At 40.6% G+C, this 144179-nt stretch overlaps 1 protein-coding gene across 1 annotated transcript; it reads left to right on the top strand.

The window, feature by feature from the left end:
* Positions 1-42098: 42098 nt before the first annotated feature.
* Positions 42099-114854, top strand: C6H12orf42 (chromosome 6 C12orf42 homolog). The gene is made up of 6 exons (XM_045152257.1): positions 42099-42128; positions 52737-52866; positions 55385-55452; positions 62398-62509; positions 111052-111414; positions 114427-114854. The coding sequence occupies exons 1-6, from the start codon at positions 42099-42101 to the stop codon at positions 114852-114854; spliced, it is 1131 nt and encodes a 376-aa protein (XP_045008192.1).
* Positions 114855-144179: the final 29325 nt, after the last annotated feature.

Raw genomic sequence — 144179 nt, 5'->3', positions numbered from 1 at the left:
GATGAAAACATCTAGCAGGAGACTGGTTTGGGGGTTCCGCCTACACTGGTTTCCTCTCTTGCCCCGTGTTGATAATTTCTTCTCTTAGATAAAACTGCTCGCTCAGGCTAGTTACTTATAAAAACAAGATGACCAATAGAATTACCTTGACAAAATTTTCAGCAATAACTAATACGTCCTACTTAGGTGTTTGAAAATGAAGCTTCTGCTGTTTGATATCAACTTATTCTAACACATAAAAGTTATTGGGCAGGCCCCCCCTCACCAGCCTGTGTGCTCAAGATTTCTCTTCCTGCATTAACCTACAAGCTCCGCTTAGCACCTGATCTGTTTACTATTCTGTACTTAGCACTCTGGGAAAAGCCTGGCACCTCTCTCTCTCTGTTTCTCTCCCTGTCTCTCTCTCTCTGTGTGTCAGGTACTCTTATTGCGGGGAATGACTGCTCACCTGGCTTTATTAAACCCAGGCTGGCAGGCTTTGCAAGCAAGTACCTTTAACTGCTGAGCCATCTTCCAGTCTCCAGAGCAATTTACTTTGAAAACATTCTGAAAAAGTTATTGCTTTACACTGAAACATCTATTTGTCCTTTATTCTCATTCAGTTTCTCTAACCACAAAGCACTGTGGTCTGATGAGTTGTTAGAAAATGATAATTCCGTGCAGGTCAGAATGAGAACAAAACATTTATGCTAAGAGCAAGTCCAAACTAGCCTAGAACCCATTTAGCAGATTGGAATGTCAATGATAGGGATTTCCAGTTCAACTACCTTGTCCTCAGCTGATGGGAGGCGTTGGGTGCTTGAACCACTGATTTACTCACTTGCACATCTGTGCTGCCCTGCCCTTGGAATAAAGAGCCATTGTTTGGGGACTGCCATCCCTGTGAGACAGAACCAGAAAGTAGATGTGAGATCATTCATCACAGCCCTCCGCTCTTGCGAGGAAATGGCAGCCATGCATACAAATTGTCATGGTTAGTAGCTGGCATTATTTTTACTGGAAAAACCCAGAGAAAGTTATGGATATCAGATTTCATTACAGAATATAATACAAGTGATGATGTGGAGTATTAAGGTTGAGAGAGGTTAGGAAAACCATAAAAGAGGAGGAAAATGAGCATTTTTTGGTGAAGACTTTAGTGTAAGTTCTAAAGGTCATTAGAAAGATGTTAATTTTATTTTCAGAGTCTCATTCTGACCTAGGCAGATCTGGAACTCATCCTGTAGCCCCAGGCTGGCCTTGAAACCAGGGTGATTTTTCTACTGCGTTCAGCCAAGTGCTGGGGTTGTAGGCACGAACCACCACACTTTGTTGAAGATTTTGATGTTTTTTTAAATTACTTATCTTTTCCACTTTCATACATTTATATAGTGTATTTTAGTCTTATTCCCTCCAATTACCCTCTCCTGTACCCTGAGTTAAATTAGGGTAGCAAGCACTTTACCCACGGAGCCATTTCCACAGCCCCTTCTTGTTTCAATATACTTTCCATAGTGTATTAGCCTGCTAGAGCTGCTATGAAAATACTACAGATTGAATAGCTTAAACAATAGAAAGTATTTTCTCACAGTTCTGGATGCTCTGTTTCCAAACAGTTTTATTTTGAAGTCACATTCATTCAAGATGTGAATTTTGGGGAAACAACTTAGCCATGTATATGTGTATATGTGTTTGTGTGTATATGTGTGAGTAGGTGTAATTTTGTCTCTCTTCTTAGACTGTAGGCCTCTTTAGAGAGCAGGAACTTTATTTATTTTTATTTTTTGTTTTTTTGAGGTAGGGTCTCACTCTAGTTCAGGCTGACCTGGAATTCACTATGTAGTCTCAGGGTGGCCTCGAACTCAACTTGATTTTTTTTTTTTAATTCTATGTATTTATTTGTAAGGAAGGAGAGAGAGAGAGAGAGAGAGAGAGAGAGACAGAGAGAGAGAGAGAGAGAAAGAGAGAGAGAGAGAGAAAGAGAGAGAGAGAGAAAGAGAGAGAGAAAGAGAGAGAGAAAGAGAGAGAGAGAGAGAGAGAGAGAGAGAGAGAGAGAGAGAGAGAGAGAGAGATTGATTGAGACTGGCTTCAGGGTCTGTAGTCACTGCAAATGCAATCTAGATGCATGTACCACATTGTGCATCTGGCTTTCTGTGGGTTCTGGAATATTAAACTTTGGCCATCAAGCTTTGTAGGCAAGTGCCTTTCCTACTGAACCATCTCTCAGCCCCAAGAGCAGAAACCTTCTGTTATGCATCATGAATTCCTCAGCACACTTAACATAGTTCTAGTAAATTTATAGAAAGACATTATTATTGAAAGTGACTACTGTATGATCAGCCTCAAAAAGGCTATCTGGACTACCCTGCTAATACACAGGGAATCTCTTGGGAGGTAGAAAGAAGAAGTACTGGAAAGAATGAAAGAACAGGAGGAGGTGGAGGAAGGTTGTGAAATACTGTTTTCTGAATACAAATGGCAGCTGCACTCATGAGCTGTGGTGGTTTGATTCACGTATCCCCTATAAACTCAGGTGTTCTGAATGCTAGTTTCTCCAGTTGATGGCAATTGGAAATTAAAGCCTCCTGGAGGCAGTGTATTATTGGGGCGGACTTATGGGTGTTATAGCCATATTTATCTTGTCAGTGTTTGGCACACTCTCTTATTACTATTGTCCACCTTGTGTTGGCTAGGGGGTGTGTCCACCTCCTCATGCCATTGTTTTTCCTTGCCATCATGGAGCTTCCTCTCGAGTCTGAAAGCCAAAGCAAACCCTTTCTTTCCCCAAAGCTGCTCTTGGTCGGGTGATCTCTGCCTGCAATGTGAACCTGACTGCACCAGGAACTCACAGCACCTATGGTTCTCTGCACGAGACTGAGTCTGTCAGTCCTTCACTATCGGTGGGGAAAGGGCCCACGAGACTCCACACTTCCCATAGTTAACGGCAGCTAATGGTTGTTGGGAAAGGGGCATCAGGTTGCTGAGAGGTATAGTCACTGGTAAATTGCCCATTTCATGGTCAATGACTTTCTACCCATGGTTATGCAAGCAACCTTAATTTAACTCAATGGGTTAAAAAAAAAAAAAGACTTGCAAGTAAATTGAGGATTAATGGGGAAGAAGAGTGTTAATGGGCAGGAAAGTGACATATAAAAGGGTAAATGGGGGAATAAGATCAAAATACATTATATAAATGTATGAAAAAGTAAAAAAGTAAAAAAATAAAAATTTCAAGTCATAATAAAAGATAATCACGGGCTGGAGAGATGGCTTAGCGGTTAAGTGCTTGCCTGTGAAGCCTAAGGGCCCCGGTTTGAGGCTCGATTTTCCAGGACCCACATTAGCCAGATGCACAAGGGGGTGCATGCGTCTGGAGTGCGCTTGCTAGAAGCCCTGGCACACCCATTCTCTCTCTCTCTCTCTCTCTCTCTCTCTGCCTCTTTCTCTCTCTGTCGCTCTCAAATAAATAAATAAAAATAAACCGAAAAAAATTTAAAAAAAGATAATCATTAAAACATGCATGATTGAAAGGATAGTAAACGCATTATTCCTTGAACACTTCTAATGAGCCAGGCTAAGTGATGTGTGTATTATCTTATTTACTTTCAGAATGACTCTCAAGTTTGTCCCTGTGTCACTGTCATTTCCTGCTTTAAATGTGAAAGCTCAAGGCAGGTCAAGTTGCCTGGGTTGCCATAACAAATTAGTAGAGGATTCAGAATTTGAATCCAGAGCTCATGGTCTCACCACAGTATTTTGTTGCCTCACCTAGCTATGGGGAAGGTTTTTTTTTTTTAAATATATATCAGGTCTGTATAAAAGGCTTGCTATTCATGTGGCTTGGTGAGAGACAACACAGACTCTATCTAATCCCCATCACTTCTTATCATGTGACTTGGCCTCCTAATTTCTCTGGTGCCCAGTTTCTAAATCTAGAAAATAGAAATAATGACATTTCTCTTGAGAGACTTTTGTATGCAACGTGGAGACTGTAGGTGGATACCCTGACACCTTGTCTGAGAGATGAAATTCTTTTTAAAAATATTTTATGTTTATTTACTTATTTGAGAGCAGGAAAGGGGGGGGGGGGGGAATGGGTGCATTACTACGTACCTCTGGTCCTTGGGCATGTTTTTATATCTACTGATTTTCAGTAGATGCTGAGGGGTAGCCACAAAGGAATGAAGACAAAGGGATAATAGTAAGAAGTTATGCTATTATTGCGAAACTCACAGGCATGATCCAATGTGCAGATTCCTTTATTATGTGCCCATGGTGGGGGAGGAGGGGGAGGGGAGGGTCAGGAGGGGGAGGGGCGGGTGTTGTGTGCAGGGTAGATAGTAATCTCATTTCACTGGAGCTGCCCTCAGGGGGCTTCCCTTCTCCACAGCAACAATGTGGATGCCTTTTTGGTAAGTGAGGTGGAAATCCTTTCCCTTCATTCACTTGCCAAAGTGGTCCTAAAGTCGCCCCATACAGAAAGTACAACAAAGACATACACAGGATGCATCACTAGTGTCAGCTTCAGGTAATGGAACAGAGTGAATGAAAGAAATCCCGTGATAGATTACTTGTAAGTTTCCACAGAACTATCCAGGTGTGTAATTCTCAACTTGTTATTCCGAAAGGGGAGAGCTTCCACTTCGTTCACAATCCTAAGTCACAATTCATGCTTTTGAAATCCATTAAGTTTTAACTAGATGGGTACTCTTCCTGCTTTTCCCGGGGGTGGTGGTGGGGGGACATATTTGAGCTATCTGTCAAGTCTGTTGTTATTACTCATAGGAATGTATCTAATTTTAAGACTCAAAATGCTGTCGTGCTTGGAGGGAGTATGGCACATGTCACCCAGCGACTGTGCCATAAGGCACACATGTACGAACAGAAGAGCACAGAATCTTAGAACTTTCCTGGTGCATTAATACGGGAAGACTCGATTTGAAAATTTCCCATTCAACTCTACTAAAGAGTTGGGGTTGGGGGGGGCCGTAGAATGGGGAAAGAAAAACCACTTATCTTAAAGATTCATGATTCAAGCGCCTGATAGAATCTGCAGTTTCCATAGCGCTGGGCCCTAGATTTCCCTTTAATGTAATTAAGCCTCAAGATTTATGAATACAACAGGCCAGAACTTGATCCGTGTTCATTTTCAATTACTGCACTGAAAGGGCTCTATCCAGATGTCTCTATTTACAGCATTCAGGCAGGCAGGGCCAGGGGCCTAGGGGGGAGGGCCCACAAATTGTCACACTTGTTAATTCTTCACAGAGGATACTCAGCTGAGGTCCTGGCTTTGACCCTGTGACAAAAGGCTGGAGGCCCTGGGGGCAGGGGCATCAATGCATCCAGGGACAACATGGTGAACCACAGGGGTCACTCCCTCTGCTTTGTAGGTATTTGTGTAATAATGGGGTCTATTCCTTATTTTTATTTCTGTTACAGTTCTGGGAGCATCGAAGGGGAAAAAAAAATCCTGGCTCCAATGTGGATGTGAAAGACAAACATAATGAGAGCATCAAGTGTCCCCGGCAACAGTAACCACGATAAAATGCTACAGGGGAAATACACAGTATGCAGTGACCCACATAATCAGGCCTATTTTGGGAGTATTGTTTTATTTTTCTTTTGAAGGTTTTTTTTTTTTTTTTTTTTTTTTTAATGTTCTCAGGTCTGCAATTTAGTTTTCCTGGGATTATTGGAACACAAGTGTCTTTTCTTTCTTGCTACAGTTACAGGCTTCCTTTGGAGGTTTTCAACTACCAGAAACCCACCTGCTAGGGAAGTCTCAAACATTCCACTTTATTCCCCTCCCCTCTTTTTTTTTTAAATTTTTTTTCCCCTGTACTTTCCATGACCATTCTACAGGTTTCTGAGACATGTGTGAAGTGTTTTCTGACACTCATGTGGACATTTGCATGGAGATATCATTTTAAAAGGGAAATCCTGCACAAAAGACTTAGAAATAAGAGCCCAGCGGGAGATGTGGACCCACTAATGAAATGTACCCCATCCAGTGAAAAGCCCCAAATCCTACCCACGCTTTTCCTCAGTGGCATGTGTCTAGTCCATCATTTTATTTTCTCAACTCCCAGCCCAGAGTCGTTACCTTGTGAAAAAGAATGAATTGGGATATTGTTTTTGTTGGACAATAATTGGCTGTTATATTAACATGTGGTTCAGTCAAATGGAATGGTGGGCCAATTCCCTCTATTTCAGAAGGCTGTTTCTTAAAACTACCACGAATCTCCTTCTTGATTAGCCCACCCCTTTAAATCAATTTTGGAATTTTCTTTTTTGAGCCATGACCTTTGCAAGACTCAAAACTCATTTCAGTGAATTTAAGGAGATTTGAATAGAACAAGAGATTGTTCAAAACTAAACCTTTCACTCAGATTTGTTGCCCTTCAAGGGAACACCTCTTTTTTTTTTTTTAAAGAAATCATTTAATAATTCTGAACCAAGTCTAATCAAGTTCAGAACATCATCATATATAACTGCACCCTTCTGGTTCCAATGAATAGACTGTGGGTAAGAAGGACATCACCTCTTCCTACTTTGTGGAGAAATGAGTGAACTGGAAGTTCAGAACAGGAGACTAGGATTGCAATGTTTCATAATTAGTCATTCCTTTTGGAAAGCTATTGTCATGACAGTTTTAGCGGCTAATTTGTCTCTTGCGGAAACACTTGTCTAGACTCATATGCTGATCCTTCAGTTGCTGAGGAAACCACATGTGGTTTTGCCAACTGCTTTGAAAGCATACCGCAGCAATGTGGCTGTATTTCCTTCAAGTTCTGCTTAGTGTTTTGCTCCTTCTGGTTGGTTATCCCATATTGATAGAGTAAATGTTGTTTGCTAAAGGTTTTTTATTTTTATTTTTTGGAATGTTTGAGGTAAGGTCTTACTGTAGGCCAGGCTAACATGGAACCCATGCTGAAGTGTCAGGCTGGCTTTGAATTCACAGTGATCCTTGAACCTCCTACCTCTACTTCCCAAGTGCAGGAATTTAAGGGATGTGCCACCATGCCCAGCTTCCATAAAGTATGTTTTAGCTTATACTTGCTTGGTCCTATTCATTTTCTTCCTTATCTCATGTTCACATTCTCTTCTTCTTTTCTCCTTTTTTTTTTTTCTAGGTAGGGAGTCACTTTAGCTCAGGCTAACCTGGAATTCACTATGTAGCCTCAGGGTGGCCTTGAACCTCTGCCTCCTGAGTGCTGGGATTAAAGGCGTGTGCCACCACACCCAGCTCTATCCCTTTTTTTTTTTTATTTCTTAACATCTCTGTGGATTCTCCACTCACCATTGTGACTCTGACAGCAGCAGACTGGATGCTATATAACAAGGTTACAAAGATGTAAAAACAGGTCACCAGGGTGTCATTCCTAAACACACAATCTTTTCATATCGGTACATTGTAATTATTTAAGTGTCTGTTTTTTGTTTTTTTTTAAATTTTTTTTTGTTGTTGTTGTTCATTTTTTATTTATTTATTTGAGAGCGTCAGACATAGAGAGAAAGACAGATGGAGGGGGAGAGAGAGAGAATGGGCGCGCCAGGGCTTCCAGCCACTGCAAACGAACTCCAGACGCGTGCGCCCCCTTGTGCATCTGGCTAACGTGGGACCTGGGGAACCGAGCCTCGAACCGGGGTCCTTAGGCTTCACAGGCAAGCGCTTAACCGCTAAGCCATCTCTCCAGCCCTTAAGTGTATGTTTTTATAAGTAAGATGTATCATTTGGTTTAAGATTTTGCAAATAATTTAAAAAAAATATTTTATTTATTTATTTGTGAAAAGAGAGAGAGAGGGAGGGAAGAGAGAGAGAGAGGGAGAGAGAAAGGCAGATAGAGAGCAAGAATGGATGCACCAAGCCACTGCAAATGAACTTCAGACACATATGTCACGTTGTGCATCTGGCTTCATGTGGGTACTGGGCAATCGAACCTGGGCCCTTAGGCTTTGCAGGCAAGTGGCTTAACCACTGGGCCGATCTCTAGTCTAATTTTGTAAATATTTTTTAAGGGTCTAGGAATAAGTTAAAAGTTTCCTTTCTCTAAAATTCTGATTAGCGCTACTTTGCTGAGAATTGTTCAGAACCATAGACAGTCACAAGTGTCAAGTCATGATGAATACTGTGTAAGGGAAACAAACAAAAAGCTTGAGAAACACTGCTATGGAAGGTTCTTAGAAGGAGGGCTTCTGATGCACACAGACATTGGTGGTTATGAAGCAGAACAGAGTGCAAGAGTGTGAGCTGGAGGTCATCATGAGTGTGCAGCTTAGCAAAGATAAGATACTGGTTTCCATGTCCTGAAGTGACAGCTTATATGATCTTCAAGTATCAGGAGGAAGGAGATCTTTGATGTTGGCTCTATTTTTGGTCTGTGCAAAGTACTCAGGGAGATAAAGCAACACCACGTAGGAGGATAGAACCATGCTCTTTAAAATGTTAATTATAAAACTCTAGAAATTGGTTAAAGTGTTGGACTTGAAATTGAAGAAGATCTTCGATATAATGTTACATGGAAAAATACAGTAAGAGCTATGTTAAGTGTGTGCACACATATCTTTTGGTTTAGAATAAGGCAGCTTTATAAGAGATGGTTACGGTTTGAATGTGAAATGTCTCCCATAACCTCATGTGGTTGAACACTTGGGCCTTAGTTGGTGGTGGTGTTTTGGGAGGTTGTGGAACCTGTAGGAGTTGGGGGTCTAGCTGGGGAACGTCTGTTGCTATAAGACTGGGTCTTAGGAGTTGTAACCTCTGCTTCCAGCCTGCTCTCCACTTCCTCACTGCTCATAGGATATAACCATCCCTCTCACCTGCTGATACAGCCAGGATTCCCCCCCACCATCACCATATTTTTATGGAAATAATGAACCAATAGTCTCCTGAACCATGAGCAGAGATATACCCTTGCTCTATTAAATTGTTTCTTGTCAGGAATTTGGTCACATTGATGAAAAATATGTCAAGCAAAACAAACATATGAGTGATGACAATGGAGGCAATTCATATTGGGATTTGGGCTCTGGAAGTAGAAATGCCCAGAGGGTAATTTTGAGTTAATGTACTCTGAGAAGGCCACAAGGTCAAGCTAAAGATTTCAAGTTCAACTAAAAGAGTGGATACAAACAGGTTCAAAAAAATTGGCATGTATGCCGAGAAGACTGGAGAATTTGGAAGTATAATCTGGAGGATTCTGGCCAGGGGCTATCTGGAGAATTAGGGTCACTGAGATCTTAACTATGGTCAATAGTATGGTCCACAGTGAGTGATAAAATTACAGGAACCACCACAGGAGGTTAAGGACATGATTTCTTCAAGGTTCCTACCTAGCCACGCATGTCTCCTGTGGTCTGATTGTGCCTTCAGTATTTATCCCACACACCTTCCACAGTGGGGCCAAAGAATGACCTCTGTAAATTATGTTTTGGTTAAAAGTTCAAGTTTTTGCTTAAAATCTTCTAATTACTTCCCATTGTCTCCAAAATAAACCTGACCCTTCTTTTCAAGTTCTAAAGGTTCATGGTATCAAAACTTGCTCGTTCCAAGTCCAGCTGTAACCCTCTCTGCCCCATAGCCGCCCCCCTTTGCACTCATGCGGATCTGAGTGCGCTGTTATCTTCTCATGGTGTTTGTGCGTGACCTGCCTTATTCCTGCTCCACTCATTCTGTATTCAGACCCTAGTTTGGATGGCAGTCTCTTTAGGAAGCCTTCTGGGGGTATCCTAACACTGGGGTGGCTATCGCTCCTTCAGTTCAGCTGTTTGGAACTCATATGCCTAATTTCTATTTTCCTGATGGGCTCAGACTACCAGAAGCTCATATGGGAAATGCCTGAGATTTTTGTCAATGGTAGATGTAAGCACACTGTGTAACATGGCCACAAAGATATCAACCAAATGTTGCATGCAACATGAGCTCTCTAAACTACTTTTGAAGCAGTGTTTCTGCCCCTGGCTCAGCTGTGCTCATCAATGATAGTATTACTGTAGAAAAATACATTGGTGAGAGCCAGTCCCTCTTTCTGTACCTAAGTAGTTTCTTGAAGTATGCTGCTTATTGGAGATCAGATTACCTTTACAGTGAATATGAGGTAAGAATGAGTTGTATGTTCCTAAGAAGAAATGAATGCTTACTATGGTCTGGCTTTGGACAGTGAGAGGCCTATGTTCAGGAATGGATAGTTCTAAAAAACTGATGTTTTTATATATGAAGATTACTATATTGAGAGAAAAAATTCCCAGTTAGCCCAAAAAGAATTTGGCTAGAATTTGGTTAGAAACTTTAGAAATAGATGTGGGTTGACATTAATTTAACACTGTTTCTATGTGAACTGTATAAATAACGCTTGGGCAAATTGATGTTTTTTCCAGTGTGAAGTATAAAATGTGGCTTCTTTTACTTGAATTTAATATAGTTCTACCATCCATCCATTCATTCATCCATCTATCCACTTAACTTAACTCATGTATCATTCTAATTCAGTCATCCATTAACTCAACCACTTTTTCTCCTATCCAACTCTGTAACTCTCCATTTCCCTAGGCAACAAATCTTATGAAAGCATCCATCCAGTGTGAGGCTTTTCCTTACCAAGAGGATACCAAAATTAGTGAGATTGTTTCTTTTCTTAAAGTGCTCAAAGGTTGTTGTTTGTTTTTGTTTTTGGATAGGTTTGACTGTGTAGCCAAGACCGACCATGGACTTGGCATACTCCTGCTCCGTACGCCAGGAAGCATGAGAAGTGCTGGCACAAGGCTATTAGGAGTAGGTACAGAGGAGCAAGGTTGGAAAGGTGGTTAAAGAAGGAGGGGCGGAGCGCCAATGCCAATAAAAAGAGTGTGAAATCTTTTGTGATTCCTGAGTAGGAAAAATAACATAGAGTTCGATTACTCTTTAGAAGATCAATCCAGATCTATAAGAGAGGTGGAATGGCAGAGAACAATAAGAGAGGGGAGACAGAGAGATCTGCCAGCGTTAATTCACTCAGAGATGTGTCACGTAAAATGCTTGGACTGGGCCACAATGAAGCAAGGGAACGTTCCCATTAACACTCCTCAAACGTGTTCACATTTCAGGGACAGAGAGGAAAAGTCACATTTATTTATTTCTTTGGTCTACAGTCAATGTTGACATTTCTCTTAAACATTGATGAGGCCAGTTGACAATATTCAAATTGTTCCTGAGCTGGTTCACACAGGTAGGTTCTCCTAGAGTGATGTAAGAAGAATTGAGGGGTGGTGGCAGTGAGGCAGCAAGTCTATCCAAGTTTAAAACGGGAACAAATGTAAGTTTGCGAACAAGAGAAGGACAGACCCTCTCTCTTAGTAAAACAATGCTCCAATAAACCAATCCATTGACCTTGCAATACCTTTTGTACAACTGTTAGGAAAATAAATATTTAACTCATTGAGAGAGCTTGCTTAAAAATATGAATCTCAGGGTATGGAAAGCTAAAACAGAGGTTACAAATTGTGCTTTGAGTCTCAAGTTCACCAATTTGAAATCAAAATGTGAAGCATGTGGAACAAAAGATCCTTTTCACAATGTGGACAGGCTGCAAAGTTGTTAGGTCAGACAGACACACTTACCTTTGCTCTCCCTGAAGCAACTCATGCCTATTTCTGTATTTCATAATAGACGCGCATATCTGTTAGGGAATAATACAAAAAACTGATCATAATAAAAGCAACCGAAATGATACCCTCATATACCCATGTGTACCTTATCTACACGCATTTGCAAAACAGGCCAAGAAATACTTTGAAAAGAAGACAGAGTTGCCGGAGTAATCCCCTGCCCAATCATGTGGCTGCCTTGGAGAATGAGGAAGTCTGCGGGAGACAGAGGGAGTTTTTCCTCTTGGAAACAGGAGGAGAAAAGAATAAAATTTGGCACTTTCTCAGTGTGGCAGCTGTGCCTGTCTCCACAAGAAAACATCATCAAGCAATTCGTGAATTCTTGTTAAATAATTACTTTTTATGTAAGGTGACTATTGTGTTCTGTCCTTCATTATGAATATCTGGCAGTCTGATTTTTGGCACATTCCATCCTGCTGAAAACCAAATTAAATTCCGAAAAACATATGCTATAGTGAAGCCCGAGTCCCAGACTTTGGTGATGTTTTGTAGAAGATTGTCTGGAAGTTGTCTTTAAAAAGCAGAGTCACATCTCAGTACTTGACGGTGTGTCTGAGGCTGTAATAACTGATTTATGGACCATCAGTTAGGCGGGTTCCTTCAGAGGGGAGTGAGCATTGCGTTCGAGGTCTGGAGTTCTACCTCATGGCATCTTACTGGGTACGGTGTCTGGAGGGCTGGAGGACTTCTAGCTTGCCTAGCAAATTCAGACAATGACTTCTTTGGTTCCGTTTCCTCTGGGCAGGCTCCACACTCCTGTGTGGTGCTAGACATGGAAGTCATCGAGGAAAGGCTGTTGGATGGATTGTGCGCCTCAGTCCAGGGCTTTTCCTCAGCAGCAGGGTTGGCACATTTGAAGGACAGGGGCGGCACTGTAATTGTGCAGCTATGTAATATTATACCCGTTTCACTGGTTTGACCAGAACCTGTAAGCAAAGGCAAGCTTCCTTTTAACCCTAGCGAAGTCCAAGCCATGTCGGGGTAGTCTTACAAGAGCTGCCACGTTCTTTTGCCAATGTAGGTGTATTTATCACCACCTTGCTAAGTGCAGCATCATGGTGTCCTGGGCTGTGTTAAGGGCTAGCCATGCAGTTCTGTGGGCCAAACCCAAGCACATACAGCCTGTTATTCAGCTGTGTGGTCAGGATCACACAAGAATCATTTATTACCATTACATTAAAAATTATTTATCTGTAAGCAGAAAGAGATTAGAGAAAAGAGAGACAGACAGAATGGGTATGCCAGGGCCTCCAGCTGCTACAAACAAACTCCAGATGCATGCATCTCTTTATGCACCTGGCTTTTACATGGGTACTGGGGGATGGAACTGGGCTCTTTACACTTTGCAGCAAGTGCCTTGACTGTGGAGTCATCTCTCCAGCCCACCATTCCATTTTATAGATACCGTTAACTGATTTTTCACTTCCCACTAGTTCTTGTGTATTTGAGTTTTATCTTTGGGGAAGGCTGGCTTTTCCTCAGAGTGTTCAAACAATCTATTTCTCAAATACAGTCTTAACTTAATGATAGTTATACATACAAGTATCATTTTGAGTTTTGCTTATCATTGACCCAGGGTGATTAAAAGTTTCAAAATATATAAAATGCCTGGTATGGTGTAGGATTTTATTATCATTTTAAATATTTTATTTATTTATTTGTGGGAGAGAGAGAAAGAAATAGGCAGTTAGAGAGAAAGTGGGCATGCCAGGACTTCCAGCCACTGCAAACGAACTCCAGATGCATGCACCACCTTGTACACCTGGCTTACATGGGTCCTGGGGAATCAAACCTGGGTCCTTAGGCTTCACAGGCAAGCCATCTCTCCAGCCTCAGATTTTATTACTTTTAAAAATAATTTACTTGGGCTGGAGAGATAGCTTAGCAGTTAAGCGCTTGCCTGTGAAACCTAAGGACCCTGATTTGAGGCTCCATTCTCCAGGACCCACATTAGCCAGATGCACAAGAGGGTGCATGGGTTTGGAGTTCATTTGCAGTGGCTGGAGGCACACCACTCTCTCTCTGCCTCTCTCTCTCTCTGTCTGTTACTGTCAAAATAAATAAATAAAAATAAAAAAAATATATAATTTACTTATTTATTTGAAAGAGGAGGAGAGGGAGTGCAAGAGTATGCCAGGGTCCCCATCACTGCACATGAACTTCAAATGCATGCACTCCTTTGTATGTTTGGCGTTATGTGGGTACTGAGGAGTCAAACTCAGGCCCTCAAGCTTTGCATGTTAGCGCCTTTACTCACTGAGCTATCTCTGTAGTCCACATCAAGATTTAATAAATGATGGCTTTTGTTATTATACCCTAAAGTCACAGAACAGGCAAAGTGAGAGGAGGCAAGGGTAATGTTTTAGGTTCTTGAGCCTGTTTCCCCAACTTTATATACAATAAGTTCCACCATAAGAAAAGGAAAACAGAATTCTCCTGTTTCCTTCCTTCTTCCATGCCTCCCTCCAAGGCCTCCCTCCATCTCTGTCTCTCCTTCCATCTCTCCCTCCCTTACTTTCTCTTCCCTCTCTCCAGCACCATTTATTTGGTTATTTTTTAAAATGAGTTAAAATACCCTTTGTATTTAGCAGAAGAAAATTAATAAGCGTGATCTTGCTCTTTAGTATATATTTCATTTTGATTCTGAAAGATAAAATTTTACCTGCACTCATTCAAAGGTTAAAAATTTGGACTTAGATTCAGTCTACAGAAAGAATTCTAGAACATGTGCTTTATCTGGGGTATCAGATGGTATTTTGTTGCCTTGGTAACAAGTCCAGACACACACACACACACCTGAATGTATGCCTAGTCTACTTAATTATGCTCTACAAACTCAAAGCGCAGTAATTAGTGCTTGTTGCATTGGTTGCCCAGTTGGTTTCCTATCGAAATGATATTGGGCTTCTTTGTGTTTTGTCTGGGTGTGTGTGAGCACGCGTGTATGTGTGCTCACGTGTGTGTATGAGTGTGTATATAATTGTTTTCGTTTGTTCAGGCTGCTAGAACAAAATTCCATGGACTTGGTAATTTACAAGCAGCAGAAATTCATTGCACGTGGTCTGGGAGGCAGGGAGGTTCAAGGTCCAGGCACTAGCTGCTTCAGTGCTCTCTGAGGCGATATTCTCTTGCTGGGTCTTCCATAGGCAGAAGGGGCAAAAATGCACCCTCAGGGGTCTTAATAAAGACACTAACCCCATTCATGAAGGCCCTGCTTTCAGGGTTTAGTCACCTCCTAAAGGCTCCACCTTTGGATGCCAGCACATCTGTATTATAAATTTCAACAGTGAAATTAGAAGTGGCATACACATTCAGACCACAGCAATAATTTATTCATTTCAAATTTGTTTTCTGAAATTGTACTTTTGGATAATAGCTGCATTTGCTAGTCCCTCTTGTTATTATGTCATATGGAGTAAAAGGAGGAGGTTATGGAAAGAATATATTGTCATAGTTTTGCATAATGAAACCAACAATAAATCCTCTTTCATTATTTCTTTTAAAGCTGTTGCATATTAAAAATTAACATAATTAAGTATAATTAACATAATTAAGTACCACTACTGCAATAATGCTCTTAGTAAGAGATATAAACTTTAAAATATTTTATTTATATATTTATTTATGAGAGAGAGAGAGAATGGGCACACCAGGGCATCTAGCCATTGCAAACGAACTCCAGATGCATGTGTCACCATGTGCATCTGGCTTATGTTGGTACTGGGAAATTAAACCTAGGTCCTTAAGCTTTGCAGGCAAGTATCCTAAGCGATAAACTGCCTCTCTAGCCCAAAGATATAGAGTTTTTGGTTTATAGTAAGTTCATTAACTGTTTATAGTAAGTTCATTAACTGCATCATGGGATGATACAATGGGTAACATTGATTAAATGAATCAACAGATGTGCCAATTGCTGCAGAATGGCCAGAGGAGGATTGCAGCTTCAGCATGGTCTCCACCTATACTTTGCCTCAAAGAGAATTAAATATCATGGTCAAAGTGGAGGTGCTTCGAGTTCAGCTCTTGGTGTGAACACCCTTGTTTAGTTACTGAGCATTCTTGGATCTGTAATCTATTTTTTCCTCAGATTAAAAAAAAATTTTGTTTATTTTTATTTATTAAAGAGTGACAGACAGAGAGAGAAGGGGGGGAGAGAGAGAGAGAGAGAGAGAGAGAGAGAGAGAGAGAGAGATAGAGAGAGAGAGAGAGAGAGAGAGAGAGAGAATAGGTACACCAGGGCTTCCAGCCACTACAAATGAACTCCAGATGATTGTGCCCCCTTGTACATTTGGCTTATGTGGGTCTTGGGGAATCGAGCCGCAAACTGGGGTCCTTAGGCTTCACAGGCAAGCGCTTAACTGCTAAGCCATCTCTCCAGCCCTCCTCAGTTTTTTAAAACATTTTATTTTTATTTATTTATTTGAGAAAGAGAGAGGGGGAGAGAGAGAGAGAGAGAGGCAGAGAGAGAATGGATGCACCAGGGCCTCTAGTCACTGCAAATGCACTCCAGATGCATGTGCCTCCTTGTGCATCTGGCTTACATGGGACCTGAAGAATCAAACCAGGGTCCTTAGGCTTCACAGGCATGCATCAGAACTGCTAAGCCACCTCTCCAGCCCAGTTTTGTTTTTAATCTGACTAGACACCAAAGTTTCTCTTGTTCTTATTAAGTGTTTACTCCCCCCAACCCTACATTTTGGTTGGCTTTCAAGAGGAAGAGTGGACATGCCCACACATTCTTCTACTTTTCACCTTGTTTTCTTATCTGAATAGTTTACAGGTCAGCTGCTTTCATCCATGGGCTAGACCCACATTGGAAGTTAGTCTTTTGCTTGCTACCACTCTTCAGTCCCTGCTGTTCTTTCTGGAACAAAATTCTACTCTCAAATGTCCTTATAGCTCTTTTTTAAAGGGGTTATCTCCAGCAAAGATCACAAAATTGTATCACTTTCACATCTACTCCTGGATTTGCTTATGGCCATAAATAAAGTGCCAGTTAGTCATGGCAGACCTTCCTGTGACATGTGGCAAGGTTTCCAGGCGTCCAGTGTTCATTGACTCGAGCTGGCATTCAAGTTGAAGATGATTTGCTCTTCTGACCTGATAGTGTAATAGTACAGGAAACGTTTGCACACAGAACCACAAGGAGCTGGATATGGTGGCGCACGCCTTTAATCCCAGCATTCAGGAGGCAGAGGTAGGAGGATTGCCATGAGTTTGAGGCCAGCCTGAGTCTACATAGTGAAATCCAGGTCAGCCTGGGCTAGAGTGAAACCCTACCTCAAACAACAACAACAACAAAAACAAAAATCCTGCAAGGATCTCAAGTCAGAGAGGATCATACACATAATTTTATCTTCTTTTATCACATGAATAAGATGATTCAATGAATTGTCCAAGTTTCTAAATTAGCTACATCACTAGAATCAAATTTTGGGGCCTGTGACTTCAAAATTGAATCTCTTTTTAGTTTGGTTTTCCAATTTTTTGGGGGGGGGGGCTTAGGAAAAACTATTTCTTTAGAGATGGTAGCTGCAGGTAACAGTGAATTTGACAGTCTTTGTAGAATTTTAAAACTATTATTTTAGTCAAATTGATTTTTAGTAGAAGCATATATTGTGTTAGCAGTATAACATAATGGGTTTAAGTGTTAGATTTACCATTTGGGCATTTCAAAACACATTGAATATAAATATGTAACATAAAATATAGGTTTTAACTATTAAGCATTATGTACATTCAGTGTTTTCCCAGACCCCACAACATTTTTTCCAATGATTGTAATCACTACAAACTATACTCTTACGCATTGATCACACAAATCATTAAACATCTACGATTTACTTTGTACTAGGATTTCTGTAGTGAGAGGCTTCCTACAGATATCTGGGAAGCTGTGTATTAATATTTTCTGTGTGTTAATTCAAAGTTTTCTTCATTATTTTTGATTGTTAAGTACAGACTGTCATGCAAGTGAGGTGGGAGTGTGATCAGGGCATTCCAACATCAGCTGAGATGTTGTAGTTATTGATTTTTATGCGTTCTGGGCCCCAGATTCTAAGATTCTTTTTTTAAAACTATGTCATTTAAGAATATAATTTCCTAAGCATGAAATGTCACAGGAAATAAGTTCCATGTCTGGGACTCATCTGCAATTGGATATTCAGGACTTCCAATAATATTTGGCTTATTCGCTTTTGTATGTTCCCTATGGGACATATTTAGAATGTTTGGTCATGTCAATACATGCTCATTGTAAGTTAAAATTATGAAATTTGATAAAAAATACAAATGACAAATACTCAATATTTTGAAGTCAAGGCGCTTCCAAATGCATGGCCAGACCTCATACTTATTATTTGGTAAAGAAGAAATCTTATTTATGTGCACGTCTTAAAAGCACTTATGGAAAGTTGACAATTTAAGATCATTCTTAGAATATGAGATTTCAGGAGACACATCTGTCCAGTTTTGAGCATAATGAATGTTAAATAGATTTTCAAGTTTTTTTTTTCTTATGGGTATCAAAGTGATGTTCTTATTGAACTTTAAAAGCCATAGTGAGCTCCTCTTGTCTCCAATCTTGCCCCCTCGCAGCGCTGTAAATCTAACTTCTGCCTGTCTTATTGTTCAGAAAAAAGCAGCCATATTGTGCTGATTGCTATTAAATTAAAGCAGAAAGGGAGAGACACAAACGTGGAAGCCCGTCTTACCAGCGGGGCTACCACCATCTTTTATTTTGCATTTTGGGAGGGTCAGAAAGTCATGACAGGCATCTGACCCCCGATAACCTCTTTGATGCTTCTGTGTGCAGTTTTTTGGGGAAGAACTTAATTAAATACAATTGAATTTCCCTGCTAACATTGCCAGTGAAAGGACTCCTTTTAGATGGCTGGGTGTATGCTGGTGAGGAACAAACAGAGATGCTTCTTTTGTTCCTCAAAGAAAAGTTAGCATATGTTAGTTAAGGATTTGTGATTTCTTTTGAGTAGACTGGCTGGTCCCTAAAGTTTCAGTGAGTCTTCTGAAATGGTAACTCACATTACAAGATGAAGTACACAAGTCACAAATCTTCACAAATTCCCCCCCTCCACTCTATCTTTCTTATAAGGATTGCAAAGGGTCACCATTTCAAATTTGCGATATATATCTTCACTTAAAAGTTATGATCAGTTGCTTTGCAATGAAACAGTTGGTATTTGGCTATACACAATATAACTTGGGCACTTCCTGCATTTTCCAGCAACCCAAGGGAGTGCTGTGAATAGGAGTGTCCAGTGCTTTTTGATAGCAAACTGTTTAAATGGGTGTTGACAAAGAATATACGGCTTCTTGCTTTTGTAGAGTTTACTGTGTCTCCAACGTTGAGCAAGCAACTCGTTTAGAAACAATGCTTTAATTTAAAAAGCAGTAAATAAATATGCCATTAAAATCCATTTTTTGGGGGGGCTTCTGAAAGCAGGGGTTGACAATTAGCGAATGGGGGTGTTCATATGTAAGCATTGTGCACACAAAGCAAAAGTTATCTTATTCAGACGGTGTTTATCTTGAGGGGAATCGGGTTTACGTCTTAGATTGAAAGAATCTTTTAATCCTAGATGATTTTGTTTTCCTTGAGGAGAGGATTAGAATCAGGAATTGATGTTTTTGGATTTAAAACTGACTATTGTGTGCATTAAGCCCACTTCCTCACCTCTACACCCCCTTCCTCTGTTTCTAAGATCTCTAATTATTTAAGGGGAGAAAAACTCCACACTTGACCTCACTGCCCTGCTTGGCTTCTGGTCCATCTCTTGTTCTCCATTCATGGGGAAACTTGTGAAAGTAGTATGTGTTTCACAACCCACATTTCTGCCTTGATGGCGTTGTGGAATCTAGGTTTTATGCTCACTCTTGTTCTTTGTACCCCAGAGGAAGGCAATGGCAAGCAGGGTGCTTTGTGAGGTTGTAAGATTTTGCTGTATATGCCAGCATTTGCTGGCCAAATCAAGCCCAGGGCTTGTATCTGACAAGAGAGAGTGTCTTTAAAAAAAAAAAAAAAACAAACAAAACTTTGTCTTGAGGCACCAAAGCTGTGTAGCCTTGTCAGTAATTCACTTGGCTGTTTCAGCTGTCCTTGTCCCATTATACTTTTCAGAATCTAGATTAAAAAAATTATTTATTTGAAAGCAGAGAGAGACCATGAGATAGAGGGAATGGGTGTGTCAGGGTCTCTTGTCACTGCAAACAAACTCCAGATGCATGCATTACTTTGTGCATCTGGCTTTTTGTAGGTACTGAGGATTCAAACCCAGACCATAGGGTTTACAAATAAGTGCCTTTAACCACAGACTCATATCTCCATTCCCCCACATCTAGATCTTTTAAGGACTAAAATCTTAGTTATTTAGAAGGCCCAAAATTCTTTGTCAATGGAAAGTTTATCCATGGCTATTACAATATGAAATCACTATGGATTTGGGATGAATTATTTTTCTGTTTCTTTAAACAAAATACTATTTGAGGGAAGGAAAAGCAGAGTGGAATCTTGGTATAGGCATGTAGCACCGGTCTTTTTATCTATTCACATGCTGTCTCATTCCTCACCAGCTCTACGTCCAGAAATACTTACGGGAGACCCCAGAGCACTGTGAAAGAAGACCTTTACAACTAGGCAGTTTTACCTTGAATTCCCATTTCCACTTCCCAATAATGATGTTGCCTGGCTGGAAATGTCTCATCTACAACACTAACCTTAGTAACAATAGCAGTCATTCAATAGTCCTTTGCTGAGTGATTAAGAGCTACCGTAGGGACACAGCCATTACTGTGATTGTCACCAATGACCACATGAGCTGGACTGGTTTTATTCCACTAAATTTATTTTTGCTCCTCCACTAAAATTCAGCTCAATGGACATATCCAAGAATTGGTTCTTAATACAAAAATGGTTCCTTGTTTAAACAGTGTTCTGCTTAGGTCTAAGGAGAAGTTCTTTGTACCATATATATATATATTTTTTTTTTGCCAGAGCATTTGTGCTGGTAGGATTAGATTGACCTGGGGACTATGTTGGAGATCATGCATCATTTATCTTTGTACCTTTGGCTCTGAACATATGGCAAAGCATAACAATGATTATCTTGAATTCAACCACCAGACAGGTAGACAGAAATACCTTGGCAAAGTTGTAGCAAATGCAAAGCCTACTGAATGGTGGTGAGGCCATGTCTTTATGTATTTCCTTTTTAATGGATATTCCTCTGTTGCTTAATTTCTGGTCTGTTGTACTTTCTAGGTTTCTTAGGGAAGAACGTACTTATTCCAGGCACTCAATTTAGTTCCAGTGTCCTCTCTCTCTCTCTCTCTCTCTGTGTGTGTGCATGTGTGTGTGTGTTTGAGAGAAGGTTGTTGGTATTTTGGTATCTTGGTATGTTGGTATAAGGCCCTGACTGGCCTGGTACTTGCTATGTAACTCAGGCTGGACTTAAACTCCTAGCAGTTCTCTTGACTTAGCCTTCAGAGTGTTGAGATTATAGGCATGCACTACTGTGCCTAGCCTCTTACAACCTCTTTAAATTAGCTGTGCATTGAAAGCATCAGTGACTCAGTACGTTGTTGAGTGAGAATTAGCATCCTGGGAGCTTGATGTAGATATAGCAGCTGAGGGCCATCCTAGACCTGCAGAGCTAACCTCTGCATTTTAACTAGTCCTCAGGTGACCGGCTTGCGTACTACACTGTAAGGAGCACTGGATGGGCAGCAGCTGCCTCCAAGGACAGTGCATTCCCTGAATTTCTGACATATAAATAGATCTGGCTGTGAAGACTCAAGAGAAGCTATTGGGACTATTACAAAGAGGGTGAATAATGCTTTGATACTCTGACGATATCTTGATCAAAATCATGAAGTGATTTTTTTTTTGACCAAGAAGATTGCAAACGAAATCCTTCTATTAGATTAGAAATGAGTAGGCAATCTAAATGTATATTTTTATTTTTTAAATTTTTTTATTAGAGACAGAGAAGGGGAGAGAGAGAAAGAGAAATAATGGGCATATCAGAGCTTCTATCCAATGCAAACGAACTCCAGATGCATGTGCCACCATGTGCATCTGGCTTACGTGGGACCTGGAGAATCAAACTGGGATCCTTTGGCTTTGCAGGCAAAGGTCTTAACTGCTAAGCCATCTCTCCAGCCCTCTAAATATTTTTTTAAAGGGGGGGAAAATAAGTGAGAAATGAGGTTTAAGCTTAATGTCTTGATCCTATGCTTAGAAATAAAATGATTTGTCTTGATAGGGAGAAAACATACCCTTTAAAAGAAATGCACTATCCCATCATAGCAAACATTTTTTTTTTTAATGTGGTAGCAGTTCAATGAACTAAGCAGGGATTTCAAAAGCATCTCCTGGTTTCCGTTTTCTCTTCCAAACCCAGGGGCAGAGCAAGTATTTGCTTTGAGCATCTTTGACACCCCAGCACTCTGCAAATGTTTCCACAAGACCAGCTGCCCTTTGTAGATGCCCCTGGGAACTTTTCTTTTGGTTACTAGCCCTCAAGTGCATGAAGCCCCTTATTTGTTAAGGTATTTTTCAGGCCTGAACTTTTTGAGGAGTGTGATCGAGACTGACTCCAGTTTCAAAAACTTGGTTCCTTTAGTCCAACCTTTGGGCTCCTCTGAATGTTTTCTTCTCCCGCCTAGTCATCTTATTGTTACCCTGGGCAGGTTTTGTGTGTGTGTGTGGGGGGGGCAGGCCGAGGGGGGGGACCCCCACACATATACGTAAACAGCACTTCTGTCCTATAACTATGCTAAGTCTTGTAGGATTGAAAATTCTGAAAATAGTTATTTTTCATTTGTAGCAGTGCTGTCTTGATAAATTTTGTGGTCCCTGAATGTGTTTAACGGCTGTTAGCCATATGCTTGACAGAATGAAAGGCCATGGTGAAAAGCTCGTCTGAAGACAAAATTCTCAGTGAGGAAAACCTGCTCCTGAGAGCCAGAGGTCATCTGGATGCCTGACTAAGGACTCAGCTTTCACTGTTCCCACAACTCACGGGTGGCTCAGGGATGTCTGAGCATGTGCAGACCAGCGTGTGTGCGAATCTTCCTGGGTGTGACACCTCTGTTCACATTATTGTGTGATTTAAAAAAAAAAAAAATTGGCTGAGCTTTTTTTTTTTTTTTGATAAATTGTTTCTTCTTTAACATATATTGCAACTTTATTTATTTTCATTAGACCTGAGGCTTTTGCTAGTCATTTGTAGTATACTTCTGATTTTTTTCTTTTATTTGCGAAGAAAGCAAGGGCTATTTCTTATTATTATTATTACTGTTATTATTACTTTAAAACAAAGCATCTCTGGTTTATGTGATGACTCTTTTGGCTTTCTAAATATACTTGATTTAGCTTTCAATGTGTAATTACTGCCAAACAATTTAATTGCTTTGTAAGTGTCCAGAATTCCCTGGTTTAATCTTGCTTTCATTTACCAACCTTCATCACGCATCCACTGTTCAACATAAACACAAATGATTGTTAATGAATGCCTAATGTCACCTTCATTAGAAAATCAGGTTAATGACTGACAATGAATATCCCAGCTACTTCATTTTTTTCAAGCTCCTCTCTCCCCATTTTGGCTTGTTAATTACAATAGCTTTTTTTGGGGGGGGGTTTTAAAAGGAATTCAACCTGCTCTTAAAAGTTCAAGATAAAGCTTGATTATCTGGATTTTATTTTTCCTATTAATATCTCTAAACTCATCAAACTAGATTCTGAATATACAATGATTTTTTTATAAGAGAGAGACAGAGAGAGAGAGAGAGAGAGAGAGAGCAAGAGAACAAGAGAGAGGGAGGGAGAGCGAGAATTGACATGCCAGGGCCTCCAGCCACTGCAAACGAACTCCAGACATGTGCCAACTTGCGCTCATGTGTAGCCTTGCACATGCGTCACCTTGTGCGTCACCTTGTGCGTCTGGCTCACATGTGATCTGGAGAGTCAAACATGAGTCCTTAGGCTTTGCAGGCAAGTGCCTGAACTTAACCACTAAGCCATATCTCCAGCCCTACAATGATTTTTACGTCAACTACACTTCAATAAAGCTGTGTAATTTTTATAAAGCAAAGAAGGCACATGGCTTCCTTGGGTTGTTATTTACCATTAAGACTTAGTTTCTGGTGGGCAGAGTTCTCAATACTTGGAGTCTCCACAAGTTCAAGTGGCACACTGAAAACCTCAGAGGCATTTTTGAGACGTTCACAATCCCTGTGAACAATGCCACTCATTACTTGGAGCTGGGCCACTGAGAAACCTTCACTGAAATAAATGTCAGAGCTGTGTAGTTAGTGATGAGATCCAGGGCTGGGTGCTGACAGCTCAGATCATAGTTGCCTAGTTAGGAGACTTTAGATATGGGAAAGTGCATGGTTGGAGTGAGGCCAGGAGGCCCCTGAGGAGAACTGAGACACGTGTTGAGCTGGTGGGCCTGAGGCTCCACTGGGTGATTCTTACTTTAAACAAGAGTCTCTTCTTCCTGCACACATAGGATTGCTTTTCCAGTCAAACCAGACCTCTGCGGTCATTCAGCAAGCTGCTTGTGAGTTTTGCTAATTCAACAGAGGGTTAAGGGGTGGAACACAGAGTTTAGACTTTGGAGATGAAGTCTGGCTCGTCCCTTTGTGGTTGTGTCTTGTGTAGCAGTTTCTTCATCCATCACATGCAAATGTGTATGGGTTAGAATTCCTTCCAGCTTTATTCTATGACTCCCTGGGGATCCTGGGAAGGCTTGTGAACATTTTTAAAGCCCACCAATAGGATGGTTGCCATGTACCCAGCACAGATGTGATGTCAGGGTCATCATGTGAAAAACATGTTTGCTTGACTTCATGGGACGGAGCATCAGCGTCTCACTTGCATCTGTGCCTGAACTTAGGGCACATTGACGCAGTGCGATCTCTGGGCTCTGAAGTCTTTTTAATCCCCGGGTCATTTCCTCCATGTTCCAGAAACTTTTACCTCCCTTCTACTGTCTGAAGCTTTCTACTTAACCTCCTTGAGTTTTGGTTTTGGATCTCAGACATACATGGAGTCTAGATGATGTCTGAGACACGGCAGACTTCCAAGTGGACAAAATGCAAGGAGAAAATTTTGTCCACTTGGAAGTCGGCTGTGTCTCAGACATCATCTAGACTCCATGCATGTCTGTAGTCTCATCTGGCACTGCTGAAACTCTAACCATTACCTGTGCGAGTCTTTATAACTAACCCTGCTTTAGATCACGATGGCCTGGGTGGAATGTGGAAGGAGCCACTATTTCTCAGAAACACACCTATGTGCTGGCTTTAGGGCTGCTGGGCTCTGTCCTTCATGGAATGAGTCTACTAAAAGGTAGAGGTAAGGTTTTAGAGAATATTGGGCAATAAGAAGGCAAGGGGTCTGAAGATTGTGACTGATGAAATGAAAAACATCAAATTGGAAATGAAAAGCCTGAAAACAAATCCAGATATTATTTTATTAAGGTTTGACATTTAAGTAAAATGTCAAGGTTCTCAGAGAGGCACTCAGGTTACCACTGCTGGCCTTGTAGAGCAATATTGTCGCAAGTGTTGCGTACTTGTTCCACTTAGGGTTTTGCCAGTTAATTCTACATAAGAAACAGTGCAAAATTAGTGACTTTCACTAAATACTGTTACTTTATTTTTCAAAAAATATTTTATTTTTACATACTTACTTAAAAGAGCAAAAGATGGGGAGAGAGAGAGAGAGAGAAAGAGAGAGGGAGAGAGAGACAGAGAAAAAATGGGTGAACTGTGGCCTCCAGCCACTGCAAATGAACTCCAGACACCACATACACCGCCTTGTGCATCTGGCTTACATGGGTCCTTGGGAATCTAAGCCATCTCTCTATCCCTTTAATTTTTTTTTAATTTTTCTTTATTTATTTGAGAGAGAGGAGGACGAGAGAGAGAGTGTGTTCCTTTCTTCTCTATCATCTTGAGTCAATAGATTGGCTTTGCTGCACTGACTCAGCCAGCAGTGCCTCAGGGCTGTGGGAGGTATATCAAAATCATGTGGCAAGTGGGGTACAGGTTTACATCTATTTCACCTTATTAAATCGTGATATTCTTTTTTTTTTTTTTTTTGGTTTTTCGAGGTAGGGTCTCACTCTGGCTCAGGCTGACCTGGAATTCACTATGTAGTCTCAGGGTGGCCTTGAACTCATGGTGATCCTCCTACCTCTGCCTCCCGAGTGCTGGGATTAAAGGCGTGCGCCACCACACCCGGCAAATCGTGATATTCTTAAAAACACCTTTTCTCAGCTGGGTATGGTGGCGCACGCCTTTAATCCCAGCACTTGGGAGGCAAAGGTAGGAGGACCGCCGTGAGTTCAAGGCCACCCTGAGACTACTTAGTGAATTCCAGGTCAGCCTGAGCTAGAGTGAGACTGTACCTCAGAAAACCAAAAAAATCCCAAAAAAACAGAAAAACCCCTTTTCTCCTTTATAACATGTCACAGTTTGAGTTTTACCTTCATTTGTATGCTTTTTTTAAACTTCCTATCTGTGGCTTCCTCTGGACTTTTAAAGTTCACTATGATTCTCATAGTGCCTAGGAAGGTGTTTTGGGTAATGTAAGGTACCCAGTGAATGAAGAGCCATTGTTGGAATGAATTCGCTTTTCTGTGTGTCTGAATGTGTGCGTGTTTCATCCACCTTTTTATGAGGCAGTCTTTCACTGGCCGGGACCTCACTAAGTAGTCTAGACTCACTGGTCAGTGAGCCCAGGCAACCCCTGTTTCTTCCTCCCCAGTGTTAGGGCTGTAAGTATGGGGCACTGCACTCACCATTTTTGCATGGGCTTGGGGGCTTCAAATTTAGACCCTACCCTTGCTCAGCAAGCACTTTATCCACTGAGCTGCCTCCTCAACCCATGAATTAGCTTCTGAGCTATATAAAAAGCCATCGTAGGAATAGAAATATATCTTTGCAAGAAATACTAAAATGATTCTGTCTTGTTTTAACTTTCCAGAAACCCGTGTGCTATATCCCCTTTGTCAGCAGTGCAACCTTGTGGGAAAGAACACCTTCTCATGCAAGCGTGAGTAAGCAGAGGGCTGTTGTGTGGGAATGCATGCACACTGCCCTCCCTGTGGGTTCAGCAGCTTGATACATAGAATGTTTCCTTCTTATGTATTTTTTAAACATTTTATTTACTTAAGGGGGGGCCGATATATAGAGAGAATCAGTGTGCAGGGCCTCTAGTCACTGAAAATAAACTCCAGACACATTTGCCACCTTATGCATCTGACTTACATGGGTCCTGGGGGATCGAGCCTGGATCCTTTGGCTTCACAGCCAAGTGCCTTACCCACTAAGCCATCTCTCCATCCCCATACATGCTTTTGACATTATAACTGCTAATGGATCTTAAAAAATTCTCAAAGATGAAAGATATTATGTATGAGGCACTATCAAGGATTATGTGTCAAGTACCTTATAACATGTGTATCTACATACATGTATTTCAGAATTACATTTGAATTCTGGAAGTCTTGTAATCTCTTTATTCTTTCTACATATAGATATGCATACCAAGGAAACACTACATACCTTATTTGATTAGCAAGAATAGATCTTACACTGTGACAGGTATATTTGCACTGCCTAGGTATGGCACAACGTAGAAGGATTAGTGTGATAATTTTTCCCATAATTAATCAATAAAACATCCAGAAAAAGCTGACCTATGTGGCTTGCTCATAGTGGCTCCTTCCCAATTCCACGTTCTACTTCTTGGTTGCTAATGATCTTCTGGTGAGAGCTAAAATGAATGTTGATCTCTTCCATAAGCGTTTGCATCTCTCTAAATGACTGTGGTGTGCACATGGAGATGGTCGCCATGGCTGGCCAGCCAGTCCAGTTGTCATGGATTTGTGGTGTTCCCCCAATTTTGTCTCAGCTGACCTTTGTTTACAAAAGCAAGATGGGAGGTTTGAAAAAGGACCTTGCAAAAATCCAAAAAAGAAAAAAAGAAAAAAAAGAAAAAAAGAAAAAGGGACCTTTTAGCCAATACTGACACTTAACATCTAAGTCCCTAATTGTCTATATTTCTGTTGTATTTTCCATGATGGAGCTAGCAGTGTCTTCTGAAGAGGATCCTGGAGCCCAGAGATGCCAGGCAGTCACTGTCCTGGGTGTTTAGGCAGAGTGTGGGGCATCTCTAAGATAGCTTTATCTTTTCTCATCTGCCATTTCTAAAATTTGGGTGTTCCAGGCCTGTTTCCAAAAAAAAAAAAAAAAAAAAAAAAAAAAACCACAAAACCTCAAAAACAACAAAACAAAAAAAGCCCTAAGAAATTGCAAAATCAAAAAGTAAACAAACAAATGAACAACAACAAATTTATCAAAGTTTATCTGCAAAATTATAAGCTTCTGCCTGCAGCACCAAGACGCGTAGAAATTCCAAGGTTAAAGAGAAAGAGCAGTGTAGCGAGGATGAGAAACCTGGCCTCATTAACACAAGCCAGCACCAGCGTGACCTGCTTTTCTGAGGGTTTTACTCCACCGGAGCTGAGGACATAGCTAACTAAGACATCTGCAATGTGCTGGTTCATTAGTTATTTTTCCATCTGGACTTCCAGCCACTGACTTCCTAAGAACCCAGGTAGCACCATAGGCTGATCACCAAACCGTTAATACATGAGACTTTGGGGGATAGACTAGACCCAAATGTGAAAAGTAGAGCCCTTAGGAAGGGTTTTTTTTTTTTTTTGGTTATTAACATTTTCCATGATTATAAAATATATCCCATGGTAATTCCCTCCCTCCCCACCAGGACGGGTTTCTTAAGGCATAAAAGTCACAAACTTATATTGATGACTTTTACTCTATTAAAATGAATTAAAAATAAGGCAGGGGAGATGGATCAGTGTGGTTTGAAGGCAACTGTTTGCAAAGCCTAGTAGCCTGGGTTTGATTCCCCAGTACCTACATAAAGCCAGATGCGCAGTGTGGCACATACATCTGGGGTTTATTTGCAGTGACAAGAGGTCCTGGTGTCCCCATTCTCCCCCCTCCCCACCCTCTCATCTCATACCCTGTTTCTTTCTCGTAGCCTGCAAATAATTTCTTTTTTTTTTTTTTTTAATGACCACCACATATGTAACTAAAGTGAAAAGTCAAATTAGAAATTGACCAAAAGTACCTGAAAAACCAATTCTAACAAGGGATTGGTATCTAGAATTTACAGGGAATTTCTCCTAATCAGTACGTGAAGGAAAGATGAGTGGACGGAATGAGTGGCAGAAGAATGAGCAGAGGATATCCACTGGCAACTCACAAAGGGGAAACCTGTTATTCAATAGATGTGCAGTAGATATCTGAGCTGACCAGTGTTCAGAGAAAGGCAGGTAAACCCACATGACAGGCTACTTTGGATTCAGCAGGAGACATCAGTTAAAAGTTTGCTAGTGGCAAGTGCTATCAAAGCTGTGGAGAAATAGGAAGTCTCTTGAACATAGTTAAAGAGTGCAAACAGCTGTGATTGAGAAAGCTCCACCAAGGTGTGACATCAGAGACTCCATGTGCTGAACGGGACACACAGACCACTTCCTGAGGCATGGATTTTTGTAATGGGACTTTAAATAAAGAGACAAACATGAATGCTATCATGTACACAATGGGATGTTGCAGCTAGTTTAAAGGGAAGGTTTGAAGTTAGACACATCATCAATGATAAAACTGAAAACTTACTGCAGAATGAAATAGCCAAGTTATAGAATCAGGCATGTGTTTAATATGATAATTTTTTTTTTTTATCATGGAGGGAATAAGTTTATATACTTCATCTTTTTTTTTTTTTTCCCCCAGTTTCAAGTCATTTGAGACACAGGTAAGCCAAACAGATGGTGGTAAAAATATATTCCAGGTCAATGCTGGATTGAAGGACTTTGTCAACTTTCCAAAAATATAAACAGATCATATCATTCTTCTGTTCACACGCCACCAACAGGCTTTGGCTTCACTCATGGTCAAGCTCAGAGTCTCTATCTGGCTTCAAGCTCCTCCCAGTCACGGCCTTCGTCCTTGTCTTTTGCTTAACTTTCCAAGCACACTTCCTTCTTGAACCTGCGCAGCTTCTGTCCTGTATACCTGGAATACATCTACCTGGCATGTTGGGTTAGTGTGTTGTTCAGGAGTCAGTCTCATTTGCTTCAGGGCCAGTAAACCTGGTGTGGTGGTAGACATCAGAGGTGGAGCTCTCCTAAGCAATTTCATTCTGAATTTGACATCCCTAGCATGTGTCAAAAGATTTAAAGCAATGATGTCCAACTTTTTCCTTCCTTATTTCCTTCCTTCCCTCCCTTCCTTCCTTCCTTCCTTCCTTCCTTCCTTCCTTCCTTCCTTCCTTCCTTCCTTCCTTCCTTTCTTTCTTTCTTTCTTAATTTCTTTCCTTCTTTCTTTCTTCTTCCTTTCTTTCTTTCTTTCCTTCCTTCTTTCTTTCTTTCTTTCTTTCTCTCTCTCTCTTTCTCTCTCTTTCTTTCTTTCTTTCTTTCTTTTTTGAAATAGGGTCTCATTGTAGCCCAGGCTGACCTGGAATTCACTATGGAGTCTCAGGCTGGCCTCAAACTCACGGCAATCCTCCTACCTCTGCCTCCCAAGTGCTGGGATTAAAGACATGCGCCACCATGCCCAGCTTGATGTCCAACTTTTAATTGCAAATTCCTTGCAGTAAGAGGAAAATTGAATGCCCTTGTTTAATGCAATCATGTTTATGAGCAAAGCTACTACTACACTCATTAGAATAGTCTGAACTATGTTATAATGTACTTTTACATTATAAACTAAACCTCCTAACAAATTTAAAAAAAAAATGAGAGAAAGTAGAAGTTGGCATATTCTTTCATGTGTACCCATGATGCTCTCATACGTTTTTTTGTGGTGTCATGGATCAAATCCAGGGCCTTGAATATGCTAGCCAGGCATTCTTCCATTGGTTTATGATTTTTTTTTTTTTTAGTAATATGTCCAGAAACACTCTATGTGGAGGGCATTTCAAATGACAGTAAATGTTAAGGCACATTTTCACTACCTTTTTACTAAAATTCAAATATTGTGGCAAACTTCTTGATAACGGATTTGACCACATCATTGTTTTGCTTTGTAATGTGGCATCTGAAGATAGGACACTAGGGAAATCAAAGGGAAGTGTTGGCTCAGCCATTTTCTTCAACCGATTCACTCAATGGCCACCTATTCAGTGTCTGTACTGGCCAGAATATAGGCTCCTGAGGGCAGGGCCACGTGTGTCTTCTTGGTGCTTATTAATTACATGAGTGAGATGCTCATTGGGCATGTATTGATTAAGTGAATGGGTGACTTGGGCACTTTGCTTGTGCTGGGGTCGCTGTGGTGAGCCCCTCTGTCTCTGCTGCTTAGCTGTGTTCATGGAGTCACTTTGCTTTGCCCTTCACGTTCCCACACATGTGCCAATACTGTTCACTGGCCTCTCCTCCCTCCCCATCTCATGCTCCCACACTGGGTAGGATTTGCTCTGCTCCAGTCTGGAGTCAGCAGCAGTTGCAAAGCCCCTCGTGGGGCCTGGCACTGGCAAGGAGACTCCATCCAGACTTCCCAGTGAGCTCTCTGAAGTGCTTGCTCCCCCTGTGCTCTGCTGGAGTCTTTCCTTGGTAGTGTGGCTGGGAAAGCATTAGTACCTATGAGAAACATACACTGCTCTCTGGAAAACATGTTTCTGGGTGATGCTACAGGCCAAATACATTGCCAAATCAATGATCAACATGAAACATACATTTTGGAATTGTGTGCCATTCAGGGCTTGCATACAAGCTGTGTGTCAGCCAGGGGAAAATGCAGGGGAGTTCATCATCAATAGTTTAGTGCTGTTGGAAAACATGCTTTCCACAGCTGGTGTTTAAATGACCATTTGAAAGTGACCCAGGAAGCAGCCACATTGTGGGAGTTCTGAGGATGGCAAGGAGTCAGGGAAATTCAGGGCAGCTCATGGCCTAGAAAGAAGTCATTTTTCACAGCATGTGTGTCAGAGGTGGACAGCATTTCAGGATCTGTTACGAGAGAGTAATCTGAGGAGTGAAGCGCCTTCACCTCAGCATGACGTAAGTGCAGAGCTCATTCTCCGTCTCTTCTGATTTCAGCAGCGGATTAGCTCCTGATGTAGCCAAGGTGGCCTGAGGACACCTTCTTTATTTAGATGTTGTTTTAGTTACCTGGGCATTGCTGGGACAAAGTGCCTGACAAAAATAAGGATGGAAGGGTTTCATTCATCATGCAGTTCCAGGTTACAGTCCCTCATGGTGGGGACGGCATAGCTGCAGGAGCTTGAGGAAGAGCTGGTCACACTCAACCCCACAGCAAGGAAGCCAAGAGCCATGAAGCTGATGCTCAGCCAGTGCTTTCTCTCCATTTTGTACAGTTCGGGACCCAGACTATGGAACAGTCTTCCCACCTCAACTAATCAGATCAAGCTAGTTCCTCATAGGCATGCTCAGAGGCTATCCTATAAGCTACATAAATCCTCATAGGTGATTCAAGGTCCTGCCAAGTTGAAAATCAATGTAAACCATGACACATGTTAAGAAGTGATTTCTGAAAAAGTTTAGAAATGTTGGGCTTAAAAAATGTCCAATGTAGGCATTTTAGAGAAAAAGGGAGATGTTTTTGCAAAACTACTAATAATTGTTACAAACAATAGTTAGCCAGCAAGTGCGTAACAGAAATAATACAAAGGGACAGATCTGCATACTTGGGAGGTACCACTAGTGATGCCTTGAATCACAGAACACAGAGCTGGGAAGTACTTGTCAGAGGAGGAATCCTAGGCACAGAGCTCTAGATGTTTCTTTCATGCTCCAAACTGTATGAAGAGTAGTGTATTCCAGATATTACTTTAGGCATGTAGCTATGCTGGTTTGAATGTGCAATGTCCTCTGTAGCCTCAAGCATTTGTGATTAAGCCTCATACTCAATCCCCATACTCAATCAATGGGAGGTGGAGCCTTGCTGGAGGAGGTAGTCCTCTGTGGAAGGTTTTGGGGTGTTATAGCCCAGCTCCAAGCCCAGTACTTAGACTACTTCCTGCTGCAATGGAGGTAATGACCCACCATGTTGAAACTTCCCCTCAAAACTGTAAGCTCGGGCTGGAGAGATGGCTTAGCGGTTAAGTGCTTGCCTGTGAAGCCTAAGGACCCCGGTTCAAGGATCAATTCCCCAGGACCCACATTAGCCAGATGCACAAGGGGACACATGCATCTGGAGTTTGCTTGCACTGGTTGGAGGCCCTGGCGTACCCATTCTCTCGCTCTCTCTTTGCCTCTTTCTCTGTCTGTCACTTTCAAATAAATAAATAAACATAAAAAACAAAAACAAAAACAAAACTGTAAGCTGGACACAAACCTTTCTGACCATAAGCTACTTCTGGTTGGTTATCTGGCGCAGCAATGAGGAAGTAACTGCTACAAGAGCACTGGACAAAACAAAATATCCAGGTCTCATGGAGCCAGCTGTCATTCTAGAGTGGAGGTTGGACAGTCAGCAGTGAAGTCAATTGTGATAAGTACTATAGAAGAAAAGCAGGATAAGAGAATAAGGGCGATAATATATTAAATGGGTTTCTTATCCACGAGCCGCAGACCAGAAAGGGGTTGAGTAAAATATATCAGGTGGCTCATGGTATCAGTGGGGGAGGTAGAGGGTCTGAGTCAAGGGTTATAAAAAAATCCAGAAGCAGTGCCCCAAATGACATAGCACACCTCATCTGATACCTCCTACCACCTGCCACCACCTCCACCAGGGATGCCATAGCCTATACTGCCACCACTTCTGCCTCAGGGCCTCTACTGTACTGCTGGAGGAAGGACAAAAATAGCCACCTGACCGTTTCTGTGTGTTACCCGTTCCTAAGCCTGAGCGCTCCCGCTCATGCCTGGACACTCCCATAGTCACGTCCCAGATCCCAGCTCCCGTTACATCAACTGAAGTGAGGAGAAAAAAACCCAGCAAAGCCCACAGGATATGATGTCAACACGTGAAATCAACTTGCATTTCTATAAACTAGCAATCTGAAAAAAGAAGGAAACAGTTCCATTCAAATTTCTTTAAACAAGCATGAAAAGTGATAAAAAAGATTTTTACATTTAGTTCTAAATATCGTTACTGAAATTAGGAATGCCTAAATAAATGGGAATGCCTCCCATGTTCATGGATAAGGAAAAATGTAACAATGTTACCTCAAGTGTAACATTGTGTACAAATTTAATGCAATGTCTATCAATATCCTAACAGTTGGGGCCAGAGAGATTGCTCAGTGGTTAAAGGCCTTTGCCTGCAAAGCCAAGGGACCTTGGTTTGATTCCCCAGGACCCACGTTAAGCCAGATGCACAAGGGAGCACATGCGTCTAGAGTTCATTTGCAGTGGCTGGAGGCCCTGGCATGCCTATTCTCTCTCTCCTTCTCTCTGCCTCTTTTTATCTCTCTGTCTTGAATAAATAAATAAAAACAAAACACTTAAAAAAATTAAAAAAGAAGGATCCTAACAGTTTTTCTACAGAATCTAATATTCACATGGAATTTCAAGACACCACCCCAAAGTCAAAACAATCTTGAAAATGAACAAATTTAGAGGTCTGAACAAGTTTTTTGATTCCCTGATTTCAAACTTATTCCAAAGTTATAGTAATCAAAAACTGTGATACTGGTATGCAAATAGACATATAGACTAATGGAATATATACATATAGTCAGCTGATTTTCAAAAAGGAGGCCAAGATCATTAAACAGGGAAAGGACAACTTTTTCAACAAACTACTCTGTGTAAAAAGGATATCTACATGGAATAAAATGAAATTGGACCTTTATCTCACACAATACACAGAATTAATTCAAACTGTATCAAAACATTAAACCTAAGAACTAAAACTTTAAGAATGAAATATGGAAAATATTCATAGCATTGTATTTGGTGGTGGTTTCTTAAACATGACATCAAAACACAGGCAATAAAAGAGATAACTGAGTTTCATTAAAATTGAAAAACAAAACAAAATAAATTATAACTGTGCATCAAATGACACTTTCAAGAGAATGAAGGGATAGTGCACAGAATAGAAGGACATTTAAAAGTCAGGTCTATAACAGGTTAATATTTAATCCATTATGGAGAAGTTTCATCCCCAGTAATTGAAAACAGAAACTGAAGCAGATATGCGTTTGCTGTGTTGATAGAAGCAGCTAAAACGTACAAATAATTCAAGTGGCATCAACTCAAAGTGGATGAATGGGTAAATGCAATATGGTATGCACATACAATAGACTATTATTCAGTCATAAAAAGGAATGTAGTTTTAGATTTGCAACAACATGGATAGATATTGGAAACTACACAGATTTGTCTCAGTCTACCAACTTCCTCCCATCTTTCACAAATTTCCTGCATCCATTCCCTTTCACCCTGGGGTGATGGCTCTGTGGGTACAGTGTTTGCTGCGTGAGCCTTGAAGACCTGAGTTCAGATACCCTGCCTCCGTGGAAAAGGTGGGTGCAGCAGTGCACACTTTTAATCCCAGAGCTGGGGAAACAGGGTCGATAAGTTACTCCCTCATTGCCTGGATGATAGAAAATATCCCACCAGAAGCACTTTGTGGAAGGAAAGGGGCTTAATTCACCTTCTAGTTCCAAAGAGCAGAGTCCATGTTGGTGGAGAAAGCAGGGCAGGAGCAGGAAGCTGGTGTCACATCATCTTATCTGCAGGGAGGAAGTAGAGAGAGAGCAGAGAGCAGGATGGGACTATCACACCTCCAGGTCTGTTCCCAGTGACACACTTCCTCCAGCAAGTCTGTATCTCCTAATGGTTCCACAACCTTCTGTTTCAGCGCCACCAACTGGGGTTTATGATTCAAACCCATGAGTCTAAGAGAGGCATTTTACATTCAAACATTCACACTGAGACAGGCTGTTTGGCTGTCTAGTCTAGACAAAGAGATGAGGGCCAGGTGCAGTAAGAGACCCTTTCTCAAGAAATAAGGTGGAGGGCTGGAGGGATGGCTTAGCGGTTAAAGTGTTTGCCTGCAAAACCAAAGGACCCTGGTTCAATTCCCCAGGACCCACGTTAGCCAGATGCACAAGGGGACACATGTATCTGGAGTTCATTCGCAGTGGCTACAGGCCCTGGTGCGCCCATTCTCTCTTTCTCTTTCCCTCTTTCTCTGTCAAATAAATAAATAAATAAAATTGAAAAAAAGTCAAAAAAATGATACAAGGTGGAAATTGGAGAGGTGGTTTAGTGGTTAAAGGCATTTGCTTGAAAAGTCTGGTGGCCCAGGTTCAATTCCCCAAGACCCACATAAAGCTGATGCACAAAGTGGCACAGGCATCTGGACTTTGTTTGCAATGGTGAGAGAGCCTCGAGCACCCATGTTCACTCTCTCACTGTCTGCCTCTTTTTCTCTACGTAAAGTTAATAAAATAAATAAAACATTAAAAAAAAACCAAGTGTAGAGTGACAAATGAAGACACCCAACATCAAACCTGGCCTCTGTACTGAAAAGGATGGAACTAGTAAATGGGTCTTTGGCTAACCAAGAGAAGACATCAGATACTTCCAGTCTCTCAAGTAGAGTTATGTAGGAAAGAGAACCTAAACGTCAACTCACCTGGACTTGACCTTCAGCAGAGAAACACTCATTTCCTCCTCCTGCCCTTTTGGCTTCTTTCTCAGGGGAGGGCAGATCTTGACAACATGCATTTGGATGGAGAACAGAGTCATGGTAGACATGGCACTAACAATATGTGGCAAAGACCCAAATTCCCCCTGCATTCCCCAAGGCAGACAGAGAAGGGACATGCAGCAATTTTCCCAGCCTGCTTCTTAATCTTTGCCCCCATTGGGTCAAAACCCTGTATTCTGCCGCACTCCTTAGAGATGGAAAGAAGGGCTCAGCTCCCATCTGTCCATCTCAGGAGTAGAAATCTTCCCTAGGCTTGAGTCAAGTGTCTAGAATGAGTCACCTAATACGTGAGGCTAGGCTTACCTGTGGGGAGCAGGGACCCAGATTTCGGCAAGCCTAGACTTTTCCCAAACCTGTTTACATGGATCTGGTCACCAATTCTCCCAGAATCATCTTGGCTGTCAGCCAATGCCATTCACCAGCTGTCTCTTTATTCTGGTCCTGCAAAGAAGGAAGCAGAGGGAACAAGAATGCTTCAGGCTTCAACCAAGCTTAAACTGTCACAAGGGCATTTAAAATATTGTTTTTAGGGATGGAGAGATGGCTCAGAAGTTCCAGTGCTTGCTTGCAAAGCCGAAGGACCTAAGTTCGATTCCCCAGTACCCATGTAAAGCCAGATACACAAGGTGGCACACACATCTAGAGTTCATTTGCAGTGGCTAGAGGCCCTGTCATGCCCATTCTCTATCTGCCTCTTTCTCTCTTTCATTGTCTCTCAAATAAATTAATTAATTAAAAATATTTTTATTATATTACCAAAGGTAATATAATAAATCTAATAGTCATTTCTGCTGTGTCCCTTTATTTTTGTTTGGAGTCCTGGGAGGGATTTATAAATATGAGGCAAGAATGAAAGAGAGAGAGAGAGAGAGAGAGAGAGAAAGAGAGAGAGAGGGAGGGAAGGAGGGAGGGTTCTTGTATTCTGAAATGCTGTGAAATACTCCGGGTATCTTCTAGCCTAGAGAAAGCTGTAACAGATATGTGTACCCATTATTTATCTTTAGATCACTGCTGTCCAGGTTCTACTGCAACAGTACAGCGATTTCAAGGAGACAGTGTGTGTGTAAGGGAACACCTGACAATCACTCCAGCGCCCCCACAACTTACTGGTGGCCTGGGTGAGGGGTGAATACCGAATCCCCTGTTTGATTCAGAGGGCAGTGAAGGAACACTGCAGGAGATGGCCTAGAAGAAGCCTTGCCTTTGTACGAGGATGCCCTAAGCTACAGAGGCTTCCACAACCCAGGATCGTAGCAGGACATCAGCCTCAGAGGCTGCTATCACCTCCACCTGTCCTACAGGTCCGCTGGGACTCTACCTAGGAGGCCGCAGGAGAGAGGACACAACCGGAAGGCCAGACAGGAAGTGGGTCTCTAAAGCACAGGGAGAGCCCACCAGATGGCACTCATCTCTGCCCCACCCCCCCACGTTTAGAGAAATGTTTTCTTCTGCAAAACTCCACCCTGGAGGGAGAGGGGTTGGGAACGAAGCACAACCTAGAGTGGAGGGTGCTCTGGCCATGGCTTTGCCCTTTGAGATGATTGGGTTAAATTCTGAATTGACTGAGCAGTTGTTGAAGAAAAGATTTTGAACTTTGTAAGTGAGTTATGAAAGAAAGCTGAGTTATGCAAAGAAAGAAAAGTTAAATATGAAAAAAGAAACACAGAAGGAGATGCAGATCAGAAAAGTGGGCCTGACAGCTTGGTATCTGGAGGTGCATGTATATATTTCTTTCTGTGAGTGTTGGCGCATGTGTGCATGTGGGTGTGCATGTATGTGTGTAGGCCAGAGAGAAACTTTAGATGTTACTCAGGCACATTCCCCTTGTGACATATGGTTTCTCACTGGGCTGGAACTGCCCAGTGTAAGCTAGACAGGCTGGTCTGTGAGTTCCAGGGGTCTGCCTGTCCCTATCACCCCAGCACTGGGATTACAAGTGTCCACAACCACACTCAGCTTTCTTTTATATTTAATTAATTAGTTAATTGTGCATCTGACTTATGTGGGTACTGGGAAATTGAACGTGGGTCCTTTGGCTTGGCAGGCAAATGCCTTAACAGCTAAGCTATCTCTCCATCTCTCCTCCTCCTTGTTCTTTCTTCAAAAATAAATTATCTTCTGGGGATTGAACTCAGACCCTCATCCTTGTAAGGCAAGCACTTTACCAACTGAGTCATTTCCCTATCAATCATCTGTTTATTTTAAATATGAAAGAAATAAAAGTAAACTACATTTGTTAATTTTTTTTCTTTCTCACTATTTCTCTTTTCCTTTCCTTTTCATTTTTCCTTCTTTGCTTCTTTCTTTCATTCATTCTTTTTTTAAAAATTTTTTTAAATTTATTTATTTGAGAGCGACAGACACAGAGAGAAAGACAGATAGAGAGAGAGAGAGAGAGAATGTGCGTGCCAGGGCTTCCAACCTCTGCAAATGAACTCCAGACGCGTGCGCCCCCTTGTGCATCTGGCTAACGTGGGACCTTGGGAACCGAGCCTCGAACCAGGGTCCTTAGGCTTCACAGGCAAGCGCTTAACCGCTAAGCCATCTCTCCAGCCCTATTCTTTTTTTTTTTTTTTGAGGCAGGGTATCACTGTAAACCAGGCTGGCCTAAAACTACTCTGTAGGCTGGGGCTAGCCCCCCAAACTCATTATGATACTCCTACCTCAGTCTCCAGAGTTAGAATTAAAGGAGTGCACCACCAAGCCAGACACTCAAATTTCAAAGTGAAAGTTTCTTTTTAAAAAGATTTAAATCTATATTCTAAAGAAAAGCTAAATGTCTGTGGTAACTCTAATACTCTTGTTTGAATACATGCATCATCCCTGTAAAACTCAGTGAAGCATTTTTAATGAACAACCTAATAAATCTAGAGAAAGAAAAAAAAAAGATTTAAATCTGATTAGGCAAGTAGAATTTAGAAGTGTGGTAAACAAAAATTGATCATTCTCATAAAAGCCTGGCAAGAATTCTCTAATAGGATATCAGGACAATTTATTACAATCATTTAAAAACTTTCTCATGTGTTATATGGATGAATGGATGAGCTGTGTTCTACCTGAGTAGCTTTTATATGCTCCTAATGGGTTACTTATAACTCAAGAATGAGTGCATCTCAAGGAAGAATATATTTGGATTCATTACTCATCATAAGTATAATTATTGTTTAACAATATTATGAAGAGCTGGTGATGAGATGCAGGTGTTTAAACACACAGTGCCAATAGATTTGACACGGTATTCAGTTCCAGGCGTATACATTTTTAAAGGCTCTATTCACCAGAGGGGACAATGAAACTCAACACAATAGTAAGTGTGTTTGCTAAAAACATGAAGTGACTGGTTAATTTTTAGTCTTTAGATTTTCAGATGGACTAGTTTTTTCCAGCACAGTTTCTTAACTTATTGCTTTATGCATTGCATATTTTAGAATGAGAAAAATATCCATCATGGCTATGTGGCCAGAGATGACCTCTCTGGGGCTTCCAACCCACCTCCAACTTTTGGAAGATGCTGTATACAGTTAAGTTTTATTCTGACAGAGTGGACTACAAAGTGAGGACTGTGATGAGAATTTTGTTTTCATTTTTAAATTTTTAATCCTAGAGAGAAAGACAGAGGGAGAGAGAACCCATGCGTTAGGGCCTCAGCCATTGCAACAGAACTCCAGATGCTTGTGCCACCTAGTGGGCATGTGTGATCTTGCACTTGCCTTGCCTTTGTGGGTCTGGCTTCCTTGGGATCTGAAGAGTCAAACATGGGTCCTTAGGCTTTGCAAGCAAGCGCTTTAACTGCCAAGCTATCTCTCCAGCCTTGTGATGAGCATTTTTAGCTGGAAGGATTGGTACTTAGAGAAGGTATAGCTTAATCCTTTAGCTTCCAAGATGAAGAAACTGGGGCTACAGATTCCTGTCAATTAAAAGGACCTAAAACATCAAAGTTTTATAATGGGGCTCTTCCCAGCATGCTATTGTTGCCTCCTGTCATGTGTGGGGCCCTAATTGCTTGAACTTTTAAGTTGCTTTTTATTTACTTATGAGAGAGAATGAGAGAGAGAGAGAGAGAGAGAGAGGAGGAAGATAGGGTTTTCAGCCACTGCAAACAAACTCCAGATGCATGCACCATCATGTTCACCTGGCTTACATGGGTCCTGGGGAATTGAACCCAGGTTCTTTGGCTTTGCAGGCAAGTAACTTAACCACTAAGCCATCTCTCCAACCCTAATTATTTGAACTTTTGACTAAGCATATGTAATCACTAGAGATCTTTGAGTCACTGTGGTATGCTACGGTCTATGCTTGTTCCAGATCTCAGGAGCACTGTGAAGTTCTTAGATTGATTGGTTAATTCTTTCTTTACTATATGTGCTAATTATGGTTCTGTGTCTGGGCTTGTCTTAAGTATTTGAATCAGTAGAGAAGTGGAGGAAAGACACCAATGTTTGCTAAATATGCAGGGCATTTTATATGCATTGCATTTATATAAATTATGAACCTGATATGATAACGTGCTCTAGAGAAAGGTAGGCTAAACCATTTGCTGAGATTAAATATTTTTAAAGGGAAAGTGTGAGGGCTCAAGGAGATGGCTCAGTGGTTAAAGGTGCTTACATAAAGAGAAAATGTGAAAGATTTGTTCACCCACTGCTTAATATAGTGCCTGGCATACAAGCCACTCAAATTATATTGAGTGAAGAATGAATGAGTGAATAGATAGATGAGCACTGGAATTTAAATTTAGGTCTAGGTGGCTCAAAGTTGCTTCCACTATATTTAGCTGCTCTTTGGTCATTTTTAAGATCGGAACACTTTGGTTTTCTTTGAGTATCATGTAGCCTGTCAGCAATGGTTTATAAATACCCTTAGCTTATATTTTATATAAGTTCCTCAAGGCTTAGCGTGCTTCTGTAGCCGCCATAATAGGTTATTTTTTTTAGAACAAGAAATTATGTGCCTGCAAAGTGGATTATTGAAGTTGTCATTGGAAAAACAAAGTAAATAACAACACTTTAACAGTGTGTTATGCACATCCCCCAAAGCTCTGTTGCCTGGGGCAGGAGAAAATGCTTTCCACACTGTGGCTATTAAATCCTTCTGGTGATGTCTGTTCATGAAATGCTGTAAGCCTGGAGAGGATGTTTATTTAAATGGTTTTCATGGTTGCATGGTTTGAGTTCAGTAATAATATAACATGTTGGTCTGGGTTAGGGGCTTTATTGATATTTCACTTTTGTCCATGTAACAGTTTTTTCAAAGACACTGCCCCATTTTATAGAGGAGGAACATTGAACTCCGAGATGGTTAAGTAGCGGTGACATCATCTTCACAGGTGGAGCTAGTGTAGCCCTCACCCCACATATTGGTTGTAGTTTATAGCCACATAGCCATGTGCTCAGCCATTGCTCACTTACTCATGATCCACTGGGAAAATCTATGCACATCTAAGCTGAGCCAGAGAAACAGAAATCAATGTTTGGCAAGAAAACATGTATATTTCTCGTGTGGAAAGAGATACATGTGAAACATTTTTTTTTGAGTGAAACATTCTTCCTGGCAGTAAAAACCCAGAAACAACCTCTATACTTGTCAGCAGAGGGCTGGCTCAGTATATTCTTACTACTGTATAATGCTCCAGCCTTCTAACAAGAATGAATTCACATGCTATATCTCCGGGGGCAAATCTCTAAGTAGAGGCAAGTGACTCGGAATATCATAGTGTGATAAGGATGGTATCCTTGACCGTTTCCTGGTCATCGGTGAGCAAATGGCCTTTGCTGCTTAGACCTGTCAACCACATTGGCCCTTAATGGGTACAGAGAAGAATTTAAAGAATACTACAGGGCTGGAGAGATGGCTTAGCAGTTAAGCGCTTGCCTGTGAAGCCTAAGGACCCCGGTTCGAGGCTCGGTTCCCCAGGTCCCACGTTAGCCAGATGCACAAGGGGGCGCACGCGTCTGGAGTTCGTCTGCAGAGGCTGGAAGCCCTGGCGCCCATTCTCTCTCTCCCTCTATCTGTCTTTCTCTCTGTGTCTGTCGCTCTCAAATAAATAAATAAAAAATTAAAAAAAAAAAAGAATACTACAAAGTCAGTGGTTTTGGAATTGACAGAAGCTACTGAGAAGGGGAAAGAAAATGTAGAGGTAAGGAGGAAAGAAGCATGTGTGGGAAACTATATTCTTTGGTGGGGGAGGAGAGAAAATCGAGTAGAGAAAAAGGGTGGGGACATTAGGGAGATGGTGAAAACCCGAGAAGAGCCGTGGGACGTTGCATGTGCCATGCAAGACAACACTTCTTTCTTGGAATGAGTTCAGTAAAGATAAGCGTTGCTGACCAAATGCTTTCTTTACAAGTAAGCTTAGTTTCTTTTGAATGTGGCATCCATACTGATGTGGGCCTTGAGAAATGGCTTTTTTTTTTTTTTTTTTAAAGAGTGTGTGTGTCATCCCAATGTACAGGCATCAAAGCCTTGTGAAAGAATCCTTCAAGAATGTTTTTAAACTTTATTACCTCTTTTAAGATTTCAGAGTGAATATTTATTACTTTTATAACTAGGAAATAAGAATAATTTTAGTGATATGGTCCCCTTTTCTCCTAAGTTGAATAGTGCTGTTCTCTAGAGCGGAAGGGCTGTGCTGAAGCAGCAGTTATAATCTTGCTTCAAAAGACCTTAAACAATTAGAATTTGGGAGAAATCTTCTGATACCCAATTTAAGGTGAAATTGGTGCACCTAGACTCTCGGAAAGGAAGCAGAACATGAACCAAAGGGAGGATCTTGCTGGATGCTTGCGTGGCTTAGCTCCTCTCAGTAGCTCTCAGGACTTATCAGGAGAAGCTTCCCAGATTTGGCATGCATACAGGGTGCGAGGGCCTCTTTGCACCCCTGTGTCTAGAAGGCCAGGTTTAGAAAGCAGCAGTGTCTCAGGCAGCACCACAGGCTAAGAAGGAAACATCTGTCTGATGCCTATGATGTGGGAGCCCGTGGAGGGCCTGTTCCACTGCCTTCCACTGGAGGCTCCTACAGAGTGGTAGACAGAGCAGGCCCTGCTCCTCACGTTCCACTGGAGGCTCCTACAAAGTGGGAGCCAGGGGAGGACCTGCTACATGGCCTTCCACTGGAGGCTGCTTCTCAGTGAGAAATTTCCTCTCCACATGGCAAAGAATTGGTAGGGTGCCAAGTAGAATACTACAAGCAATCAAATCGCATGCAATTTATTAACCTGATAATAAATATTAAAATGAATATTGAAAAAGAACAAATCACCAAGTCAAATCAAAACACTAGAAAAGAGTCATATTGGCTGTATGTTGCCAAGCATAATAGTTTTTTCATTTTGTGAATTTTAAATGGAGAGAAATAAAGAAAGGAGTTGGCCTCTGGAAGTCACCATATGAAAATGTGATTTAAAGGTGTGGCCAAAACAGGCTGTAGATTCTGATCTCCAGCATGACAAACTTCCTGAATAAGCAAGGTGATACTTAGAAATCCCAGAACTCCTTGGGGCAGGGCAGGCTCTTTCCCTGAGTTACCTTAGAAGGAAATGGAGGTCCTGAAGACAAAGGAGGAGAGACCTGGGCTAAAGGTGCTTGATTTTCTCCTCCAAGCTCCTTCAGCAAGTAAGTCACTCTCCCTTACAGAGCTGATAGAAAGTAGGGGTCAATTGGAGACAGGCTTCCTCTTCAAGATAGGACTATGGAATATTTTTCTTGTGAAATTGAGGGCTGGGGAGCCTGCTCAGTTGGTGAAGTGTTGGGAGCTGCAGATGCTTGTCTCACAAGCACAAGGACCTGAGCTGGATCTTTAGAACACATGTAGGAATGGCAGACATTGTGGCTCATGCCTGTAATCCCAGTGCTGGAGACAGGCGGTTCCTTGGGGCCAGCTGGTCAGTCAGTCTCCACAAACAGATACACATACAAGCACACCTGCACACTCACACAAACACACATATATATATCCACACATGCTCATAAATAGCATATAGGATCCGTGCACATATGTAAAGAAAGGGTGTGGAAGTTTAGAGGGAGAACTAGGATTCATAATATAGAAATTGGTACCTTTGAATGGTGGTGTTTTATTTTGGTATTTAGAAGAGCCCCGACCAGTCTCCTCACCCCTCTATCTATTGAGAGAAGTCCTGAATTCGTTAACAGGAGAATCACGTTTGCACAAAGACAGAAACAGCTCATCAACTTAGCTTTTGTTCAAAATACTGAGGACTTCCAGAATTCAGAGAAAACCAATTACACATGAGAAAGATCAAGAAGACCCAGTGGAGAAAATGGCAGTGGAGAACATTGACATCATTCAGAAATCAGAGAAGTTTTCACTCTAAAAAGACAACTGATTAGTACCCTGTGGGGGATTCTGAGAAACTCCATAAACCAAGAGCAGCTGTGTCCTTTATACAGAAGCAATCAGCAAACAGAGAAAGTTCATGGACTCAAACATGTGATGGTTGGAAGTAAAAATTTTAGTAGACAGTTGTAAGAAAAAGCTGCGGGAAAACTGCCAAAGCAAAAGCGAATAGATAAGAATATGAAAGACGTAAAAGAAAAGTTAAGTCGAAGGGAATGAGTGAACGAACCAAGTAACATGAACCCAAACAGCTATGGTGATTTGATCTGAGCAGCTATGCCTCTGAGGCAGGACAGAGAACAGGAGGTCGGCCAAGGGAAAGAAGCCCTTCACCTTGGCGTCTGGTTGCAGTCTCTCACCAACCGAACCTCCAGAATTCCAACACATTTGGGTTGGAGTGATGGCTTAGTGGTTAAAGCGTTTGCCTGTAAAGCCAAAGGATCCCAGTTCGATGCTCCAGGTCACACCTACGCCAGATGTACAAGGGGGCGTCTGGAGTTCGTTTGTAGTGGCTAGTGGCTCTGGCACGCCCATTCTCTCTCTCTCTCTCTCAAATAAATAAATAAATAAATGAAAATTTGAAAAAAAAGAATTCCAACACAATCAACAAAATTTGCTTTGAAGCTTGCCTACATAGAGACAATATTCCTTCCATATGAAGGCATTTTAAATAAGAGTGCTAATATAGTAGGAGCCACACTGAAGTCCTAAGTGTTGATGGGCTGACTCCCTCTTCATATATAATCCTAAGTTTTCTAAAACTCTTAGAAAGTTATAATTAGCAAAGTAATCTTAGCTTCCTGGATATCCCTTGAGACTGATGGTTTACCTTATCAGCTGTACCCTTCTATGATTCCATTTAAGGCTCTTAGCAACCTTTTGAGATGGAAGTTCAAAAGCCACCACCATCCTATATGTGGCTAGTGTAAAGATAAGTGTGACTCTTGCGAAGCCCAAACCCCCACTTGTGTTTGTACTATCCTTTGCCTGAGCTCCTCATTATTAGCTCTGGCCTTAAATCCATGTTAACGTTTCTCCTTTGCTTCTACGTGTGTGCGTTTTGGTACAGTTAGTGTGTGTGTGCTGGTGGGCATGAATGGGGAGGAAAGGAAGCTGTGGGGTACCTTCCTCTATTTTTTCTGCCTTCTCAGATACACTCAGTGAGCCTGAAGCACTCTGTTTTTCAGCTAGACTGGCTGACCAGAGAGCCCCAGAGATCCTCCCATTTCTGCCTCCTTCAGCCTGGGGACTCCAGGCGTGCATAACCATGCCCTGCTTTTCTTGTGGGTGTTGGGGGGGGGGCAGTGATTAGGCTTAGGTTCTCATTCTTGTTCAGCAAGGGCTGTTACCCAATGAGCCATCTCTCCAACCTCTAAAATCTCTTCTTACCAAACCTCAATCGTGGTGGAAATTCTTTTCTGTAGGGAAGCCAGAAATACTAACCCTTAAGAAAAAGCCCTGAGAAGAATGTCCCTGGCTGCTGGCTGCTACAGGTGGCAGTGTGGAGCTGCGTCTCCAGCCTGCGGCTCCCTGTGGCGGCCATCTCCTTACTGGTCCATCTGTGAGCATGCAAGCAGGAGTATGGGGGAACCACAGGATGCAGGAACTGACTCTGGGCTCCCTCTCTTACCACCACTGAGCTCTGTGGCATTCCTGTATGTATTTTTCTATCCTGCGTAAATCCTGTAGGGTAGCACGAGATCCACTGTGTACAACTCACAGTGCTTTGTGTTTTTGTTTGCCATGCTGGTATTTACTCATGTGTAAAATTTAACCCGTCCTGATGGTGAAGTCCTGTAATCCCAGTGGAAGCTGAGGCAGGAGGATTATAATTCCAATTCCTGCTTGAGTTACTTAGTGAGCTCAACTTAGTAAGATCCTGACTCAAAACAAATAAGCAAAATGAAGTGTGGGGGATATAGCTCAGTAGTAGAGTGCTTTCCTAGTGGGTGAAAGGCCCTAGGTACAATCCCCAGTCACACTAAATAAATAAATAAATAAGAATTGAAATTTTAATTGCAAAAATACATGTAAATTTACCATATTAGCCATTTAAAAGTGAACATTTCATCAGTAGTGTCAAATATATTCATATTGCTTTGTATCAGAATTTTCATCTTATAAAACTGAAACCCTATATCTATTAAATATCTATTAAACAATACCTTTTTTCCTCCATCTCCAGCCTATGTAACAACCCTGGCATTTGTGAAGCATCTAGGGAATTGGACTCTAGTCCTCATGCTTGTGTGGCAGGCACTGTACTACTGACTGAGCCATCTTCTCGGTCTGTTCTTTAAAACTTATTATTGTTGTTTTTTAAATTAATAATCTTGAGTATAAGGTGATATTTCATATGGACTTTGACTTGCATTTTTCTAATTAGTAATATTGAATAACTTTTCATATGCATGTTGGATTTTTGAAATGTGACTATTCAAATTTCTTACCCATTTTTAAATTGGGTTATTTCATTTTATTTTAAAAATATTTTTATTTATTTATTTGAAAGGAGAGAGAGAGAGAGAGAGAGAGAGAGAGAGAGAGAGAGAGAGAGAGACAGAGAATAAATGAGAATATGTGTACCAAGACCACTAGCCACTGAAATAAACTCCAGATGCATCTGGTTTTACATGGGTACTGGGGAATTGAACCTGGTTAGGCTTTGCAGGCAAGCACCTTAGCTGCTTAACCATTTCTCCAGAATTTTCATATGGCTATAAGTTTTTTTAATTAAAATAAAATCTATCAAAAAATTACATATCCTCCCACCACCATCCTTTGGCCTTTTCCCCCATGCTCCTTCATTGAACCCCTCATTTTTCCTACTGTTCCCTTTTCTATATTGATGTATTTTTCCCTCCTCCATCATTCATGACAACCTGTTGATGGAACCAATATTATGTAGTTCTTGTACAGGTAAGGAGAACTGCTGTGAGGTCATGAGCACAGTGACATTTTGTGTCTGGGAGACAGTGTTTCAAATCACTCCTCCCTATCCTTTGGCTCTTATGTCCTTTGTACCACATCTTCTGTTATAGTCCATGGGCTGTTGGAGGGTGTAATCAAGGTGTCTCAATAAGTGGTAAATGAAGAACTGAATGCACTTTGACAAGGTTTTTTCTTTTTCTTTTTTCTTTTTTGTCTATCCAGGAAGCCACCACCATTTGAAAAGAAAAACTTCTCTAACAAAAAATGAGAGGATCGCTAATATATAGGCATTAACATAGGTATATAGAGGGTAATTTTATAGGCATAATATATCCATATAGATGAGCAATGGTAGTTACTTCCCCGGTAAGGATTATGACCTTTCCAACCATAGGATTTTATAAAAAATGTTTTATTTATTCATTTGCAAGAAAGAGAGATAGAGATAGAGAAGGAGAAAGAGAGAGAGAATGCGAATGGGTGGGTCAGAGCCTCTTGACCCTGCAAATGAACTCCAGATACATGCACCACTCTGTGAATCTGGCCTTACGTGGACACTGGGGAATCAAACCCAGGCTGTCAAGGTTTCAAGCAGGTATCTTTAAGTGCAGAGATGTCTCTCCAGCCCATCGTAGGTTTTTGACTACCTTTTCAGTGACAGGCACAGATTCTTTCCTATGGAGTGGGCCTTAAATCCCAATAGTGAGTAGTTGTTCACCTTAATAATAGACATGACAGTATTGCACTAGTTTGTGCATCTTCCCTGTGTGGCCAGTTATGTAGCTTGCAAGGTCCACTGCTGGTCAAGACTGCTGATGACTCTTCTTCCCAAGCAGGCTGCATAGTTCCAGCACTATGACCTCTCATCAGCAGGGAGGAGGATTCTAGCTCAATTTTACATTGATTTCTCAGTGTGCTCTCAATTGCTTTGAGCACTATTGAAATCTTAAAAATATTAACTCCACAAACATGCAATGTCTTCTTTTTTAAATGTCTTTGATTTCTTGGAGCATTGTTTTGTAAATTTGTAACAAATATTTTTAGCTTCTTAAGTCTATTTCTTGAATTTTATTCTTGATGTCAATTGAAGTTGAATTTTTTTCTTAAATTCCATTTTATTTTATTCATTTTTACTATATGATTTTTGTATGTTTAATTCATATCCTTAAGTGTAGCTGAAGTTATTAGTTCTAGAGAAAGGAAGAGGGAGAAGAAGAGAAAGAGGAATTTTTAAGTTTTCTAACTATAAAGTCATGTCACTTGTGAATAAAGATAATTTTCCTGCTTTATAATTATGTATGTCTTTTTAGAGAGATATTTTTATTTATTTATTTACACACACTGAGAGAGAGAGAGGGAGAGAATGGGCACACCAGGGCCTCTAGGCACTGAAAATGAACTCCAGATGCATACACTACTTTGTACATTTAGCTAAAAGTTTACATGGGTACTAGGGAATTGAACTTGGGTTGTTAGGATTTTGTAGGCAGACACCTTAACTACTGAACCATCTCTCCAGTCTGTTTTCTCTTTTTTAAACTTAATTATTCTGAATAGCGTTTTTAGTACTGTGCTGGACAGGTGCTAGAGCAAGAATATCTACCTTGCTTCTGAATGAAGACAAGCTTTCAATCTTTTACCATGGAGTGTAGTGTGAGCTGTGAACATTTTATAAATGACTTTTATTATGTAGAGATAGTTTCCTTCTATTTGTAGTCTGAATGTTATTTTTAACTGTGAAAGTTTATTGAACATTGTTAAGTGCTATCGTTTCCAATTGACATAATCTATGGATCCATCCTTCATTCTGTTAATGTAGCATGTTACATTGATGAATTTTTCATACATTGAACCATCCTTGCATTCTGGGGATAAATTCCACTTGGTCATGGTATATAATTATTTTCATGTGGTACTGAGCTCAGTTTTCTCGTACTTTGTCAAGCTTATTTTGCATAAGTAATTCTTCAGGAATATTGGTCTGCAGTTTTCTTCGTGTCTTAATTTGCCTTTAGTATCAGAGTAATGCTGGTACCTCACTTTGTCTTACTAAAAACTGACATTTTATTTGAAAAAAATCTTTAGAGTTCTTTAATTGTCAAATGTCTAGTCTTTTAAGAATATGGAGAAAACACTGCAAAATGTGAAAAAATTCTCATCTACTTGCTACTGAATCATGAACCACATCATAGTGGGACTTTGGAGTCCCTCTTCAAATGCAGACAGTTATCCCTTCTGGCTCATTGTCACTACTTCATGGTTAATTGGCAAATTTAGTTTACCCTCTGTAGATGTGCATTACTTCTTCATTTACAAAGTGAGTATAATGTACTTTATTCCATAGAATTTTAGCAGACATTCAGTGAATTGATATAAATCCCTAACTCAGTGCCATGGGGATCTGAGTCCACTTGCACAAAGTTTTATCTTCCTCATTAGCATAATCCATTAGTATCAGAGCAAGAGAAGAAGGGCTAAGCCCAGGGATTTAGGGCTAGCAGATACACTGCTTGTAGTTTGAATGTGTGGCCCCACAGACTTAGGTATTTTTGATTAGAAATTGAGTGTGTAACTTGAGTCTCCAGTAGCTCAGCTAGAGGAGATATTACTAAGGTATATCTTGGAGTCCAGACCTAAGGTGTGTTTGGGGACATATCTGAGTGCAGCCCTAATAGGTGTGTTCAGAGCAGTTTGAGAGCTGACAGTTTGTGCTTGTTGGTGTTTGCTCACAATTTGATTATGTCTCTCTGCTATGCATCTGTGGAAATGTGTAAGCTTCTTCTGCCACTGATGGTTTATAAACCTGAGATAAAGTCCTTTCACCCATAAATTGCTTCTGGTTGGATGTTTGTCCAGTGATGAGGAGCAGACTGCAACACTGTTGGTCTGTTCCTTTTATTTTCCAGCTTTGTGCCTGATATTCACTATTTTGTTCTCTGCTATTGTTATATTAGTATCTCAGTGAATGTAGTCTCCATGGATACCCTAAGTCCTGAAAGTCTATCATGATTTCCAATTCCCCAGAGGACATTTTGTTACTAAAATATAAAAGTATTAAGAAGTAGGAGGCGAGTCACATTCAGGGCAAAACAAATTCCTGTTCTAGTTTGGTGCAAGTTAAAGGGAGTCACTGATACTTTATTTTTATTTATTTATCTTAGAGAGAGAAAGAAAGAAAGAAAGAAAGAGAGAGAGAGAATGGGAGCGCTAGTTACAGCTGCTATAAATGAACTTCAGACACATGTGCCACTGTGTGCATCTGGCTTACGAGGGTCCTGGAGAATTGACCCTAGGTCCTGTGGCTTTTCAGCCAAGCCCCTTAAATGCCAAGCCATCTCTCCTGCCCTGGAGTCACGATTTTTAATCAGAATAGAAAATAGAAGCAAAGACAATCCAGGGGCCCATATCTTAATCTGAATTAAGTCATGAGTGAATCTAATAAAGAGTGAATTTGTGGCACCTGCCATTAGTTATGGCTCTCCAATGTATATATGTAACAGTGGCTTTCAGTCAAGCTATTATAAATTCTCTGTGAATACTGGCATTGAAGTGCTATGACTACGCAGTCAGATAAGGACTGTTGTTATTTCCATGAAGATTTTGTATTGTGGAGTGTGATGTGTATATAGGGTATATGCACATTTTTGTTTGCAGATGTGTGTGCTCCATGCATATGCATACAGAGGTCAGGGTAGAATACCAGGTGTCCATCTCTGTCAATCTTCCCATTGTTTCCTTGAGATGAAATTTATCACCAAACCTGAAGCTGCCATTTATAGTAAGACTGGCTGAGCAGCAACTCCCTCGCCTATGACCCCCTCAGGATTGAGGTTACAGGTGTGTGTGTGGCCATATCCATATTTTTGTATGGGTATTGGGGGTCAAATTCAGGTCCTTATGCTTGAGTGGCAAGTGCTTTTACCACTGTGACATCTCTTCATCCTCATTATACCTACTCATAGATGAGCAAATTGAGGCGAAGAAAGGACAATCAGTTTGCTGTGTGGTAGATACAGGATTCAAGTTGGGTAGTGTAGTCACAGGGTTTGTGCCGTGGCCCATGGCACATGCTGCTACTGTTACTGATGAGAAAGAACATCCATTTATGCGTGTGTAATTGTTTTTGTTTTTCCTACTGTCCTCCCTTTCTTCCCCTCCCCTGGATCAACCCAAGTGCAGGTCAGGGAAAGAAGAGTGAGGCAAGGCAAGTTAGCTATGATCCTGAGAGCTTTGCCTTGGATAACTTCATTGTGTAAACCAAAAACCTATCAATGAGATTAAAATAAAACAGTCAACTATTTTTATTTACATGAGAGAGAGAGAGTGGGGGGAGGGATGCCCCAGAGTCTATTGATGCTTCAGACTAACTCCAGGGTCATGCACTACTTTGTGCACCTGGCTTCATATGGGTACTGGGAAGTCAAACCTGAACTGTTAGGCTTTTAAAGAAAGTGCCTTTAAGCTTTGAGCAATATCTTCAGCCCTAAATACAGTTTTGTTAGGGTTTATGCTCAGAACCAATGTTGCACAGAAAGAAAGTAGACTTGTAATTCTGTGCAGGTCTTGAACTATTCAAGAGGCAGAACTGAGTCCTACATGCTTGGTACATGCTTGTAATCTCAGCACTCAGGATGCACAGGTAGGTGGGGTGTGAGTTCAAGACTTCAAGTGAGTTACAGGCCAAATTCCAGGTCAGTCTGAGTTATATAGCAAAACCTTGTCACAATGCCCTTCACTCAAAAGCAAAACAAAACAACCAAAAAAAAAAAAAAAAAAAAACCCAAAAAACAACAGAGGCAAAATTTCTTGCTTCAGTGTTTATCAAACGATTCTGGAAACTGGCTCTTGTTGGTTCCCTGAATGATACCTGTGTGGTAACCTTCCTGTGAGTAAATCTTTTAGGTTCAGGCCAAGGTTTTCAGCCTTGTTTTGAATCATTCTGCAGCTGTGGTGGTTTTGATTCTTTTATTTTGTCAGTCCCATGCTCTCAACTGTCACCTCAGTATGCTCACCTTTGTCTGGTACGCAGTGTCACACTCCTCAAAGTGCTTTCTGATTCTCCTTCTGCCTCCAGGAACATACGAAGCGGACAGGAAAGGCGGCATTGACCCCATCTGACTCCTGCTCAGTGGAGAGTGAGGTGATCTTCCCAAGGTGGACTGATTGTTTGTCCTGGACCAGCAGTGTAACAGATCGTTTAACGAGTGAGAAAGTACCATTTCCTTTTGTTTGAGGATGCTCCGAGCGAATGTTACTGTAATGAGAGCAGCCTGAGTATGGAGCACACAGTATATACAAATTGTGGTAATCCTGAATGATTTTAACTATAACTTAGAAGTTTGAGTGATAAAGCCAGCTCTAACTATGAGGACATATAAAGCCAAGTCTTTCTGTAAAACTTGGGGTGGTGAAAGCCAGTTGGATATTTTGACTTTCTGTCTCATTTTCCTTATCTGCAAAGTGTAGTAAATAACATTCTGACTTCATAAGGGTTTTATGAGGAGTTGGTGAGTTAAAATATTGTGTTTAGAACAATGCTTGGCTCATAGCAGATACTCAATGAATTAGATGTTTTTGATAGGTAGTAAATAGGAAAACAAAATTAATTGTTAAAGAAATAAAAATTTATAGCTAAGGACGATCATTTTGTTTTTCTCTTCAAAAACAGCTACTAAAACAACCCAAACCAGTGGCTTCTTTTGTGGTTTGGATAATATCAGCAAATTTACCTTGAATATTTCACAACTTGATTTTCTATACCTTCATGATTAGATTTAGTTTCATATGCCAAATTTCCAGCTCATAATACAAATAATTTTTCCACCCTGGGTCTCCAGTATTGGTTCTTTGTGATCTATATTCACATGTCTTATATTTGGAAAAGCTTACCCTGCCATCCTCCTGTTTTTACCAAGGATGCTTATTCCAGTATCAGGTTTGTTTTTTTTTTTTTCCTGTTTGACGGTAGGAAGCTTTGCATGTAAGATCAAGAAACAGCAGTTTCTGGAAGCAAACAACGTCTCACTCCTGAAGCTTAACATCTGTTTGTGTAATGACCTCGTTAGGTAACTCCAAGTCTCCTTTGGTAAATTTCCTATTAAAATTCTGGCTCATCTGCTTCTTATTTGTTAGAAATAACTTTCACTAGAGGAAATCAGGCAGAAAACCTCATCAGTGTATTTAACATCTAGTCCTTTAAGAAATCATACTTTGAATTTTAGAGGTTTGACTTTGCTCGATAATGAAATTATCATGGTGGAACAAGCCATAGAAATAATAAATACAGTAATTCTTCTTTGCCTATTGTGTGATTTTGCTATTCATAAATTTTAGGGCCTTAGATATTAGATACAGTTACGTAAGGCCTCACGAACAGTAATTATCTTTTGGCCAAAGAAAAAGCCCAAACGAATGCTAAGCTGCATTATCGCTTGGCTTCTGACATGAGCTGATAATCAGATTTTCTTGCTTAAATCCACAGTGCTTGAACAATGCTACCCACTGTCTGTGCTTCCCGATATTCCCCTTAATTAGAAAGAACAGAAACACAAATCTGAATTATTTCAAAATCTGGTTTCCATGGTCAGCGGTTTGAAGGGCTTAACTTTATTATAAATAAACCTGGTTTTATTGACTAATGAAATCTGAAATGTGAAGCCTGGGATAGGCAGGAGTGTAGTACTCTGATGTTTACACATCCAAGTATCTGATGTGGGCAAAGTGTTTTGTAATAAATCATTGGATAATTGAATTATGATTCTTTTGTCCAAACATGATCCAAACCTCATCACTAGGGAGAACCTGGAAGGAACTAGACTTTATGCTTCCTTGAACTACTGTATATTTCAGTTTAATAACATAGGAATCTCAATAGCTGTCAAGGAAATGTTGGCGTATTTTCTTTTTTTCCCCACTTTGGTTGTATTTTTTCCCCAGTGCTACATTGGGGCATTTGGCTGTAAGTATTTAGTGATCTGGCCGTACAAAAATGTATATCTTCAGTGTTCTGTTCTCTAATAGTCACACTGGGCTTGGTGAAGTTTAGAATAATGTAGGGCTGATGTCCAAACAAGACAGATCATGAGATGGAAGATTGGTTTTGTCTTTATCTATCGTCTTGTGAAAACAAGGCTAACAACAGGTAAGAATGTCTGACCCCATTTGAAAGGCCAATTAATAAGAAAATAGAGATAACAAGTTTGTTCTGCCACACAACATCAGAAAGTAAGCTCCTCAAACCATTAGTACATGCAGGACCCTCAGAGACTGAATGCTAATTACATGTTCTTCTATATTTTTGAGCTTAGGGAGGACCTATGTGTCTCTGGATAAACTTTAGCCTTCTCCTCTTTTACTCTCAGTTTAATGTTTTTCTAAGATTAGTTTTCCTTATAAGCATTGTCTTTTCCCTTTCAGTTTTCATTTACATTTTCTTCCCCTTCATTCTCTCATTGCCTCTGTGCTAGGCACTGTATACCTGTTAAGTTCCCATTGAAGCATGCACAAAAACAGGAATTGCTCTGAAACTCTACTTTTCAGATGGGCACATTGAAGCTTAGAGAGGATCACCTATCCAAAGAAAGGTGTGATTAATTCAAAGCCAATTGTATTGAGTCATAGGTCTTGGAATCACATTATTTCTCTATAATTTACAACATAATTTTGGAAATTGTTTACTTTCAGGGCCTGAAATTTGTTGCTCCATATTTTTCTGTCTCTTAGGGTTGCTAATGAAAGATCGGATGTCTTCTGACATTCTTGTCTTTGATGTTTTTCCCTTACAGCTTTCAGTATTGTTTCTTTATTTCTGTTTTTGACGTCTTGACGATGATGTGCCATGGGAAGGGTCTTCTGTGGTCATAGGTGTCTGGGGGTGTAAATGCTTGTTGCGTTTACATGTCGACTTTTTTTCTCTTGGTTTGGGGAATTTTCTGCTAAGATTTTATTAAATAATTCTTCAATTTCTTTAGATGTTTGAACCCCCTGTTTCATCTCCCTGCCAAATGTGTGTTAGCTCCTTTCAATTTTTTCTCTTTCTTTTCACCACTGTTTTATTTCATTGAGAATAGAAACCCTCCTCTCTATCGTTACCAGGGATCAGGCTATAGAAGTCTGGGATCCAGGCTCTGGTGATGTAATTGATTAATCATAGGGCCAGGCATTTATCTTGGGTAGTACAGGATGTGGTGTGTATGTGTGCATGTGTGCATGCACGCACATGTGTGTGTATAGGTAAGAAACATTCTCAATAGTCACACAGTTCTAGCCCTTTGAATCACTGTTGGTTTTCAACAGGAAATGTTCCCAGCATATAACCTCTGATGGAACTTTGAAATCACTCTTACTTTACCATTGCAAATGTTCTTGTTAAGGAAATTACAGAACATTCGATTCACTGTTGATATTCAGTGAGAAACCTTCATTTACTATTTTCATATCCTGTAGAGAACAATCACAGAGACAGTTGCTTGCAGTGTTCCTTGTAGAAGGCATTAGGAAGATACTTTTTGAAAGAGTCAGATAGAAACACTGGGATTATAATATGCATGTTTAAAGGCAAAGAAAATCATCTAACCTGAAAAGTGCAAATGAATCAGGGGTACTTGGTCACACATTGTAGATTTAATACACTTTCATATTTCTTCTTTTTTCATATCTCTTTTCTCAAACCACTAGAAATCAATGGTAGAACAGACTTGCAATTGACATACTGCAAATATGTATGGGCAGGTAGGTAGAGATACTGATTTCTTGTTTAGAGCCCTGTGGAGCCTGAGTTAGCCAGGCTAGGTCATACTAGTTGCCATTGGCTTTACTGACTTATTTTTATTTTATTTTAGAGAGAGAATGAGAGTGAGTGAGAGAGGGAGAACTGGTACTCCAGGGTCTCAGCCACTGCAATCACACTCCAGATGCTTGTGTCACCTAGTGGGGATGTGCAACCTTGTGCTAGCCTCCTCTTTGTGTGTCTGGCTTACATGGGATCTGGAGAGTTGAACATGGGTCCTTAGACTTTGCAGACAAGTGCCTTAGTTGCTAAGCCATCTCTCCAGCCTGGCTTCATTGATTTTATTCAGTATTCTCTACAAGAATTATGTTTTGCATAGCTCATTTGATTTAGGAAAATATTGAGAAAAGTTACTTTAAAACAGTTCATTCATTTATAAGGATAAAGACACAGAGACTATATAATAGTAATTAGCTTCCATCTGGATTTATGTGGGTGCTGGGGAATTGAACCTGAGTACTTTGGCTTTTCCAGGCAAGCACCTTAACCACTAAGCCGTCTCTCCAGCCCCTCGTCTCAGATATGTTAAGCTGTGGGAGGAAGTGCTCCTCCAGGACAGGAAAATTTGTTTGCAGTGACAACAGGCCCTGGATCACCCATTCTCTCTCTCTCTCTCTTAAATAAACAAACAAATAAATGATAATTATAAAACAGAAGGTAGGAGGAGAGAAGAAATACTTGGAGGCTGTCTTCTGATCGTCACACATGTGTTATGTCATGTATGCACATACACACATATACACATAAACAAATTTAAAACCCAAACAAAACGTTTTATTAAAAAGTGTAATAAAAGGGCTGGAGAGATGGCTCAGCACTTAAGGTACTTGCCTTTTAAGCCTAATGACCTGGATTTGATGTCTCAGCACTCACATAAAACCAGATGCACAAAGTGGTACATGTATCTGGAGTTCATTTGCAGTGGCTAGAAGCCCTGGCATGCTCATTCTCTCTCTCTCTCTGTGTTTCTCTTCTGTCTGTTCATCTTTGCTTCCAAATAAATAAATAAAAATGAAAAAGAAAAATGTGGAATACAGAGAATAGCAATATATGGGTATCAACATGAACTTTTAACCTGAATTATTGACATTTTGGTTTCATAATTTTGCATAATATAGTAATAATACTTTATTAGTGTGACATATTAATTGTTAATAAGTATTTTTTTCTGAATTTTTTTCTTCAAACTTATGGGGTCATAATTCATATTTCTGGCAATTTCATTTTCAATATTGCAATAATTTCTTCATTTTGAGATCATGTTTCCACTGATACAACTGTGACTAATGCTGTTGAGTATTTTATAGATTCTGACAAAATTGAGAGAGACTTCTGAGAATTTTGTCTTAAATATAAATTTTTGTCCATCTATATCTGATTACTCTTACAGAATACCTTTGCTAAAAATATTTGACTCTGTACCAATTCATTGTGTGTGTGAATCTGAATTGAAATTTAAGTCTATACAGTAACATTTCCATGTTTTCTTGGTAATTTTTTTTTTTCAAGGTAGGGTCTCACTCTCTCCCAGATTGACCTGGAATTCACTATGGAGTCTCAGGGTGGCCTCAAACTCATGGCAATCCTGCTACCTCTGCCTTCTGAGGGCTGGGATTAAAGGTGTGTGCTACCATGCCCAGCTTCTTGGTAACTTTGAAAGCTATGTAAGAATCTAAAGGTTGCTTCATGAGTTGTATGTATTTCAAAGCATCTTGATTCATGATTTAGAATTCCTTGCAGAATTAGAGTGTACGTTGACTTTAACTCCTTACTCCAGAGCTCAGTATGTCTAATGGCATGAGCAGAACTTATCTCTTTCTTATAGGTATAAAGTTTGTGGTGTCATCTCTTATTTGGAGAAGAAGATTCCGTAGGGGGAGGAAGATAACATCCTCTATCCCCAGATGTTTGGAGAAGGATGTTAACCAAGGCAAATTGATGCCATCCTTGTGTCAGAACCAATCAGCTTTATCTAGAGTGAGATACACTCCCGTGAACATGGTCTGCCCTTTTGAACCCTCATCTTACAAATATAGCACACTCGATACCAGGAAGAACCAGCATGAGAGTACAGCTCACCCAGCTTGACCTGTTTTGTCTGAAAAGTGATGCAAAGCCAAGACACATTTGCCTCATGGTGATCAGACAGCCACAGCATCCCCAGCCTCTGTGATCCTTCACTCTGAACCGCCACTAAGGGCATCTCCCAGGATCTCAAAATATGCTACTGGTCCTGAACTCCAGTCCATGCAGCCAATCAACTGCAATGGACTAATGTGCTCAGATAAAGATATTTATATTACCCAAAATGACTCTAACATTAAAGTGTGGATCCCCAAATTCTCATTCATGAAATTAAAACACAAATGAAATGTGACAAAAGTCCTTACAAGTGGTGGCAATGAACTTAAGGCAGAAGGGACTGAAGTGTTACATATGGACCACTTATCTCCCAATCACACCTGCATCTCCACTGATCTACAGTGCTTAGTCACAGTACATTTTACTATAATTCTGTATTGTACAGGGCTCAGTGGGAAAAGATTAAGACCCGGAGATCAAGACCACACTGGGTTTGACCCAACATTGAATAGCTAATGCTTTAGAAGAAATGAGTTTCAGTCAGCATTCTAATTGACCCTTCTCAAACACAATTTTATTTTTGTATACTTCCTGCAATTTCATTCTTCCTCCTTTTCTTTCTCATCCTCCTCTTCCTCCTACTCCTTTTCCTCCTTTTCTTCTTTTTTTTATTTTTAAAGGCAGGGTTTCATTCTAGTCCATGCTAACCTGGAATTCACCATGTAGTGTCATGGTGGCCTCAAACTCCCAGTGATCCTCCTACCTCTGCCTCTCAAGTGCTGTGATTAAAGGTGGGCACTACCACGCCTTAGCACTCCAATTCCATTCTGATTTCATATGTTGTTATTGTGGCCCAGGTCTTCATATACCATTCATGAATGATTGTGTACTTTTGCAAAATCAGTTTTAAACCCCCCTCCAAACACCGTTCTGTCAAATCATAAGGCTGCTGCAAAAATCTCTATTTTTGCTTTTGGTGTGCAGGGGAGGTGTATTTTTCATTATCCTAAGGGACAAGGTCAGGTATAGGAGAAGCTCCAGTTTCCTGTTCTGTCCTTCCATGTCCTCTAATTATAGTTGCTATAAGGTGGCCTAAAGCTGCTGTTGCTTTACATAATGCCAAGAGAGAAAGAAAATACGATTTCATTGGTTACTGTACTAAGAATGGTTCTTAAGGCCAAGCAAGAAAACCATAATGAGCTTGGTAAACAAACAATTGAAAAGTACAGGTGCTGGGAGTGTGCACGGCCCCAAAATCAACACGGCTTGGGAGGAGAAGGGGGTAGGATAACAAAGAAAGGTGCCTTTCATTCAAAGAAATTTATTTCTTTTCAATATTTGCGATCTGCAGCCGATAGGGCATGAGGCCACTTGGCATTATTTCCTGACAAAGGGGAGGGCTGGGTGCAGTGAGCAGATGCTGGAGTGGCCTATGGCGTGAGGTGCACCATTTGTCAAGAAGGTCAATATTTGCTGTGCTTGTATTTTTGTGGCGAAAATTTGCTCTTCTTAACAGAAAGGTGGGGGTTGTGCTTTGCTTTAAAATATAGAGCACATGTCTGACTTCAGGCAGTGAACCAAGTGAAAACAGCAAGGTATTCACAGACAGGAGCCAGTATCTCCATCCCTTTCTGATGGTGAGATGGTTCTTTTAAGCAGTTAAATCCATATGGTTTATGACATGACACTGGCCATCTCTTCTCCATTCATTCTTTTTGTATTATTTTTATTTTATTGAGTACATTATTGTATGAACACATTGCATATCAGTCATATTCCCATCAGGTTATACTCTTATGTTCTCTCTTCCCTGCTCCTATCCCATTGAGAGCCCTCCTCAGTGGGGTTATTAGGGCTCACTGTGGGATCATGAATGCACCAGTCAGCCTCTGAATATGGTGCCTCAGAATACACCTTCCCACCCTATGGCCCTTACTGTTTATCTGCCACCTTCTACAATGTTCCCCGAGTCTTGGAGGGTGTGTCCTAAGTCTCCTTTAATACAGAGCTCTCAGCAGCCAATGATTCTTCTCCATTCATGCTTTATTATGCCAGGTAAACTCTTCCTTAACAAAACATACAATTTGAATATAAAGTTGCATCTCGAAGAACATTTTTAAAAATACTATTTTATTTGTTTGAGGGAGAGAGAGGGGTAGAGTGAAAGAAAGAGAAATGAAGAAAGAGAGAAAGAGAGAGAGAGAGAGAGAGAGGGCATCCCAGGGCCTTCAACTGCTGCAAATGTAATCTAGGCACATGAAAACCACCTTTTAGATTTTGCTTTTGTGGGTCCTAGGGAATTAAACCTGGGTCCTTTGGCTTCACAGGTAACTGCCTTAATTGCTAAGCCATCTCTCCAGCCCCTGAAGTACATTTTGAAACATCAATCAGCTCCATTCAGTTTACTCCACATAGATGGATACAGCATTGTCTCATGAAGGACGAAATGTGTGAAGCACTGGATGACTGAGATGAAGGACTTGGGAGTCACTACCTTAGCTTTTGAAGTCCCAGTTTCCCTACTTTTTTATACTTAGGTTACAGAGAAGAGATCTGTAAGATACAGGGGAAGACAGATATGGATAGTGGGTCATGACCAGCACCCTCTTCCACAGAAATCATTTTACAATTGATCCCCTACATAAAAGTGTGGTTGAGTATTTAATGTGCATGTGGAGTCAGCTGGGAACTTTGTTATAACTCAAACCCTGATTTGGGTTGGTTTAGGTGGGGCTGGAGAATATTCTTATTTAATAGGCTTCTAGGTGATGCTCGTGAGGCAGGACCATGCTTTAGCAAGAAGTTACTTACTACTTGCATCAAGTACCTGGGATGACTGCTGCCAGTGTGAACCTCTGAACTCTATCATAGGCATTTGGCATCATGATTTGCCTTTTAGCATACATGCTATTCAGATGAATCTTAGGAATGGTAAAATTTGAGGAACCACTGGATACCATTAAGAAAGTGCACAGCATATTTGGGCTGGAGATTTAGAAAAGAATGTGAGAAGAAGAATCCTACATAGGTAAATTGCAACTGTCATGATAAGTGGCAAAGCTAATGGGCAGTGAAGGGCCATAGTGGAACGGGTGGGTCTGGAGAACCTTGACAGTGTGCGGTCGACAGCATTCAGTGCTGAGTAGATCTGGAGGCTGGGAGAGAAAGAGGGGTCAAGATACCTGTCATGTTCTGGTTTGGACATCTAGATTTTGGCTGTGTCAGCACTAAGACAAGTAACTATGATGTGGAATTAAGATTGCACTTTTCTTTATGGAAGAAAGTGATTTGAGGCCTGCCTCTAACACTTATTACTTATATAGCCTTGGCAAAGCTGTTTTATTTTCCATGGGGAATAATGGTCAGGAGGCCGCATTACTCCACCCTGCAGGCATATAAGCTGAAGGCTGGAGGGTGCATGACTCTAGTTCATACAGAGAGGAGTGGAGATGAGACACGCATGAGGACCGTCGTGACTGTGGCTCCTGCTCTGAACTTCTCAGGTTATTGGACACAGAACTTCTCTCAGGGGTCCAAGTGGTGCTAGCCAAGTCTTATACATCATTTCTTTCTCATTTCACTCTGTCTCAGTTTTCCTTAGTATTACTGATGTGGTATACTTTCTTTTAAAGTGGAAGAAATTTCCTTTATTTTTGTTTCATTTTGTTTTGTTTGGATAGGGTCTCACTCTGGCCCAGGCTGACCTCACATTCACTGTGTAGTCTCAGGGTGGCTTCAAACCCCCTCTTCATGCTCCGGCTATTACATTCTTTGCACCACTTCTACAGTATTCCTGAGTCTTGGTAGGTGGCACAATAAACATGTCTTATCTAACTTTAACTTATTTTTCTCCTCTACATTCTAGCACAGTCCTCGCTATGAAAAATCAGCCTTGCCCTGCTCCAGATTTGTCAAGCACATGAGGAATTTCTGTGCATCTCACAAATTTAACAGCCTACATTTCATGCCTGTGCCAGGTAAATTAAGAAATAATCTCAAGAAAGATCATGTTTGCAGAGAAACCTTGGGAATGTATGGTCAAAAAAATCATAAGTGAAGAACACTTCAGCTGCATTTGAAAACACCATGAAAGAGGTCTTCATTGTTTTTATGAAGCTGGTTTAACCCCAGGGGAGACTGGCCTGAGGTGGAGCTGGATCCAAGGGGCATGTGTGTGTATGTATTTGTGTGCGTGTGCGCGTGTATATATAAATATACATACATACATACACACACACACACACACACACACACACACACACACACACACACACACATATATATATATATATATAATATATATATATATATATATATAACTCCCAGGATTTTACAGTGCTTATGTTGTTGGCTTTATTCATTTGCTACTTTCAGAATCAGAAAGGATAGCAACTATGTGGCTAGCAGCATCTATGATTCTTAGAGCTTATCAAGAAACCCTGGTGTTCCTTGCATTTATAACAATATTCCTCTCTTACCCAATAACTTTTCTTGGCCACATTTGAGCCTTAAAGATCTGGGAGAATAAAGAACATCAGGTTCGGGAGAGAGGGGTACATTTGTGTAAGTTGTACCTAAATTGCACATTTGAGAGAAAGGCAGAGACAAAGACAGAGAGATGGGCATGGAGGGATGGCCTTCCGCAAAACAAATGGATATAAGGCAAGCAAAGTAGTATGATTTTGCATCAAGCCAATGTCATATGTGGCTGCATTATTTATCTTCTACACAACACTGGTGGTACTGACTTTTAAACCTCCTGGGACTATCCATGAATTCCATCCTGAGGATCATTTAATGACCTATGCAATATACTACCTAGGAAACAGCACAGATTTTCAAACAAGTTGGTACCAGATGGTCTCTGTCTGGTATTTGCAGATTCTTGATGTCCTAATCAAAGAACTAGAAAAGATGCACATGGCAGGTAAGGCAGCAAGAAACTTGATTAGCAAAGGGCAAGTAGATGTGTGGATAAGTTGCCAAGAAAGGCACCAGGCTATCTCAGTGTGAGAGTACTCTAGAGCCCCAGGGTTTTGCCTAGGGCTTCTTTTCTATGAAAGAGAGAGAGGGAGAGGGAGAGAGAGAGATTGAGAATTGGTGAAGCAGGGCCTCCAGCCACTGTAATCAAACTGCACATGTATGCACCACCTTGTGTGCATGTGTGACCTTGCATGCTTCTGTCAACTTGTGTGTCTGGCTTATGTGGGACCTGTAGAGTTGAAGATGGGTCTTTAGGCTTCACAGGCAAGTGTCTTAATCACTAAGCCATCTCTCTAGTCCTAGAGCTTCTTTTTACAGGGTCTAAGAGAAGGAGGAACTGGTTACCAAAGGCCATAGTTTGGATGGGTCTCTCTCTGTCTTATCTTTTTTTGGATGGCTCTCTATTTTGATTGGCAGACTTGAGTTCAATTAGCCTTTTTTTTTCTGTGCATGTTTCTTCCCATGATGTACCTGATGTCAACCATAGGTACCATCAATCAGGCATAGACATAAGATGGAAAATAAGGGACTCTTCCACAAAGCTCATTCAGAGGTCGTTTTAGTATGCATCCACCCAAAGCCAGTTCAGGCTAGACTGGCCCCCTGTCCCTCAATCCTGGACACATTACAGAACACATTTGAATAGAAATTGACTCCTAAAATTTTCCCGACAAGGAACAACTTATTTTTTTATTTAATTGTTTAAACTGGAATTAACATGCAACTACATGCAGGTGAGGGTCCCAGGTCGCTAACAGGTTGCTACATGTGTGGTTAGAAAAAGGGGAATTGAAGTTGTCAGAGCCAAGCAGTGTTCCAGGTTGCTAGACTACTCCACATGCTTTGGCTGCTTCACATTCTAAAGCAGGTAAATGTTATGCTTTCATTTATACCATTGTTTAATTATTTTTTTTTAAAATTAATATATTACCACTTTGATTTATATGTTAATATTATTTACTGGTATACTTGGATATCAAGGATATTGAAAGGTTTTCTTGGTTTTATGCCAGTTTAAATGTTATGTAATTATGTAATTTAATGAGATCACTTTAGAATAAAGTTATAATATATCCTCAAACTTGTTTCTCTTTGAAAAGAGAATTAAAAATTTCATATGGTTCAAAAGGAATACAAAGGCATACAGTGGAGTGTTTGACCTCTTACACTATAGTCGAATTCCTTCTTCTTTCTTTAGGAATGCACATTTGGTGTTTCCTCTTTATGTGTTTATGTATCTATGTGTGTTTGAGATAGTTTGTGTAAGTAATCCTGGCTGATCTGGAAATTATCTAGGCCATACTGATTTCAACCTTGTGGCAATCATCCTGCCTGTACCTCCTGAGTACTGCTGTTATGGACATATATTACCACTCCCAGTTCTTTTTCCCTTTTGGTGTTTTTATAACAGCCCTTCTCCACTTTCTCTAAACAAAGTTGAAGGTATGTACTGGAGATGTAAACTTGCAGGTGAGCTGCAGTGGTCTATACCTACCTGTCTGCATCTCATACTTGGTCTCAGAGCTCTTTCCACATCAGTGCACTGACAGCTTTTTCATGCAGTTTTTCTACAACTTTGGGGTTGAGTTTCCCTGCTATAGGAGTATTCGAGCAGGCTGAGTGGAATAAAATACAGGTAGATTCTAAAATTTAACTAAACACTGTACACATTCAATCAAAAACAGCCCCGAGTATGTATGCAAGAGTAGTTATTATAATGACCAGATCCTCTATCAACAAAGAGGTTAAGATTTCTGGTCTGTTGAGGGATCCAAGTCAGCTTGTGACCAAGTGAGACCCTTCCCTGGTGCAATCCCAGTTACCTTGGGTGATTTTGGTCTCAGTCAAGTTGCTGCCTGGGTCGTCGGGCTGCTGTTCTGATTTCTGGAGCTGGGCACTTGCTTTTCCTACGGGGCAAACCGAGCTGCTGCTGCTGCCTCTGCTGCTGCTGTAGCTGCCACTGCTGGAGCCACCACTGCTGCTGAAGCTGCTGCTGCTGTGTCCACTGCCGCTGCTCCCCCTGAAGCTGCTGCTGCCGAGTCTGCCACTGCTGCCACTCCTGGGTCTGCTGCTGCTGGGGCTGCTGGTACCGGTGCTGGAGCCGCTGATGTTGCTCCCGAACTCTGCTCCTGCTTGGGTCCCGTTGTCAGCCCAAGTTGACGTGGCCGGGTCCCGGGCCGCTGCTCTGTTCGCCAGAGCTGGGCTCAGGCGGTGGGGGAGGGGAGGGAGCCGCGGCTGCTCTGGTTGTCTCGCTGCTCCACGTGTTCTTCTACCTCGTGGTCTGCTCCTCCGCTGCTCGCTGCCGCTCTCCCCTCACGTTTCCCGAGTTGCGGAGAGCGCGGTGTGAGGGAAGCTCCCGCACCTGGCTTTTCCTGCGGCTGGAGCCGAGTCTGGCGGCTTTCTGCTGCGCCGCGGCCGCGGCGGTTGGCCGAGCTGCCGGAGCCGCTTTTCCCGCCTGTGCGGGCTCTGGATGCTCTATAACTCTTCTACTTCTCTGCTGCCGCTTCAATTTCCTATACACCTCACTTTTTAGTAAAAGTGTGTATTTTGCTGAGTTTTTTTGGTCTTTTTCCCCCCTAGGCTGATTTGGCGTGGTACCTACGCCGCCATCTTAACCGGAAGTCCTCTTTTTTCTACAACTTTGTACTAACGCATTTTTAAATATTTTATTTATTTACTTTGAGAGAGAGAGAGGGAGAAAGAGAGAGAGAGACAGAGAGACAGAGAGAGAGAGAGAGAGAGAGAAAGTGTGTGTTCCAGGGCTTCTAGGCACTGTAAATGAACTCTAGATGCATGTGCCACCTTGTACATTTGGCTTACATGAGTACTGGGGTATTGAATCTGGGTCCTTAGGCTTCCAAGGCAAGCTCCTTAACTACTAATCCATCTTTCTAGCTCTCAACTAATGCATTTTATATTATATTGTAATTTATTAAATCATTTACTTCTGATGGACAACTAGTCATTCCTTGCAAAGAACCAACTCAGTTGGTTCCTCAATACCCAAGGTTATTTATCCATGGATTCAACCAATTGCTGGTAAAAATGTAGTTATGTCTGTGATAACTGCATCTATACTGACTGTGGTGGTTTGATTTAGGTATCCCCCATAAACATGGGGCCTGAATGCTATGTCTCCAGCTGGTGGCAATGTGGGGATTGGAGCCTCCTGGAGGGGATGTATTATTTTGGGGTGGGATTATGGGTGTTGTAGTCAGCTTTCCCTTGCCAGTATTTGATAAATTCTCCTGCTGCTATTGTCCACCTGATGCTGGCCAGGAGGTGATGTCCACCCTCTGCTTATGCCATTGTTTTCCCCTGCTATCATAGAGCTTCCCTTCAAGTGTGTAAGCTAAAATAAACCCTTTCCTACCACAAGCTGCTCTTAGTTGTGTGCTTTCTGCCAGAAATACAAAAAAAATTGGTAGCAGGAGTGGGGTTATTGCTGCTAGAAACTTGACTATGGAATTGGCCTTTGGAACTTATTTAAGGGAGGAATATAGAAGCATTTGAAAGCTTGGCCTGAGAAATACCTTGCTGTGCTATGTGTATAGTTTGATATATTATTCTGGTCAGACTTGAAAGACCTGAATGTACTGGCAAGTATGGACTGTGAGGATTGACTTGTGAGTGGAAGAAAGAGCTATGTCCAGACTGGGCTAAAGACAGTTTGTATCAGAGGCTTGCTGTTCTGCTTGTGTCCTGAGAATTTGTGCAGGGTTGCTTTGTGTATAAATGGACTGATGTGAACAGAAGGATATGGCACAGAAAAAAAAAAAGAGGAAATCTTTGGGCTGAAGCTGTTGCCCATTCAGCTGCAATTGCTTGAGAGATTATAACCATTGAGAGTAGGCTAGCTGATCTGCATTGCAACAACAGGAAGAATGCTGACTCTTGGGAAGGGGTCTGAATGCTGAAGGAGTGTCTTGTTCTTCAAAGTCTGCTTTATTCCCCCTGCTGGATTAACAAATTGGTAGCCTACCTGGTACTATAGAGTATAGCATATGCAGGAGAGAGAGAGGTTATTAAATTTGCAACATGGTTTTGCTTTTTGGAAATGGCCATGAGTAGCATGAATCAGGCTTATTGTATTACTGCATGGAGGCCCAGTGGAGCCATGAGGATAAACTGTGGGTTGCAGGAGAGACACAATTGAGATGCCAGGACTATGAGATAGCTGCCAAGGAGAGCTGCTAACACTGGATGGAGTTTTCTGGGAATCTAAGTAGCCTAGCTGGAGGGGTGAGGCTGGAACTCAAGACTCATCACTGGTTAGAATTATCAGACTTGGAGACTTGTCACTGATTAGAGTTGTTGGACTTGAAGCTACAAAATTTGACGTTCGTCTTGTTTGTTTTGTATTGGATGAATATTGCTTTGCTATGTGTAGTTCTCTCTTTTGCAGTGTGAATGTTTATTATGTGCCATTATGTTTTTAAATTATATATTCCAACTCAGTTAAAAGACCTTGGTCTATGGGGCCATTTGAACATCATTGGGATTTATAAAAACTATGGAGACTTTTAAAGTTGGACAGAATGTATTGCATTTTACATCATGGATGGTTATCAGTGCATATAAAGGATGAAGAATATTGTCATGATCATGATCATGAAAAATGTATTACAACAAGATCCACTGTATCAGGATCATGATTATGTCTACAACTTTGAGAAATGTCCTGCTTTAAAATTACATAACTTCATATGACAGGTCTAAATGTCTTAGCATTTTGCTAAATTTGGACTCTGAAGCCATCAGGGATTTTGGGCTTGAGAGGGCACTGATGGGTAGGAATCTGCAGAGATGAAGGACTCAGCATGGTCATCTTAGGACAAATGAGTATCATTTTGGTTCTGGGTGCAGTGTCTGGGTAGAAATAGAGAACTGTTAGGATGGTGATCTAGGTTTGACACCTGAAAGAAGAGGTATAGTGAGGCTTCTAGGTGATGGGGAAATTCTGCTTTCTTGTTAACAGGTAAGTGATGTGATTCGATTTATCCAGCAGCAGTTAGGAACAGTGATTGAAGAGGCAAGACTTCAGGCAGAAAAACTAGTTTTGAGGCTCCTCCAATTATCCAGGAGGAAAACAGTAAGGTCGTGAACATGTCCATGAAGTCAGAGGAAGGAAATAAGTAGGAGGGCTATGTACTAGATATTGCTGCCAGGACATAAGCAGGGATTAAAGATGAGGATTGATGGAAGCTGATGTGGGGCTGAGTTTGTGCATTCATCAATTCATTCAACAAGTAGTGACTGAGCACCCATTAAATGTCAGCTACCGGGCTGGAGAGATGGCTTTTCAGTTAAGCACTTACCTGTAAAGTCTAAGGAGCCCGGTTCAAGGCTCAATTCCCCAGGACTCATGTTAGCCAGATGCACAAGGGGGTGCAAACGTCTAGAGTTCGTTTGCAGTGGCTGGTGGCCCTAGCACACTCATTTTCTGCCCCCCCCCGCCTCTCTCTCTCTCACTCTCAAATAAATAAATAAAAATAAACAGAAAATTAAAAAAATATGTCAGCTATAAGCCTAGCTTTTGGATACACAGAAGTGAGCAAGACAGAGAAGGTTCTTGCCTCATGAGAGATGTCTTTTGAGGAGTTCAACAGTTGATAAGTAAACAAAAGTGTTACTATAGATTGTAGTAAAATCTATGAGGAAAAGCAGAGGTTGAGTTTTTCTCATGCCCTTCCATAAGCAGCCCCTCTCCAACCCCAGAGCCTGATGACTGCCGCTCTATTTAATATCCTCATAGTTTTACCATTTCCATAATGCCCCATCAATGGAATTATATGATGTAATTTCCTAAACTAACCTCTTTCATTTAGCATAATGCATTTGAGTCTCATCTTGTTAGTGATGAGTAATATTCCACTGTATAGACCTGCCACAGATGAAGAACATGGGGTTTGTTTTAGTTTTTGGAAAGCTTCTTTAAGGTAATCAGAGTGTTCTATATTCTGATTATGATAATGATTATCAATCTGCATGTTTGGTGAAACATATAGCTGCATACTAAAAATAAATTTTAATCTATGTAAATTTTACTTCAGTAAATCTATTAAAACAAATTACATATTAAAACAGCTTATTTGGAGGAAAGATAAGTACAAGAAAGATGAAAATATATTAAATAGATTTTTCCCAGGGAATACAAGAGGCCTGGGGCTCTTTAATCTAGAGAGGAGAAATGACATTCACTCTAAAATAAATACATTTTCTAGGTTCAGAAAAGAGAAAAAAAAGACTAATGAGGCTATGAGGAAGAAAAGAGTGGTGTCAATTGATTTAAAAAATAAACAAGGTTATGATTTGATGAGTTTTGTCATTCTCAAGGAAGAATTTTGTATTTTATCCTAAATGCCATGTGAGGCCACTGAAGATACCAGATAAAACCATTCCTCTTTATACTTACTTTAAAAAAATATTTTATTTATTTATTTATTAGAGAGGGAAAGAGACAGATAGAGAGAGAATAGACATGACAGGGCCTCCATCCACTGCAGATAAACTCCAGATGCATGTGACACCTTGTTCATCTGGCTTATATGGGTACTGGGGAATAGAACCCAGGTCCTTAGCCTTTGCAGGCAAGTACCTTAACTGCTAAATCATCTCTCCAGCACCATATTTACTTTTTGAAATGACCATATTATTGTCTTATGCTTAACTCTAGGAGAAAATAGGGAATTGTGACTGTGAAAATGGAAGTGAGTGGGCGGACCTGACAACAATCTTTAGATGGTCAAAAAATAACAACCTTGCTAAGGGCTACACATTTGGGCACGGGAAGGTAGAATCCAATGTAATGCTTGACCTTTGTCTTTAAACAACTGGGTAATGGCATTCTTATTTGCTGTCCTGGAATATTATTGAGGGTCAGATTTAGAGAGGAAAATAAAGGGCAAAATAATTCATCTTCCCTATAAACCAGGTCACAAAGTTTAGATTGCTTCCTTGATCAGACTGGATCAATTGCTCTTCTTCCTGAAATGGCTCTTGATGATGCCCCATGATCTTCTGTTTCTTAAACAGTCCAGTAATAGTAATAGCCTTGGGGTTTCTGTAGTTTCTATTCTTTTTTTTTAAATTTAATTTATTAGTTTTCTTTTCAGCAAATACAGGCAGTTTGGTACCATTGTTTAGGCTCATCTATGATCTACCCCCTCCCATTGGACCCTCCTTGTTGATGTAAATGGGTTGTGCATTGTGGAGTTAGCCCCCAGTTATTGGTATGATAAATGTCTCTGCAAAATTAGGACTAGACTAAGTGAATTGCCATAAGATTACAAAATTGCCATAAAAATTCATGGCCTTCTTGATGTATATCTCTTTGAAATATGTTTTACCACTAATTTCATTGAGAGAGTTATTATTATCCATCTATTGAATATTAGCTCAACAACTTAACTAGTTTCGAGTGGGGCACTCAAAAATACTATATAAATAGCTAATTTAAAGGTGATATGTCTTAAGGCTTGTTCTGTCTCTATTGGAAACCTTGATATCATCTTAAAATGAACCCAGGCTGTCCTGAGGGGTAAGACTCATGAGGTCATTATCCCAACTGATAGAAGACATGTGAGTAAGGCCCCTTCTAGACCAGTGTGTCCATTTGAGGTGAGTATGTTCATTCTAAAATACCCAGTTTGGGCTGAGCTGACTCAGAACAGAACTACTACTGCATAATCAACTTACAGAACCATGGGAAGTATGTGTGTGTGTGTGTCATATTTATAGACTACTCAAGTTTTGGAATGGTTTATTATGTAGCAAAAGCTAGCTGATGTGACATCATCTGGAGTTTCCATGATGTTAACTCATCTCAGACTTGCTGTTGCCTACATGGGGTTAATGAACAAGTTTATTATCTGGCCTTATTGACAAATGAATAGTGAAAGCAAGTATAACAGCCAGCCAAACTGGCCAAGGGAAAGGGGAAATATGAAATACCAATCCACAGTAGAAACTTGGAATTTCTGTTCAAGGATGACCATTGTCAATAGATTGTCAGCTCTTGGTTTGTGTTTCCCAGTGAAGTAGAAATACCATATGATGAAGACAGCAAAAGCATTTTCATAGTCCCAGCTCTGGTTAGCTGTGCAGTTAAACTCTTGGCTTCTACAGACAGGTTGTGCATTCCTCTTGTATCAGAGAGGAATAGTAGAAAGCAAAAAATATATACTTAAATAACAAGTAGGAATTAGATTGCTGTTTTTGCCTTTAATAAACCATACCTGAGTGGCACAAAGAAGGGGGAAATTGAATATCATAAAGATAAATGTGATTTCTCATTAGCTGAGCAAAGGAAACTGTTGGATGTAATGGTACCGAACAGAGACATTCTAGTGGGCATGGCTAAATAAGTCTTTTACTTGTGACTCAGAATGAAAGTCTGAACTAGAGAAAAGAGGTATCTTGAGGAGATAATGAGGTTGGTAGATGAAATGATTGGGATAGGAAAAAAGATGTGAGCACTGATATGAAAGAGAGAGGAACTGAGGGGGCACATGGTTCAGAGAGGTATGCCAGGAGCTAACAAGAGGCTCTGTGGTTACAAATGCCTGGCCTTGGCTGAGATTTTTGAGTTTGTATACCAAGTCAACCACCGAGTAGTTGTGTGATCTTGGGCAAATTACTGAACCTTTTGCAGTTTAATCTTTCTAAGACAAAATGGAGATAATATATATCTAATTCTCAGGTTTTATTGTGAGAAATGGCTGTCAAAATATAGTTAAAGTTCTTGGGACAGTGCCTAGACCATACTAACTGTCCAAATTATTAGCATTATTGTTGTAACATGCAAAGGAGGTCATGAATTCAGAAGGAGGGAAATGCTGGTTAGCATCATGTGCTAGGGAAGGAAAAAGAAATAGTGTCAAGAAAGAATACTTGTTTTCATCTTGAGCTGGGATGCCTTGTCTCCACTGGCAAGACTGTAGAGCATAGGACTCAACTGCTGAGAGTCGAGGAATAGAGAGAATGTGAGGCCTCTGGAGACTGACCCAGATCCAGCTGAGCTATTAGTTATGTGACTTGCACAAGTTGCTTAACCAGGCCAAGTCAGTCTTCTCTAAAACAAGAGGGAATGGAGATAGTTAATCTAATTTCCACATAAAAATTATTTTACAAATCAAGAGATGAGAACCTGAGAGATTAATTAGGATGCATCTTTCTTCTTATTTTTCCTAGTTCTGCTGCCTTCGCATGTGTGAGTGCATGTGCGATGCACACGCACGCACACACACACAGACACACACACACAAACATACACATGAACCCAAACCACATTCTTCACACTTTCGTATAGCAATACTGCAAATAAGCCAATTCTTCTATGGACCACAGATTCAACCAACACCTCTAAATTCCAGTGAGAATTGCACAGATACATTTGTCAGGTGATTATCTTTATAAAGAGGAAATGGGATTCAGCTAAAGAGGAGGTTAGCTGGCTGATAATGAATTTGATAATACAGTTCAATAATTTTATATGAAATGTCCACTCTGAGCCAAGCCCTGTGTTGCATGCTAGGAACAGCCATAAGGAGAAAAAAATATGGATAGAGTCTAACAAGGGAAGAGGAGTATGTCAGTTACTATTGCATTGCTGGGACAAAATATGTGGCCAGAAGTAGCTTAAGGAAGGAAAGGGTTGATTTTCAGCTCACAGCTTTGAGAGGAAGTCCGTTATGATGGAGAAAGCATGACAGGAGCAGGAAGTGGGAGTCACATTGTCACATCCACAGGAAGGAAAGAGAAAGAGAGAGGTGGGGGAAGAGAAAGATTGGGTCCACCCCCCCAGTGACATACTTCAGTGAGGCGCCACCTCCTAATGGTTTTACAGTTTTCTCCAAACAGTGCTGCCAGCTGTGGGTTCAAATACATGAGACTGTGGGGGACATTTTTGCATCAAAACCACCACAGGGTGTGTAAAATTATTTCTAACAGGGAGCTCTCTGAAGGTTTCAACTTTCTGATGAATGGCACCAATTGATGTCAACCAGATGATCTCAAAATGTCACCTTGAAGACATCCCTAATATGCCATAGGGTAAGGAGCCACGGTGTAGAGAACAGGGCAGGACAGGCAGAAAGTGGGAGAGAGTTGGAATCTCGTGTTGCTGGGCTTGCCTCATTTCCACTCAGAAGCCATTGTTCTCTTTTTCTGGAACTCAGAGCTAGGCATGCTGGAGATGTCTGGCCATCCCTGAACATGCTTTAGAAAATGTGAGTGTGTGTGTGTGGGGGGGGGGGCGCGTGTGTGCACGCACGTGAGTGTTGTGTGATTCTTGCCATACATCACCATCTGTTGGCACTAAAGAAGACAGTCTCAGCTCAATTCATTTTCTGGAAGTCCCAGAAAAGTTGGAGAGCCTTGTGTTAGAGGCCACAGCGATTTCCCAGAGATACAGTTTTCAGAATCATTCTGTGCCTTACTGGCTAACTCTTTCTCTGTTTCCTTGACAATTTCTTGCTCTTTTCTTAGAACACCAAAAGTCTTCCATTCCCTTCCTTTGGTGTTAGAAAATGCTTGGATTCTCACTGGGTCATTCACCCCAAAGCCATGGTTCCCACTATAACTTGAAATAAACCTGTACCATTCTCACCACTTTCTTACAAAGATCTTGGGGACGGGACTGGCCACCTTACTCCTTGGTGAAAACTACTTTTATGTGGGGGGAGGGTTGACAGATGTGCACCTGGTGGGGTGGTCAGCAGCTTCCAGTTGTCCAGCTTTTGGGAGGAAATAATGCAAATACAAACCCATGGCTTAGTTCTTGAGAAATTCACGAAGGGTCTCCCAGAAATGAAGGGAAGAAGGACGTTTGTCAGAGCCTGTGCTGCTTGCTGTCCTCCCATGAATGCTGTCTCCCCTTTGTGCCCGGCAGACTCCAAAGAATGAAACCCAAGCATAAAGCGAAGGAGGTACTGGCGAGTGAATGCAGCAGTGTTTTCTAATCCACGTGGATCAAAACCATGCAAGTTTTGATTCCGCAGAGTCTTCTCCCTAGCATGCTGGATTAATCGCATGGATTAATAGCACACAGCCCCCTTCACCCCCGGTGCCTCCCAGCCTTTGTGCTTGGCCCCTCCCCTTCTTTTTCGAATTCTCTGAAACTGTGGGAACAAAAGGAATGGCTTTGTGTGTGTGTGTGTGTGTGTATGCATGTGTGTGTGTGTTAGTCCCATGGCAGTTGGTGCGTTGGTCCACCCTTCTGGAAGGTGGCCTTCTTGAATTTCTCAGCGTGTAAAAACTTTTGCTTTTGCCTTGGAGAAACCTCAGGGTGTCTTTGGGGGATTATGTTTTGTGTCCTTTTGCTAGGAGTGAAAGGCAGCACATTACAGTTCTTTACATTGTAAATAAGCGCCAAGGGCAAATGAAAGGCAAGTGCTATGGGGAGGAGTGAGACAGCGGTCTTGGCTAGGTGGGGTGTTTGCCTCAACTAGATTCAGCCTGCTTCACTTTCATGAACTCAGACCTCCCTGTTTTCTGGGATAAGACCTGTTGGACTATGTCTAATTGAACAATAATAATAGCTAATATTCCTCGAACTTGACTATGAGCCAGACATTGTTTTCATACTTGTCGCAACTCCATGGCATAGTCATATTACTATCTCCATTTTTTTCTGGAAAAATAACGGATCAGGGTATATGGTATTTCACTGGATATCACACTGTTGAGAGGTAAAATGAGGAGAACTTAGACTTGTTATTCTTCAAAGCCCATGACCTTCACCACTGATGATGTTCTTTCTTGCCTAAAGTCTATTTAAGCCTATTTCATTGTGCCTTCAAAAATTGCAAGAAGCTTCCAGCCTGTGTTTTGGTGTTCTTTAAAGCATCACGCTTTTTTCAGAGAGATAAGGTAATATGCTATGTGCTTTCCTCTGTCAGCCTGGAGTTATTATCCATGAACTGAAAAACCCTCATTCTAAATTCCATAGGAAACAACAGCAGAAAGATATGGATAAGAGAACAAGAAAGTAGGTGAAAACAGAGGAGAGAAAGCAAAGTTTTAAAGTATACCAAAGCATACACTTACTTATTTGTTATAATGCTATTGCGATTGTGTGAAGATATTATTTCTTCATAGCCTTTCTCCTGTATAGCATCCATCTTCTCTCACCTTTCCTGTGTACTGACAATTCTCTTAGTCTATTCGGTCTCTTCTCCAAATTTTGGAACAAAGAAGAAATCTACTTTCCATTCACTCCTTAGACAAGACTTCAAAATAGTGGGTAAGTAATGAACTAGAAAAACCGAAGAGGAAGGATAATGGCAGCAACAATAACAACAACAACAACAAAATCCAAGTGAAGAAGAAAAATGTTAATGTTAAGTGGGGCATTGAGGATGGAGAGGAGAGCCTGCAGCACTCACTGGGTGTGAGGGAGAGCTTAGGGGTAGAGGAGAATAGGGAGGGGAAGTGGGGGACAGCTACTACTCATATGTGGACATAAAGTGAGGGTGGGAAATGGAAGCAAGAGGAGAGAACAGGGGAAAGGGAGAATGGGAAGAAAATGATGAAGTGACAGAGGAATTCTACCTTGTAAATCTTTTTAAATTTGTTTTATTTTTAGAGAGAGAAAGAGAGAGAGAGGGGGGGAGAGAGAGAGAGAGAGAGAGAGAGAGAGAGAGAGAGAGAGAGAGAGAGAGAGAGAGAGAGAGAGCGCTGCTATGAAGGGATTCCTGACACATGGGCAACATTGCATGCTGTGTCACTGTCTGTCTAGACGCCTATGTGGGACCTGGAGATTTGAATATGTGTTCCTAGGCTTCGCAGGCAAGCACCTTAGCAACTGTGCCTTCTCTCCAGCCCCTGTCTATAAATCGTAAACATTCTCAAGTATTCTCTCCATAGACTAAATGAAAATTGAAACTGACCGTCAATTTTTTTTACATGCTAGGTAAAAGTTATTTTATTGAGATGTCTAGGCAATATGGATCCCAATGGGCTCCACCACTCAGAGATTTTACACCTAAAGATCTCCAGAGTATGGGCATATGTGTTACCTGCCTTCTTCTTGGACCAGCTTTAGCTCTATCACTAAAATCTATGAGAAATTGTTTCAGCTACTTCCCTTCAGACATGTGACGTATTTTTTTGAATAATATTTTCTAGGTCTTTCCGTATATGCCCACACATTCCAGAGGCTCAACAAATCCCAAATAGGAAGAGCCTAAAGAAAAGCTAGGATCACAACATAACTAAATTTCTGAAAAATTAAGGCTAAAACCATGGCATTCAGTTGCCTTTGAAATCCTGGTAAAAAATGAAGATTCAGTGTTTAAGGACAAGGGGGAAATATTGATGGAAACTAGTTGTACCAGTCAGGGTTAGTTGCCAATACATAATTTACCTCATTTTGAAACTATTTCACAGAAAATGATTGAAAAACAATTTGCAGAGAGGCATGCAGGATTTCATCATGGGCTGGTGGACCATTCAGGACTAATCAGCAGGAGGCCATTGCTTCTCCTTGACATTATATTCAGCGCTGGAGAGAGTCAGACTTTCTGACTAGAGTTACATGGTAGAAGAAGATGCTTGCCTCCTTAACTGTGGTAGGACAAGGAAAGGGAATAGACACCAACTCTTGTTCTCCTGGGCCTGAGGGAGAGCAACTAGGTGAGGCAAAGCTTCTCCCCTTGCTTCTTAATCAACAGGGGATCCTTAACCATCCAAATATAACTGTACCATTCCCCCCCCCCGCCTCATTCTGACTGTTGTAGCCTGGGTGCCCCTCTACAGCTCATATTGAAAATTAATCCCTAAATCACATATTCTATTTGGAGGTGAGGTCATTGAGATCTGATTAGAATTAGCTGAGATTATAAAATTGGGAGTCTCATGCTTACATTAATGATTTTATAAGAAGAGGAAGAAAGGTCTAAGTTAGCAGGCTTTCTTTTTTAAAGTTTTTATTCATTTATTTGAAAGGGAGGTAGAGGCAGATAGAATGGATGTGCCAGGGTCTCTTCCCACTGCAAAAGAATTCCAGATGCATGCACCATTTTGTGCATCTGGTTTACGTGGGTGAATTGAACCTGTGTCCTTTGTCTTTATTGGCAAGTACTTTAACTGCCAAGCCATCTCTCCAGCCCAGTTAGCAAGCTTTCTATGTCTAGTGATGCAATGCCCTGTGCCTACTTGGGGCTTTGCAGATAATCCCATAAGAAGGCTCTCATCAGATGCATCTTGGTCCTTGTACTTCACAACATTGAACTGAATAAGCTTTGAAATGAATGTCTCCATCTGTGCTATTCAGTTATAACAACAGAAAACAGACGAAGACACCAACTCGTTGCTCAGCTACAGCATGAGGTACCTCTCAGACTTAGATTTTAGGAAGAAAAAAAAAAAAAGAATGATTACTAGACATTCATACTGTTTGCTTGGCAATGAATTTTCACTGTGACATTTTTCAGTTTTCAGAATCTTTGCCATGTCTCTTTACAGTATCCATCTATAAAAAATTACCAGTGATGCTGTGATGTGAGCTCTGGGTGGGCCTGAGCATTGTGCTCCTCAATGGTTCTCATCAGTTCTTTTTCTTTTTCTTTTAGCAGTAAGCCCATCACCCTCTCTCCTTCATCCTTAAGACTTAGAATAGGACAAAGTAGATAAGCAAGGTTGCATATGGAGGTTTTATAGTACTCAGTTTGAAAATCGTCTTCACTTATCAATATCTCATGAACTAGGCTCTTGTTTCCATCTGCACTTGGTTTATTTAGTATGATCTACAAGAACCATAGCCTTGAGAGTCTAGATACAGAGATGGTGGCCATTGAGGGATCCTGGCAAAGATGGTCAAATCACTGGATACTTTCTGCAGGGGCACTAGATAAACTCACACTGTGGCTTCCTGAGAGAAGTCTTGCTAAGTACTGATGGTCTGTTTTATTTCAAGACCCTGTAGCATGACAGAGGTGATTTAGTAAAGGAATGCCCTGCTACATGCTAGCTGGCTTGATTTTGTCATTCTATAGTGAATACTCATGCCAAAATATCATATGGAACACAATGATTGTGGACAATGTTTACCTGTCAGCTTTTCTGTGGTAAAGTGCCAATGTCATTGTGTTTATTCATTCAGACAGCAGTTATGTGATCTAGAGAATGAACGTGTGTCTTGTATGGTAACCACAGCAGTGAGAAAATCACTTATGTAATGATTTAGCCTCTGACAGATTCTAACTTGAAATTTAATGATGTAAATACATGAAGTGTTCACATGGAGAACTGTTACCTGGTTCCCTGTCTAGAAACAAAATGTGCTTTCTTATACTTTATATTTGTGAACCCAAATTAACAGAACCCAATACAGTTATTTCTATTACAAAAAATTCATTATAGAAAGTATGGCAAATGAAGTTAGAAATTCTGTCATCCTCTTAACTTGACAAAACTTATCAGTCATATGAAGTTTATCTAACCTCTCTTTTTGTACATAGCTATTATTATATCATCATTATCCTTAACTATGTACAATTTTAGTGCTTTAATTTGCCATGACATCATATTGCCATATGGCTTCACAATTCGGTTCAGTAAACCTTTATATATATATTCACTTAATGGCCCAACCATATTATAGCCAGCTGCCTTACTATCATTGAATTAAGCATTTCTCCCCTGTGGAACATTTAGATTGCTTTAATTTATTTATTTCTTTCAGGAATAACTACAAGCTTGTCTTAATAGATTAGAAGACTACATTGAAATAAGGTTACTGCCCTTGTTGCAAATTTAATAGGACTATCAGTAAAAGTAGCCCTCATTTAGAATCCAGATTGACAAACTTCTGCAAAGAGGCAAATATAATGTCATAATTTTATGATTAACTAGTTTAATCTTTGAAAGTGGGTGATGTCAAATGTTCTGCCATGTCCTGGCTGGCATTGGAATAATGAAGATGATGATGATGATAATGACATCACCAATAGTTCTAATAGTGATAAAATATTTACTGTGTCAAATACTGCTCTGAGTGTCTTATATATAGTGAGTCATTTGATTCTTGCATTGATCTTATGAACAAAGTGCCATAATTATCCCCATCATATTGATTAACATGAGATAATAGCTCATAAATGTTTTGTGATTATATGAACTGTTTTATGAATATCTTTTATTTAATTCTCCCAAAATCTTTATGAGGGGTATAATTAACACTCCAACTGCATGCACAAAGGTTCTGAGCCCAAGGAGAGCCAAGCATGTGACTGAAGTCACAGTGCTTATAAAAACCAAACTGTCTGATCAGGAAGTAGCTAATGTGTTAGTTGCTCTTCTGGAAACTCAATGGAGTGAAGTTAATGATTTACCAGTTCTAAGCTGGAAGCCATACGCATTCTCCCAGCTTAGTGTCCCTTTCCATGAGATGCTACAATTTCTCCTATTGCTGTGCATTTCTGTTTTCTGAGGGCAGCATCATCCACACGCCTCTCCATGCCTCCTCATTTTTCTCTTTCTGTAGACTCATTTTCTCTTCTGCACTTTCTTGAAGATTTTTATGGATCACCCATGATGTGCTTTTTCTTTAGGTTTACTGGACTTTCCAGGAAGTTGGGATATCCCCTGTGCCTCCACTTTAGATTCTCAAGAATGAGCAGTTTGATGGATCTAGTAAGGCACAGAGCCTCTCTTCCATCTGCCCTGGGAAGATGTGTGGGCCACCTAATATAAGCTGAGGATAGGTTGTATCCTCTAAGAAAAGGACAGAGGCAGAAAGGCAGGGACTGGATGACTGGTACTGAGGGGAGTGAGGTTCAACATCACAGCTTTGTAAGTAAGGGTTGTGTGGACCTTATTAGCAAGCGGTACCATTGCTGATCATCCCATGTGCAGAGCGATCGTGGATACTTGTGTATGGAGAGGGTCAATGTCCAGTGGAAATCTCTCCTTGGCCATCATCCTGTCCATTTCAGCTGCTATCCTCTTTGCATCAGAACATGACTCTGAGAATGAGATTAATTTTCATCTTTCTAGTTGAGTTTGGGATGATAGTGCAGGGGACTGAACCTAAGGTCTGGCATATGCTAGACACCTGCTTGACCACGGAGCTACAGCCCAAGCTCCTTGGGTGGTCGTTGTTGTTGTGTGTGGTGTATGCACATGTATGTGCCCACATGGGGCCCCATGTGCTCGCCCATGGTGAGGTACACTCTCCTGTGGTGGCTGGAACGGAACGTGGCATGTCTGCTCCATCGCAATTCTCCCTGTTCATATTTGAGCTGGGACCTTTTGCTGATCCTAGAGCTTGCTGTTTTTTTTTTCTCATGAGCTCCAGTGATTTCTCTGGTCCCTGCTCCCATATGAGACTGGAGTTACAGACATGCCTGACCATGCCCAGCTGTTGATAAGGGTCTTGGAGATTAAACTTGAGAGACCTGTTAGGCATCAAGGCCCTCATGCTTGCACAGGAAGTGTTCTTAACCTCCAAGCCATCTCTCCAGACCCCTTGGGTCTTTTGAGACTGAGCCTCACATTGTAGCTCAGGCTAGCTTAAACTTGAGACCTTCTTGCCTTGGCCTCCCAAGAACTAAGATTACAGGTGAGAGCCACCACAACCAAATAGACATCTATATCTCAATTTGAGTTCTAGATGCTCTGCCTTCTTTTTTTCTTAAAATACAATATTTTAATAACTTTTATTGGGAACTTTAAAATATGAACATTTTATACCTTTATGTTCCCTCTCCTTCTCCCTTATTTTTGCAGAATGAAGATGAAAACATCTGAAAATGACCCAGTTTTATGCACAGATTCAGCCTTTCCCTATTTTGGTTATAGCAGGTGACATTTGTTGATATGCCCAAATTTAGCTACGGTTTTCAAGATGTAAAAGACAATGTTCCCCTTTTGGGAACAGACATTCAGGGCCTGTGGCTATACTAATTGTTAGCACTCTCTAAATCTACTGACAGCTCAATGAATTTGGGATAGGAAAACTAACAGCCTCAGAGGAAAACAGACCTTCGCCCCATGTTTCAGTTGGGGCATTATTGAAAACTCCGAAACACCACCGAATGGCATATTAGAAGTGCTGCTTGTCCCACAGCGCTGCTTCTTTTATGATTATTCAATTGCATAATGACTTTTCCAAATATTCTTTTTGAAATGGAAAACTATGCAGTATATTTTTAAGTCTTTTATTTTAGTATGTTTTCCCTTTGAAACCAGTGTTTTAGTTCTGTTTTGTTGAATTGATGTTTTAAAAAATATTTATTTATTTGTTTGTTTATAAGGAGAAGGAGTGAAAGAGACACACAGAGAGAGACAGAGAGCAAGAGAGAATGGGCAAGCTAGGGCCTCTAGCCATTCTAAATGAAGTTCAGATACATGTACGACTTTGTACATCTGTTCTTACATGGGCACTGGGGAACTGAGCCTAGGTCATTCAGCATGGCAGGCAAGTGCCTTAAATGCTGATCCATCTCTCCATCCCTTAGTGAGATTTTTTTTTTTTTTTTTTTGGTTTTTCAAGGTAGGGTCCAACCTGGTCCAGGCTGACCTGAAATTAACTATGTAGTCTCAGGGTGCCCTTGAACTCTCAATGATCCTCCTACCTCTGCCTCCCAAGTGCTGGGATTAAAGGCATGAGCCATAACACCTGGCTTTTGAGTTTTTTTTTTTTCTTATCAGAGTAAAAAGAAAGTCAATGTAAAGAAATTGATTTTGTGATTAAAATATCTGTAAAATTTTTAAAATGGTGCTCAAATTTCCATTTCTTATGGAAAGACATTTGGGGAATCATTTCCAGTGTACTTTAGTACAGAAGAGATTTCCTTTGTAAATACAGGGATTTCTCTGTGTGCGTGTTGAATTTGGGTGGGCGTGCGCATTCGTGGCGTGAGTGTGGAGGCCAGAGGAGCATCTCAGGCATCGGACCCTGCCCTCCACCTTGCTTGAGACAGGGTCTGCTAGTAGCTTGCTCCTGAAGACATAGGCTTAGCTGGCTGGAAAGCTTTAGGGGAGTCTCCTGTCTCTGACCCTCATCTCGCAGCAAGCAATTATAGAAATGTGCTTCTCTGTCTGGTTTTAATGGTTTCAGGGATCTGAAATCAGGACTTTGCACTTCTTCAGTAAGTATTTTATTCTGAGCCATCTCCCCAGCTCCTGGGAGTTCTGTGCAGTCACGTTAGCAGCGAACATTAATGTTTTTAAAGTGGATTTGTGCTAAAATTTTAACACATTCACATGTTTTCGTTTTATTTTCTAGTTGGTTGATGAAATGCTTTTTTTTTTTTTTTTTGGTTTTTCAAGGTAGGGTCTCACTGTAACTCAGGTTGACCTGGAATTCACTATGGAGTCTCAGATTGGCCTTGCGCTCACAGCCATCCTCCTACCTCTGCCTCTCAGATTAAAGGCATGCGCCACCATGACTAGCTGATGAAATGCTTTTAATAGGTCCTTAGAGCTCTGATTGTGGATGCTGAGTGGAAGTTGTAAACAGTATGAGGTTGCAGAGAATTCTCAAGCATCACCCTTGATTCTGCCCTGGTTCTTGCCTGAGTTATTTTCTTTGTGACATCTGGAAGTACAGTGGAGACCATGGTGACAGTACAATGAGGTTTCCCTATCAATGAGGAACCTCAGGAACTGATGTCATCTTTCTAATTTAATATAGTCCAGTCATTTCTACATTTGGTAGTTTCCATTATGGAATTAAAAAAATATTTTATTTTTATTTATTTGACAGAGAAAGAGGGAGAGACAGAGAGAGAGAGAGAGAGAGAGAGGGAGATTGGGCATACCAGGGCCTCCAGCCACTGCAAATGAACTCCAGATGTGTGTGCCTCCTTGTGCATCTGGCTAATGTGGGTGCTGGGGAATTGAACCTGGGTCCTTTGGCTTTGCAGGCAAACACCTTAACCACTAAGCAATCCTTCCAGCCCTGGAATTTTGTTTGTTGAGCGGTATTGTTTATACAAAATGACATGGGAAATGCATATATAATATTTCCATCTGGAGGGTTTTTTTTTCACTTCGAAGAGCTAGTGTGTTTTCTAATTCATGACCTTTCTGAATTAACTGATTAATTAAGCTTACTCTGTCATCTGTATTATGAGGTAATAGGGCAGGTTTGATGATTAGATGAGAATTTGTATGTAGAATACCTTGTACAGCAGCTGGCACATAGTAGGTCCCTGATATAGATTTGTCTTCTCTATTCCCCACTTTACATTCATTCTGTAATTGGGTTTAGCAAGGTGTTACCCTTTGTCTAGGTCTCTAGAAGAGTGACATAACATAAATGTGATAAGAGGTGAAATTTCTTAAATATTTGATATTTTGGCACCTCTTTAGGAGTTAGAAAATTCGACTTTCTGTTCAACTGCCCTTAAATGATTAAGCACCCTTTCATGTGTTTTGATTATGTGCTTCAGGTGCCAGAGATGCCCAATCAAATAGCCTTCTGCCTGGAAGATCTGTGCCTGCAATTTGATCAGCTTGGTGTAGATCTGTTCAAGTGTTCTATCTCTCTCTCCCTTTCTCCCTCTCTTCTCCAGAGAAACAGAACAATGGAGCATACACAATGGTCCACATAGTATTAGTTTTGCAGTCATGATAAGATAAGAGTGAGGGTGTCAGGGAGGTTTTTTACCAAGGTTTAAAAATCCTCTGAGGTGAGATAACATGGTCAGGATTGGATTCAGAGGTCCTGAGAGCCCATTGCATGAACTTGTCAAAAGGAAGCCCACGTTGCTATAGAGACCCTGGGATGCTGGCTAGTGGTACATCCACTGCGGAAAGATGCATTCACTGAGTGAACTGGCCTGAAGGAGAAGCCGTGTGTACTGAAGGGGCCAGGCTACTCTTTGGAGCCCATGTGTTTCTATCACAGGCTTTAGATGTTGGACATGAAGTTGCAGGACTTGATGCTTTCCCTGCTGGGTTTCAGTCTTGCTTTGGTTCAGTCTTCCCTTGCTGTGCTCCCATTACTCCATTTTGCTAATGTTTATTCTGTGCCACTGTATATTGGAACCATGAAACTTGTTTTAAATTTTATAGAAGCTAGTAGTTAGGAGTTGCTTTGAATCCTAGAAGAGACTTTAGACTTTTTTTTTATAGGGATGGGAGAGAGAGAAAGAGAGGGAGAGAGAATTTGGTGTGCTAGAGCTTGTAGCTACTGCAATTGATGCGTGTGCCACCCAGTGTGCATGTGCGACCTTGAACACTTGCTTCACCTTGTGAGCCTGGCTTATGTGGGATGTGGAGAGTTGGACATGGGTCCTTAGGCTTCACAGGCAAGTGCCTTAACTGCTAAGCCATTCCTTCAGCCCACTTTGGACTTTTGAACAGTACTGAGACTGTTAAAGGCAGTAGGGAATTTCAGAGAGGGTACAAATGCATCTTGCATTATAAGACGGCCATAAGCCTGAAGACAACAGTAGAAGATTATGACTTAAAATGTGGTATGTTTTGCTGTCTAGTTGACAGGGGTGGATTTAGACTGGTTAGTATTATCAATTTGATGGGATGTAGAGTCAGTTAGGAGACAAACCTTTGGGCATAGTCCTTGAGAAAGTTTCTAGGATTGGTTTACTGAGATGGGAAGAGTCTTCCTAAATGTGGGTGGAATCAGTCTATGGGCTGGGATCCTGGATCACATAAGGAGACAGCAAGTGAGAACTGGAATTCATCTCTCTCTGCTTCCTGATGACAGATGCAGTGTGACCATCTCCCCCATGCTCCTGATGCCATGTCTTCCCTGACATGAACTTATCCTCAAATGGTGAGCCAAAGTAAAGCCCTTTTCCCTTAAGTTGCTTTTGTCAAGTTTTTTTTTCTTTTTTTTTCAAGGTAGGGTCTCACTTTAGCCCAAGCTGACTTGGAATTGACTATGCAGTCTCAGGGTGGCCTTGAATTCACGGTGATCCTACCTGGGTTAAGAAGTGGAGTAGAATTTTACAGAGAAATATGTAAAGACTCATTTAAACAGAATAGTGATTTAGTCATTAATTAGGGAGCATGGGGAAGGATGAGGGTATTCACTCATCCTAGGGCATGTGTGCATTATTACAGGGTGCTCAGCTTGAGGGACATGGTCCATGTGATAAGCCATATCTTAGATTAAAATCCCCTGCCTACCAGATTTCCTATGTGCTCCTGGCCACAGTCTGAGTCTTGTCCCCAGTCTTCCATCTGGGCTTGCTAAGCTGTCAGATAGGGAGAAATTTCACCTGGCCACAGAGGGACATAGAGTCCCTGGGAGAGGCCAATTGTAAATTACTTTTCTAATTCACAAATTGACTTTATATGCTTATTTTGGTTTCTCCTTGAATCTATTTGTTGACTATGTATCAATCAGAACACAAGCTGTGCTTATGTTTCCAAGGGATTTGACACAATTTACCCATGACTTTTCAGGACAACATTTTTAGTTGTGTCACAGAAATACTTCCCAGAAAAGCAATTTTGTTGGCAAAACCATCTCATCCCGCCCATAATCTTTCCTTCAGTGGCTCTACCTGGAATCAAGTCTGATGCCCTGCGACAGATTCCAGGGACTTGAGAATTCTTTGTTGTTCTTCTCAGGGTGGGAAGTAAGAAGAAACTTGCTTCTAGGGATTATTTGTTGCATGAAGACAACTATTTCTAGCTGTTTGTTTTCCCCAGCAATGCATTTTTTTAGAGCTTTCTGATTGCATATTTCTGTGTAAAAATCTTTGTTTAAAAACAAGAGAATAGCCAACTCTCCATTACTTCTGTTTATTAATGACTCTTATTATCGCCAAGACTAGATTAGATGCTTTGAAAATGTATTCACTGATTCTGATGTACACATAGCCATATTTTGTGCATGGCCTTCTGTGATAGGAACCATATGGAGCAGTTTGTTAAACTTACTTTTTAACCCACCAGGTGCTACAAAGGAGGAATTGCTAGAGGAATTAGAGGAATAGAAATAGACATTCTCAGTGAAGCTTAGATTAAGGTGGGATGTATGATTTCCCATGTGCAAGGTCTCCAAGTTTTCTTGCTACAGATGTTGGAAAACACACAACCACCTACTGTTAGACCATAAACTGAAGCTGTCTATCTTAAAACTTAAAATTTTAGAACAGAGCCGGGTATGGTGCACACCTTTAATCCCAGCACTGGGGAGGCAGAGGGAGGAGGATCACCATGAATTTGAGGCCACCCTGACAATATAGAGTGAATTCCAGGTCAGCCTGGGCTAGAGCTAGATTCTACCTCAGAAAAATACAAAAGAGAGAGAGAGATTTAGAACAGGAAGACATAAAGACTATGAGTTATAGACATTATTATTTTTATTAAGGTTGTAATTATTTGTAATATGTTATATATACATAGGTATATAATTAGGTGAGGTTGAAGCGGTCATCAAATGCTATGCTCAATATCACCTTTCAATGCCTATTATCCAAGGTTGTCAAACAAATCTAGAAAAATAACCCCTTGGCTTCTTGGTTGGAATATTGTAATATTTAAGACTGTTTCAAGTAGTTTCTCAATGAATGTTTTAAAAAGCTTATACAATTTATCTCCAATACCAAGAATACCTCAATAATGAGGATATAATATTAAAAATAGAGGCAAGCCTATGCTCAGGGAATTTACGTTTTAGCAGTATGATTCTGATTGCTTACAAATACTGAAAGGAAATAATGGTTATCATTGTTTCTGGCCCTAACTCACATTTTGCCCATGAACTTCCTTTTGGCTATCTCATTACGTCAGCACCCCAGCCCTGATTTATTCTAGCAAGATATTTCTTTTTCAGTCACAAACAGGAGGGAGGATTTTGGGGATCTTCTCTGCTATGGTACGATAGTCTACAAACTGCAGATGTTTGAGAATCACTGATCTATGGCCAGATCCTTTGAGAACTGCATTAGAGAACATTTCAATTCCTTGTGGGTTTTTTTTTTCCCCTTAAGAGTTAACTGTCTTCATGCAGAGAATTTGAAGGTCAAGGTGAGAAAGAAGTTCACTTCAAAACTTATATAGGATAAGTCAGTGTTGTCTTGCTCCAAAAAAGAAAAATGAAGAAATGCACATAAAACCAAATAATTTCAATCATGCACCATGTATGATTAAATGCATGCTCATTTTCTGCATACATGTTGATTTTTCACTTCAGAGAGAAATCTGTCTACTCTTCTATTCTTAGGATAGTGGATTTCATATCTTAACTGGGTTCTTAAATCTTTGTGCCAAAGGTATCATTCATGTCTTTAGGTAGAACAAAGAAGTTAAGTGTTTATTTTAAAAAGCCCAATATGTGTGTTCTATCTGCTTGTCCCCAGAGCACCAGTGGTCCTTCCCATATTCTTGTACTCATCTCCTGGGTAGCAGGAGTAGCAGGAAGCTGCCCGTTACTTAGCTTGGGAATTTTGATCTTTGTATGGATTGAATTCACTTTTAGAAAAGAAGATTAACGTCATTTTATTAAAAGAAAGACACTTAGCTGTGAAAATCCATCTCCCATTGGACTGCAGAATCTCAAAAAAAAGAAAGAAAGAAAGAAAGAATAGAATAGAAAATACAATTTAATCCTAAATACTGTGTATTGCAGAATGTTCCCTATTTGAAAAGTGGGTGAAGCAAGAGGGGGCCAGGACCTGAAACTAGAAATGAGGAGAGAGAGAGAGAGAGAGAAGGGAGAGAGAAAGAGAGAAATTTCTCAACTTTGTTAATGTATAGGCATTCAAGTCCCACTGTTCATTAACACACATATTGCTAACGCTTGGCAATGAAGTGGACATTTTTCTTGAGTGGGGTCGAAAAACTAATTATTCGCCATATGGTGGTTGGCTCAGCAACAATTACTGAAGCAGTGGAAGCAAAGGGAAGTTGGCTGAGCGATTTCTTTGGGCAGTTTGCACAGCTCTGACTCTCTTGACATGTGCCATTCATGTGGCCTCTGGAGAACAGATGGGCCAGGCTGGGAACGTAGGGGAAGTCGTGGCTGGGACCTAGTGTCAGCCCCTGGTTCTTTATCCTTCAGAATGACTTGGAGTCACATGGCTGTGAAAACAACAAGGAGGGGATTGTGCTCTGAGGATTTCCCTGCCTTCTTTTATAAAGCCACAGCGTAATTTTGACTGCCTTTTCGTATTTTGTTTATTAAAGGGATCAGGGGTGGGGATGAAAGAGATTCCTTGGTTGTGGGTAGGGTCTGGCCTCTGCCAGTGACACCTGCTCATTGTGAGGAGGCGAAGTGCTGGCAGTTTGATAAGGCATAAGAACATAGAGGGGGTTTTAAATTAAAATTTAAATGACTCCTTGTTTGTTCTCTTCCTGTTTGTAAATCTCACATAGGCGAGTTAAGATAAGAGCTGGTTTACATCCAGTGTCCTCAAAGCTCCTGCAATGAGCTCTTGGGAGTTCTTTTCTTTTCTCAGAGGGGCTAATGTAGAAAGCCGAGAGCAGTATGAACATTGTGTGGATATAACATGGATGCTTTTGGATTTTACATTGTCCAAAAGGAACACAATGAAAGGAGGGAAAAGTTGTCAATCAGAGATGAACTGGGCACTTACATGGATCAGAATGCAATTGCCCCCAAATGGTCCACACTCAGCAACTCAATATATATTTTTTTGCATGTACATGTGCATATGATACATGTGCACAGTCCACGTGGTGTGGTGTGTGTGCATGTGTGCATGCAGATTGTATGCACCTGTGCACACCCATTCAGCTCACTCACAGAGCCTCCTCCACTGTGCATCTGTGCATTTCCTTGAGATGAAGTCTCTCACTGGTTCTGGAAGGTGCCGTTGTTTTCTCTCTCAAGGGCTGGGGTAACAGATGTGCAGGCCTTGCCTGACTGTGTGGATGCTTGGGAATGGAGCTAAGGGGGTCTCAGGTCTTCTCAGGCTCTCATGCTTGCGTGGGAAACACTTGTGTGTCCACTGAGCCATCTCTCCAGCCTGGCAACTTCAATTTTAATTAAGCAGGCCTTAAAGTCAGGACACTGAGATGATGCCCTGGGCAGGTAGGAACGCTGCTGGCAGGCGGCTGGTACTTGGACTTAATATGGCGCATTGTCTGTGGTCCTTATGCTGGAAATTGGCCTTCAGAGTGGACTCCCCACAGAGACGACCTCCTGGATACCGGCCACAGCGGCTCACTTTTTGTGTGCTTGCAAAAGCCCAGAGGCTTGGGAATCTGAAATTGAAGAATTTCCTGCTTTATTTTGCTCCCTTTTTACATTTTGCATTTCTATCACTGAACATTTGTTCTTAGTCCAAGATGATCGTGACAGACCCCTGGGGAGTTTCCATCTCATCCCTGATGTACAGATCTGAATTCTTAAACAAGCTGAGGTACACTTCATGTTCTATAACTAAAAGGAAGAACATGGCTTTCATTCTTTACCCCCTCCCTGTCCTGAAATTCATTTTTAGATTTCTTTTTTTAAAATATATTTTATTTATTTATTTATTTGAGAGAGAGAAAGAGGGGGGTGGTGGAGAGATAATGGGCATCCAGCCATTGCAAACGAACTCCAGATGTATATGCCCACTTGAGCATCTGGCTTTCTGTGGGTCTTGGAGAATCAAACTGGGATCCTTTGGCTTTTGTAGGCAAATGCCTTAACCACTAAACCACCTCTCCAGCCCTTATACTCATTTTTGACTTTTGGAACATCTATTATAACTTAAATGTTTTGAAAATGAACCTATAGTTTCTGAAGAATGAAGTTTATAATTCCTGGTCCATGTGAACTAAAGCCATGACCTCTGGCCTCTGAGAACATTAAAATGACTGACATTACTGAGCATCTACTATGCAATAAGCTCTCTCTGAGAACATGGCATGTATCCTCTCATGCAATCATCACAACTCCTTGAAATCACAGAGCCAGGAAACTACTGGAGAAGCAATTGAAACTCTGGTTTGATGTTTCAGTATCCTCTCAATTGCTATATTCTCTCTCTCTATCTCTCTCTGTGTGTAGTTTGACTGTGTGCATGTATGCATGTTTGTATATGTGTGGGCATGCATATGTGTGCAGGTACACATGTACATGTATGTATATGTGCATGTGAGGGCCAAAGGACAACCTTGGGTATAAAATTTTGGGATGCAGTCCACTTATTTTTGAGGCAGCCTGTCTCATTGGTCTTGGGCACACTTATTAATGTAGATTAGCTAGGCAGCAGGCTCCAGGAATCCTTGTGGCTCTGTCTTCTCAGCATTGGGGTGATAGGCATGTGCCACCACATCTAGCTTTGACCTGGATCCTGGGGATGGCACTCAGGCCCTTATACTTGCATGGCAAACACGTTTCCAAGTGAGAGATTTCCCCAGCCCCTCTGTAACTAATTCTGTTCTCCTTTCTGAAGAAATATGGTGACATTAGGAATTGTCATGAGAGAGAAAGTGAGAACCTGCTCAGGTCGCTTGTTGACATATGTTCACCACTATATTCTTGAATTTGTGAGTTTTTTTTCCTTGATTGCTTGGTGAGACATGGATTACAACAGCATTTTCCCAGGATAGGACTTCCTCCCTGAAATTCTTCTTTGTGTTTCAAGCTCTGAGCTTGTGTGACTCACAGTGTAGAACAGATTTCTCCTGAATGTTCAGAGTCTTAGAACAGAAGGGCAGACCTGCTAGCAATTACGGCTCAGCCAGCTTTATCAGTAAGAGTCCCAATTGTAAGTATTGTGGATTTTTCAGGACATAAGTGGGCTGGACTCAGTTCATGAACAGTAAATTACTTACATCTCAGTTGTATCTGTAATGACTCTATTTCCAAAGTCCACATTCATAATTACAAACATTGGAGACTTTCACACATCTTTTACAGAGGTAGATAGCATTAAACCCACAACAACTGCCTAGCAGGAGGAAGGCCTGGCTAAAGGAGGACCGAGTGGCAGAAAAAAAAAAAAGAGAGGACACATCCTGCCTTTAGAGTCTTGTACAAAAACAACGCTGTTGCAGTTACCCTCTCCTTGCTGGCACAAAGCACCAGACCAACAACAACTGATGGGAGAAAAGTTGTTTATTTTGGATTCAGTCTGGAGGGGAAGCTCCTTGATGAAAGCATGGTACAGGCAGAGGCTGGACATTGCTTCTGCTACAGTAGCTGGAACACCCCAGCATGAGAGAGTGTCAACTACAACTGGCAAACTGGGCGTTAATAAACCTCAAATTGCGCCCTCATAATGCATCTCTCTAGCACGGCCCCACCTTTCAAATTGCTATCGAATGGTGATTAAGCACTCAGGAGACATGAGCTTATGAAGAACATCTAATTCAAAAAACCACAACACACATTTTGAGAAACACTTTAGTGCTGATAGAATATCAAGCAGGGTGAAAGCACCGGAACTCATGTGGCTTTGAGACGGGTGCAGATGGCTGAGGACTTTGGTACTGGATGTTAAACCTAGGGCCTCACACATGTGAGGCAAGCATTTTACTAGCTGAGCTATATCCTTAACCCGTTGTGTGTTTTTCATTTTGAGGCAGGATCTAACTTGTTCAGGCTGGGATTGAACTCACTCTGAAACCCAGACTGGATTTGGATTTGCTATCCTCCTACCTAACTTGTCAAATAGCTGGGATTGCCAGACTTCACCACCACTCCCTGTGATTGAAGACTCTTAACAGTTAAGCCAACTCCCTCCTTGAACTGTTCTTTGGCTCCCATTTCAAAGTTACCCTGTACTTCCCAATCTAAGGATTTGGCTCCAAACACTGATTTCACCACCCTGACATGACTCCTTAGGGTCTCAATTGTAGTCAGTGACCCAGACAGGCCAACCCTTACTTTATATATGGATAATCATTATTACTTGTATTAACATTATTTTTTCTATTTATAAATCAATCAATTCAATAAAATGTTGGAAGTCTACAAAATAGTTGGAATTAAGATATTAAAGTTGGGCTGGGGAGATGGTTAAGTGGTTAAAGGCATTTACTTGCAAAGCCTTGTAGCCAGGGCTCAAATCCTCAGTAACCATGTAAAGCCCAATGCACAAAGTGGTGTATCTGTCTAAAGTTTGTTTGCAGGAGAAAGAGGCTGGTGTGCTCATACTTTCTCTGTCAAATAAATTAACTATTTTTTAAAAAGGTACTAGAGTTTATGAGTGTTCAAATGCTGTTTTAGCTGGTGGTCACATTTTTAAAGAGAGAGAAAGCCTCTCTCTTTAAAAAAAATTTATTTATTTGCACACACAGAGAGATGAAAAAGAAAGGAAGAGATAATGGGCATGCTAGGGCATCTAGCCGCTACAAATGAATTCCAGATGCTTGTACCACTTTGTGCTTCTGGTTTTATGTGGGTACTAGGGAATTGAACATGGGTCATTAAGCTTTGCAGGCAAGCACCTTAACTATGGAGCCATCTCTCCAGCCCAGGTGCTGGTCACTTTTAAGGTAAGTATAACAATTCAATAACTTTGTATGAGAGATTATTTCATGTTTTAAAGAGCTGCCCCCATCCCTTTTTTATGTCAACATCTAAATTTACAGTGGGATGAACATATCTCTGAGAAAATGTAAAGTTACTTAGCGAATTACATTAAGTTTAATTCTTTTTTGAAGTAGGGTCTCACTCTAGCCCAGGCTGACCTGGAATTCACTATGTAGTCTCAGGCTGGCCTCAAACTCACAGTGATACTCCTATCTCTGCCTCCCAAGTGCTGGGATTAAAGGCATGTGCCACCATGCCTGGCTCATGTTTTAAAAAATTTATTTGTTTATTTGCAAGCAGAGAGAGACAGAGAGAAGAGATACACACACACACACACACACACACACACACACAGAGAGAGAGAGAGAGAGAGAGAGAGAGAGAGAGAGAGAGAGAGAGAGAGAGAGAATGGATGTGTCAGGGCCTTTACCCACTGCAGACGAACTTCAGATGTATGCTCCATCACTTTCATATGGATTATGGGGGTTCTGGGGAATGGAACCTGGGTCCTTAAGGCTTCTCGGGCAAGTGCCTTAACCATTAAGCTATCTCTCCAGCCCATAAAGTATAAATAAATTTTCTGTCCTTGGAGCAAGTTACTTTAAGAGAAAGCTTCCCTTTGTTGGTGGAATAGGTCTAAACTGAAGCCTTTGGCAGACAGTTTTTTCCACTCATTGCTCTGACAAAATATCTTGTATGGGACAGCTATTAAGAAATGCATTGTTGGGCAAAGTTTGTAAGTTGGAAGTCCTGTCTGCCAGTGAATGGCACACGGAGGAAAGTCCTTTCTAGGTTGTGGCAGCATGTTGGGGGCGGGGAGACGATTGTGCGCTCGCTGGGGGAACACTCAGAAGTCTGTGCTGCGATGTGTTCTGCAGGGTAGTGATGCTGGGGCTTGTGGGAAGGACACCCTGCCACTCATCCAATTAAGTAGATGCAAAGATCCAGAACAGGACAAACAAGGCTCTAGAATTGTTAACCAGTGGTAAAGTTGGGTGGGAGGTGTGCCCGCGTTGCCTGGAATGCTTACAGGATTAGGACCAGAAGCACCTGGTAAACCTGCCATGTGCAAAAACAGGCAAGTAAGAAAGCAGCAGTAGTGGGGGGGCACAGGTTGTATCAAGCCTGTCGGCCTGTTTTGGGTGAAATACCTGGGGATGTTCATTAACCAGTCTTTTTGTGGGGAAGAAAAAAACTTGGGTCCATAAAAGTAGGTCTGCTGAGGAATTGACCCTGGATTATCTCTACCCTTAGGTTTAGATACATAAAATGAAGTAGGTAAGAAGACACAGGTAACCCTTGCAAACTAGAGCCCACTAAAGACACAGTTGACTATAATTTAGGAAGATGCCAGTGGTGAGAAGTAAAGCTTGTGAGGAGGTAGAAGAGAGAGAGAGAGATCCAAATGAAATAACTGTTGGAAGGCAAGAATTAGGCATTTAGGAATGGCAGTTATAGTGGTCTATGGCTTCCTCAGGGAGTCATGTGTGTGACACCAGCTACCTGAAGTCAGGCCCGTAGTATGCCTCCCTGTTCTGTAACTGAGTGGCCATTATCCCCTCTGGTTTAAATGGAATGGTTATAATTGTCCAGACTTTGACACCCAGGACTTTATTGAGACAAATTGATTTAATCCTGTTAAAGGCCCTTATTCCTGGGACACTTCCTTTACCTTCAGTGAAACCATGCTCTCATTCTTGAACTTCAGTTATGACACAAGTGTATGAAAATGGTTAGTGCCATGTAACACTAGATATAGTCTCTGCAATGAGGAGCTCCGTCCTTTGTGCATAGGTCCATCTGGAGTGGTCTGGCTTATTAAATTCTCATGCTTAGGGCTGGAGAGATGGCTTGGCAGTTAAGCGCTTGCCTGTGAAGCCTAAGGACCCGGTTCAAGGCTCAATTCCCCAGGACCCACATTAGCCAGATGCACAAGGGGGCACACGTGTCTGGAGTTTGTTTGCAGTGGTTGGAGGCCCTGGTGCGCCCATTCTCTGTCTCTCTATCTGCCTCTTTCTTTCTCTGTCACCCTCAAATAAATAAAAATTAAAAAAAAATTCGCATGCTTATCCAAAACAGTGCTACATAGATAACAAGAATGTTCTGCTGTTGATCTGAAAATGAAGAAAGATGCTATAAAATCACATCAGAGTTATTTGCTAATTGTTTCCTATAGAGCTTATACTTCTGTAATTATATTTGTAAATGAGTGAAGGAAGTCCTCATGATTTGTATTTCCCTTAAAGCTTGTGGCATTCACTTTTTTTTTAGTTCTAAACTTCAGAATGTTCTCAAGCTTGACATATTTTTCTTCCAAAAATGAGTCATTTCACCTTAACATCTCTTTTTCATTACCTCTTCCAAAAAGACTGCACAAAAAATGAAATCATTTCATATGTGATGCAATATTGGAAACTCATAAAAAGGGGGCTGGAGAGATGGCTTATTGGTAAAGGCACTTGCCTACAAAGCCTGACAACCCAGGTTTGAGTCCCCAGTACCTGTGCAAAGCCAGATGCTAAGGTGGTGCATGCATCTGTAGTTTGTTTGCAGAGGCTCTAGCCCTGCTGCACCCATTCTCCTTCTCTCTTTCTGCTTGCAAATAAGCACATAAAAATATTTTTAAAAGTCATGAGAGAACTTTTATTGGCATGGGAGGTGTCAATGTTGGAGAAAAATAAATATAAAACGTCAATATTTAATGGTATAATATGTATATATTCATAGTTATATAAATCATATACATACATGTAGTTAATACACATTTTGCAATTATTGCTGTATTTGCAGAGGTATAAAGGAGATGGAGGAGAGACAGAGCAGTTATGTTATTTATTTTCTGCTATCTTTTCTTTATTTGCCTAATTTTTTATAGTGAATTTGTAGACTTTTGCTACTTGACTGTTAAAGACCTCGTGACTGTAAAGAGCAATTGTGTCATCTACCTCCAGCTGGGTCACTGCTGAGCCGCCCCAGCTCTGAGCACACAGCTGCCTCATTACACCTGTGTCATGGCACAGTCTCCTCTGCACCTTGTTTCATTTCACTAGGCCCAAGTACGCTGAAGGTCAGGACCTATTTAGCTATGTTGATATCACAGTATTTGGGAAAATGTCTGGAACAGAGATGTTTCACAATACAGAGGAGGTCCATCTCTCCTCCTTCTAAGGTTCTGAATTCCTTCTCTTGGAAGAAATCTTGGAATTGGTCTGGCTCCACCCTCACTTAGAGCACACTCTCTTCCTCCACATTCACTCAGTTCTTTCAGTACTATGACTTTCAATCCCTAGAGCTGGAAACCCACAGCTGTGAGAGGCAGCCAATTGTGTTATTGCTCATATATGTTTATTGGAAATATCCTTTTTCTAGAGAGAATCACAGCATATATCTGATGAATTTAAAGGACCTTTTTCATTGGATAGTTGAATATTTCTGTGCATCATGTTTGTTGCAGTCAGCTTCAAGTTGATGGGACAAACATCCAACTAGAAACAGCTTATGGGAGGAAGGGGTTTATTTCAGGCTTATACAATCCAGGGGAAACACCATCAATGGTGGAAGAAGCTTGCTTGCTCCAGCATCCAAGGGGGGGGGGGGAGAAAGAGAGAAAGAGGGAGGGAGAGAGAGAGATATTGAGGAGAGAGAAAGATAGAGACCAACACCAGCAAACGTGAACTGCCAGAACTCTACCGGCTCTGAGCACACATAGTAGGGCCAGACTCACCCCTAAACACACCTACGGCTGCACTCAAGTTCTGCCCGTAGGGCTCCTCCCTGCCCACATAGCAGGGATCTGCCTACTAGAGACTCATGTGAGAAGTTTAATCAAAAATGCTTGAGTCTGTGGAGCCATACATTCAAACTACCACATACCTTTCCTCAGTCAAACTTGTTTTTAACTGCATTGGGGTTCTTACTCTTCTTAATGCAATTTTCTTCCAAATGGGCCCTACAAGTTTAATTTGATGGCAGAGAGGTGCTGAGAGCTGTGGCAATACAAGTTGGCCTAACCTGTGGAGTAAGTGACACCATTGCTCTTCACAGCACATAGATAAGGCTTTCAGATATATGTCAGCACATTCAGTTTATGCTTCAGATACTGTTTTAGTGCAGGCATGTTCCACACAATATCTTTAGGGTTTATTTGGAATTTAAGTTTGAATTATTGTTTTATTTGTTTTTGATATATCAGATGTGTCTAAGCAGTAAACAGGAATGCCATAAACCCTGCCTATGTAGGACAGCTGGATAGGAAATCAGTAACCAAACGTATTTCATAATGTGATTTCAGTGATAAGTCCTGTGGGAAAAAAAAAAATTAAGTGGAGGATAGAGCCATGGGATAGAGAGGTATCATTTTAGTGAGGGTGATCAAAGAGAGGCATCTTTAAGAAGGCAATTTGTGTGCAGAGCCCAAGGAAGAAGAGACATTGGTGAGTGTCGTGGTGGCATGGTATCCTAGCAGAGGTAGCAGCAAAGGCATGCAGCCTGCTTTTGCTGATGAGATCGAGCATGGAGGGGTCAAGAGGCAGAAAGAAGGCAGTTGTGCTGCAGTGGAGGGTGTTAAGTTAGATGAGCAGAGCGGACAAAACGGACTACATCATGTATGGCTTCATGTCCATAATAAGAATTTTTACACTTTGTTATTTTATGCTTAGTGCACACTGTATGCATTTATAAAAATTACATGCTGGATCCAGTTAATATGTCCAAGTCATTCGTTTGCATTAATGAAAAACACAAGTGATTCACACTATAAAACAAATTTTCCAATATTAATCTGTAGATTCTTTTTAAAAATTTATTTTTATTTTTGTTTTTTAGTAAAAAGGTTATACACATAGACCCCTCTCCCCCTCTCCAATTCTGCTGAGGGTCGTCCAGCGGGGTCATTGGTATTCACTGTGGGGACCAAGAGGCCTCAGTCAGTGTCTGCAAGGATGGGGAAACATGGCATCTCGGGCTATTCCCGCCCACCCCAAGGCTCTTACAATCTTTCCTCCTCTTCTGAGATGCTCCCTGAGAGCCAGTGAGAGTTTGAGTGGGGAAGTAATAGGATTTGATTTAACTTTTATAAGGATCCCTCTGGTGGCACCATAGAGAACAGACTGAGGAGCGAAGGAGTAGATGCCTGGCTCCTCGGCATTTGCCCAAGTCCTGGCTCACTCTTTACCCCTCACGCAGGTCCTGCTGAGCTGCTTCCAGCCCTTTCAAGAGCACTATGGCATAATGTGGAAGAAGGGTGGCCTCTGAAGCCAAATGGCCTTGGGTGTGAAGCAGAACTGTGCCAGTTTGCATTGGTGGGACACTGGCCAAGACTGTGGGCTTTGTTTTCTTGTCTTGAAGAGGGCAGGAGGGAGATCGAGAGGCAGGGAGGGAGGAAGACTGTAGCAGATTGTTGTGGGGAATTAAATTCATTAATAAAAGATGCTTTGGACATATCTTAGCATGTCAAAATGCTCAGTATTTATGTGGCATTATCATTCAGTAAAGCATGTGTTTCTTGTCATGAGATGCAAGGCACCAGTTTTCCTTTATTCATCAGGCTAATTTCTGTTCATCTTTCATGTTTTACTTTATCAAAGAAAGCCCTCTCTGTCATTCTTGTCACTATCTGTTGAGAAAAACAAGCCATAGGTCCAGCCCAGGTTAATGGAGAGGGAAACTGATTCTATCTCAAGACGACATGAAGAACTGGGCCCATTCTTTTCAGCCTGCCACCAGGTACTCAGAACGCTATTGTGAATGCCCGTTAGAATTCATGTGTGCAGTTATCAAAGCACACAAAGACTTTGTCCCAAGACAGGGATGTGTGTGTGTGCGTTGTGTTGTGTGTATGTGTGTTTCCAGTGTTGGGGACCAAACCCCAGCTGTGCAGGTGAGGCTAGTGCTTAACCACTGGCTCTTTCTCTTGGATCAATTTGCTACCTCTTAAGTGGACAAGTTGTTAGCTGCATGTGGGTGATGAGCACGTGATGAGGGACATGGGGGGGATCATGCTCCAAAGGAGGCACACATCAATGCACATGGATCAGCAGGGACTTGTCAGCAGAGAAAGTTCCAGTTAGATGCCAGGTCTAAGCAGCTCGGTCAGCATCACACGCTTTTCATGTTGTCATCCTTGCTTTTGCCACCAGAGTGTCGCTCAAAAAGGGAGTCCCTCCCTCTGCCTATGAATAAGGCCTGTCTGCCAACACCAATTCCAGCTGTGAACATGTAATCAGCTCTTCTATGGCCCCCAAAGAGGGTCCCAGAGTCCTAAATTTAATTTTCATGCATATTTGTCCCCTCCTCCTACTTTATGCAAACACTACTCTGTCGCCAACACAGGCGCCAACTGTATTGTTTGGGTAATTGCTCGGAAGTCAACCCCGATCTACAGGGAGCGCGCCCTTTTCCAGAAAGCACAGTTTGGTTAATTTTGGGTTAAGTAGATTAGGTCTTTCTTTAGCACTTCCTTCAGGGTTTCCACCATGATTTCTGTAAACATTTGTCTCATTTGGAAACAGCTTGACGCCGACGTTAGGTTCATTAGCTTCCACGTTGGCAGGGTAGGAAGAAGCCAAGCAAATGGAAGCTGTGCATGCCACAGATCTGCTGATATGACTGTCCCCCACCCCACGTGATTCTTTCATTTTATTCAGGCCACAGCACGTGTTCCTAGAATGGTGGTAAGAACCCACGTGGAGGTTTGTGGTCTTAAGTGGGAAGGGACCACAAGGCAAAAACGAACTCATGAAACAAAGATCTTATTCTTTTGGAAATGAATAGAAACTCTGAGATAATAATGAGACATATTGAGAAGCACAAAAAAAGAAGAGAACACTTTAAAATAGTAAGTCCTAAAAAATAAAATAAAATAAAATAAAATAGTAAGTCCTTAGGACTACTCCATATGTCCCAGTCATATTTAAGGTTACAAAAAAGAGTGGCAGCTGTAAATTTATTCCTGGGTTTGGGACTCAGTTCACAAAATGGTACTTTCCAATCTATCTTAAATCCTCCCTTTGTCTACCTCCTGGATCTACTTCTTTTAAGGGTTGGGGTGAGTTAAATTAATAAGTTATTCATTTAAGATATGTAAAAATTTTTTATTAATAATATAGTGTAACAATATCACAAGTGCTGGTAATTGAAACAGAAATCAAAAAATGACACAGGATATTAAAATTGCATCCTCCAAAGGCACAGTTGACATGAAAACATCTCAAATTATAGCTAACAGCTATGTGTAAAAAGTCAAGCAGAAAATTACAGATTTTAAAGAGGATTTTCTTATATTTGTCATGGTATTGGAAAGGACTTTGGAAAAAAAATCAGTGTGAATACCAAATGAGTTTTGTGATTTACAACTCTTTGTAGATAAAATGCATCTCAATATACTTTGCCTCACAGAAAATGAAGGCAATACTTAACTCACAAAATATGAAAACTAAGTCATGTTGAATGACTGCATCATAATGTGTTGCATACCAGACTTATCAAAAGAAAGGTGCCTCTTTTAATATCCTGGGCTGGGATGTAACTCAGTATCTTTGGATAATGGCTTTGTCTTTTCCTGATTTTGATCTTAAAGTTGAATTTTGAAAATGAAACAGAAATGAAATAGTGGAAAGAGAAGAATGTATACTCCCCTCAGAAGTTTAATACATCTATTTTTGTATATTAAGTAGAATTTCTGTGTCTTCAGAGAATGAGCATCAAAAGTCTCATTCTTACAGACTCCTTGAAGTTTGTAAACTCCACCGGTACTGTGTTACAACTGCACTGCTATATCAACTTTTGTTTCTTCATTTTATTTTGTCCGGTCAACAGTTATCTTTATCTAATCTCAGTTTTTATTGTTGCTAAGCTCTAGTTTCTCTTTCTTTCTTTCTTTTATTTATTTATTTATTTATTTATTTTTGGCTGAATCTACTGGATGTTTGGCTTTGTGTAGACATAGCTGCACTGTAAGTTGCCCTCTAATTTAATAATTCACCATGAAGACTGGTTTTTATTCTCATTGTGTTGAACAGGCATCTAATCAACCATTAATTTCCTTTTTTGTTGGATGAACATAAAAACTATTTCTGTCCTTCTTTCTGATGAGGAACAGAGGCAGGACACACAGCGATTACCCCCCAGTGGGAAAAGGCATTGCAGTATTCAGCTACAGCGGTTGTCCTATAGAATTCAGGTGGGGTGTGTAGCTTGGAGAAGGAAGCAGTTACTTTAAAGCTAGCCTAGGAATTAGTTCTATTGAAGAGTTGAACAGCCTTAGACAAGTCACTTAATTTCTTGAAGCCTATTTCTTCATCCTCTTAGGACAGAACACATATAGTAGAAGGGAGCATTCTTTCACAAAGCCATAGCAAATGTATAATTATGCATTGTTTTTACCTGGAGGGCCTTGTTATTATCATTCTGTATTTTGAAATTCAATAAGAGATGGTAATGTATTTAACCATATTTATGAGGATGAAAAGTCTTCATAACTTAACTAGATATCTTTTTCATAGCATTCCATTTATTTAAGAGAAAAACAAACGTAGACATGTATGGTTTTGAGGCTAAAATTAATTGTAGTTTCAGTCAAGGAAATTGAATAACAAAAACAAATTTTATTAAAACTACTTGGATTTGCCATCATACAGATAATCTAAACTTCTTTGGTTACAGGAGGGTGACTTATATACCCATAGTATGTGGAATTTGGGGTGAAATGAGTCTCACATTATGTCAAAGGACCATGCAGAAGATAAGGAGATTGGTGTGAGATTGAGCAGAAGGGTGGGCAGTGTTGCATAAAAGGTGTGGTTCTTACCTGGGCCTTGAAGGACGTTTGGATGTGGATGGATAGAAAACATTCTCAGTGGAGAACATTCTGGGTTCAGTAAATGCACAGAAGTGGAAAGAGGACTTGATGCCAAGGCAAGTAGATGAGAGTTTGGAACCACCATTATTTCAGGTAACCTTTTCCCTGACATGTTTATACAACTAATTTTCTTATAAAATGTCACCTTTAAAGATAATCCACAAACTGCGTTCTTTCTGTCCTACATTTAAATATGCCTGCTCTGAAGTAATGAAGCATAAATGGCTGGAGGCCGAGCCACAGTGATTGTGTCTTTTTTGTATGGTACAAGTGTAAGGTGCTCTGGTGCTGACTCCTTTGTTCACGTTCTCGTGACTTTCTGTCATTTCATAGAAACATCTATAAGTCAAGCCAGGTATGGAGGTGCACACCTGTAATCGCAGCGATTGGAAGGCTGAGACAGGAGGCAGACAACTCTGAGGCCAGCTTTCTTTCAGAAAGGAGAAGGATGCATGCAGACAGGCAGGTTGGCAGGAAAGAAGGAGGGAGGGAAGGAGGGAAGAAAAGAGGGAAGGAGGGAAGGAAGAAAAGGACAAACTTATTTTAAGTCAAAAAGTAATAAACGCAGACTTGTATCCTGTTAAATTTTGGAAGTTACCATTTATGCACAAATGTTTATGGGACATTTACCGTAGTAAAATGGATGCATTCTGCTTCCTGTCTCATGGAGTTTAGAGTAATTTTGAAAACAATATTGATCAATGAGCAATTTCAAGTGGCGACTATTATAATAAAGCAAATTCAAGGAACGGTGAGGGTACTCAGCAGAGAGATCCAAGCAGAAAATGCTCTGAAAGAGGAGTAGAAATAGAGGAGGGGCAATGGAACATATTCCAGATGTTGAGAAAAATGCCTGAAAGTCAGGATAGCATATGCGTTATCTGTAGAATACAAAGCCACTCTTCTCTGTCTGTTTTCCTCCACCCCGCGTGCCCCTCCCATGACAGCAAAGAGAATCAGAGATCTGACACACATGCTTACTAATCTTTCTATTGCTTATATTTTTTTATGAGATTTTAAAAGTGGAAATAAATTTCAAATTTCAAACAATAATATTTAATAATCAGAACCTCATATCTCTACCAATCACAGAATTGTCTTCCATTAAAATTGGCAAGTAGAAAGCTTATTATCTGCTCATAGATTCCGTGTTAAATGCATGATGTGGCAGCATTTAGATCCATTCGGTCCCGCTGTCATGCTTTACTTTAGTAGGCCTTTAACAGATACACAGTAGTGTCAATAAGGCCAGGCCTTTGATTCTCTTCTACCAATAAAGCCAACAGTGTAAGTTATACTGATAGAATGTATGTGGATTTATTGGTCTTTACTACTAAGAGCATTAAAGATGCTGAGATGTTAAAATATGTTTTTTTTTTCTTTTAATGTGAAAAGCTATGCCTGTTAGAAGGGGATGTCATTTGGCCTAGTGATTACATGCTATTAAATTGATATTTTAATTGAGTTGCCTGGTTATTTTAAGTCCATGTGGCTCCAAGGTATATTCTTTAAATATCATCTCTGAACGTAATGTCTGTTGCTGTTTCAAAGAAGTGAAAAGATACTTGACAAAGAGGAGACCATCACTCAAAACCGTTTGCTTGGTTCGTGTCAGCTGTCAGCCTACTACATTTATTTGGACAACAGTAGGTTCTGACAGAATTTATAAAGTTCTCTTTTTCAGCTGTGATATATGATGGATGTGCCATCCTGGTGACCTTCACCCAAGGCCACATGTTAATATTCAGGACCCCCCTTTTGTTGGTCTTGAACAAAGGCTGTCATTAAGAAAGCTTAGTTTGCCAATATGCCCTCTGTTAGGATGCTGGACCACTCCTGATTGGTCACCAGGAAGTATCATGTGCCTTTGATGGAAATGACATGGAAGATGTATGGTCAAAGTGCTGTGCTCAGCACCACTGCTGTGCCGAGGAGAAAACCACTGTGACCCAACTAGACCTGCACTCAAACAATGTCGCACCAACCAAAGACAGCATATTGGGAAGAAAAATGCTTGTAAACTGCATGTGTTAGAAGATGTATTGGCCAGACGGCCATAGGGCAATCTTTGAACTATTGAAATCTTTAGAAATATTGTTTGGTTCTGAAACAATACTTACAAACCTAATTAATCAAGCATAGATGGTTTATCTTCAGGCTTTCCACAGTGTGTTGCTTTAATGTAAGAATAGAATCTGTCAGGTTCTTTTTGCCATTTCACCGAGGCATGCACATACTCAGCATGGGGTTCATGTTCATACAAGTTGAGGCTCTAAATTTCAAAATAATATCTGCATAGATTTCCAGTGATCCCTTCAACAAAAGCTGGCGTTGAAGGTAGCCTGGATTCCTTTTCTAATTGTTGTGGCAGGCTCTATGTTTGAACCTTCCTCATATTCCCCTTCACTTTATTCACTGAAATATTTATTCGTGAAACCATTTAAGAAAGACCACCATTGCTATGACATTCTCTAGATCCAGTAGGCAAGACTCCTCCCTTTTCTTGTGGAGTAAATGCAATGGGGGAAGATAAGTTTCCTGGCTATGCATCACTGACGGTGTGGTTTTTAACTGTTCATATGTACAACCCCACCTTCCAGTGTGCAATCATAAGTTAAAAGGATTCCAAGCAGACAAAGTGAGAGACTTGACAACGTCAATGAAGGCTGAGGGGCTGTCCAAGATGACAGCAGGCAGGAGGCACAAGCCTTTGTATTTCTAGCCGTTTGTGGCCAGAGCTAGTCAATGGCTCAGTTGAGGGGATCATCTGAGAGTTTACTTGCACGCAGAGTAGGGTTTGGCCGGAGTTGTGGCAAGAGGTGAAATATGACACTGGGTCACAGCGATGTCAGCGTGTGAGCACAATCCCCGAAGGTCAACTCCTGGTTACTCATTTAGAGCCAGACTATGGACTTTTTGGATTGCTCAGTGCTCCCCGCTGAGTCCTCTGGGGCTCTGTCACTATTCTCCAGCTGGCTTGAACTCACAGAGCAGGAGGAAGAAAAGGAACTGAAACCTAGTTCATAATTATCCATGTGCCAACCATCCCGGTGAAAGAGCTGGCGGGAGGAGAGATGCCTGAGTTGATTTTTTATCAGGAAAATACCGAGTAAAACCTCCATACAAGTGTCATTTTATACTCACTAGAATGACAATAAGTAAATGAGTATGCCCATTCAAGCCATGACAAGTCTTGGTAAGGATGTAGAACAATAGAAAACTGTATATACTTCCCGTGAAGGTGTAGATTGACAGGGACATTTTGGATAAGACAGGAATGCTATAATAATATTGAAGATATGAAATACTTGCATCTTATCGATTTTACTTTTGGAGAAAGTAGAGTATATAAGTACAAAATAGCAAGAATCTTCATCACAATCTTGTTTATAATGTTTAAAAAAATCAAAATCAAAACTAGGTTTTATGTCCCATGTTTATGAACAGAAAAATAGATGAGTAAACTGTGAATATATGTATGTTGTGATTGGGTGGGTCTGGCACTTATTAGTAATATTTATTTTTATTTTTTTGGCTTTTCAAGGTAACATCTCACTGTAGCCCAGAGTGACCTGGAATTCACTATGTAGTCTCAGGCTGGCTTTGAACTCACAGTGATCCTCCTACCTCTGCCTCCTCAGTGAAGAAATCAAAGGTGTGTGCCACCATGCCTGGCTATTATTATTTTTTAAATTTTTATTTGTGTGAGTGTGTGTGTGTGTGTGTGTGTGTGTATGTATTCATGTGTACCAGACTTCTTGCCATAGCAAACAAACCATATATATATATATATATATATATATATATATATATATATTTGTTTATTTATTTGAGAACGACAGACAGAGAGAGAAAGAGGCAGAGAGAGAGAATGGGCATGTCAGCGCTTCCAGCCACTGCAAATGAACTCCAGATGCGTGCACCCCCTTGTGCATTTGGCTAATGAGGGCCCTGGAGAATCAAGCCTCCAACCAAGGTCCTTAGGCTTCATAGGCGAGTGCTTAACTGCCAAGCCATCTCTCCAGACTCATATATATATATATATATATATATATATATATATATATATATATGTATGTATGTATAATTTTTTTCTTTAACTTTTTGCAACCAGTTTACATGGGTGGCTTGGGAATTGAACCTGGGGCCAGTGGGTTATGAAAACAAGACAGTGTCTTTAAAATTTTTTTTTTTTTAAATTTATTTGAGAGCGACAGACACAGAGAGAAAGACAGATAGAGGGAGAGAGAGAGAATGGGCGTGCCAGGGCTTCTAGCCTCCGCAAACGAACTCCAGACGCGTGTACCCCCTTGTGCATCTGGCTAACGTGGGACCTGGGGAACCGAGCCTCGAACCGGGGTCCTTAGGCTTCACAGGCAAGCGCTTAACCGCTAAGCCATCTCTCCAGCCCAAGACAGTGTCTTTAACCACTGAGACAACATCCTATCCCTGTTTATTATTATATACATATTCCCATACCCATAGTATTTGATTGTAATATTTGAAATTACCATTTTATTTGCCTGTGTTAGATGCTATGGGTGCCTGTGTAGTGTGTGTAGCATGTGCATGTGTGTGCGTGTGTGTGTTGATACTTGTGCAGAGGCCAGAAGTGAGCTTTGGGTGCCTCCTACCCACATCACTCATCTATGTGTCTCCCTGAGATGACGTCTCTGCCTGAACCTGGAGCTGCCATTTTCACAAGCCCCAGCAATTCTCTGGTCTCTGCTCCCCACAGGGGTCACAGCTGTGCATGACTCTGCCGAGTTGTCCACATGGGTTGAGGGAATCAAACTCAAGCAGATTTGGGTGTCCGCAGGTACTCATGCTTGTAGGGAAAGTGCTGTTGCCCACCAAGTCACTTCCCCAGTACTGAGATAACCTAGTTTGGACCTGTGAAATGTTAACAAGGTTTCAATGAAATAAATATCCCTTATTATAATAATTAAAAGGACATAACTAAAAAAAAATTTAAGTGCAGTTTAAAAACATCCACTTGGAGATTCACAGGCTCTTTTTAGATTTTGAGAAGAGTTTAGCAATCATTTTAATTCTAGTGTAGATGAAGAAACTATAGCCCACAAATCCATGGTTTATTCAGGTAATCAATAAATTCAGTGTAATCAAGTTGTAGTGGTTTGAACCAGATGTTCCCCACAAACTCATGGGTTCTGAATGCCTGGTCCCCAGTTGGTGGTAATTTGAGATGTGGAGCCTTTCTGGAAAAGGTTTGCTTCTGGGGGTGGGGGAGATCTAGGGGTGTTATAGTCAGCTCCTCTTGCCAGAGCTTGGCTCACTCTGGTTTTCCACTGCTGTGGCAAGGAGGTAATGTCCAGCCTATGCTCATGCCATGCTTTCCCCTGTCCTCATGAAGCTTCCCTTTGAGATTTTAAGCCTTAGAGGGCAGTTATGTGGTTCTCAGGGTCCACTGGTGATGAAGTTTGTTGATGACACTTCTCACTCAGCTACCTGCACAGCACTTTCTAGCAGTTAACCAGCAATGAGGAGGCTTCCAGTTCAGTACTAGCTTGACCTCTATTTTATTTCCCTTTCTTCATACATAGCTTCTGATTTGTGCTGTGCTATAATTATTTTAAAGTTTTAATTTTACTTTAATTAACAAAAGAAAATATACATAGTGTATAAACGGTGTTTTAAACGTATTAATTATAGAATGGCTCAAACTAATTAAATTATGCATAACCTCACACACTTTCATTTTTTGTGATTAACACTTAAAATCTACTCTGCAGTGTTTTGCAAAATAGAATATTATTAATTATGCTCACCATACTATATAGTATATCTCTTGCTATAATTCTTATTTTGTTTTCTCCTTAAGATGTGTTTTCCCCACTCTTAGATTCTCTCAATATTTTCTCTTTGTGTTTGTCTTTCTGCAGTTTGAATATGATACACATAGGTGTCAAGTCTTTGTTTTGCATTGATACTGCTTGATGTTTTCTGAGATGTTGGGATGTACTGCTTGTAATTAATTTAAATTTTTTCAGTATAGTCTTAAATATGTCTTTTGTTTCGTTTTTCTCTTTTGGTATTCTAATTATATGTATGTAATTATAAAACTATCTCACAATTCTTATGTATAATCTGTTCTTTTTTATATCTCTCTTTTCTCTTTGCATTTTAATTTGAGGAGTTCTTGTCACCTGTCCTCAAGTCTGCTGACTTTTTCCTTTGACCAGATTCAATCTACTGATTAGCCCATCAAAGGCATTCTTCATTTCTGTTACCATGCTGTTGTTTTTCAAGTTGTTGAATTTCTTTTTTATTCTTTCTCAGAGTTTTCATCTCTCTGCTTGCTATACACCTCTGTTCTTTCATAGTCTCCTTTCTCCATCAGACCTTATATTAATCATAACTAACTTAAATTCTTTCCCAATAATGATTTTCTAATAATAATTTGTGTCATAGCCGAAGGTTTCTTACACTTGCTTTATCTCTGCAGATCGTGGTTTTGCTTGTCTTCGACATGCTTCATAATAAAATGTCTTTAGTATGAGGTCTTATGTTAATCTGTCTAGGAGTTGTACTCTGTTTAATATTCAGTTTATCATCTATAGGTTCTGATTTTTTCCTTGATCTTGCTTGTTTCCTCTGGACTTTGAACTTCTCTAACTGTTCTTCTTCCTCTGAGAGAATCTGTATCACGTTGTTTCAGCTATAATCCAGTTTTATTAGCCTGAAGACATATTAGCACAATGATCAGGTATTCTTAGATGTACCTTTGGCTTTGCAGGCAAGCACCTTAAGTGCTAAGCCATCTCTCTAGCCCCTCAAAGTTTTTAAAAATATTTATTTATTTGAGAGAAAGAGGGAGGGAAGAGGAAGGAGGAGGAGGAGAAGAAGAGAAGGAGGAAGAAGAGAGAGATAATGGATGCACCAGGGCTTCTTGCCACTGCAAACTCCAGATGGGGGCAGTGCTCAGCCAGGGGTCAGTGCCTAATCTTTGTTGGCTCTCGTCTGCCTGCATGGGTACTTCTATATTCCTGGGTCATGTCACTTACATGGACTCTCAGGCACCCCTGGAAAGTGTTATGAAGCACAAAAACAAAGCTTTTTGAAAATTCCAAGATCATGTCCAGTCTCACCCTGACTAGTGGTAGGGATCAAGAGGCTTATTCTCTTGAGCTTCCACTTTCTCCTTGGCAAAATTAGTAAGTCATAGGCTTCCTGTGAGACTCAAGTGGGATTATTGGCATAAAAACAAGAAACAATGTAAAGAAACATGTAGGGGACATATCTTCTCAATTCCAAGATGGGATCTGATGCAAAGAGACCCAAAGAAAACCTTATACTGACTTTCTAGATCACATGTATGATTATTTGACTGAATAAAATTGCTAACAGCATTTAAAATCTCTGATGATTAGCAGGTCAGGAGCTCAACTCTAACTATGCGTCTTATTTTATTCTTTTTGTTTCTGAATTCCATTTCACTGACATTTGTATACATTCATATAATGTATTTTGAACATAATCCTCTCCCATTACCTTCTTTTGTCCCTGCTCTGTATCCCCTTATACTACACCCTTTCTTCCCAACTAAGCTTTTTATTTCTTGTTTACATGTGTGAGCCACTGAGTTTAATTAGGGTTGCCTGCATGAGTATGGATGGGGGATTATTTATCAAAGCACGTCCAATTTACTAGTGGTTGTTTCACTATAGAAAATGTTTCCCATTCTGCAAGCAGCCATTAACTGCCAATGACTTCTCAGTAAGGGATGGGAACCTCATACCCTTCTCTACATCCATGATGGGATGTTTATGGGACCAATATTGTGCCAATAATGACAGTCACTGTGAGGCTGTGAATACAGTGCATTATCATCTGATTATTCATTTTAATCATGGAGTGATCTCACAGTATAGATTCTATAGGTTCCACTCTCATTAGGTTGGCCAGTTTTGGGACTATGTGTGTTTTTTTTTTAACTTTACTTTTATTTATATTTTATTTGTTTGACAGAGAGAGAGTGGAAAGGCAGATATATATATATGGAGAGAGAGAGAGACAAAAAGAGAGTAAGTATGGGTATGCCAGGGCTTTCAGCCATTACAAACAAATTCCAGACACCCTTGTACATCTGGCTTACATGGGCACTGAGGAATTGAGTCTGGGTCCTTCGGCTTTGTAGGTAAGTGCCTTAACCACTAGGCGACGACTCCAGCTCACAGTGTGTACATTTTAAAGCACATCAGATGCTGTTTAATGTACAATTAGGGTTGGCCAATATTGACTCACATGTAATCTACCAAGAAACACCAACTCAAGAACTATGGAATTTGGCTCAAGTTTTGTCACTATCAAGGATGGAAAATTTGAAAAACTAAGGAAAAAATTGAAAGCCATTAGAAATTACAAAAGGATTTTCCTTTCAATAGAATCTGTCTTTAATTACTTAATACCAAACTGATTGTTCTATTAACTTAAGTAACATGATAGTGGTGTATAGTAGAGAAAACCAGAAATTCATTCAAGAAGCAGTGAAACTGGAAGGATATGGTTTGGCTGAAGGTCCAAAATCAAGGTGTCTGTATGGCTATACATACACTGAAAGTTCTAGAGAAAGGTTCTTTCTTGTTTCTTCCTTCTGGTAGCTTCCTGGGTCCCTTGGCTTGTTACAGCATGTCTCTAGTCCCTGTCTCCATCTTTACCTGACTTCTTCCCTCTGTGTATTTCACCATGACACATACTCTTCTGTGTCTCAGAATTCTTAAGAAGATAAGCAAAGTAAGTCTTAATCTGGGGATGACTTGATTTTAGCCTAATAACATCTTCAAAGACCTTTTTTCCAAATAAGACCACATATAAAGGCACTGGAAGACAAATTCATCAAGACTTTTATTTATTTATTTTTTTTGGTGGGGGGTATTGAGGGATACACTGCTACTTACAAGCTTTAAGCTAGCATTATGACCTATTAAATGGAGATAATAATACTCTGTTAGCTATGGCTCTTTAAGGACTAAATGGTAACCATGTGTAGGGATCCACACAGTGCCTGCAACATAGCTCACACTCAATAGAAGTATTCTGAACCTTTCATTTTCCTGTCCATATCACCCCCTCCTCTTCTGTAATGCAAATACCCCAGTGACTATCAGTATTATTTCTGTTTGCTCAGGGTAGAAAAAGGAAATAAATATCTTCATAGTACCTGACTATACCCTTCTTTCCTTACCTATTAGGTGCCATCAAAGTGAATTCTTTCAAACTAATGAATTTCCTTTTTGCAGGGTTTCTAGAAGGGGCTCCGAGTGCATTACAATGTAAAAAACTACTCTGTACTCGTCAGTTCATAATCCCTAGATCTTCCATGAGCAGAGTTTCTTTGGATGAAGAAAGCTTTGGAGAAGCCTGTGTTTCCCCTGCACCATCCAGTGAGATAGAAGAAGAACCACTGGTCTTTACTGTCAAAGAAGAAGGCAAGAAGAGAGACAGAGGAATACTGAAGCAGGCTTGGAGTAGCCCATATTTGGAACATCAGTTGACAAATAAGCCTGTTAAACCACCCCCAGTGCGTGCTGTTTCTCTGGAAGCTGCAGGTAGACATATACCACTTCAGAACCACCCTACAGCTAACTCCAAGGGCAATCCTGGTAGGTAATACATTGTGATCTCAAACTTTTCTTCTTTTGTTTCAACTGATCACCTTTTTGTTTTGAACTTTGATATAAACAGAAATACTAGTGATTGAATCAATGTCAGGTCATGTTCTGGAAGGTGTGATAGGAACTAAATTGGGCCAACCTTAATGAGATTACCTGTAGTCAAGTTTGGCATTGAAGGAGAGATCAGTTATAAGTTGATGATAGCCAATTTGATGATTTTGGTATTACACCAGATAATGACAGCTATTGTCATTCCAGCCTCCATTGGATAAGCTGCCATCATGTGGTAGGCTATCATTTTATGAAATCCTCATGGGACACTTAGGCACATTTATGAGTCTCTCCACTTTACAGATAAAGAAGCTGTGAATTCATACCTCAGGATAATGTGTATAATAATTATTTCAACACCATTCACTGTAAGGAAATAGAACAGAAAGAATGGGCTTTGGAATAAGGAAGATCTTGGGCCTAGTCTCTGTTCTCTAGCAATGATGAATTCCCATAAATGTTCTTTGAGCTCAAGTTTATTTTCACCTGCAGCCTAAGGTTAGATACTGCCATGAAGAGTTGTTGTCTTGAGAGGATTGATTTAAGCAATCAATCTGTAGAGACTTTTTAGAGGCTTTGTTTTTGGTAAGGACTGTATGGTGGTCATAGTGAGCGTAGTGGCATACAGACAGAAGAGGAAATGCAAGGAAAACTTACCCTATTTAGCAACTATCATGTTGAAGTGTTATTCTGATGTTATGTAGCCTTTGTTTAAAGGGAACTTTTGCTAAGATAAGCACTGGAAAGTGATCTGCATGAGGCATTGAGTCAAAAATTCCCTCATTTCTGGGGGGCTGGATCTGATGAGCTGCAGATGATGTGGACTGGTTAACAATATTTGCATTATACTATTTTAAGGCAATGTGCTACCATCTGGTTACACATCCTCAATATTAACCTAAATGCCCCTCCATTGTGATAGGAACTGCTGTTTTCTCATGGTTTAGATGCAGAATCAGAGGCACATCTGTTCCTTTAGGGTTGAGTCAGGATTTAAGCCTTTCTTTCTGACTCTAGGTGAGGGCATTCCTATATTAGGTTCTAAATTGCCATGGCATCTAGGGATTGAACACTATGTATTTAATGCTTAATACTTTGTCATGTATTTTTTGTTTGTTTGTTTTGAGGTAGGGTCTCACTGTAGCCCAAGCTGATCTGGATCTCATGCTGTAGTCTCAGGCTGGCCTCCAATTTAAAGCAATCCTCCTACCTCTGCTGAGTGCTGGGATTAAAGGTGTATGCCACCATGCCCAGTTACTTTGTGAAGGTCTTCCATCAGATTCTTAGTTTCTTTTCTCGTTTCCTACAAATTTTTAGGGCAATTATCCTCATCTTCCTTTATTTTTCTCTCAGGATTTATCACCAGTTAAGACTTATAAATCTGCCTCCTCCTCCCACCCCCTACAACTAGCCTATAAACTTTGTAAATCCAAGGATATTATTGCCTGCCTTGTTCCCTTCTGGACCCCTACTGTCATGAATACACCCAGGCACATACCAGGTTGTCAAATATTAGTGAATGGGTGAGTGAGTGAACACACTTGATGTCACTAGCAAGCATGTAATGTAGGCAGTACTTCACACTTCATGTTTAGGTAAGCACAAAGAGGCCTGGGCCAGGTGATATGCTGGGATTGAACTTCATGGCACCCAGATTCCAGCAGATCCTTGTGGAGGTTATTAAAACCACGCTGTAAATCTAAGCTAGTTGGTTGTAAAAATACATCATTAGTGTGGTTCTTTGGAAAGAATTTTTAAAAATCATTTTGCAAGACACGGGACAGCATGTTCTGTCTAGGTCCTGATTCTATCATGCTAATTTCTAGAATTACAATCATATTTTCAATGGATTCTTCTTGCACTGAATATGGGCAGTGGTGAGAGCCTCACTTGCCCAAGCTGGAAGTCCAAAATAGCTACAATCGATTTTCACAAAGTAATGGGTTTGGAAGCTTTCATTTATCTGGAGACATGGATATGCCATTCTGCTTGTACATTTAGTAATAATTCTTACTTTGGAGAATCAGATTCTAAACTAAACTTCTTTAGTTCTCTGTTTGATTTGGCAATGTTGAATGTACAGTGAGAGATGTCTGCTGCCTAGTAGGCACACAACAGTGTAGGATGACTGAATTACTTAGAGGTCTGTTGGCTAATTGACATCAACTACTAGAAAAATAATGATAATTTTAATTTTTTGTACATTTATTTTTGAATTTGCAAGTAATCCTGAGGTTATAAACATTCTAGAAATGTATCCGCTATTCAAAGTCCATGAAATTACAACTTGTGAAAAGTGACTTAAAGAATGTACATTATCTTCATTCATTACTGAAAAATTAGACTTACTTTGTGTAAGTTAAGGCATAAAATTTCTCAACTACCTTTAAGATTATGCACGCATAAAGATGCAAATTGAGTATATAATATGTGTTGTTTGATAGACTCTGCTTCAATTTAGTCCACTGTTTGTTTTAATTACTAACTGGTATAAAATGTCTAATAAAATCTATGAAGGAATTATTAGCCTTTTGGATTTTTTGTTTTCAAATCATCAGTTGATCTTAGCATTATCTGTAGCACCATTTAATTTTGTATTCACAAGCTTCCCCCATATTTAGCAAATGAGGCTTTGCTTTAGTCACCAAGGTATGTTTTCCTTTCTTAGAAGTTTTGAACAGTTTGCCTTGGAATGCAAAGTTTTGTGAAAATTCTGTAAACATTATTTTGGCCCAGGAAGAGGTTCTTGCAAATGTTACGAAAGGAATAGTAGATAACAGTGTTTTCTTTTAAATCTTATTAAATTAATATGAAGATTGCACTCAATTCTTTTCCTTCCTTTCTCACCACATTGCAAACATTGATTTATTTCTGTTCAGTGTCCGGGCTAGTGCGGTGGGGTACTTCTCTGGTTGATGGAGGCTCCACTCGTACTGATTTGCCTTGCAGGTCCCAAGTTTAAGAGAACTTTCTCTGCTATTGGCCTGTGCAGAAGTTTCCAGAATCCCTGCGCCCAGCAGAGCACCTGGCGGACCTCCTCTGAGCCCAAGCCGCTGGAACCCAAGCCGAAGGACAGGGCAGCAACCCCCCAAAACTCCCAGGGGGCGTCACACCCAGATTTCCTTAAAGAACCTTTAATCGTGTCCGGAAGTGCACTGGGAGTCCCAGTTGCCATGGCACCGGAGACGCTAGCCAAGGAAGGGAGGAGGAGGGCAGTTACCTCCTTCCCTCAGCTCTCCTCCCGTCCCTGCTCCAAGGGGCTAATAAATGTTTGTTCCTTGGCACCCCATCGCCCTCTCGGGCGTTTCCATAAGGCCTGCTCACAGGCCCTTCCGAGGCCAGTGGTGAATGCGGCGCTGAATGCTCGCTTACGCTGACCGCTGCGAAGGAATTGTTCTCTGCTTCGGACGCTGCCCATCTTCCCATCAATGCCTGCCCGGGACAACAGAAGGGTCTCAGATGTACTGGTTTCCACAGAACCATTGTTAGGCTTTTGTGAAGCATTTTTGAACCTAATAAATAATGTCAAAAGTCTCCGATCGCAGCCAAAAAAAAAAAAAAAAAAAAAAGTTCCTTTGGAAGCATTTCTAATAGTATTTTAGTTCTGCAGTGATAGCAAAGAATCCGTGTCACGCATGAGGATAGGGCACACACCGCGTGCCACTTTCAATGCGCACAGGCCTTTGTCTTGCTTTTGCAGGTAAAAGGTTTCGCTTGCCAACTTGGGCCCTGGTTAAGGATATTTTTCTAAGGGCCTTTAGAATTTCTACTAAGAGGTTTGGAAAACATAATTGAATGTCTATAATCTCATAGCTAAACATGAAATTTGATTACTACCCATGTGCCTAGTACTAAGGATTTTATGTCAGAAACCTGAAGCCAGATCCTAGTTTGAGGCTTTAAAACACTTGGAAGTCAGTTTAACTAGAAAAGAGATTCCAAAGTTTCTGATTTCTAGTAGAAAATGCTGGGGTGACTTAGGACAGGTATTATCAAATTGGTCTTTTTAAAAAATATATTTTTAAAGTTTATATTTATTTATTTTAGAGAGAGAAAGAAGCAGAGAGAGGGAGAGAGAGAGACAGCAAATGGGTGTACCAGGGCATGCAGCCACTGCACATGAACTCCAGATGTACCACTTTGTGCATCTGGGCTACTTGGGTCTTGGGTAATTGAACCTGGGGTCCTCTGGCTTTGCAGGCAAGCACCTTAACTGCTAAGCCATCTCTATAGCCCTTAAAAACATTTAATTAATTAATTTATGTAACAGAGAGAGAGAGAGAGAGAGAGAGAGAGAGAGAGGGAGGGAGGGAGGGAGGGAGGGAGGGAGGGAGGGAGGGAGGGAGGGAGGGAGGGAGGGAGGGAGGGAGGGAAGGAGGTAGATAGAATGGACATGCCAGGGCCTCCAACCACTGCACACAAACTCCAGATACAGGCATTGTCTTGTGCTTCTGGCTTATGTGGTTATTGGGGAATCAAACCTGGGTCCTTAGGCTTTTGCAGGCAAGTGTCTTAACTGGTACACTGTCTCAGCAGCCCTAAAACTTGGTCCTTTAAAGCAATTACAACAGTTGAGTAGCTTAATAGCTTCTTATACCATTTTATGATGTCATATTGAAATCAAGTTCATCGGGAATTTTATGAGATGAGTGTCTCTCTTTTCACTGTGGATTTTGTTTCCATTTTTAACACTCAGAGAGAAATAGGAATCAATGTGACCAATATACCTATCTGAAGTCTTGTAATTTCCCCACTGGCTTGGATTTATAGTGTTTGATATATGGAAGTTGTAAAATTTTGATACATTTTGTTCTTCTTGCTTTGCTTCAAAGTAATGTGTATGTTTGTGCACATATGATATGATATGATATGATATGATATGATATGATATGATATGATATGATATAATATAATATAATAGCGTGCCTACACATAGGGACTGACTGAGTCTTTCATGACCCCACAGTGACTACCATAACTCCACTGAGGAGGGCCTCCAGGACAACAGGAGTTAAGGTGAGAGGAAAATCATGTATAACCTGTTGTAACATATATAAAATAAAATTAAAAAAATTATATCTCATGGCAAGATTTAATTCTCAGAATTTGAGTATGAATGAGATGCTCTAAGCAAGCTTACATTTAAGAATCTATTTAGTCCTTTGAAAACTATTTAATTTCTTTAACTAGTAGCATTCTTTAGGAGTAAGAAACTTTAGAAAGAAGGGGTATACCCATGTTTTAGAGCTATTTCCAGATTACTATGAGTTTTATAAAGTAATGCTTTGTAGTAAAGGAATATAGAGATTGTCAATGGTGATTGCTAACATATCCTGAGTATATAACAGCATCTGCTCACCAGAGTTCATGTGACAGCCTGAACTTAACTTTGGCATTTTGTTGGGAAGAAGTATGTGGGCAAACTGGTGGGTTTTATATACAAATTTGATTTTGGGATATTTTAACTTGTAATTTAAATATGAATTTAGCACATGTGTGTTTTTTTTTTTCAGGTCAAGAGATCACTTACTGCCTTAGGAAATTCTAAAACAATTAACCATAAATTCACAATGGCCAATTCCAAGAACAGAAAATATACTTAATATGGTAGGTGGATTCCCTAGCTGTAGAGTTGCGAATTAGTGAATTTACTAATTATGCAGTGTAGAAGAAGCAGTTCTATTGAGAATCAAAGAAAGGGATACAGGCAACAGATATAAAATATCACCTATATTGGATTCTAAAGCAGTCTTCCCTATGTAGTCCATGGAATGGTAGCACAAGAAAAGTGTTCATAGATGTCATAGAGATGTAGCTCACTGTTTGCCCTCTCAGAGAGACATATTACTATATTAAGGACCAGAGAAATTCCATAACAAAACCTAGTAGTCTCTGTTTAAATAAGGGTCCCCCAACCTTATTTAATCAGGGACCCCTGGTATTTGCACGTATATATTTTCTTAAAACAATTAACATTTGTCAAGATCTCCTTGTGACACTGATGACCCATAGAATACATATGAGAAAACATCTGAGAGAACATTGTTCAAAACTTGAGGCATACCAAGTCCATGGACTTTGGTAGGGCTCAAAGTAAGGATTTTTTTTTTTTTCACATAAGTTAGGTAAGACTCATAACCTGTCAATAATCCCTTCAAGAAAATGCTCTCCTTTGATTTTTTTTCTTATTTTGGGTACATATATTTGAGGAGAAGCTAGTTGGCCCAACTCTGAACACACTTAGATAGGGATGGATGAGGAGCACTTTGAATACTGACCATCATAGCCATGGGCTGTTAAACCAGAACTATCACTAGAATTTAGGCACATAGGTAAATTTAGTGAGATCACTCACAATGCCATGATTTCTGAAAACTCTACAGAATACACATTTATGATTGAGGATATATCAACTTTAGGAAACATCTAATTCGTGTGTGTATGGGCAGTGAGAACAAGAATGAGGCTGTATAACCTATGGCATGATTGTTTCTTAGATTTTGAATTACAACTTGTTTTTATTTCTTCAGGGGTATGTGATTTCATTTGTAGCACATTACTTATCACATACTATAAGCATCTTTTAAGCAAGGAGGAAAAATATTGTTTTGAAAGCTGTATTGGAAAGTAGGAATTGATGGATTTATAATACTGGAGCATTGTAGAAACTAAATACTTAAATGAGTCTTTAGTGAATAATTTTTATAAGTGCAGAATCCCCTCATAATATATAAAATAATTGAACATAGAGAGCTAAATGCTTATCACATATTGTGTTAGGGAACTGTACTAAGAATTTAATGCTCACTAATAATTCTCATCTCTCACAATCACTTCATGAAGTAATTATTATTAGTATCTATTTCATCGATAAGGAAGCATCAATTATAATGATTATAATGCTATCATATATTATTAAAGGTGATATACATGCACATATAAACACTTGGATATTCAACCAATATCCATAAATAAAATTTTGTGACATTATATTGGTACATAAATGATAGATTGCCCTATTGTTGTTGGGACAAAATACCTGATAAAAAAAAAATCAGTGTAGATGAAGAAAAGTTATTTCATCTTACGGGTCCAGGTTACAGTCCAGCATGGTGGGGAAGGCATGAAGGCAGGAGCTTGTATTAGAGCTGGCCACGTCCAACCCACAGGGAGGAAGCAGAGTGATGAATGCTGGTGGTCAGCCAGCTCTCCTTTTAAAAATATATTATTTATTTATTTATATGACAGAGAAAAAGGGACAGAGAGAGAGAGAGAGAGAGAGAAAGAGAATGTGTCTGGCAGGGCTTCCAACCACTGCAAATGAACTCCAGATGCATGCACCCCGTGGTGCATCTGGCTAACATAGGTCCGAGGGAATCAAACCTGGGTCCTTTGGCTTTGCAGGCAAAAGCTGTTACTGCTAAGCAGTCTCTCCTGCCCAGCTCTCCTTTTTATACAACCCAGGACTTTGGCCCATAGAATGCTACCATCCACAGTTAAGGTGGGTCTTCCCACTTCATGTAACCTAATCAAGATCATCCCTCATGTTCTTGCCTAGGGGCCGACCTAATCTAGAGCATCCCTCATCAGTAATTCTAGGTTCTGTCAAGTTGACAGTATAAACCATCCTAAGTGAGGTGAACATAGAAACTACTTAAGTTACCCTTCCTTGAGAGAATGTGGTGAACAGGAGGAGGAGGCAATTGTGGGTTGAGAATACATAATTATGTCTGAACTCTGCAAGGGAAAGTAGGAGTAGGGTGTCCTAGCACCCACTTCTGAGGAGCAACAGGAATCTGCATGAAGGAGGCTCTGAGGACGTGACAAAGGTGACTGGGAAGCCTATGGAGGTGGCAGTACTTTTTAAGATCCTTGGAGTTAACCAACACAAAGGGCAGCTGGGGGCATCATGGGAAAAGCCAAGGGGCCAGATCTGAACTGGACCTGAGAAGCCAAGAAAGCATTCTGTAACTATAACCAGCATTTGGTGTCACTCCCTCCATTTGACTGATTCTTCTGCATTACTTTGGGATGACATGTTTTGTTTATTTCCAAGGAAAATTTGAGATCGAATTTACTATCAAGCTAAAGCATTTTGAAAAGAAAGGCCTCGTATGCAAATTCAGGTCATTATTTTTCATGTCAATGATAATTAGCATATCTACTATCATTGATTAGTGTGCCTATGTAAGGGCTTTTCTGCCTTATATTGTATGCTATATCCAAGTCCATGTTACCATGTTCCTGAGAGGTTTCTTATACACTGAATTAACCTTCATTATAGTACCAGGAGACCAGCAGTAATAATTGATCTATCAATGAGGAAACAGAAACACAGTAGCTATAATTGCCTTTATCACCTATGCTCAAAAAAACCACACTGCAATAGTATAATATGCGAAGCAAATCCCATATTTCAAAACAGCAAATGTAATTGATGAATTAAATTAACCAACTATTTACTTAGGGCCTTCAATTTATTTAATTTTGTCTCTATAGACAGGTATAGCCTGGACTATCCTGAAACTCATAATCTTCCTGCCTCAGCTTCCTGAGTCCTGGATTTACAGGTGTGGGCCACCATGCTAGATTGAACCACTGGTTTAGAAAAGTTCTGCTTAAAAAAAAATGGCAGCTGGAATCCTCCAAGTATTATCTTTTAGGCAAACATTTTATGACATTGCACATACAAGAGAAAGAATAAGGTGATGTTCAAGTGACAGATCGAGGATGTGAGGTCATGCAGGTGCTCAGCAAAGAAGTTGTCAGAGAAGACTTGACGTCAGGGAAAATGCTTCAGAATTTCTAAAGGTCTGTGTCACCTTTTTTGTACAGATCAAGGTCTTTATCAATTCTCTTACATATTTTCTGTTTTCCTCCCATGTCTAGTATCTCCTCCTATTTCGGCCCTCTCCTATCTCCCCGCTCTGTTTTTCTTCCTCTAATGGTCAGTCTTACTTTGGGATAAGTCATGAAGTACTGACTGGGCATTTACCATTTGAGGCATCCCTTGTGAGATATTTGAGTATGTGATTCTACCCAGTGGTGGTTTTTATGTGTGTCAGCTACTGGCCTGAGAATTTTAACTAATTTTTTTTTTTTTTCTCTTGAGAAGGTAGATCTAGTATATGACTTAGCTCTTTCTATAAAATTATTGAACACCCACTATGTGATGTGTATATTGTTGGGGATATATAGACAGTAATGAGGAGTCATTTTAGCCAAGGAAGCCTTGATGGTGAGACAAGAAATGATGCCAGAGTAATATCCATGTCTGTAGTGCTTCAGCAACAGTTCTGAGATCCTAAATCTACAAAATTTGAAAATTCATTTGGTGTCAATTACAAGCCAAATTTAGGTGAAGCTGTTAATTTTACTTAGTGTGAATACTCATGTATTTGTAAAAAATAAAAATAGTTTTATTTATTTGATGAGTGTAGCAGACAGCTTCAGGGTCACTGGGATGAACTTCCAGACCAGGCAGAGTTATGGAGGAAGGGATTTATTGAAGCCTACAGATCCAGGGGAAGTTCCATAATGGCAGAGGAAGCTGGCCTGCCTTCACAGGACCAAGCAGAGAGAGAGAGAGAGACAGAGAAGCACAAGCCTAAAAACCAAAAGCCACACAGCACAGCACACTTCAGGAACTCCAGCTAGGCGCCCTTTGCGTATCTTTAGATTGAAATCTCAAACCCACCACCACACCTTAAGATCTGCCCAGTAACACCTCTTCCAGCCAGGTGGCTGCAGATGCAATCTACAAACTAATAAAACACTGAATATATTGTGGGCTATCTATTCAAACCACCACAATGAGGAAGATAGATAGATAGATAGATAGATAGATAGATAGATAGATAGATAGATAGAAAGACTTCAGATGTACTAGGGCCCCTTGCTATTACAAAAGAACTCCAGACACATGCATCATTTTGAGCATCTGATTTTATGTGGGTACTGGGGAATCGAACCCATGCTGGCATTGTGCCAGCATCTTCAACCCCTGAGCCTTCTCCCCAACTCTGTCATGTATTTTGATGACGTATTGGTACATTTGTTACAATGTTACTTGGAATCTCTTGGATGGTGTTAAGTAATACTGATTATGTGCCATTAAATCATAGGTAGTTTATGGGCATAATACCAGCAGAAATTCTAAACTCCAAATTTAATTAACTCAGAGGTTCTGGAAAGATGATTTTGAAGCTTTATAGCAAATCAAGCAAAGTGGAGAATCAAAAAGTTACTTTTGGGTGACAATAATTGTAAAAGGCTTTCAGTGGCAGAATTTCAACTTGATTTTTTAAAAAATTATTTATTTATTTATTTGAGAGCAACAGACACAGAGAGAAAGACAGATAGAGGCAGAGAGAGAGAATGGGCGCGCCAGGGCTTCCAGCCTCTGCAAACGAACTCCAGACGCGTGTGCCCCCCTGTGCATCTGGCTAACGTGGGACCTGGGGAACTGAGCCTCGAACCGGGGTCCTTAGGCTTCACAGGCAAGCGCTTAACTGCTAAGCCATCTCTCCAGCCCTCAACTTGATTTTGAAGCAGAGAGCACTTGAAGGGACAAAACAATGTCCAGAGCCAATAAAAGTCTATGAGCCAGAGGCTTATATATTTAGAATGGGAGTTTTAAAGAAAAAAGTTATGAAACTTGGAGGCTTTGGAAGAGTGTTTATAAATGAAGTATTCTGAAGTTTAAATTTCTTTAGCTGCTTTGTAACTTTGTGATAAAGTTCAAAGGCATGGCAAATTTATTTTATAAAATTACACATTTTACACAATCCATAAATAACCACAGGTTTACTTTTTCCCTTCTGCAGATCTATAAATACACACATATGTTGACACGTGGGATAGGAAAATAAGGGAGGAATTGACACCTTGTGGGGGATGCCAACTCAATTTATTTTTTGAATTGTTTGAGATTTTGAAAATTGGTAACCAAACAAGGCATTTAAAAAAGTTAGACATAGGATGTATAGCTTTTGGGAACAAATTAAATACTTAAAATTTTTATTTATTTATTTAAGAGGAGACAGAGACAATGGGCACACTAGGGTCTTTAGCCACTGTAAAGCAACTCCAAATGCATGTGCCACCCTGTGCATAGGTTCTGGGGAGAAGAACCTGGGTCCTTAGGCATTGTAGGCAAGTGCCTTAACTGTTAACCAGTCACCATTTTTTTTCCCCCTAAGGTAAGTTCTTGCTCTCGCCCGGGCTGACCTGGAATTAGTCTTAGGCTGCCCTTGAATACAAGCAATCCTCCTACCTCAGCCTCCCCCTTCCCGAGTATTGAAATTAAAGGCATGTGCCACCACACTTAGCTGTTCCAGCCCACCTTCTTAAAAGAATGAATCCAGTCTGGAATAACAATGACAAGACTCAGCACTACCCAAATAATAAACAAACAAACAAATAAATAATAGATAAATAAGAGATAGCCAATTGTGAGTGTATTTCAGGATAAATCTTTATTTACAGTTTTCTTAGGTTTGAGTCTATTGCAAATCAATTGCTAAAGTTTAAAATACAGCAGTCATAATCCTTCAATCGAAAACTGAAAGAGAAAGTAGAATTTCGTCAAATTTACCTTGTTAGTAGACTAATTAGGGCTATGTTGTCCTTAGACCTCAGGAGATAACTTCAGTTAAAAATATTTTTAGGGTGGGTGAGATGGCTTAGCGGTTAAGGGGCTTGTCTGCAAAGCCAAATGACCCAGATTCCACTCCCCAGGACCCACATAAGCCAGAGACACAAGATAGCTCATGCATCTGGAGACGGTTTCCAGTGGCTGGAGGTCCTAGCATGCCCATTCTTCCTCTTTCTCTCTCCCTCTTTCAAATAAGTAAATAAAATATATAAACTAAAAAATAAAAATATTATTAAAGATGAATACTTTAAGATTAAAATGAACATAGTAATCTTACAAGGGTTTATCTTAATGGTTTATATTAATTCATTAAAAGGAATTTTGATATTTTATCAAATACTTGAGATGTGGCAAGCAGTGCTCTGATTCTTTTATTATACTACTCTCATTCCATTCCACCCACATTGTACTTTCTTTTTTTTTTAAAATCTTTATTTTATTTTATTTTTAATTTTTATTAACATTTTCCATGATTACAAAATATATCCCATGGTACTTCATTTAAAATTTTTGCCGCAAAGTTTTGTTGCCATTCTTGCTGATTATTTTTTTAACACTTTTTGTAGTGAAATTATTATATTCATATGCCATATCAATCACCTACTTAAAGTGAACAGTTCACTAGTGGAAGTCTACCCACAGGTATGTGTGGACATCACCTTGGCCGGCTTTACAGCTACCAGGTAGAAATCCTGTGCTCTGTAGGCATCTCAATTTTCCCTCCCCAACCTCCCACAGCCCATAAAAAAACACAGATCCACTTTTTGCTTCTATAGATGCCTCTATCCTGCTTCTTCAACATGAGCAGATCATATATGCGGTTTTTATGTGATTGGCTTTTCATTTTTTCAAGATTCATCACTGTTTCCTTGACCACTTTCTTTTCAGGGTGACAAAACTCTCTATCATATGGATGTATCGCATGTTGCTTATCCATTAACCTGCCTGTGACCATCAGGGTAGTTTTCCCCTGTGGAGTGTTATGAATAATGCTGCTCTCCTTTCTCCTGGATGCAATTTTTTTTTTTTTTTTTAGTGCTCCTAATACAACTGTGGCAGGTTACTGTTAGTTAGTCCCTTTGTCCCAAGAGGAAACTGAGAATAGAGAAGTTAGGTGACTTGTCCAAAGTCACATGTTTTGTGCAAGGCACAGCTAGGCCGTACACCAGAGGGTCTGCTGACTTCCATTCACTACGCTGCTTCTTCCTATGACCGTGGTCCTAAGATGGGCTTCTGAGGTTTTCTTATTCAGACTAGCTCAGAAACTGCACAAAAGTAAAAATTACTATTCAAATTTACTCACCAGCCACTTATCAATCATCTGACTAAACATTACACTTATTTCCTAAAGTACATGCAGAAAATGTATTTTTTTTTTTTTGAGATAGGGTGTCACTGGAGATGGCTTTGAGCTCAGGGTAATCCTTTTGCCTTCTAAGCCTTCTAAAGTGTTGGGTTTGCAAGTACATGTCATCATGCCTAGCCAGAAAATATAATTTTTAAAACTAGAATTGCCTACATCTTGCATGATTTTATGTCTTTTTTTAAAAATAACATTTTTCCTTTGCCCTATCTTGCATTTCTTTTTCTAATATGTAGTATGTCTCCGTGTTCTGAATGGCAAAAAAAGCCCTACACTGTGTATTAATTAATTCTTTGTGAGGTTGGTCCCCTCCCCCATTCGCTTTTCTGGGGAAGGAGGTGAAATCAGAAATCAGTATTGCATGTTAGCTCTTTCCACATCTCCTCTAGGTTAAAGTTGAATTCTTTGAGATTGAGATTTGTGTGTGTGTAACTTTAACAATGTTCTCTTCACATGTCCTTGCATAGGCTCAACAATTGCTTGTTGACCCATTTTAACCTCTTTTGAGCATCATCTTCAAAGTGTAACTGTCCTTGACAATGAAAGAGACCTTCCTATTGTCTGGTCTTTCTAGGCAATCTTTAGCACGGAGCTCAATGGCTTTCAGATGGAGGAGTTGGCAAGAGGAAGGAGACAAAGTAAGCTGTTGTTCCTGAGTGACTTTTCTGAAGTTTCCCTTTTTTCTTAGGATGATGCACTTCTATAGACGAGGACAGACGTTTTGACAGGTGCAATGTGCTTTGAACTGGGGTGTCTGATAATTCTTTTGTCTTGGCTTTTCCCAGCAGAGTGGTACATCTTAGGATGCTGATATGCATATTGTTTGCTTTTCATTTAGCATGGTGAAGCCTTCCTCCCTACTTTTTCTCCACCTCTCTCTTTAGACCCTTTGCATGCATGTCACTAACCCAGATGTGAAGGCAGGCATGAGTGCAGGACCCTCCCCCCCAACTCCTTTACTCAAAATGGAAATCACTGCATAGTCTTCTCATTAACTTTTTTTTTTTTTTTTTTTTTTTTTTACAGGAAGGAAAGAAATAAATCGGCAAGAGGTATAAAAGGGCAGAAATTATATATGGGCCAATCAATGTCAACAAGTACATTTTGGTGCAGACCCTTTCGTAGATATTAACATACTCATACGCAGAATGATTTTTGTAAAACTGACCTCTTCCTTCACATGTTGTCCACGGAGTTTGTTTTCTCTCTAGTACTAGGAATTGTGGTGAATGGATTTTAAATATCTTTATTATATCTTTATCTGGGATGATGCAAATTCCTAATTGTGGGGCTGCTTGTCAAAATGCATGCAAGCTTGAACTCTTGACAACTTTCATTCCTGTCCAGAATGTGTACTATATAATATTTCCTATAGCATGATTTCTGAATTGTAGAAATAATAAATACATTGCTTATATTACTTGGAAGAGTTAGCATAAGCCAAAAACAGACATAGAAATTCTGAATTGAACTTAAAGTATTCATACTTGTCATGATGACCTATTGCTACAACTTTTCCTTCTTTCATATAAGTGTGGGGCAGTTTTCATCTGAAAAAAAAAAACAAAAACTAGAGGATTTGAGAAACTAAAACTGGGAGCTTCCAGGCATATAATAGACTAATTATTCCTTATCTGAAATTATATGGAAATAAAATGTTGCCCATTTTATTTACCTGGTTCATTTTTTGTTTGTTTCTATTAATTGTTTCTTACCTTACATCTTGTTCCAAGTATATCAACAAAGAATAGATTGAATCAATCTACTAAGAAAATGTTTATATTAAAATAAATGTGCCATCCTCCTTTAATAAGTGATTTCTTTGCTTTATTTTCCATTTTTCCTTAGTATTAAGACAATCCCAGAGTCTTCAGAAAAGGGAATTAATAAGTAAATTGTGATTAGGAGATTTTCTAATATCAAAAATTTCTCAAGAAGGTTTTGGGATGTTAACTCATGTGTCTTTAAGAACTTTCTAAAGCCACTCTGACTTACAAATGGGAAGGAGGAGGCCAGTCAATGCAGAGTAAGACCTTTGACTAGTCTGACTTGCTGGGATCTAGTTTATAGAGGATTTGACAAGCAAAGGTGTGTTTTGTGGAAACTGATGAAATGTCTGTGGCTTGAATGGAAAAAGATCAAATTTTAATGTTTACCAAAAATGACAGGTAAAAGTCCCCACAATTTTCCAATGAAGACACATTAATCTACTGGGTAAGGAAATAAATTTAAGTTTGGCTCCAGTTTGGTTCCTTTTTCTGTGAGGTATGCCCTCCACATATCCTTTTTTGTTGTTAATAACTCACACACCATGTCTGCCCCACATTCAGCATTTCTGCTTTGTTTTACTCAGAAAGTCTCCACTCTCTGAAAGAAACCCTTCATATGAAAAACCAACATAGGTTGTGAATTCTGCTAAGTGACAAAGTCACATATGTCCTGGTGTAAGCAGCAGGACACTGGGGGTGGGGGATGCTGCGGATCATGTGATCCGCTGACCTCTCTCTGGGCTCCGTGGCTCTGCCTAGTAACAGGTGATTAATGGTATATGGTAACACGGGGAGCAGATTTCATCAGCAGCCTGGAGTTTGAAGACTTCCTCATTATCTTAGGCCTTTCACTGCTGCCTTTAGGAAATTTTACTCACAAATTAGGTCGAACAAAGTCTTCTCAAAGAAAATTATTTTCGGTGTTTGGTCCTCAGGGAGCAGAAGGCTTGATGGTCATTTGCTGCACTGAGAAAGGGGAGGGAGGCAAGTGGTGACCGGAGAGCCAAGCCGGGCACTTCTGGGCCTCCTTCCACTTTGCTCGAGGGCTGGGTTTTCCGAAGAAGCATGGGAACAAAAGCTGTCACGTGAGTGACAGGTGGGCTTCATTTTTTTTTGTTTTTATTCCAGAGGTATGAGGAGGAGAATTTTTTTTATAAATATTTTTTTTTAATTTTTTTATTTATGTATTTGAGAGCGACAGACACAGAGAGAAAGACAGATAGAGGGAGAGAGAGAGAATGGGCGCGCCAGGGCTTCCAGCCTCTGCAAACGAACTCCAGACGCGTGCGCCCCCTTGTGCATCTGGCTAACGTGGGACCTGGGGAACCGAGCCTCAAACCGGGGTCCTTAGGCTTCACAGGCAAGCGCTTAACCGCTAAGCCATCTCTCCAGCCCTGAGGAGGAGAATTTTTAAGATTTCCAGTGTTTATACTTGAGTAGAGATTATGAGCACATTCTATCTTGAGCTGTAGCATTCAGTGGCATCTGGTTCTGTGACAAGCACTGTTTGTTGTCTGTCCTCACATCTATTCTCTCCTTGTTGTGAACAAATCCCTCTTTGATTTAGGGCAGGATTAGGACAGGTTAAAATTCTTTTTTCTCCTCTACATACTTCCTTGTAGCTAGAATAACAGTGTTGACCTGAGTTTTTTTTTTTTTTTTTCAATTGGATATAAACAGAATTCTGCCTGTCTGGGTAGAGAAGGTAATGCCAGTCACCTTGTGTGGGTATGCGTGTGTGCATATGTGTGCTTGCATGTAGAGAAGAAAGGACAGCCTTGGGTGTCATCCTCATGCAGGCACCACTTTTGTTAGATAAGTTCTCTTATTGGCCCGGAGCTTGCCAAGTAGGCTAGGATGGCTGGCCAGTAAGCCTCAGGGATCAGCCTTGTCCACCTTGCCAGCACTGGGATTACAAGCATGTGCTACCATGCCCTGCTTTGCGCTGGAGATCCAATTCAGATCCTCATGTTTTCAAGGCAAGAGCTTTATCACCCAAGCCATCTCCCCACCCCAGTCACCCAATCCTCACAGAGTTGGCAAGTTGAATGCATGCTCTGGGTGTCCTTTCCAGATCTCTCTCTCTCTCTCTCTCTCTCTCTCTCTCTCTCTCTCTGCCAGTTAGCCTCTATAATACTTGTTTGTTTTTTTTTTCCCAAAGGATGGTGCTTGCCAGCAAAATATTATATTTCTTTGTCTCCAAATAGAGATGAGGTACTAAGAAATAAAACTTCCAGTTATTTATATTTATAGCAGTTTTAAAATTTCATGACTAACTTACTGCTTATTTTACCTACTGTTCTTGGGGAAAGCTCTATTAGAAGCATGAGGAATGTGAGAAAGATTCATGGGAGACTTACTTGACAAGATTCTGCCCCTCAAAAGTTCTTTCTCATCCCATAGTTACTGAGGTGGCCTCTTTAGGAAAGGCTGTTTTCCCGCCTTTGACAATTAGTTTTGACAAACTATATTTTGTATTTGTTCTGAAGATTGGTTCCAAGTTATTTATTCTTTCCCAGACTTAGTTCTAGATCTGAAAGAAGGCAAACTCTTCATTAGTTCGTCCGCTTCTTCAGCCATGTAGGAGACATTTATCATACAGCTAATCTGTGTCAAGGAAAGTGGGAACAGGTAAGTGTACAACATTAAGGAGATTTGTGCCAGGGAGTGGGAGATCTGAAACACTGTTAGAAAGAAGTACATGATGATGTGGACTTATTCAGAGGGCCCAAAGAAAAAGGAGGCTAAGAGTATGTCAATATGAGGATTGGCTAGTCCAGGATCCTGGAGAGGAAGCAAGTTCATATGCTTGAGGCCAGTGAGTGAAGGGATTGTAGTCAGAAATGAAGTTGGGTAACTAGTGGAGGTCAGATTTGAGGACCACGAGGACAATGATGAGAAACCATTGAAGGATATTAAGTTATGGGATTCATAGCCTGAATTCAGAAAACAGAGTAGATAGGAGTAGAAGGAAGAAAGTAGCTTAGAGGGAATGCAACTGAAGACCAGGCAAATACTGAGGCAACTTGGACTAACAGTAATTGTCAAAATGGACAAAAGCATCTGTTCCACTGTTGCCAGCCAATAGTGCTGGTTTCTCTGCAATGCCTCAGAGTGCTGCCCACGTGGGTAGCTGATGGCACAAAAAGGCACAGGAAACAATGTTAGGGAACTTCCTAAATTATTGATGACAATGAAAAGCATCTTTCCATATTAAACAAAATAGAACATGGACTGGAATGGAACACCATATGCCATACTGAAGCCAAAACAGAATATTTAAGACATTTTCTTCATGGGATGAGATCCTTTGATCAAAATGTGTGTATGTGATGGAGAGAGAGAGAGAGAGAGAGAGAGAGAGAGACCTTCAATATTAGCAGTGTCTGTATGGAATAATTTCCAAAATAATGTCTTAACCCCCACACTAGATGGTTCCTGCCTTTTAATAAATGAGTCTTGAAAAATACTAAGGTTTTCAAAACAGAAATGGGACAATATAAAAAAAAATGGGATAAGGTACTTGTGGATGCCACTCCAGTTCTATTGAAAAGTCCAGGGTCCACCATAAAGACTGATTACTATTGGCTTGTTTCACATGTTTATTGAGCCACCTCTCTCTTTCACTGGGTAAGTCACCATGACCAAATTATACTCATGTATTCCTAGCCTCCTGGGCCATGTTACTCCATCGTTCTAAAGACAATGATATCTTTATTTCTTTGTTCTGTTCCTTAGATTTATTCTTGTGTAGGGATTTTCTCTGATGCTAATGCTTACTGAAAGTAACAGTTGAGTTTAACTAGTTTTCAGAACCACGGGCTCCTCAGTGGTCAGTATGACATTTAGGAATCTTGATTTTCAGTAGCTGTGCAGTTCTGACTGATACAAGCAAAAATGACTTCTTGGTTCACATAAGTGAAAATTCATGCATAGTGCAGGCATCACTAAATCTAGGAGCTCAGGAGGCTGTGAGATTGCATATAGTCTTCCAATTTCTTTCTTTCTGTCTTTTCTTAGTAGAGTGAAGGAGCTAGGTTTAGAAAACAATGGTAAAATGGGAGAAGAATAAAACAATTTCATGGCATAGAAGTAGCAACGAGGAGACATTATACAAACCTATAGTAATGGTGGGTGAGGGTTGTGTAAGCGAAAATCAGTTGTAGTGTTTGTTTTTGTTCAGTACTCAATATAAGTTTAGGTCTATCAAAATTCAGAATCTTGATATTCTGGATCAAGTATTTCATAAATATAGTATTGTCTTTTAAAGTTTTTAGTTATTTATTTAAGAGAGATAAAGAGGCAAGAGGTGGAGGGGGGAGGGGAGAGAGCTCACCAATGAGTGCGCCAGGGCCTCCAGCCGCTGCAAACAAACTCCAGATGCATGCACCACCTTGTGCATCTGGATTAAGTGGGTCCTGGGGAATCAGACCTGGGTCCTTTGGCTTCACAGGCAAGTGCCTTAATCACTAAGCCACCTCTCCAACCCCAGTATTGTCTCTGAAATGGACACTATCCTACTGTAAGGTTACCTACTCTGAAGATAGAAGAGAGGGCTGGAGAGATGGCTTAGCGGTTAAGCACTTGCCTGTGAAGCCTAAGGACCCCGGTTTGAGGCTCGGTTCCCCAGGTCCCACGTTAGCCAGATGCACAAGGGGGCGCACGCATCTGGAGTTCGTTTGCAGAGGCTGGAAGCCCTGGCGCGCCCATTCTCTCTCTCTGCCTCTATCTGTCTTTCTTTCTGTGTCTGTCACTCTCAAATAAATAAATAAATAAAAATTAAAAACTTTAAAAAAAAAAAAGATAGAAGAGAGCCACCGCAGGGCTGAAGATGGATTCTACTTTCAGAGTGGATGTCACTTCAGCCACGACATTCCCTGACTCACCTCCCTCTTTCCTCAGCAATCTCAGGTCGGTGGCTTTCCCTTGTAGAAGGACAGTTTGGAGATGGTACACTGGGTCAGTGATCACAGAGTTTGAGTTCCAGACTTTCCAGTTCCTCATGGGTAGCCTGAAAATCATTTTCACCTTTCTGATTGTCGTCTTTGTTTTGTTTTCCACTCCAGGAACCGAGAAGAGCATTCATTTCTATAGGCTCATGTGACCCTTGCTGTGACAACATTGGCAAAGCCCTTAGCACCATACCCAGTGCTTGGTGCAGAATGCTCAATGACAAGTAGCCTTCATGAACTGTGTCACTTACTGCATGATGTGTCTCTGTTTTCCTAGTGTTAGAGACTTGAGAGAATAGCCCATGCCTTTTACTGTTTCACAGCACAGACCCTGTTGTCAGAATGAAGATGAACTCCTGCTCTGTGTGACCATCTGCTGGACAACCTGTCAAAATCTCAGTGTTCTTGCCTTGAAAATGCATCTGATGGTAGTACTCTTACTCTCTTCTTAAGGAAGTTACAATATTTATCAAGGTATCAACAAATTATCTGGCACATTATAAAAATAATGAAGTTCAATGTGATTATTATTGGTGGTGGTGATGTTCAAATTTCAGTGTCTTTATCAGTTCCCAGTAAATAACTGGTAGTCAGTAAATGATTTCCTAGTCAATGAATGGATTTTAGAAACATTTTTCCTATAATGTGTTTATGCTTCTAGTTTTGGTCTTTCTACTTGTATCTCTCTTCTCTTACATCAGCTTCGGCTCAGCATCATGGAAACAGAAAGCCTGTTCTCCAAGAAGTTTGCCTTATGTCTCTATGACCTTCTGCCTCTGTATCTCTCTCACATCCCAGCCTTCAATACAACAGGACACCGGATATTTGGAATGACAGAAATCACGTCTAAACTGTTGATCAACCAGTTGATCCTTCCCCTTTAACTCTGTAAAAGGCACTAGCTTTGAAATTTTTTCTTAATTTTTTTTATTCATTCATTTAATTATTTATTATTTATGAGAGAAATATGGAGATATAGTGGGTCCAACAGGGCCTCTTGCCATTGCAAATGAACTCCCAGATGCATGTGCCACTTTGTGCATCTGGCTTTACATGGGTACTAGGTACTGAACCTGTGTCTGTAGGTTTTGCAAGCAAGCACCTTTAACTGCTGAGACATTTCTCTGACTCAAATTGTTGAAGTCTTCAAACTAGAATTTCTGCAAGGGGAAATTCTCCTTTGGCCAAATGACTACCTTCATACCCACATCTCATTCCTTTCTCTTGCGACAAGAGTTTTTTCTGTTTGGTGGCTTCATATGGAAATATTGAGCCGCTATAGCTGGAAACTGAGTTCTTTGAGAAACTAGCTTGTTAGTCATTTCCCTGTCCACCAGTCATTAGTTTCCATTTTTATTTTATTTACATAATTGGTTATATGTTAACTGTAATGAAAATATAAATGTTTATTAGAGTATGTGGGTATTGGGAAAACCAAAACTGGTCTTTGTGCTTGTGTTGCAAGGGCTTTGCTGACTGGGACACCTCCCAGTCCCTGTTATCAATTTTTTTATTTAGTTTTTTTGAGTTTTTTGGAATTCACTATGTCATTTCAGGGTGGCCTCGAACTCATGGTGATCCTTCTACCTCTGCCTCCCGAGTGCTGGGATTAAAGGCATGTGCCACCATGCCCTGCTTTGTTATCAGTTTTTGAGAATATTTTATTTATTTATTTGCAAAAACAGAGGTGGAGAAAGAGAACAATAGAGAGAGAAAGTGAGAATGGGAATGGGTGCACCGGGGCCTCTAGCCACTGCAGATGAACTCCGGACACATGTGTCACTTTGTGCATCTGGCTTTACGTGGATAGTGGGGAATCAAACCCAAGTTGTCAGGCTTTGCAGGAAAGTGCTTTAACCACTGAGCAATCTTTCCAGCCCCATGCTATCAGGTTTGTTTTTTTTTTTCTTTTAGGTAGGGTCTCACTCTATCTCAGGTTGACCTGTCAGGGTGGCCTCGAGCTCACGGGGATCCTCCTACCTCTGTCTCCCAAGTGCTGGGATTAAAAGCGTGCACCACCACACCCGGCTCAACTACATTATCGGTTTTTGAAGGAAGACCACAGAGGAAATGTCTCATTCTCAATGAAGGGGTGCATTCTCTTCCTCGTCCTGTGAAGGGAATATAGTGTCAAAGACTTAACAGAGTTAATGATGATGATGACCTTGATCATTCAGGTCAGGGAGTGTTAGTCCGCTTCTCCCACTGCTCTGCTGCTCTCTTTCTTCCCCTTTCCTTACTGCACCTGAACTTCCCACGCTGCCAGCACGGGGGGTTGTGGTCTCTCACCCTGGATGAACCTTGGTTATGAAATGTTCCTAGTGTGTTATTGTTTTTTTATTCCATTGATTTTTATATCCAGCAAACTCCTCAAACTTGGTATGTTCCAATAGTGTTTTGTAATTACTAGGCTTGTATTAAAAATCATTATATCAACTAGTTATATATATGTATATGTCTATATATAAATTTTTTTCAGTTAGATACCTAATGTATTTTGAGCTTCTTCCCCCACAATTATCCTTTCTTATTCCCCTCCCATTAACACTCTTATTCTTCCCCATCAATCCCCATTTAACTTTCATTCCTTTTTATTTTTTTAAATTTTGTTTTACTTTTTCAAGGTAGGGTCTCACTCTAGCCCAGGCTGACCTGGAATTCACTGTGTTGTCTCAGGGTGGCCTTGAACTCATGGTGATCCTCCTATCTCTGCCTCCTGAGTGCTGGGATTAAAGGTGTGCACCACCATGCCAGGGTCCCTATTAAAAAAAAAAACAAACAAACATTGAGTTAAATTAGTTGCTTGCATGATCATGGGTGGAAGATTATTTGCTGGGCCATAGGAAACTTACCAGTGGCTACACCACTGATGAACCTGACTCCTCCTCTTCCACCAACCATTAGCTACTTTGGTAGATCTGGGTCTCATGTGTTCTTATTTATTGATTGTGAAGTATTGACAGGAAAACACAACTGCTGTGAGTTCATGAGTATCATGGGCATGTTACATCAAGAAGACAGCGTTTTACAGCCCTCCTCCTCCTCCTGCTCTTACAGTCTTTCTGCTCCCTCTTCTGCGAGTTTCCCTGAGCCTTCTGGGGTGGGGTGGGTGTGGTTTAGACATCCTGTTTGAGGCTGAGCACATAGTAGTAGTCATCTCACCAGTTTTGTCGGCTGTGAATCTCTACATCAGCTACTGTCCATTGTAGCAAGAAACTTCTCTGATGGAGGCTTCAAGTAGTATTAATCTATGGGGAACAATAGAGACATTTAGGAGGCAGTTTGACATTCTCTGTTTACCATAACCACAGCAGTAGGTCCCTGCCACCTCAAGGGCCTGTATTTTTTAAATAATTTAAAATAGACTAGCACCAGTCTTAATCCTATTTCAAGTATAATTCTCAGTTGGTCTAAAAGACATACTAGAGGAATGGTAGGGAAATAATTTGATCAAACACAGCTACAAAACTCCTAGGCTGTTCCTAATTATACCAACTGAATAATAGCACCCTAACCCATGGTGTGCTATGTTGGTCAGCCTTTATATAATAATAAACCCTATCACTCTCACTTCTCAGAGATCTACAAAATCGGAGAAATTCTTTTCTTCTTTACCCACGTGCAGCAGGTTCCTAGTAGCTAGAAGTAGCTTGGTCTCCTTTCTTTTGGGATTCTAGTATGAAATGCAGCCTCTGTAGGAGACATACTTGCCTATGGAGAGAAAAGAGTAACAGGAGAACTTGGGAGAAACTACTAAAGCTTTCTTTTCACTGTGGGACAGTTAACCATGGTAGCAATGGACAGGGGATCTGCTCTTGTTATGAAAAGAAGGGCAGACAAGCTTTTCAGAGATAGGTCTGGGGCAGGGAGTGACTGGAGCAAATAGTATAATGTCCACACTCTATGAAAAGTTGTGCTGAGTGATGGAAGATCACCACTGATGCCATAAAGGATGAATCGAATAAAAGTTAATACACAGTGCCAGGGCTGGGTATTTTCTTTTTCCATTTTTATTTCTAATGATTAAAAAAAAAATTAGTCCTGGGCTGGAGAGATGCTCAGTGGTTATGGTGCTTTTCTGCAAAGCCTAAAGATCAGGGCTCAGTTTCCCAGTACCCACATAAAGCCAGACTCACAGAGACACACATGCATGTAGAGTTTGTTTATAGAGGATGAGGCCCTGGAGCTCCATTCTCTCTCTCTCTCTCTCTTTTTTTCTCTCTCTGTTTGCAAATAAAAAATAGTTAGGGCTGGAGAGATGGCTCAGCGGTTAAGCACTTGCCTGTGAAGCCTAAGGACCCTGGTTTGAGGCTCAATCCCTTAGGACCCACGTTAACTGGATTCACAGGGGTTGCAAGGGCCTGGAGTTCGTTTGCAGTGGCTGGAGGCCCTGGCCCGCCCATTCTCTCTCTCTCTGTCTTGCTCTCAAATAAATAAATAAAATAAACAAAAAATTTAAAAAAATTAGTTGATTAAAATCAAAAACATTACATTGGAGACTTCCAGTAGAGATGGCAGCATAGGTACCGCGCCAAGGCAGCCTATGGGGGAAAACAACCAAAAAAACTCAGCAAAATACACACTTTTACTAAAAAGTGAGGTGTATAGGAAACTGAAGCAGCAGTGGAGAAGTAGGAGAGATCCAGAGCATCCAGAGCCCACACAGGCGGGAAAAGCGGCCCCGGCAGGTCCTCCCAAGGCAGCGGCAGCGGTGCACCAGAAAGCCGCCAGGCTCCACTCCAGCCGCAGGGAAAGCCAGGTGCGGGAGCTTCCCCTCACACCGCGCTGTCCGCAATTCAAGAAATGTGAAGGGAGAGCGGCAGTGAGCAACGGACGAGCAGACCACGAGGTAGAAGAACACGTGGAACAGTGAGAGAATTAGAGCAGCATCGGCTCCCTCCCCTCCCCCACCGCCTGAGCCCAGCTCTGGCGAACAGAGCAGCGGTCCCGGGACCCGGCCACGCCAACTTGAGCCGACAGCAGGACCCAAGCAGGAGCAGAGTCTGGCAGCAACATCAGTGGCACAGGCACTGGCAACAGCAGCCCCAGCAGCAGCAGATCCAGCAGCAGCAGCAGATCCAGCAGCAGCAGATCCAGCAGCAGCAGCTTCAGCAGCAGCAGTAGCGGTTCCGGCAGTGGGGGTGCTGATCTGCAGGGCCACAGTTGCCAGGCTTGGTTTGCTCCACAGGAGAAGCCAGTGCCCAGCTCCATAAATCAGAACAGCAGCCCAACAACCCAGCCAGCAACTTGACTGTGACCAAAACCATCCAAAAAGGTAACTGGTATTGTACCAGGGAAGGGTCTCATTTGGTCACAAGCTGACTTGGCTCCCTCAACAGACCAGAAATCTTAACCTCTTTCTTGATAGAGGATTGGGTTGTTATAATAACTACTCTTGCATAAATACTCAGTGCTGTTTTTGATTGAATGTGTACAGTGTTTAGTTAAATTTTAGAATATATCTGTATTTTATTCCACTCAGCCTACTTGAATACTCCCATAGCAGGGAAACTCAACCCCTAGGAACACCTTTGTAGATACTCTGAGAGTCTTAAGAGCCACACCTAACTCCTTAAGCTCCTACCCTGAGATATATAACATCAAAGCAATTGATATAGATAAGAATACTCAGCTAGCTAGAAAATCCAAGCACTAACTTAATCCAAGATGCAAAAATATATACATTATAACACAAGAAACACGAAAAAGCAAGACAATATAAATTCACCTAAAAGCATTAATGCATCATAAATGACCTCCAGTGAGAAGGAGTTAGAGGAAGTGCCTGAGAAGATTTCAAAAGAATGATTGCAAATATGTTCAAAGAAGTCAAAGAACAAATCAAAGAAAGCAAAGAAGAAATCAAAGAGAACTCAAAGGAATCAAAGAGGAAATCAAAGAAGACGCAGGACACCAATTTCATGAAATAAAGAAGGCAATACAAGACATAAATAAGGAAATATAAATAATAAAGAAAAACCAGTCAGAATTACAAACAATGAAGAACACAGTTAATGAAATAAAAAAACTCTGTAGAAAATCTCACCAGTAGAATGGATGAAGGAGAGGACAGAATATCTAAGCTAGAAGACCAGGTGTCAGATCTAATATAGTCCAACAAAGAGAAAGACAAACTTATAGAAAAGTATGAGTGGGAATTTCAAGATATTTGGGACACTATGAAAAGATCAAATATAAGAATTCAGGGCATAGTAGAAGGAGAAGAATTCCACTCCAAAGGCATAGTAGGCATCTTCAACAAAATCACAGAAGAAAACTTCCCCCAAATTGGGAAAGAGGTCCTAATGCAGATACAGGAAGCCTTTAGAACCCCAGCCAGACAAAACCCGGAAAGAACCTCTCCTCGCCATATTATAATCAAACTACGAAGCACACAAACCAAAGAAAAAATTTTGAAAGCAGTTAGAAAAATCAAGTTACCTACAAAAGCAAGCCCATCAGGATTACAGCAGATTATTCAACACAAACTTTAAAAGCCAGAAGGACTTGGAGTGATGTATTCCAAATGCTGAAAGATAACAACTGTCAACCAAGGTTACTTTATCCTGCAAAGCTATCCATTCAAATAGATGGAGAAATAAGGACATTCCATGACAAAAGCAGGTTAAAGGAGTATTTGAAGACAAAACCAGGTCTACAGAAAATACTTGATAGAATCCTCCATGCTGAAGAAAAGGAAAAGCACACATATAAAGAACCTGGAAAAATCAAACAATACTCAAATACTAGTTAACATAAGAAAGCAAAGGTAGAACCAGAACCACAAAAAAAAAAAAAAAGGCAAACATAAATACACACCTTTCCATAATATCTCTTAATATCAAAGGCCTCAATGCCCCAACGAAAAGACATAGGTTTGCAGACTGGGTTAACAAGCAGGATCCTACAATTGTCTCCAAGAAACTCACCTTTCTACAAAGGATAGACATTATCTTAGGGTGAAAGGTTGGAAAATGGTGTTTTAAGCAAATGGGCCTACAAAACAAGTAGGCGCTGCTATACTAATATCTGACAAAGTAGACTTCAGTCCAACGTTAGTCAAGAAAGATAAGGAAAGTCACTTTATATTGATTAAGGGCACACTCCAACAGGAGGACATTACAATCCTAAACATATATGCACCTAACATGGGGGAATCCCAAATTCATCAAACAAACACTACTAGAACTAAGGTCACAGATAACACCAAACACAATTGTGGTGGGTGACCTTAACACCCCACTCTCATCAATTGGCAGGTCATCCCAGGAAAAAGTAAACAGAGAGGCATCTGGACTAAAGGAGGTCATAGAAGGAATGGACCTAACAGATATATACAGGACATTTCATCCAAATGCTGCAGAATATACATTCTTTTCAGCAGCATATGGAACATTCTCTAAAACAGACCATATATTAGGACACAAAGCAAATCTTAACAAATTCAGGAAAATTGAAATCTTTGCATTCTATCTGACCACAATGGAATTAAACCACAAATCAGTAGCAAGAAAGGCTATAGAGCATACACAAAATCATGGAAACTAAACAATACACTACTAAATGATGAATGGGTCAAGGAAGAAATCAAGAAGGAAATCAAAAAATGTATAGAGTCAAACAATAATGAGAACGCAACATACCAAAATCTCTGGGACACAATGAAGGCAGTTCTAATGGGTAAATTTATATCCTTAAGTGCCTATATTAAGAAGTTAGAAAGGTCACAAGTAAATGACCTAATGCTTCACCTTAAAGCCTTGGAAAAAGAAGAACAAGGCAAACCAAAAACCAGTAGATGGGAAGAAATAATAAAGATTAGGGCATAAATTAATGAAACAAAAAAAATTACAAAGAATTAATGAAACAAAGAGTTGGTTCTTTGAAAGGATAAACAAGATTGATAAACCCTTAGCAAATCTGACCAAAAGAAAGAGAGAAGAGACACAAATTAATAAAATCAGAGATGAACAAGGTAACATCACAACAGATTCCAGAGAAATTCAAAAAATCATAGGGACGTACTATAAAAGCATATACTCCACAAAGTATGAAAATCTGAAAGAAATGGATAAGTTCCTTGATTTATATGACCTACCTAAATTAAATCAAGATGAGGTTAATCACTTAAATAGACCTATAACAAGCATGGAGATCTGAACAGTTATCAATCTCCCAAGTAAAAAAAGCCCAGGCCCAGATGGATTCACTGCTGAATTTTACCAGACCTTCAAGGAAGAGCTAACACCATTGCTTCTTAAGCTTTTCCAGGAAATAGAAAAAAAAAAAGGAATTCCACCAAGCTCCTTCTATGAAGCCAGTATCACCCTGATACCAAAACCAGGCAAAGATAGAACAAAAAAAGAAAATTACATACCAATCTCCCTCATGAATATAGATGCAAAAATTCTCAACAAAATATTGGCAAACAGAATACAAGAATATATCAGAAAGATTATTCACCCTGACCAAGTAGGCTTTATCCCAGAGATGCAGGGATGGTTCAATATATGCAAATCTATAAATGTAATGCATTATATAAATGGGTTGAAGGACAAAAATCGCATGACCATCTCATTAGACGCAGAGAAAGCATTTGACAAAATCCAAAATTATGGGTGTGTGGTTGTTCACATTATACTTTTCTATCTTTAAAATAAAATTATTGGTGAAATTCATGCTGAGCATGAGTGGAACAGAGCATCAAGGATGTAACAATAAAATTAATTCACTCTTGGCACCTCATCTAGGCTCCTGGAAAGGGAAGAAAACCAATTTCAACTTGAGCATAGGTGTTTGACTAGAGTAAAAGGATAGCAGCTGGAAACTCTGTTTATCAAATTTGAGCAAATCAAATGCCTATTTTTTTTCCCTTTCAAGCAACAAGTACTAAGCCTTAAGGTATTTATAAAAATATACCTTAAAACAAATGTGTGTATTGTATGCATGTGTACACTCACATACACACAGAAGTATGTGTAAATGAACACAAATCTACCCAGTAGAAAAAGCGCACCTTTTTCTATGACCAGGTGAGCCAATTCTAAAGCAGCTCCCAAAATGAGTCTCACTGAGAATAGTTCACCAATGAAGAATGAATGTGAGGAGAGGTATAGCAGCTCTGTAGGCTGAGAGATAGAGGTCTAGCTTGAGATGTTAAGGGAAAGAGAAAACAAATTGGTAAGCCATATGTATATATATATTTATATATAACTAAAACCCAGAGAGATAGTTTTTAGAGCTCTGCTTTTAAGATGCAACCAGGGGTCCCTGTTTTATCTAAGAAAGACACAGGAGCCCTTGACTCCAAGATGCCATGTTCATGTCCAAGAACACAGACTGCAGATATGCTGATGGAGATTGACTCCTCCTCTGCCACTTGACTGTTAGGTAGACTTGGTACAATACATAGCCTCTTTCTGACTTCAGCTCCTTACCTGTAAAATAAGATTAGTAGTGGGGCTGAGGAGATGGCTCAGCAGTTAAAGGTGCTTGCTTGCAAAGTCTGTCAATGCAGGTTCAATTCCCATGCCACATAAGCCAGATGAAAAAAGTGGCACAAGCATCTGGTGTTTGCAGTGCAAGAGTGCCTGGTGCCCTGCCCAGCCCTTGCCTACACACATCATGCATGCACATGTGTGCATGCAAATGAAAATTTAAAAAGCTAAATAAGATTATTAAGACTACCTACCTCTTAGGATCTTTTATAAAATTAATTTATTAGAGAGAGAGAAAGAATAGGCATGCCAGGACTTCCAGCCACTGCAAACAAACTCCAGATGCATGTGCCACCACGTGCATCTGACTTATGTGGGTTCTGGGGAATCAAACCTTGGTCCTTAAGGCATGTAGACAAGCACCTTAACCACTAAGCCATGTCTCTAGCCCCCTCTTAGGCTCTTGTGATGATTAAATTAATGAATACGTAATAAAGAACTGAGAGTAGTTCTTGGATCAATAAGCCCTCCATCGTATCATACCATGATTCTAGGAAGGCGACTAGCATTTGGGAAGGAGAGGAGGGCATAGGGTGTCTCAGAAGGGCGTTTCTCAACCTTGGACAGAGGATGGAGTATTTACAATGGGGCATGAAAACCATTCTTTCTACTTTCCCTTCTTGATCTTTGACTCCTTAGACAAACCAACCAGTGTCAGAGGACCTGTGGGGTGTTGGTCAGAAACTTCAGCTGTGTTCAGACTGGCTCAGACATGGAGGAAAATTAAAGAAGGGCAAGCACTTCCGCTTTCTTTCTTTCTTCTCTTCTACTCTGTTTTCTTCTCCTTCTTCTTTTCTTCTTATTTTATTACCTGATTTCTTAAAGTAATTTCAGTATCCTATACGCATACCGTGTTCTTATCCCCCTCCCCCCAATTTGTCCTTTGGGTAAAGAATCCCCTGTATTAATAAATAATATATTCTAAGTCATGAAATTAGGAATTCAAGAGTCTAGGTTTGCAATCCATAGATGAGCAAATAAGTGGAGAGAGTTAAACAATGCCTCCAGATGACACAGTTGGTAATGGAGTTAAAGTGACAGAGGTAGGCTATGTCTTCTCACAGTTAGTATGACATGCTTTCCATTATGGTAAAATATGGTTATATTGAATTCCATATTAATTTTTAAAATAATTACTGATGGCAATCATTATGTCCAGTAAAACTTTATAATTAGTTGTATAGTGTCATATGTACACTTGCATTTTTCATATTATTTTGCTATTAAGGTGGCTTTTTAAAGACCTTGGTGACCTCTCCAAGTGAAAAAGGATGTTTCCTCCTTCCACATGAAATGGAGCTGGGCAAAGGGCACTCGGTTGCCCCTTTATGGATCACTGGAGTAGCTAGGCTGGAAATAGTGGTTTGAGCCCCCAGACGATCCCCCCCAGCCGAGTCACCCTGGCGTAGAAAGAATGACTAATACACTCTCGGGCACATATCGTCAGGTGTTGAAGTAGGGAGGAAAACACCTGTGTTGAAACGTTCTTCTCCCTGCATCGAAAAGGAACACACTGGCAGCATAAAAATAAACTGGAACAAGCTAGACTTTGTGTGTGAATAGAATTAACTTGTGATTTATGGGAAGCAGAGAGCCTGGAAAAAATACCAGGAAGATATGGTTGGGTAACAGGAAGAAACAGACGCAGGCCACACACTAGTGAGGAAGCCTTTGTGGCCCTCACCAGCTGGCCTCTGATTAGCTGTGTGTAGTGTGGATCTGGATCATTCGTCCCTTCTAGGAGACCTAGTTTTTCCTATGTAAAGGGAAGCGTTCTGGCTAAACTCTGAACTCTCTTATTTTATTTTATTCTCAATTTTTATTAACATTTTCCATGATTATAAAAAATATCCCATGGTAATACCCTCCCCCCAACTATCCCCTTTGAAATTCCATCCTCCATCATATCCCCTCCCCATCTCATTCAGTCTCTCTTTTATTTTGATGTCATGATCTTTTCTTCCTCTTATGATGGTCTTGTGTAGGTAGTGTCAGGCACGGTGAGGTCATGGATATGAAGGCTACATACAGTTCAATGGGAGAAAGAGATACCTCCAGTGAAGATACTCAACAGTGGACACTGCAAACCTTGTAATTGACCAGCCAGGCCAAATGAGCCAATGGGTGCAATAGTGGCAGTCATGGTGGAAGCCAACTGCCCTCCAATTGGACTGGAGGCCTGCTCAATGGGGGGGGGGGGGGGGATACATCCCTGATACTGAAAACTTAAAAGAGTGGTAGCCATGAGCCCTAGGGGTGTAACATCTGCTGATGTCTGGATAAGTGTATATACTATGCTTATCAAACTGCCCAGTAAGCACTTCTCTTAATATTTATACCTTATATAAACTCTCTTTATTGAAAAACATGATGACCCTAAGGCTCACCTTCAGCCATTTGCTATATTTTTTTAATTTAATTTAATTTAATTTTATTTATTTATTTATTTGAGAGCAACAGACACAGAGAGAAAGACAGATAGAGGGAGAGAGAGAGAATGGGCACGCCAGGGCTTCCAGCCTCTGCAAACGAACTCCAGACGCGTGCGCCCCCTTGTGCATCTGGCTAACGTGGGACCTGGGGAACTGAGCCTTGAACCAGGGTCCTTAGGCTTCACAGGCAAGCGCTTAACCACTAAGCCATCTCTCCAGCCCAATTTGCTATATTTTTATATTATTTTATTTTATTTTATTTTTATGAGAGGGAGAGTAAGCAAGAACAAGAGTGCATAGGAGAGAGAAAGAATTGGCATGCCAGGGCCTTCAGCCACTGCAATTGAACTCCAGACACATGTGCCACCTTGTGCCAACATATGACCTTGCACTCTTGTATCACCGTGTGCATCTGGTTTATGTGGGACCTAGAGAGTCAAACATGGGTCCTTAGGCATCACAGGCAAGTGCCTTGATTGCTAAGCCATCACTCCAGCCCCATTTGCTCTTTTAAAAAATATTTTATTTATTTACTTATTTGAGAGACAAAGAGAGAGAGAGAGAGAATGTGTGTGTGCTAGGACCTCTAGCCACTGCTAACAAACTCCAGATGCATGTGCCACCTTGTGTATCTGGCTTATGTGGGTGCTGGGGAACTGAATCTGGGTCCTTATGCTTTGCAGGAAAGTACCTTCACTGCTAAGCCATCTCTCTAGCCCAGTCTTTTGCTATTTTATATGAGCTTACTTTCTAGGGGAAAAAGAAGGCCACTATAATGTCTGTGTCAAGGTAGCACATTAGAAGATACGGCTTAGAAGAGATCAAGTCTGCAGAACAGTTTTTCATGAGGGGCACCTTGACCTCAAAATGGTCATAATCCCAGGAGATGAGGGCAAGTGCCCGGTATCATCAGGGTTGGCCTAGCATTCTTTATCAGACTGTGAACTTACTTGGGGGCCTTCATTTTCTCAGTCAGCTAGGCTATTATGACGGTTCAGAGTGCTCTCCAAAGACCCACACATTCCAGTCTTAG

Source organism: Jaculus jaculus, chromosome 6 (genome assembly GCF_020740685.1).
Source record: "Jaculus jaculus isolate mJacJac1 chromosome 6, mJacJac1.mat.Y.cur, whole genome shotgun sequence".
NCBI classification, from domain to species: Eukaryota; Metazoa; Chordata; class Mammalia; order Rodentia; family Dipodidae; genus Jaculus; species Jaculus jaculus.
The sequence above is the reverse complement of the archived record's forward strand: the minus strand, read 5'-3'. Positions and strand labels throughout refer to the sequence as shown.

Bases quoted from the DNA above. Each gene is read 5' to 3' on its own strand.
- C6H12orf42 (XM_045152257.1), top strand. From the start codon at position 42,099: ATGGTATCCTTGACCGTTTCCTGGTCATCG. The intron at 42,129-52,736 runs GTGAGCAAATGG...TTCTGCCTCCAG, and splicing joins TGACCGTTTCCTGGTCATCG to GAACATACGAAGCGGACAGG. The intron at 52,867-55,384 runs GTGAGAAAGTAC...TCTGTCTCTTAG, and splicing joins TGTAACAGATCGTTTAACGA to GGTTGCTAATGAAAGATCGG.